Source organism: Akebia trifoliata, chromosome 8 (assembly GCF_017979445.1).
Source record: "Akebia trifoliata isolate Shusen 1 chromosome 8, ASM1797944v1, whole genome shotgun sequence".
Lineage (NCBI taxonomy): Eukaryota > Viridiplantae > Streptophyta > Magnoliopsida > Ranunculales > Lardizabalaceae > Akebia > Akebia trifoliata.
The window spans coordinates 11,028,264-11,172,442 of NC_141382.1; the positions used below are offsets into that span (position 1 = coordinate 11,028,264).

The window sequence follows — 144,179 nt, forward strand, 5'->3', positions numbered from 1 at the left end:
ATTCAACCCCATCTGTCGGGTGATCATGTTAAGAACTCACGAATCACATCCTATGAATTATATGGCTTATACTTTCTCACTTACTGATTAAATTTAGACACATTAGCTATATGGGTTTCAGCATTGGCTAAGACTGTCCCCTTTGATTCATTTTCATGGACCCTATGTTGTTTTAATCTTCCAATTGGAATATAAAGCTCTTTGAACCCCCTTTTTTGTGCATGATGACTTGCCAAACTTTAGGTCCCACACTCTTTAGTAGTACAATAAATCTAGTGTCGAGAGGGGGAAAGGTAGGAAGTATAATCAAATCCAAGTGAGGATTATATTAATAAAGCTTTATGAGTAGGATGTTGTTCTTTTTGAGGCACATGTTCTAAGTGATAACCTTGCCTTTATTCCATCTCTTCCTTAAATAATCCCTCTAATTAGAAGATAAAATAAAATAAAATCCATTAAAATGGTCCTATAGATTGGCTTTGATGTTGGAAATTTAGAAAAAATTTAGTCACATGTGGAAGCCACCTCAAGTCATTGAGTTGGACAACTCAACTTTACTTGGCACTCTTGAGATTATATATACACATGAAAAAGGTTAGATGGAGCGAAGGATCGTGTGGAGTTTGGACAGATCTTCGTTTCAATCACTTTGACTCAAATGACACTCCAATCCTCTAAGGTTCATGGTTTAGATTAGATTTTAAAATTTTAAAAAATAAAAATAAAAACGTTCTTTTATCTGATCGAAGGTTTTGTAAATGAACAATCATTGAACTCCAAAATTTAAAATGTTTTAATTAATTATGAAGAAATATCGTTAAAAAAAATTCTAAAATTTGTGTACTATATTTTATGTGGCATCCAATCATGTTTTGGAATACGTATACAAAGACAAAGAGAGGGAGATAAAAAGAAAGAGTACATAGGTTTAAAGTCAGAGATGGTCTATGGAATTACTAGCAACTCTTAAAAATCTATACAATAACTTTACACTAACATAATAAAGGTTCATCACAAAAGAAAGAAAAAAAAAGGGGGTAAATATTCATTGTTTGATTATAGATTTTTTTTTTTTTTTTTGGGTCAAAAAGACACCAGTAATATTTACATTTGTTAGATTTACTTTATACCCTTAGAATTTATACTTAATTGAAATTGAACCAAGAGTATAAAAATAAATTTTAAAAAACTTTAAATATAATTGGTGCATTTTTTTTTGTGTATATATATAAATTATACCAAATAAATGATATACATATATGCTGAATAATTTAAAAACGCGTAATAAGGTGAAACATCCTATTAAAAATTATGTTCCATCATGGTAGTAGTAAAGATATAAAACAGTATGAGTTTGATGCGAGGGAGATGTCCAGAGCATACTTTTTTCAAAAATCAATTAACTTAAAAAACATATTTTATGTCCACCAGATTCCACACTCTGAAAAATGGATTGTGGTACACTAGTAGCAACCCTAGACTCTTGAACAAAATAAATAGTTAGACTAATGACACAGAAATTTAGATGTGAGTAGATAAAATCAAATCAAATCAAATCAATGGTTAAGAATCAATCATGAAAACTATCAAATTTAGTGATTTGAAATCACCAATTAAGGTGACTATTTGTTGGTACAAGTCTTTAGGAAGAATAGGTCAAGAGTTTGAAACCCCATGAATTCAGGACTTTCCGATGGGGGCGGTGAGTTTGAAACCCCACAAATTCAGGACTTTCCGAGGGGGGCGGTGCATGTGACCATTGGACTAGCCTCACCCAAAGGATGGGTATAAGTGGGTGTCACAAGGTATGGTTTTTCATAAAGTTTGATTAACAGCTCTGCTCAAGGATTAAGCTTAAGGCAGAGTAAGCCATATGATTCGACAACATAAATATTTTCTTTTTAATTGGAGACCTTCAACTTGAATATTATTTTCTAATTGGGATTGTAATCAATCTTAGTTTATCACCTATTGGAGCAACTCCAACATTTTCCCTCATATTTGCTAGCTCAATTTATTAACATGATGCTTCTTGACCACCCAACATTCAACTCCTGGTGGTATTCGTGTTTATCACTTAAATTTAAAATTAAATTTTCTTTTTTCAAGATGAAAGACAAAGGTTCTAGTTAAATATAATAACGCCTGTCACGATAAACCTAAAACAAAAAAATACGTTGTTCTGGGAAATGATCAAATGTCCAGCCCAGTATAATACAACTTTATCATCATCATCACCACCACCTGTATTGACCCTAGCAAGAATGGAATTACAACCATGAAGGAAAAAATGTTTCAGGAACAGAATTCAAGACCCACTCCATGTTTCAGGAACAGGATTTCCCTTGAACTTAATATAACAATTGAAATATAAGATATAGTCCTGGATTTCAATCATCAATGGGACAAAGGCAGGCCAAGTCGAATTGCCTCGACTTCAGCTAAATGTGTAATAATGCAACAATAAATGGTTGATCGACTCAAACTCCGTTCCTGTGAGGGGTCCAAGTCGGAGTCTAATCTGTTTTCATAGTGTGTGAGGCTGTGGTTCAGAAGGGAATAAAGTGAGTAGAAAGCGGTGAATCATCTCAAAGCTAGTGAATGTAATTACAGCAGCTGGAGTGGTCCTTATCAGATTTGTAGCACACCCACGGTAAAATCCAGGGAGACCCTCGCTCTGAAATACTTTCTTAGTGCAGTCGATCACACCTGAATATCGCTTTTCAGAACAGTGCCCCTGTTCTTGAAGCCTCGAGCGCACCACCTGTTAATAAAATGTGAGAAAAAAAATGTATAATTTCATGCCTGAGAAAATAGCTGTAAAAAAAAAAAGGAATGGACTTGTTAAGTGGGGATAGGAATAGTGGGATACCAGGGAGGGGTAGAGAAGAAATGGGTCTGAAACAATTTTTCACTAAATAATAGATGGCAGCGATGAAATTTTATTTAATTTTTAAGCTGAGGAGGAAGTTCGAGAAGGTATTTCGAATCTTGGGAGATATAAAACTCCAGACATTGATGGATTTTCTATTGCTCTATACAGAAGATGCTGGAACATTGTAGGTGCAGACGAAGAAATCTCACTTCCATAATTTTTCAAAAAATAATAATAATAATTACATTCCTTTTTCTCAAAAAATTTAATCAAAATCACAAACCATTTCGTGAAATCAATGAGCGAAGTACTTCCACCTAAATTATAAACTTAAGAATATAAATTGCATTTTTTTTTTCAAAATTATGTCTTGAGATATAGGATATCAAACTTCTCACAGCCCTGTAAAATCCATGTAACCCCGTTGTTCTTTCAAATGTATATAAATAAAAGATAGAATAAATTATATTCTGATTAGTTGAAAGTCTATTCTTTTATTAATTAGACTTTTTTTTAATAAAAAAAAGGCTAAGATGAGCTCAACAGTTAATATTTGAGCAGTACACAATGTTTCCAAATAAAGTGAGATTACAGATGCTGCACTCCTAAAAGGTCAGACCAAGAACTACATCAGAGCTAGAAAGGATGTTACATTTTATGAGGCAAGTGAAAGGTGAAACATTATAAGGGAAGCGTAGGTCCATGTCATTGCAGGGCGTCTATTTGTGTACTTAAAACAACAATGTTATGATCATTTTCACCTATACTTTTAGCTAATTTTGGATGTTAGGCCATTGAATAACTAAGCATGAAAAAGAACACCATGGACATTCGATTCCTTACTCTCTGTGATTATTTATTATAGTTTGGCAACCTAGGAGTGTGTTTCCATGCTTGTTTTATTGTTCCTAAAGTTTCAATGAAGAGTTCAATGTTTCCATTGTTTCTCTAATAAATATAATACCTACATAGAAAAGGAATATAACCATGTCATTGGAGTTTTTCGATTATCTTTTGGACCTAATAGGTTTCTTTAAAAGTTATAGGGGCCTTCACCAAAGTGATCATCTTTCTTCATTTCTGTTCATATTAGTGGTGAAGGCTTCATGAAAGATGTTTTGTAGGGCAGTGGATGAAAGAATGCTGTATGGTTTCAGTGTCACTGACAATGGCCCTACTATGTCTCATCCCAATTTGTATATGACACTCTCATCTTAATGCATGCCTCTAGGGAGCTATTGATAAATCTCAATCATGGTCTTAGATGCATCTGGATTTGTAAATGACACTCTTGTTTATGACACTTTCTAAAAGATGAATTTCATTTGGACCTAATTATTGAATGGATTAATAGAAAACTTGATTCTTGGAAAAGGAGAAGTTCACTCCAACAAAGAGTATTATATCAAGTCTGCCTATCTATTTTTCTTACCATCTAATCTGATGATAATTGTTAAAAGAATAGAAAGGCGTTGCAGTGGGATGACATGAAATAATCCAAAGTTCCACTTGGTCGAGTAGGTGTGCTTACCTAATAACCCAGGTAATTGGAGAATTAAACAATTCAAGCTGATGGATATTGCTCTTATGGATAGTGGTTGTAGAAACTGGAGATATGGGAAGAAAGGATAGCCTATGGAGAAGTAATAGTGACCACAAATATGGTTGCATGGAGAATGATTGAGCGTTCTTTTTAGTGAAAGATCTTTATTAAAAGGTACAGACGAGATGGTCATACAAAGAGTTACAAAAACCAAAAAAACAAAAAGAAAAACAGTGTTGAAAGGAAAACTTCCAACAGTCATCAGTGCTTTCACTGGGGTATTGTTCTATAAGAGATTTACCAGGCAGACCTATTTGTTGCATTTTTACTAAAAAACTCTGTTGCTTTTTCAAGTTTGTCACTCAACAAACCTTTCTTCCTGAACCAAGCTAGCCTGACTAACTTAGTAAGATTTTAAATCTTCAAATCTTACTAAGGGTCATTGGGCCCTCATAGATTATCACATTAGCAATCCCAAAGCAAAGTCGTCTAGATTTCATGGACAAACTCAGATTCAGAAAAACAAAATAAAAATAAATTTTAAAAAAAAAAAAAAACCTATTTTGAGCTTGATTCATGGTGTTAAAAATGGATGGCTAATGAACTCCCAAATTTAAAATTAAAATTCAACAGTCAAAATTATATGTTTTTTGAAAGAAAAATAAATAAAATCGAAGTCCTTGGAATTTCATCCTCTATAACCATGTGGCATCAAATCATGTTTTTAGATGCCACAAATTAATGGGGTCAAAAAACTTTCCTTACTAACTTAATAAGGAAAGTATTTTTCTTTCTTAACAAACCATGGAGTGGGACTCACATCTTTTATAAAGATTAAATACCTGTAAAATCTTTTGCTCTTTTAGTCAAATACCCATTATATCCTCTCCATGTTTGCGGTATAATGAGTATTTGATTAAAAAACGGAGAGTATTCTAGGTATTTAACCATTTACAATGATGTCGGTCCCGCTCCAAGGTTTGTTGAGAACAAACTTGATAAAGTAGGGGAATTTTTGTAATAAAAATGCAATAGATAGGTAGGTCTGCTTGGTAAATCTCTCTTGTTTTATTCCAGGTCATGGTGACCCGGAGTTGGGAAGATTTGTGGTGTGCACGTGTGGTGATAAACCATTTTGTCTGAATTTCCCATATTCATATAGGTTGTGACTTAGAAAGGTGATCCCATTAGCCAACACAGTGAAAGTGCTTGGAATCTCAGGACCAGAAGAAACTTAAATGATGGGAAGATTGACTGTAGGATGGTCCTCTCATAGGCTGGCAAAAGTATCATTTTCAGAGACTGAGCACTTTGCCTGAATCTTCATGAAGTGGATACTGCTAGGGTATTGAGGTAAATGACTAGTGGTAAATTCACAGTTATGTCATTTTATTGCACTTGGTCCAACCACCAAGCCTTCTTATGGAGGTATTTATGGAACCCTCAGTACTATCCAAGGTCACCTTTTTTTGGCTAGCCATGCTAGATAAGCTTCTTATGATCCATTACTTAATTAGTAGAGCTTTATAATGGCCAACTAGTGTATCATGTGCAAACGAGAAAAGCCAACAGCAGCAAAAGCAGATTCACATGGAGCTAGGTCATCTCCAAAAGTGTATTTGATTTGTTAGTATCCTAGTATGTAAAAGCCTCCCATCCTAAGGGCAATCTGCTATGGAAGTATCTCCCACTTGTTCTCTTTTAGAAAAACTAAGTTTAGGAGTGTTTATGTTCATAACTAACATACGAAGAAAAAAAAAGGTCAAAACAGTTGGGTTGTAGTGCTTTTAAATGATGTTTTAGCAACAAAAACAGGGGGAGTGGGGGGTGGAGGAAGGGAGGCAGTTTCAGGAAAGGTAGATAAATGGAGCCATTTTTATTCAACAACAAGAGTTTGCCTGCGTCTATGGCATGGGCATCCTCTTCGGGGTTAAAGGGGTATTATTGAAAAGGGAGGAAATACAATAAAGTTGAAGGGGGGAGAAGATGAAAGATAATAAAGTGGAGTTGTGTGGATCCCACTCCTTTGTCTCGATCTTTATACTCCACAAAACTGTAGCAGAGTGGGACCCACCATTGTGTTGTATTATATAGATGGTCTATGGTCATGAGCATCAGAAAGCTATGAGATTAATTAGTCAAACAATGTGAAAGCTTTCAGATATTTTTACCTCATGTGGATATGTTAATGTTGAGGCAGCTACTTTGGAGACTGATGAGGCAACAGCGACATCACGTGCGCTGAGTGTATCAGGTGTGGTATTATCTGATAGTATCAAATGTATTGTACAAGGATTAAGATTTTTTGCAAAGGATAAAATGGGAATGAAGGTAAACAGGGATATAAAACAAGCTATACCTCGTTTGGCCAGGTAGATTTTGATCTTCTCATATGTTGGAAACTGAATGGCAACATGGGTGATTCCAGCCAATGCAGGCACAAGACCACTGTTTACCACAAAAGGGTTAGAAACGTCTTTGAAATGATGGTGGAGATTAGAATAAGTTAGGAATCAAAGGATATATAACCTGTATAGTCCACGAATACCCTCTTCGTGCGCTATTCTCCTCAAAGCAGACAACGTACTCCTATATGGCACTACTCCTGCCCTCATTCCTTGAGTCTACAAGAAGAAGACAAGGCAAAAGGTAATCTCTCAACGCTTCAACAACAATGAGCTAAGATTTTCCATATTACAGGCTACAAATAAAATCCATGAAGGAAGCCCAGAGTTTAGGATTATACATATGTCATCCAAGGAAAAAGAAAAAAGAAAAAGAAAAAAAGAAGACAAAATGTAATAAACCCCATCCAGCGAAGCCATTACCAATTATTTGCAACTAAACCAACACATGAAATGGTACAATGCATTCAATAATAGTACACTTAAGAGTAATGCGATTAGGTTTTGGTATATTATCAAAAAGAGAAAGGGTACCCTTGGCTTAAAACCTTTTCTTTTCTTGGTGAACAAAGAAAGTGGATAAAAAAACCATGGTTTAAGAAAATAAGTATGACACTATCACCAATGGATATTTTGACGGCAATGCTCCAATCTTTTTAGCCTAGTTGCTATAATGCAGTTCCAACCAATGCCTCTTTCACTATTTATAATGGTCCCTTTTTCGAAATTAACAGCTGTTATAAATACTCATTTCTTATTGTCTTTTCTAGTCTTACCATTTAACAGCTGTTCTCATTCTACTAATGTTTTATACATAATAATTAGGCCGGACCTTGGACTTCAACATGGTACATTGTGTTGAATCTAAATTTCCCTGTAAGCCTAAAAAGCCAAGTTCTTCTTCGCTTCAATGAAAAGATCTCTTTCTTAATAATGATAGGGACAGAAAAAAAAAATTATAAATAAAGAAAATTAAATTAAAAATGTAGAAATATTTACCATTTTTAGGATTTGTTCATTCATAAGAACTTGTACCAGCACCATCGGCATCATATCTCAATTATTTAACTTACATGTACAATCTTCTCTGGTCTCCCTCTTTATGGATAATGTTGTCAGATATTTTATTTTTCATTATTTATTTCTTTTTCCTAAAAAAACTACTAACTTTGGCCCCACACATATATAGTTCCAAAACCAAATTATGAAAGGTTGCTAAGAGTTTCCAAGGGAACATAGAGGGTCAAGATGTCTTCATTGTAGATAGTTTTGGTGTGCTACTGTTATGTTGTTGGGTGGGGTAGCCATGTCACTCCCAAGTTCCATGCTGGGTTGCAATTGCGGCTGTCTTATCTGTCTACTCAAGAGGGGCATCCCACCGCTCTCCATATACTAAGAGCCCCATCATAATTGCTACGGGAAGAGAGGTGAAGAAACCAAGCTCAACTTGTACTTTACTAAAAGGCCTGCTTGATCAAATATTAGCAAGATTATTCAACAATCAATAGAGTTATATAGGTAAGGCTAAAACTTAAATCTAATATATGTCATACTATGCATGCGATTCAGATCTTACTTGATGCATAGGGCCTGGATCCTATTTGTTATTCGTATGCATTGTGCACAGGTTTGTAAAAACCTAACAAACCAAACCTAGACAATAAAACAGGACGCCTTGTACTTTTGCTCTTCCTAATTAGTATGTCATTCCAATGGGTGTCCATTCATGCTATTTTAGTCTGTCTTACTTCAAAAGCAGGGTTTTAATCTAGATATCCCTCCACAACTCAAGTTTGGCATTTGCCACTCTCTAGCCCCATCAACCAACACTGCATCACGTACAAATAACATCCAGCAAGGAACATTCCCTTATATTGAAAGTTAATTCATCCTATATGGTACATAAAGATACAACTTACGGAGCATACTAATGTTCTGTCACCACCAAGTATTCTAACACTAGTTACTAACACTTATTGTACATGTCAATATACACATTTTAGAGTCCTTTTCCCCCAAAATAAAGTGATTATAAAAGACTAAGAAACTTGCATTGACATTGTGGATCTAATATCCTATTTTATCATTCGGAGTTCAAACCATGTTAAAGGGTTTGGCAATATAATATATTGACCGTGTACTTAACGCAAACCTCCTCCTTTATCTAGGCTTGGGGCTGGCAACACAAACCAGTCCAGATACAGATGGCTTCTCGATGGGCTTCTTCAAATTTTGGTTGGGATACGTTGAAAGAGGACTTCATGAAGGTGATCCTAGACTTCTACAAGGAAGGCTTCCTCGATTATGGTGTTAATTTTTTTTTGAAAAAGTATAATATATTGAAAAAGAAGGAAAACAGAATACAAGGAGGCCGAGAAAGCCTCACAAATAGCTACAAAAAGAAAGCAAGAGCATCAACAATTACATAAAGAATTCCATCTAAAGACAAAATCATCAAAAGTAGTCCCCTTGAATTGAATATTCTGCTTGGACCATAAGTACAATAAACCCAAGATCTCCAAGAAGCTGCTGTGATCACTCCTCATCTTGTCATTGAAAACCCTATTATTTCTCTCGGTCCACACCCCCCCAAGCAATAGCCGACGGAAGAATAACCCAAAGGAATCTTTTTCTGGGAGAGAAATCATTATGGTGTTAATTGTACCTTTGTGACCTTAAAAAGCAAGGAAGGAGATATTTTGGACTTGAGGCCAATCAGCTTGGTGGGCTAATCTTATAAGATTATCTCAAAGATGCTAGCAATGAGGTTGAAATCAGTGTTGGATAAGGTTATAGGTCTGGCCCAAGGGACATTCATCAAAGGAAGGCAGATTCTAGATGGGTTCTTACAACTAATGAGCATTGACTCAAGGCTCAAATCTGGGAGTTCAGGGGGGTGTTGTGTAAAATTGATTTGGAAAAGGCTTATGATCATGTAAGTTGAAGCTTCCTAAGATGTATGTTGAAGCAGATGGGCTTTGGTAGGAAATGGATCCAGTGGATGATGAAATGTGTGTCATCTCCTTTTCCATCCTCGTTAATGGGTCTCCCAGTGATTTTTTTTACGAGCCCGTGGGCCTTGGGACAGGGGAACCCACTCTCCCCATTTTTTATCCTAATTGTGGTTGAGGCTCTTGGGAGGATGATTAGTAAGGTGGTGGGTAATGGGGATCTTGTTGGCTTCTCGACGGGGAATGGTGGTCCAAGCATTTCATATTTGCAATTTGTAGATGGCATCCTTATCATTTTGGAAGAGACGCACAGACAATTGGGTGTTCTATGTGGCTTATTCCATGGGTTTGAGGTAGTATCGGATTTAACAATTAACTTTCAAGAGAGCAAGGTGTTCGTGGTTGGGGAGGTTCATAGGGGGTTGCTCGGTTTATGTGCTACCTACTACTTATTTGGGATTGCCTCTTAGGGCTTCTTATTATAGTAAGGCAATTTGGGACATTGTGATAGAAAAGATTGGAAGGAAACTAAGCTCTTGAAAAGCTGGGTATCTATCTAAGGGTGGGACGTTAACACTTATCAAGAGTTCTCTGGTTAGTAGCTCTACCTATTTTCTATCTCTATTCCCACCGCCACGACATGTTAAGGTAAATTAGACATATTGTTTCAAAACATTTTGTAGCATGATAAGAAGGGGAAGAGGAAGATCCATCTAGTCAGTTGGAAGAAAGCATGTTCTTCTAAAAAGGAAAAGGGACTACGGGTTAAGAGGTTAGGGGCTATGAATACGACACTCTTGGAGAAATGGCTTTGGGGGTTTGGGATAGAGGAAAATAGATTGTGGATGAAGGAGGTGGAGGCTAAGTTCGAGGTCTCAAACGGGGGTTGGAAGGGTAAGGAGACACGTAGACCATTTGGGTACGTGTTTTGGAGAAGTATTCTCAAGATTCTTCCATCTTTCCGTAAAAGAGTTTGCTTCATTGTGGGGGATGGTCAGAGGATAAGGTTTTTGGAGGATGTATGGTTTGGGGATAACACTTTAGCTTGTCAATATTTGAAGTTGCATGGGGTATCTCGGACGAAAGGTTTGTCGGTGGTGTCATTCTTGTCTTGGTATGAGAATGAGATCTCTTGGGATCTTGATTTTAGATGGACCTTCGACGAATGGGAAAGTGGGGTTGTGGCTTCATTGTTGGAGTGTATGGTGGAGTACTTATTTGTAAGGGTATAGAGGGGGTGTGTGTGGATTGGGTACCAAGGATGGGTTGTTCCAGTGAAGTCTTTCTATCTATCCTTGGTTAAGCAAGGTAGTCGAGAGTTCCTAGTGGTGGCAATGTGGGGTCCTAAGGTACCTTCGAGAATGGCGCTCTTCATGCGGTGTGTGTCTTTGGGAAAGGTTCTCATGATGGATCAAGTTCTGAAAAGAGGGACAATGGGGCCTAATATTTGTCATATGTATTGGAGGGATGAAGAATTAGTGAACCATGAGCTCCTTCATTGTCCTTTGCATGGCAGATCTGGCAGCATTTTGTGAATTTATTTGGGGTGATGGGTTATTTACCCCAGTCGGTGCTTGGGGCATTCCAGTTTTGGCATGGGTGGGGTTACTCTTTTTGGGATTACAAAAGACTTTTGTAGAGTGTTATCCCTTTCACAATCTCGTGGGGGATTTGGTTGGAGCGTGATACTATGGTCTTCTAAGGTCGGAGTAATTCTTTAGAGGATTTGAAGTTGTCGATGGTGGGCCTATTGTTCTTTTGGTGTAAGGTTTTTAGGGAATAGGGAGTTCAAGGGAATTTTCTTTGAGGATTTTTTTGTTAGATGGGAGCAGATTTGTTGTATTAGCTCGGAGTAATGCGTGTGGTTACCGTTTGCATCTCTTGTATTGTTTCGTTCAGCTCGTCATCTCGACCACACTTAATGAATGGATTTTGCTTATCAAAAAAACAAAAAACACAAACCAGTGATTTTTATTGATAAAGCATGCATCTTTTTTTTAACAATATTGCTCACAAATATGAATTTTCCCTAATCTGAAAAATAACTTTCTTTTCATCTTGCCAAGATTGTTTCCACTGCAATAACAAGCAAACAACTTGGGCCATGACGATAAATAATACAAATGTAACACTTTTAATAGAACAAACATATAGAACTTAGGACATTACCAAGAAAGAGTTTTATATGCAGCATTAACTAATTTGAACATAGGAACAAGATAACATGATAATATAGCAATTACAATGTCTGACATACTTGGAATCTTGTCTTGACAACCCAAAGAGGATTGGTGGCAATGGTTGTTGCAGCTCCAGCACCAGAAGCAGCTATCATGTTTGCTCCTATAGATAGTTGGTGGCTCCCATCTACAAAAATGGTGAAACTTAAAATAAATCAGGCACTTATGTTTTGAATTGAATACTTAAATTCAAAGATAAAAAATAGAATAAGATGTTTTTTTAGTGACTAGGGAAATTAATTAACTAACCATCTGAATACATTAAACTTTTAAGTTGCTCATAGATGGTGAAATAAACCTGCAAAATTTAGGAAAGTGGTCACTGAAAAGAAATAATGCATTCTTCATGCAATTTTCACTAAACTCTTAATGGACCAGAATGAAGACATTTTAAAAGTTAGGAGTATATTTCTTCTAGAACTAGAAAGGAGAGAATATAAAATTCAACTTAGCATTTGGATCCCACTATAGAACAATTAAAGTCAACAACCCACAAAGAACATTAGTGATGCAAGACAATGAGGGGAAATAAGAAAATATGGGGGGTTAGGGAATTTGGTTTAGAATTAAGGATTTGAGATTGGGTTTACGATTTGGGTTAGGACCCAAAAGGCAAAATGACAATTTTATTTCAATTATTGTAGGATGGAGAAAAAGGTAAAGAATGGTTAAAGATTTAAAGAAAGGATAAAGAATTCAAGAATCAAGAAAATCAAGAATAAGGAACTAAAAGAAAATCAAGAAAAATAAAATCATAATAAAAAAGGAAAATAAAGATTAGAAGAGCATAATGTTATATTGGCCTCACACCATACCATTAATAGGTATATCATAGCTTCAATCTCAATTTTTTCATCATTGAAGAAAATTACAACAATAAGCAAGTATTTATAATGTTCTCTAAACCTTAAATCTAATCTCAACCATTCAACTAAAATAATGAGATCCAATGGTTGTAATTAAAACTTAAAACAACTTAAATAAAACAAAAGCAGAAATACATCTATGTCCCAATCCCGTAACTTTATTTCTATTGAATTTTCAACCTATGAAAATTCATTAAAAATCAATATGAAGTTACCAAATTGCCCCCTAACACTTATACTAACATCATAGGCTAATAAAATAGCAAAATAAGCTCAAAAAACATAAAATTAATGTCCTAAAATAGAAAACTAAATAAAAATTAAAATCTACTCTTCAATATTTGATGTCCCTATCAATTATCCTCAACTAGAAAGATTTCGCCATTGACGAAACAAAATTGTAGTAATTTTCATCATCAGTTGCGTTCCGCATTAATTATTCAAAAGCATAAAGTTAGAAATTGAAAAAGGATAACTCACTGCCCAGTTTGGAAGTAACGCCAACACAGTGGGAGAGAGACCCCGGTACATGCCACGCATCCCCTCCTTTTGAAATATTTGTTCCAAACTCCCAACAATAAGGCTACCTAATTACATGTAAACCACCAGCCATTATGAAAGTTAACTTCTTAGCCGACAAATGGAATGCAAAAGCAACAGATACGGTAAAAGATTCATCACAAATATGACAAATTCAGTTTATTTTACTTATCATCTCAGGTTAACATACTAATCATGCAGTCATGTATTATCTTTGCCCAACCCAACCCAAATACCACAATTACAATCTGAAAAAAGGGGTTTTTTTCCCCATTCCACATCACAAAATCTGGAGTTTTGTATCAGAAAAACAATAGTTTACAATTATATTCATGTGTAATCTATCAGATACCAACATAATTAAGGGAAAATAAAATTAAAAACAAGCAATATATCAAACAACACATCCATGAAAGACTGTGAAACTAAGATTCTTCTTAGAAGTAAGAAAATAAGAAAAATTACGCACGTTTAATACTACCAGCACTGAGTTTGGGCAGTCCATGGACCTGAAACCTAGTTTTGATTACATCTAAAGGGCAAACGAAAGTCGCGGCGATAACTCCTACAACAATCCCCAATTTCAATTAGCAACAAATCCCTCAAAATCAAACCCTAAAAAATAAAATTTTGAAATCTTCAACATACCAGCAGCGGCCCCAGCGCCAGCATTGCAGATAACGCACTTAGTACTATGACCATGAGATTCGCCTGGCATTGCTGAAATTCGAATAAAGTTTTTCACAAAATCTAGGGTTTTGAGCTAAATCTTTGGATGCCTCTCTCGAGAGGAAGATCTTAGAGAACCAAGGTCGCATGGCCAGATTTTATAGCCGTGAATTTGTGTTCAAAGCTATCGAAGAAAAGGGGGTTTTTTTTTCTTCGAAGAAATAAAAACGAAGGATCAAAGAAAATTAGGGCTTCGATGAGATCGAAGAAGATCGTAAAATTGCCATGAAAGTTTGACCTGTGTTGCAGTCTTCTTGGAGTCGCGGATGAGGAAAAAGATCGCCGTTGCGTTCTTGACGGATTCGCTCTAAATCGATTTTCACGCTTTAGGGGGAAAATATATATTTTATAATAAGACGATTCAGTACTTCCCTTGTTACGTAACTAAGTGGGTAACTATTTCTTATCCAATCAGAAACGAAGACCATATGAAGGGCTGAAGGGGTAATATTGGTAAGACAATAAAGTTAGAAGAATATAATGAAAATAAGAGGGTAAAAGATGGAAATTTATAAAATTGGATGGATATTCTTGAAAAATAATAAAAAGGGAAAGATAATAAAATTAAAATTATCTCATAGTAAGATTAAATCAAATTCCTCCTTATCTTTATAATATTATAATGTAAGAAGGCGAAGTAGAAATGGTGGACACCATAATTTGAGTGGGCATAAATGCCCCCACTTTTATATTTAAATTTCATATAATTATGGTTATTTTGATTATAAAAAAATCAAGAAATTTGCAATGTACAACTGCACGTTGTTTAGTTTTCAAAATTATGAAAGTGTTTTTTTTAATATGTAATCTTCAAAAAAATCTTTTAATCAATATTTTATATTACAAATAAGCACTTTTGATACATGTGTTTTTGCACATACCACCAAGGGTTGGTAATTACACAATCTTTATCTAGTATCTAATCTGAAAAATAAGATACGGATCAAGTTTTTAGATATTCGAATCGGGTTTGAATTAAAAGTTTACAAAATCAATTAAATTTTAGTTAGATTCGGATTAACCCCAATCTAATTCAATGTACGTAATCGAGGTTTTTTTTATTTATGATAAAAACTCATTTTAAGTAAACCCATCATCTCTTTTCTTTTTAAAAACATCTTAAAACTTCCTTAAATCCTTCATCTTCGATGTGAGAATCTCCCAAAACCCACTATCTTCAACCTACTCCACCTTTAAAACTCTCTTATATACTTTCTAATTTGTCTAGTTCACTCTTCAAGATTTGCCAAAAGTTCTTGTTCTTTCAGTTGCAACCTTTAAAGAACTAAAAAACAAGGACATTATGCTTCCCGATGTGCCAACCAAGACCCCTACTGTGCCCGAGATGGTTCTAAATGGTGGGTGAGATGCTTTAGCAAGTGTGTCCATCAAGAAAAAGCTCTCTTTCTATTTCTCTCTCTTGTGAGTGAAATTAAAATAGTGACGGCAAGATTACAAGCAAGGCAAAACCTCGTAGGGAGGGTCAATAATCATTCGTAACAACAGTGGGATGGGATGCACGTGAAGCAAAGGAGGTAAGAGATCTTTGTGATGGTTCAAACTCTTAGATCTACAACATATAGACTTGTCTTTGGCAACCATTATTCGGCAACAACAGGAGGAACACAAACCTTAGACTTCTCCCAAACCTAGGTTAAAAAACATGTCGTGCTAGAGTAACATTAAAATTGGCATCAATTTTCACATACTAACATAGAGGTGCATACATAGCTATAAATGCTTTTTCACTCATATCTTGATGGAAAACATATATGATTTCATACATACATCCACATCAGCAATGGGAAAATCGATGCCAGTTTTAAATTTACTTAAACATTTTTCAAAAAAGAAAGGCATTGATGTTGGATCAGATCGAATTTGTTTTTCGATTGAGCAAAATCGCAATCAAATCGGATTAGATTCATAAGTTAAAATTTTCAGATCAATAATGACATGATACTAATCCGATATCGAACGAATCCATTGCCAGTCCAATGCCACCTTCTAGTAGGAGTATAAAGGGAGTGGGTCCAATGTTGTATTTTATTACATAGATTCCATTTTATCATTATACCCTTTCATGTTATTAAAAAACCAAGTTGTAGAAAAGTAGAAGAAAAATGTATTTTGAAAAACTTAAAACTATAACTTTCAAATTATGTATATTTGGGTCTGGTCAAATCTAGGGATGAAAACGTATCCAACCCAAATTTGAGTAAGGTCAAAGCTCTCTAAATCATATTTGACCCATCTTTGTTTATTAAAAGGTCAAACGTTGTTAAAGACCCACATCATCCCTAGAAAAAATCTACGTTTTTCTATCCATCTCAGCCTTGTGATGGACACAGAGTATCCAACGTTGTTGAAGCATAAAAAAAATCTGTATTCTTTTGACACGACTATGGTGTCGTTTTGAGCGTAGTACGCACTCCCAAAGCTTTAACAAAACGTGTGGTGCTTCTCTTTTGCTTTTATATTACTATAAAAGTATATATATATGACCAGCAGAAACTTGCCACGTGTAGAAAGTACATTTAAGTAAACAAATGGATTCCATTGTTTCATCTTTTATGGAAATGAAATGTACTGTTGGGCTTGGGCCCGGTCCATCATAATGAATCTATTTTAAATTTGTTTGCATAAATGTAGGTAAAAGATCAAGATCCATTGAGGGATCTACTTTAGATTCTATGCTGCTCCTTTCTTTTGGGATTCTTCGATTGCCTCCACCTAAATATGCTTTGAGATTAGTGGAGAATTGGAAAAGAGATAGATTCTTTGTTATAAAGATCAAACAGATGATTCAATCGAATATTTGTCAAAGTGGTTGGTTCATGGTCGAATCTCGATTCTATTCGACTGGATGGATATAAAAAACTTAAAATATTGATACATTTTTCCTAAGATATCTTTATTTATATTTGTAAAATTATAAAAAATGATGGTCGTTATTCGGATCAATGCTTTTACAATTTTTAGTGTATGCCATTGGACCACTAATTCGATCAGATGTTTTAAATATTGCATAGATTGTGTATCTTTAAATTTTAATTTTTAATATATATATATATATATATATATATATATATATATATATATATATATATATATATATATATATATATATATTCATATAGAAATGTCTTATTTATAGATTTTTTAAGACTTTAATTGTATCGTTTGTATGTATTAATTTAATTTTATTCGACGATATACGAATGCAAATCATTTGGGACACATGTGTGCAATTCTGGTCACATGACCTTTTTAGTTGGTTTGTGTACTTCGACATTAGAACTCTGTGAAACGTCACGATGGATTGTGACATAAACTCTTGGGGGTGACTTCCTTGAGTACTACAACACGTATCGAGTGGTAAAAGTGTTTTTAAATGTCGATTCCTCTTTGATTGACCATGCAATGTGGTGTCAGTGTCATTTCTCAGGTTCAATTGCTTAACACATGTTGTGACATTCGCTTTTGATCCCATTTCCTTCAACCCTTGTTGGCACCAGTAGTTTGAGACTCGAAGCACCTGAGGCCTTTGATCAAGATTTGATGACAACCATTTGGGACAAATTAGTTGGACTTAGAATTTAAGGTAAATTGAAATAGTGATCTTTGATAGGACTGTCAATAGATGCTTATCAGTTCGAATACAACAATATCTAAATCCGAATCCAAAATTTTATTTAATATCTGAATTCAAATTTGAATCTAACGAATATTCTAAAATTCTATCCAAATTCGAATTCGATTATCTTATCAGATATCGAATAATATCCGATTAGAATTCGAATAATTTGTATATAGAAAAAAATATAATTTTTTCTTATCTAACTAATTTTTCATCATTAAAAAAAACTTATTTATATAATAATAAAATAAAATATATTATATTATTTATATAAAAATTTAATAAAATAAAATAATATATATCATATATTATTTCGAATCGGATATTATCGAATTTGAAATATTAATATCCGAATTCGTATCCGATAAGGATTTAAATATATAAAACTATCCGAATTCAAATCTGATATCCGAAATTTTCGGATAATATCCAATTTTTCGAATTCGAATTTTTGACTATCTATTGACACCCCTAATCCTTGATCTAAGGGTTCAATTCTAGTAAAGGTGCATCCCAACTCATGAAAATTTTTAATACAGGCCCATAGTCAATAGTTTGAAAATCACACTAATTGTTGGGATACTATCCTATGATTTCAAAATTATTCAATCAACTTGAAATTGGGGCAAGTTGATACTATAACTTATTGGAACCAATTTGTTGAGTAAACTCAGAAACCCAACCAATTTAACCCATAAATTCATTGAGTCATATTATAAACTCGTCCTAGTAATGTATTATAATTAATCATTAACGTTCATTTTTTGAAAAATATAAAACATAAATACACTTTTAAAATATTAACAGATTAAAAAAAAAAAAAAAAAGTCAAGATACAAGTCAACATTGACACATATTTTATCGAGATACGAGTCAATATTATCTTTAAACCAAATGGTGGATCATGGAAGAGAATGACCTAGACCGTCGTAACAAAAAAAAGTAACATACTTTTTTGTTCAACAACCTTTTTATGCCAGAGTCCGAACTTACAGGAATCAAGATGACGAGTGTGTGTGCCCCACATAGGGAAGATCTCTAATAGAGAATTTACGTGTGTGAGGTAGGTGGGGGCAACTCGAACAAAATTAGCAATCCATATATATATATATATATATGGGGGTGAATCATGGAACATAAGTAAAATATATGTAAAAATAATAGTTTTTTAAAATATGGGTAAAAAGTTTCAGATTGAACTGATTTTTTGTGAGGATGATCTCTATAAAGAGAAGACCATCCTAAAAAAAATCAGTCAAATCTGAAACTTCTAAATCCATCAAAAGTGGTTTACAAATTATTGATAAAAAGTCAACGGTCCATATTCTAAATCACTTTTGATGGGGTTAGAAGTTTTAGATGGGCTGATTTTTTATTTTATTTTAAGGATGATCTTCTCATCATAGAGATCATCCTCACAAAAAAATCAGCTCGATCCAAAATTTCTAACCCATTTTTAAAAAAATGATTGTTATTACATATGTCTTATAGATACCAATTTTCGTATCGCAAGTTGAAGCACTAAATCTATTGATTTCTAACATTATTGGAATTAAGAGCTTAAGGAATCATTATTGTTCTTCAATCTTCTTATATATTCTTATAGATAGTTGAGACTACAACATATATGTAATCTAAACTTGAATTAATGTCCTTAAAGTGAATCAAATTGATGAAATATGTTAGTTTAAGATCCATGTTTATAGTGTTTGAAACCCAACATATCATCTTTTTCTGATTAATGGATGTTACATAACAAATGACCTATTTTTGTAAATAGCTTTTAAAAAGTGACCCGTTTTTGTAATTAACCAATACTTGTAAAATGTTTTTGCTAAAAGTCCTTTAAAAAAATTACTGATCCTAACCGAGTCGAATCAGTTTTGAACGGGTCATTGTCTCATTGAAGTGCCCGAGCCATAATTGAAAAATAGCTCGGACACTGTAAAATCCGATTCGACTCGGGTGAGTCGTATCGAACATCCATACTACAATACCACATTCAATAATGAGTCGAGTTATCCTAACTCAAAAATTTTCAGTCCGGCTGTATTAGGTCAACGTGGTAAATGCATAGAACCATAGATCATTTTCTTTGGGATACACAAACAAAATATCTACGGTTCTGTGCACTTGCCACATCGATCGAGTACAACCGAGTGAAAGTCTTTGAGTCCGGTTATCACTAGTCTTCGATAATTGGGATAGGTTATATAACCTAACCCAACTTCTAATAGGGGTTTGGCCTGTACTGGCTTTGTATAAGATTAACCTGGAAAACCCTATCCCTCTTTTATCAGAAATCCCTCTACGTTCACCTTTCGCTTTCAGCCTTTCTGGGTTTTTCCAACTCCATTCTCCCAATCCAAAGGTAAGTCGTAAAATTTAATTTTCACACATTTTTTTTTTTTCACCCTAGTGTTCTCTTTGATTTTTGATTTTTTATTCTTTGATGTTTCTGGGCTTTGTTTGATTCTTTCCTCTGTGGGTATCTTTGATTCAATCTGTTTGTCAAGAAAGATTAAGAGTTTTCTTCATTAATGGCATTTTGCAAGTGAAAATGTCGTCAAGTTTGTAACTTGACGTGTTCTGGATACTTGAGTAACTTCTCTCTGTAGTCTGCACAGCTATGAAGCTTCCAAATACACATTTATGGAGATTTTAATGAGTGTTTGGATGTAAGGATTTAACTGTTCTGAGTAGATTAAACCCAGTATATGTTCTCTGCTATTTGGCTTGTTGGTTGTACTCTCTGTAGAAGTCATTTGTCTTGAAAGGTCTCATTTTTTTAAGTGTTGTTCTGTCTTCATGGTGATATGCATCTCTTCTTATCCAAAAAATAAAAAATAAAGGTGGAAAAGAATATTCCTGCTAAAATCCATTTTAAGTTTTTTCAACATCACATGGAAGCTTTTGATTCTAAGTATTAAAATTGAAGAAATTCTAAGTTTCACTCCAATTTTTAATGTATGTAGGATTTTATGATAACATTTAGAAATTGCTGCCTTTTGAATTCTGTAAAGTAATGTACTTCCATTTGATCAAGAAGTAAGAAACAAGTTATTTACTCATCACAAGAGATGGGTTGGTTTTTTTTTAATCTTTTTATTATTGAGTTCGAGATATCACTAAAAAGTTTACGTATGTTAGAGAATAAGATGCATTGTCTTAAGATGCATGAGATACACTGTATCATTGTTAGTGTATCTAATCACAAATGGAAGGTTGTGATGGAGGATATTCTAGAATATATATTGATATTTAGAATATATCAATTAGGATATTCTAGAATATTTATATTAGGTAATTTTCATATATCTTGGTTGATGTAATGTCTATAAATACCCTATTGGGGCTTTTGTAATATTCAATCCAAGAATTTGCAATAAAATCATTTCTTCTACATGGCATCAGAGCTCAAGCTCCACTGAGCACATCGATCTAGGTGTGCCGTTCTTTGGAGATGGTGTCATCGCCATCGCCGGACCTAAATCATTTTTTTTTTTTTCCGTTACTATTGTTCTAGTTTTCTTCAATACAAACTACACCTCCTTCCATATCTCTACAAATCTCCCAATCACAATCTCATTTTTTTTTTCTCTTATCTAAAATCTCTCTAACGAGATTTATTTCATTTAAATTGCAAAATCCTACATGTTCTTAGGAGAGATCATGACAGATGTAGTTTAATAAGTCTCCGACTCCGATAGACTCAAAAAAAGAGCGAGATGCGACAGTGATAAGACTTCACAAGTTAGGTGGTGACCACCAAGAAGCACGTTTGGATTTTGAGCGATCTAATAGCATGTCACTTGATGAGATCGAGAGAACTTGTTTAGTGAAGTCAATTGCATATTCCTTCTTCAAAGGACCATGCAATTGCTGGAGGATCTTAGAGAATAAGATTCGTTGTATTAAGGTGCATGAGATACATTATATCATTGTCAGTGTAACTCATCACAAATGGAAGGTTGTGACGGAGGATATTCTAGAATATTATATTAGGTTATTTCCATGTATCTTGGTTTATGTAATTTCTATAAATACCCTATTAGGGTTTCTGTAAAATTCATCCAAGATACTCAATGAAATCATTTCTTCTACATGGTATCAAAAACTAAGCTCTACTGAGAGTTCGATCTTGGTGTGTCTTTCTTCGGTGATGGCGCCACCGACATTGTTGCGCCATCGCCGGACTTTAATTTCTTTTAGTTTCTTCTTTGGTATTATCCTAGGTTTTTTGTTTTTTTAATAAAAATCACAACTCCTTCTATATCTCCTACAAATCTCCAAATTTCACACATTCATGTTACACGATGTCATTTTTTTTTAATCTAAAATCTCTCCAACGAGAGTTCTTTCATTTAAATCGCATGATCCTACTTTTTACACTTCTGAGAGAGATCATGATAGATCTGATCTAGCAACTCCGATGGACTAAAAAAGAGCGGGATGCGACAGTGTTGGACTTCATAGACAAACGGTGACCACCAACAAATACAATTGACACTTTGATGATCAATGAACATATCCGTTAATGAGATCGAGCAATTATTCAACAAAATCAATTGCATATTCCTTCTTCAAAGGACCGTGCAATTGCGGGAGGATGTTAGAGAATTAGATGCATTGCATACACTATCATTGTTAGTGTATCTCATCACAAATGGAAGGTTGTGATGGAGGATATTCTAAAATATATATTGATATTTATAATATATCAATTAGGACATTCTAGAATATTTATATTAGGTAATTTTCATATATTTTGGTTGATGTAATGTCTATAAATACCCTATTGGGCTTTTGAAATATCCATCCGAAGATTCTCAATAAAATCATTTCTTCTACAATGTATATATTTGTAATTATAGATAAATTTGTCTTCTATATTGTTCGTTACTCATGAATTACTGTGGACATGAACAAATGCATATAAGATTTATACGAGCATAAAGTGATTTTTGAGTGCGAATGTGTGAAGTAGGACCAATTGGTTCATAATTTGTGTTGCAAGGACTATATGAGTTTTAACAAAGGAGGTATTTAACTTTTATGTGTTAATGATGTACATTGGGTAGTTACTAATGTGCATAATGATTGTCTGGTAACACAATGTTTCTTGATGAATGAATGATTGGTTTTACTGACTGATCTTCTTAATTTGTAGAAGAATGGGAGTTCAAACGGTAACTAGTAGTGATAATTTGAGGACTATATGGACAACTGCAATGGACCGTTATTTCATTGACCTTATGCTAGAACAGGTGGGGAGGGGGAATAGGATTGATGATCATTTATTCAGCAAACAAGCATGGAAGCACATGACCTCGTTATTCGATGCAAAATTTGGATTTAAATACAATAGAGATCATTTGAAAAACCGACACAAAACATTGAGGAAGCTATACAAAGCTACAAAGAATCTTCTTGATCAGAGCGGGTTTAGTTGGGATGAAACACAACAAATGGTGACAGCCAATGATCGTGTTTGGAACAATTATACCAAGGTGTATAGCTTATTGTTTAAATATTACAATATTAAAATGGCACTATCAATTGCAAGTAACTAACTTACGTATGGTACATGCAGGCACACCCCAATGCACGATCGTATAGAACAAAATGCATTCCATGCTATAGTGACTTGTGTAAGATATTCAAAAATATAACTACCCATGACAGCTACAATCATTCAATTGACGATGAAAACCTCAAGAATGATGTCTCAGAAGCAAAGATTGGTGGAGTATCTGGTGGTCTAGAATCTTCAACCACATCTGTTGCACTCGAAGATCCCATTGACAATGATCAGGTCTTGTCATCAAATTTGGGCATAAATAGAGATGAACAAGTTACAGTACCATCAACCTCTCACTTGAGCACTGGCGAGGTTATGGTGGATTCTCTTCATGAGATGGATACTGCAACTACAAGTTTAGCAAATGAGAAGGAAGAGAATGACATTTCCATTCCAACAGAAAATGTGATTGATGTCCTTGAGGCTCTACCAGATATATTTGATACCACCAGTAGAACTCGTTCGAGGACTTATTGGCAACCACCGATGGACCGTCACTTCATTGACCTTATGTTAGATCAAGTGCATAAAGGGAATCAATTTGATGGTACATTTCGCAAATGTGCATGGATGTATATGATTGAATTGTTCAATGCAAAATTTGGCTTTAAATATGATATGGTTATTTTGAAAAATCGATACAAAACTCTGAAGAGGCAATATAATGCGATAAAGATCCTTCTTGATCAAGAAGGGTTTGTTTGGGATGAAGCACGACAAATGGTGACAGCTGACGACCATATCTGGCATGATTATATTAAGGTGTGTTTTAAGATTTGGTTCGATTTTTATAACTTACATGTATTATATCAGTTGACAGTAGATTACATATGATACATGCAGGCACACCCTGATGCGAAGCAATACATTACTAGACCCGTGCCGTACTACAATGACTTGTGTATGATATTTAGAAATGTAAGTCATGATATAGACCAAGTTGACACTCTGCAGGAGTCATCATCACATTCGGGTGGGGACATGTGTGCGTCTAATCAACAGAACAAGCGCCAGTTTGTGACACCACCCTCTCAAAATTCCAAAAGACCACGGAGCAGCACCGATAGGATTGTGATGGACAATCTTCCTGCAATAACAACCATTGTTAAATCATCACATTTGGATGGGGGCATGATACCATCAACCTCTCAACAATCCAAAAGGCCACAGAAGAGCATCGATGAGGGTGTGGTGAATGCGATTCGTGAGATGGCAACTGTAGTTACGTCATTATCAGATACGAGGAAAGAATCCAGCAACTCCTTTTCTATAGAAGATGTAATTTATGCGCTTCAGGCTGTACCAGACATAGATGAAGACCTTATATTGGATGCATGTGATTTCTTGGAAGACGAGAAAAAAGCAAAGACATTTTTATCGCTAGATATTAGACTACGAAAGAAGTGGTTGATGAGGAAGCTTCGCTCATAGTGGTATTATATGTGTCAAATGTTAGAAATTTTGCGGTGAACATGTATAAATTGTCACCATGGTGCATGTTACTTTATGGGGCCAGTGGTCCACTTTTGAACTATTTAACTCTGCTGTTTTGATGCGAACTCTGATGCTTTGAGCTTTGTTGCATGGGATATTTTGGTGCATTAAACTAGTAATTCTGAGTATTGTTTGGATCATGCCATAATCATAAGATCGCATAGGCCAAACTCGAGTGGTTGGAGCGACTTTGTATTGTAATTTACCCCAACAAAATATTTGCGGTTGGCTATACAAAACATGTTCCTCCATTCCATTATTGAGAGTCTTTTGTTATTGAAAATGAGTTCTATCTGCTTTCGATGTCTCCATCCAAATTCTTCCAGGTCTTTCTCTCGCTCTTTTAAGACCTTCAACTGGACTATTTCTTCTATCTAGTGCTATAATCAGCCTTCTTTAAACAAGCAGCAGATTTTCTCTTAGTTTATCGGTTATTGGAACCATTATATTTTTTCAAATTTTATCTTTCATAATCTCTCCACTCATCCATCTCTACATCCTCATTTTTGCCACACTCAATTGATTAACTTGATGCTTCTTGACTGCCCAACATTCAACTCCATAAAGCATAGCTAGTTTTGATCTTATAAAAACTTGGTAACGTACTCCATAAACATTTAATGCGTCATCTTAGTCGCAACCATTGGGTGCAAGTACCAAATAATGTATTTTGGATAGGATGCCTAGGGCCATTCTTGATGTATCAGAATTTGGGGGTAACTACCGAATTATTTATTTCAGATTCGCACGGGCCACTGGTCTGACTATGGTTCTACATGCCTGTTTTTCTCACTTTCCACTACTTGTAATTGACTTTTGTATTGACCTTTGTGGTCCTAAGTGCTTGTAAGATACCGAGGGTCTTGTAGTAGAGGTGGTGGCTTTTTATAAAAGTAAAGATGATGGCTATGGTGGTGCGTGTTTTTTTTTTTTTTTTTTTTTTTTTTTGGGGGGGGGGGGACGACTGCATGTGCCCCGAGGATTAGTCAGGTACTCTAAGAGGCCTAGATATCTCACTTTGAAAAAGAAAAAAAAAGATGCTTGATACACGCTCGCAATTCAAGCATTATGAAGTACCCATTGACATACCTGTGGAGCTAGCATGACCGGTCTTTGAACTAGTGTTTTTGATAACTGGTTAATTAGTGGTCCAACCTCTTTTCATTTCATTAACTCAACTGGTATTGTCATTAATAAATGTTGGTGATCGAGAGTTTGTTTCGCAATATCAATAACCATGTAGTTTAAATTGGTTGTGGCCTCATTGTACATTGGTTCCATATTTGTTCAGGAACTTTTTCAGGGGTGAACTGGACTTCTGCTAACAACCTCAAAGTTGCATTGCAATAACAGAGGTATGAGTTCAAGCTCTTTGTAGCAGACTATGTAAAGAAATAAAAATGGCGTTGTTATATCCGATTTCTCCAAGCTTTTCACTACCCCTCATCTAAAATAAATTAAACCTTTGTCCTGCCATTTAGATACAAATTTAAATTTTGAACGCATGATTTGTTATTTCTTATAAAATTATAAATCCAAGTCGCAATTAATTGCTGTGAACCAAATTCATGAGGGGAGGGGAGGGGAGGGGAGTGTGCATCTGAAAATGATGAAATGGTTTGATCAAATTGTCAAAATGTTTAGCATAGTTTCAAAGCCACCCCTTTGAGCACAGAGCAACCAAAACCAATTTGTTCATTTTGGGGGTTATAGCCTTAAAACCATCGACACTAACCATCAAAATTGGAGAAGTTGCCGGGAACCATATAAAATATACGAGAAGCTTTATCTTTCAATTATGAACAATTCTCGAATAGTACGAGGGGAGATAATAAGAGTGTTCAGACCTAAACTACATACTTTCACTTGTAAAATAGATTATCAGTTATCTTATTTTTCTCCCTGTTTACAGAGTTTTGGGCTCTAACCCATTACATACAAACAATCGATCCTAAACCATCCAAATTAAGATTTAAACCTGATGATCACTGCTGCTGGTGCTATTGCGAATCTTCTTCATAAAATGTCATCAAACATGGTGGACAGCAACAGCCCCTGCACAAATTCAGACCTGCTAGCCTTCTCCTCTTGGTCCTTATCCGATAAAGGAGGTGTTTGGACACTTCTGTAACAAGAAAATAAATCAGACCCGTGTAAAAAAGCTGATGAAAAGCAATGAATGTGATATAAGAGCTTCAGAGGGATAAATAAAATATTGGAAAGGAAACCCATAGAGTGAAGAAAGAAAAGAAACCAGACCAATGACATCTATACATCTATCTATCTACCTTAGATTTCTAAGGTCCTCTGGACAGATGCATCTCGCTAATTGCGCTACCCGAACTTCAAACTTCAAATTCTGGTCTAATGGGATTTTACACCAGTTGTTGAAGGGCCTCCAAGACCACCACTGTAATTCTTGGTTTTTTTTTTTTTTTTTTTTTTTTTTTTGGGGGGGGGGGGGGGGGGGGGACAATTAAGGCAAGGTTACCATGTACAACTCCAAATGGTCAAAATGGAAAGAAGAAGACAATACCTCAAATTCTTCCATTTAAAGTCCCCCAACCAATATATCATATCTTTATGGGAATCACATATCATTCGGTGCAGAGGAAAATGAAATTATCATGAAAATGAAGTTATCTACCCATGGATACAAAATCAGTAGAATTTCATGTAACAAGACATTTATATAGCACTCAATAGTAATTTAGTCATAAATACCACACAAGAGAATATGGCAACTAAAGTTAGTAAATAGTGGCAGAGCTTTATACCTTTCTGACACATGTTCAGCTGTACTATCCTCAACTGAGCTTGATTTAGCTGAAGAATGAGGATTTACAACTGTCGGTTCATCAAACATCGGCAAATTGTAAATAAATGATGACAGCAATGGATCGGGTGCTGCATTGGAGGAAGGAACTACACTAGAAGAACCCTCGAGAAGGGACTGTAGGTTCCCTTCTCGCAGCTCCTTTTTCAACAAAGAAAGAGTTGAATGAGATCCCCCTTTACGGAATCTCCTCTTGCGCTGCATGTAACCATTAGTTAAGGAATACAAAGCATTGCAGCCACGAAAAAGAAAATGAGACAAAGGAAGTGCCACCAATAAAAATAAAAGCAAAGAATGGTAGATAAACATAAAAATTTCGGTGAATTGGTTATAGAGAAATATGTTCTAAAAAATGAAAAAGAAAAATGAAATACAAACTGAGTTTTTGAAAAGAACAGGCGTGGGCATTAAAAAAAGGGTATTTGAGGATAGAAGTAGGTTTGTTTCAATCATTATGAAATAACAAAGATGTGAAATTGTCAAAAAAACAAAAAACAAGATATTTCCTTTAAACTTAAGATATAAGGAGGTCCATTCCTTATTTTGTTTCCCCTTTCTTTGAATACATTGTATTTAATTAGGGGATTCCTAATTAAATAATAAATACAATGTATTCAAAGAAAGAGGGGGAACAAGGAAAGAAAAAAGAATGACTCAAGCCCTTTCTAGACAAATCAATCATTTAACAAATTGAAATAAAATCTCTATCGGGTTGATCTTATGATAAAATAAAGAGTAGATTCTATGTAAAAGAAACAATAATTTTATATCTATATATACATATATATATATATATATATATTTTGATAAGTGAAATTTCATTGACAAAAAAAGCAAGGTTGGTCGAGAAGACCAACCGGGAGAAAGCACACACAAAAATCTACTCTCTAGTTGATATTTTAGGCAAACATGTCATTGAATAATCATGAATTGTGACATAATTGTGTCGAAACACTGAATCACAAACCAGAATTGAAACACAATTTGAATCAGGAAACATAACTTCTATCAACTTGAGCCAAAAAGGATATCTTAAAGAACTGTCTGTGTTGCATGGCTATATGCCCAACCATGTCCATCCCCGTCCTCATTCCACAAACAGGACAAACCTGCATAAAGAAACAATAATAGTTATTAGAGCTGAAGCACTTCAAAAATAAAATCTGGTTCTCAACAGAGGGCAAATTAATGTCCCCTATCAAACCTAATAAAACAATATTTATAGTATCCGCCAAGCCCCTTTTGCTTATGAAAAGTATATATACCAGCCAACCAAACCAAAGCCATCTAGAACTCAAAAAAAAGACACCTTTTTGAGTGATGACTAAGGCATGTAGTTTTGATCCCATATTAACCTTCTCAACGAATCCATCCATGAGTTGCGATATCACGTTAAATACTACAATTATAACAGTGAAAGTGACGCTCATGCAACGCCAAGCTAATCCAAAATTTAGCAAAGAAGGAAACTTTAGCATGCACAAACAGTAAAGATCAAAGGGACAACTAAACAACAACATCCCCAAAAGCACTTTTGTGACTGAAACCCACAACCCAAAGCAATACTAAACTTTAAAGGTATCCAACGGACTGCGACAAACTTCTCGAGCTGATTTTAGGCCTAACCCATTGACACCTGTAGATACTAAATCATGATTCTCAAAATGAAAATCCTAATCGACACGCCCATTAATTAAAAAATATATATATAGAACTATGTAAGAAAGGCTAAAGATTCAAGCTTGACTGAAAAAAGAGCTTCAAAATCCAGATTCCCAAATTTTATTTCAAGAAGTAAATTGAAACTGAAAAACCGCAAGTCAACCTTAACGGTAAGAAAGAAAGTAAATTATACCCCATTTTTCGCCTCAACAGGATGCTCATCATCGATATGGCAGCAAAGACCGATGATATCGAAATCCTCCGAACAAAACGGACATGGAAACTCTGTCCGAGACTCGTCATCACCGTCAATTTCTTCAAATCCGAGATACAGATCTACATCAACATGGATTCCAATTCGAAAAGAAGAATGTCAATCAAAAGTTGTTACAGACACCCTTGAAAACCCTAAATCCCTTTATATATAAAAATAAAATAGGGGAAAAAAAAAAGGAATTTTAGACTCACTGGATCGTGATTGAAGAGCCGATTGGTAGCGCTTTGAAGCAGTAGAGAGACGAACACTCCATGAATCACCCTCCATTGATGAGAATTTCTCTGAAGGAAACCCTAGTATCTGGTTCAATTACTGAGAACAAGGATAATTCTTGAAACCCTAATCAGAAAAAGAGACCAGAAAACCCTAGAAATTTAGGGGAAAATAAGGGTACGAACACGGAGAAGAAAATAGCCAACTTTTGTTTACTAACTTTTGTTTCTTCTTCGAAAGTGCTCTCTTTAAATGAGTGAGAGAAGGAGCAGAGAAATTACCCACACATGACTTTTTATAAGAATCTGAACTCAATAATGCTTAAGTGACCTCAAAAATGGACCTCACATCGCATACCCTCACTTTAAAGTGTATGGAAACCATAGATTTTTCCTCGAGATGTAAAAAACATCAATAGTTCCTACCCACTTTCACGTCGGGTGTGCGATATGAGGTCCAAGCTTTGAGGTCACACCAGCACGACTCATCAGATATGTACTCGGAATCGGATTCCTTCGAAATTTCAAATATGCCCCTATGTATATAGAAAAGTACTTTTAAGTTCTAATCCTCAAATTAAAAGAGAGCTGCTTGTGGCACCCCAACTTTTACTTATTACAATTCAATTGCTTAAATTATTTATCACACCCGAATGAAAGATTAAAACACACTATTCAAACATTACAAAGATTGGGCACAAGTTATTAATCAACAATACAAATTATTATAACACTCATTCAAATAATTTTAATAGTTATTTTTTTAATTAGGATTAGGCTCATTTAAAATCCTAAATCTAAAAAATTGAAATCTAAGCAAGAGAGAGGAGTTAAAATTGGCACCCCAACTTTTACTTATTCTCAATCATTCACTTTTTTTTTCTTTTTTTTAATTGGGGTCGAATAAGCAAAAGTTGGGTGTGTGCCAATAACAACTCTCAATTAAAATGATCATAGTTTGAACTTTAAATTAATTAATTAATTAAAATTCTTCGAATCAATTACATAATTGATATATTATAATGATCTAAGGTTCATAAATAACAAAGTTTAGACAAATAGAGGATCCTTAGATCATCTTACTTGAGAGACAATCCTGCTCGTACACACTTCTTCAGAGAAAACATTATTCTCAATCGATTAAGTATGAAGTTTGAAGAAATTTTTTTTTTATACAAAATATCTACAAGAGACTAAGGGGCTGTTCGTTTGGAATAGAAAAGCCAGCTCAATTTACTTTTTTAGCTTTTAAGCCAAAAAAGCTCCATAAACAATGTTCGTTTAAGCTCTTTTAGCTCCAATGAAAATCAATAAAAGTTAAAAATCAGCTTTTATTCAGAGACGTTAGAGAGAGGCTTCTTTCATTTGCTTCTGTACAGAGCCGAACACCGAAAACGGCTATGGAATAATGACCAAAAAGCCCTTCATCTTTTTTTCTATTTCCAACGAAAAAACCGCCTGTTTCGTTATCGACTTCGAACGACTGTAAACCCTCTCGTCACTCTCTACTCTCACTCTCGACTTCGTCCTTCTTAGATCTCTCTCGGCTCACACCTCCTCGTCAACGCCGAACGACTGTAAACCCTCCTCGTTACTCTCTACTCTCACTCTCGGCTTCGTTCTTCTTAGATCTCTCTCGGCTCACACCTTCTCGTCAACGTTGAACGACTGTAAACACCTCCTCGTCACTCTCCACTCTCAATCTTGGCTCACACAAATCGATCTCTCAAGGGTAAACCCCTCGTCGTCACTCTCTACTCTCATTCTCGGCTTCCTTCTTCTTAGATCAGTCTCGGCTCACACAAATCGATCTCTCTCGGCTCACACAAATCGATTGCTCAACACTCTCTACAGATCGCGAATCTTGGGTTTCCTCATCACTCACGAAGGTAAAATCTCTACTCTCTGCTCTCGATTTTGTTGCCTCAGTGTATACCCTTCTCTCATCCTCTCCACTCCAAATCTGAACAAAAAACTATGGGATCTCCTGCAACTAATTTATGGGTCTTGTTGGGGTTGGGTTTGATAGAAAAAATGAACAACTTGCAACTTGTATCCTTACATTTTCACGAATTTTATTTTATTTAATGTTTTCTATCAAAAACTTGAATTGGTTTTGTTATTGGGATTGAATCTAAAAGCATGGAAATCTCTTTTGATTCTATTGGATTTTCGTTGTGGGTGAGTTTATTTATATTGTTTGCAGCTTTGGATGACAAGTTTTCTGATTTCTATGGGATTTCTAGTTGTTTTTGTGTTTATTTAAAATTGTTATTGGATAGGTGTGGAATGGGTAAAAAAAACTGGAAATTGATGATTGTTATATGTTCAGGATTTGTGGTTGAGTTTCTTCATGATGTTTGAAGCTTTTGCTAATTTTCTGATTGAATTTGTTATTTTCTTTAGTGATTTAGTTGAAAACTTGGATTGGATTGGTGTGGGATTGATAAAAAAGATAGGTTGTTCTACTATTTTTGGGTTGTTGAGTTCCTCGTTGAGATTTGAAGTTGGTTTTAAGTTATGGTTTTTGCTATTCTTCTCCAAGTATATCTTTGGACAATCTGGAACTTATGGGGAGGTAGGTGAACCAAATGCATTGAATAGAAAATTCGTAGTGGTATGTGCAAAGCTTATGAACAAACTCCTTAAGAGTTTTAATACCAAATACCAACAAAGCAAAACAAGTTAATTCTGTGCACATGGGTTGTTCAATACTTATTTAGAATTGGGTTCGGCTAAATAAGCTCCTAACACTTGCTAATAACTGTATTAGCTAAATTACATATATTTAGATAGAATTCCTCACATGACAATATCACTTTTTAAAGTAAAAACTGTCATTGTCTCCTAACACTAGGTCTCGACCCTTCTTACCATTTTTATTTTATTTTTTGAAGTTGGGTTTGATTTTAATTGGATTTAAACTCACCCTTGTTGGAAAACATTTAAAACCATGCTTGGGTTATGCTCAAGTTGTCTAGTTGTCTCGATCTCGGAAGAGATTTAAAACCATGCTTGGGTTATGCTCAAGTTGTCTAGTTGTCTCGATCTCGGAAGAGATTTAAAACCATGCTTAGGTTATGCTCAAGGTAGAAATTGTACAACTGTTTCCTTTCCATCAAATTTGAAGTAAGGTGTAGGATAATGTGATTAATTTTATGGATCTACCACTTTGGGGATTCATCTCTTTCTTTTTATTATGAGGATGCAAGCTTACAATCTTAGCTAAGGTATAACTAAAAGCCTTCCTATAGTGTAATTTTAGTGTTGATTCTACATTTCTTTTTAGATTCTCTCTCTTTGTTGATTTTTGTGATTTCAGGGTAAGTTTAGCAATTTTAGCCACGCTTAAATTTTATTTTCCTTTATGTAAACAATACTCACCCAACCATATGTTCAGATTTATTTTTATTTTTATTTAAACAGTCCTTTATGTAAACAATACTCACTTTTTACAATTTTTTGAACTCAAAATACCAGTTTTTTAACTTTATATTGAAAGTACCAATAACCCTTCTTTTAACTTATATTCAAATTACATTTGTACACCTCCTATCTTTATTATATAAAAGAGTTGGGTATTGATAAATGTGAAGGGTAAGAATGATAAAAAGGTAGAAGAAAGGAAAACAACAGTTTTTGTATGAAAAATGTAGAATTGTTCATTTTTTAAACCATTTGGTTAAAAAACTTATTTATGAATAATGCAATTTTTTGTTTAAACTCACCTCAAATGCCGAATTTATATAGTTATTTGCTTTATGAATTGATGGATTAGATTTCTTGACATTTTTAAAGATAAATTTTTGACTTGTTCCGATTTATTGATTATTCCTTATCTATTATTTTTTTAAATGAATATTTAAATTGTCAAATGCCGAGACAAAAAGTAACAGAACCAAAAGAAACAGAGTCAAAAATTGATTCTGCAAGATGGACACCCTATCTTCATAAGATTTGGGTTGATATCTGCGTGGAATTAGTTAAGAAGGGAAAAAGACCCGGTACTTCATTGAATGTATCGGGATATTCATCTCTAATGAAACAATTCCAGACAACGACGGGGCTCAATTACACTAAGAAACAACATAAGAATCACTGGGATAAAAGTAAAGCTATGTGGGCTAGATGGATTAAGCTAAAAGCATGTAGTGGTGTGGGCTACGATGCTGCTAACAATAAGGTCTTAGCAAGCGATGATTGGTGGAACTCTTGGTTGGAGGTAATTTCTGATTAAATTACCAAATAGAAATGTCACGTTTACCTATTCAAACCTATTAAAGAAATTTATTTATTTTGTAGAAAAATAAAATTGATGCACAATGGCGTTATAAGGGACTAGAACATGTTGAAGAGTTGGACATACTATTTGGAGGGACCTATGCTACTGGAGAGTATGTCGTAAGCTCTTCTAATCCTGGTGTACGTCCATCTGCTGGGTCATCTAGAGTTGGAGAGTATGAGCTTCAAGATGATAATGATGACAATGATGGTGATGATGATTATCTTGCATCTGTTCAAGAAACGCAACCACCAGAGTCTCAACCATTAGGTCCTCAGCCACCTGTTGATAGTTGTCCTAATATTGATGTTGATGGTGATGATATCCCTACATTTACTACACCATCACACAAGAAATCTGGAAATTTTCAATCCCATTCCAAACGACAAAAAATGACGAATGCAACTATGTTGGGACAACAGATTGATCGTTTGATTGAAGTAGTTTCGTCGAGGACGAGCGGGAGTAGTGCACCACCTTCACCACCATCTACACAACCTGGTAGCATTAAGGAGTGTATTGATCTGTTAGATGCAACAACAGAAATCATCCCTAATAGTGATCGTTATTGGTTTGCACTAAAATTATTTAGTATGAAGAAGGAGTATAGGCAAATTTTGTGCATTTTGCGAATCGATGAACTCCATATTGGGTGGTTGGATGGTGAGATGGAGGATGCTCGAATTAATCATTCGAAGTAGTATTTGTATACTTTTTGATATGTATGTTTATTGCCATCTTTCATTGATGGTTATGACTATATCCCACCCCTATGGTGGTATGCTATTGACAATGTCTGTTTATTTTTTTATGTTTTATGTGGATTGGATGGTATGCCTATTATGTAGTGAATGTTAAACATGTTTATTGTGTTATCTATGTTATTTGAGTGTTATGACTTGAATTTATATAATTTGTAATTATGTATTTATACAGACTTATGGATTCCGACGATGATACTTCCACGCACGATGATATGTCCAGTAATGATGAAATTCATGACGTGAATACCATAGATGATGATCTATCGTTAGATATTTTGGTAATAGGTGCTATTGTTGCAATACAACAATACGCTGACACCTTTATCTATAGGGAACCACATAGGAGTTCTGTTTATACTGGAGCAGATTATGTGCGTCATATCATTGATGAAGAGAGTAACACATGCAATGATTTATTTAGGATAGAACGACATGTTTTCCTAAATTTGTGTGATATATTAGAAGGAAGGGGTCTGTTAAAAGACGAAAAGAAGATCTCGGTCAAAGAACAAGTTGCAATGTTTGTTTATACCGTGGGTCACAATGAAAGGCATAGGGTACTGAGGGCCAGTTTTAGACATTCATTAGATACAATTAACAAATATTTTCACATAGTTCTACGAGGCTTAATTGAAATTTCAAAGCTTTTGATCGTTCCTCCTAATCTCAACGAAGTCTCGATGCATATACGAACCAATGAAAGATATTAGCCATATTTCAAGGTATTTTTTAAATAATTTTCTTTTATTTACCATTATTTTTAATAACGTCAAATATCGTTATTTATATTTGAAATATGTAAATATAAGGATTGTGTTGGGGCGATTGATGGGACACACATTAGTGCACATATCCCGTTCGTGCATCAGAATAGATTTCGAGGACACAAAGGCATAACATAAAATGTTATGGCTACTTGTGCTTTTGATATGACATTTACACATGTCGTAGCTGGATGGGAGGGATCAGCTAATGATTCTCGCGTGTTCCTCGACACTATTACGAAGTCATCATTACAATTTCCACATCCTCCTTCAGGTTAGTTATTTTAAAATTAAGATAAAATACAATATTAAAATGCAATTTTTACATCTTCGTTCTTAATATGTTATTTTCTTTTTTCAAGGCAAATATTATTTGGTCGACTCTGGATATCCATTGATGGAAGGTTACCTTGCATCTTATCGGGGTGTAACATCTCATTTACAAGATTTTAGAAGAGAGTCGAGGTCAAGAACATATAAATAATTCTTTAATTATATGCATTCTTTACTTAGGAATGTCATAGAACGATGTTTTGGAGTTTTAAAGGCAAAATGGCCAATTTTGAAGCAAATGCCATGTTACAAATTCGAAACACAACGAGACATTACATTGACTTGCATGACACTCCATAACTTCATAAGGAAGCATGCAATTGCAGATGAAGAATTCTTACGTTTCGAAGAAGAACAAATTGTGGAAGATGAATGGGGTACACCTGAACATGATAATAATGGTGAGCCTATAGATCGTCGATCTCGTGTTACCATGGAGAGGACAAGGACTGGAATAACTAATGCATTATATGCCTGTTTATAATAGAACTTAAGAACTTTGATTTATTTTAGATTTGTTCTTAATGAAAATTACATTTCTCTTTTTCTATGATATTGTAGTACTTTTTATTTGATAAAATGTGATTTGTGTATGGGATGTTATGTGGATATTGGAATGTGTATATGATGTTATGTGGAGGTTGGATTGTGTATGGGATGTTATGTGGAAGTTGGATTGTGTATGGAATGCTAATGTGTATGGGATGTTATGTGGATATTGGATTATGTATTATGCAGGTATTTTCTTTTTTCAAGAAAATCTCATATGTCCATTTTTAAGAGGAGATGCTGCCAAAATTTCGATAGAATTATAAAAATTATAAATTTTGTTAAAGTAAAATAATTATATATATATTAAGACATTCTGGTCATTTTTTATTATAATGTTAATAGTAACATTTCTCTTAAAACAATAATGAACTATAATGACTTAAAACATATTGATGTACGTATTATGTATTTTTTTTAATGTTCATGTGTATTAGATATTGCGTGGATGATATATTATGTATTATGCAGGTATTTTTTTATTAGGAAAATTTCATATGTCCATTTTTAAGAGGAGATGCTGCCGAAATTTCGATAGAATTATAAATTTTATAAATTTATTTTAATTAAAAATAATTATTTTTATAATTTTTTAATATAAATTTATTATATTTATATATGTATTTAGTGTAATTATATATTTATTAAAGTATTCTGATAATTTTTTATGCATTCTGGATGCATTATCAACATTAAGGGTATTTTGGTCATTTTATCAGAATCCAGTAATAAAAAGCTATCAAACGAACATGCTTTTTTGGCTTCTGTGCTTATGTAACGAACAAGCTTTTGCTGGATATGGTTTTTCAGACTCTGGGCTTCTGCTTCTTCTAGAAGCCAGCTTCTGGAGCTGAAGCTAGCTTCTGTAAAGAACATACCCAAGCAATACAAGTCCTTCTCCGAGTAAAGTGAAGTATTATTCTCACTCAACAAAATGTGAAGCACAAATAAAAGATAAATCACGTTAAAATTGAGGCGGTGATGACGTGGCTTGTGCACATAATCACAAATCTTTTTTCCTTGTGTATCTTGAAGAAAAAGATCTATGGTTCCATGCACTGTTACGTCAACTATGTCAGTCATCACATCAGTCTATCGCGACTCATTGTACTAGTGCAATGTTTAGGAGTTAATTATTTATTCAGGTCCCGCCTAATTTTACTAAGTTAGTAAGGATTTCACTCTCACTAGGAGTTTTTGGACTCACCTTGTGGCATCTTAAAACACAATTCGATACTTTAGGGTTGTAAAGGACAAAATTCTATAAACTTTGAAAAAAAAAAGAATTAATTATATTTTTCCCGTTGAATTTCAATTTTAATTTTAGGAGTTATGTGGAAGTTCAGTAGCCGTCAATTTTTAAAACCTTGGATCATTATTGATTAATTTTCAAAATTACAAAAATATTAAATATCTTTATAATTACAAATATGCTTTTATGTGAGTTTGCATATGCCAAACTTCAAATTTTGTTTGAAAATAAAGCAGAATTCTTGACATTTTAAAGCAACTATTTCATTTATATGTTATCGTTAACAATTATATTTAATTGAATTAATTTATGAAAGTTACTATTGCTTACACCAATTTTTGTTAATGCCACACCAATTCCCATGTAAATCATCAAAGAAGTGCACCAGTTGGTGTGGCGTTAGCAAAAGTTAGTGTGGCAATAGAAACTCTCTAATTTATTTGTTAACGGTATCGGTGCTGTCAATCACGACAATCAAAGTTTTCTCATTTAAAAAAAAATACAATTTATTACCAAAAAAACAAACAACAACGTAAATTACACAAACACGTGCACTGGACCAATAGATACTAAAAGATTTAAATATAGACCCACATTGACTTGGCTGGACCATTGATTTATCTTTAACTTAGAATATAAGTTTCCTATTGGGAAAATTACCAAAACAGTCATGTATCTTGTCAAAATTACTAGACTAATCATATTCTTAAATTAATTTTTAAAATGAACATAAAATTATTCATTTATATTAAAATTTTAAAGCAACTTTAAAATTTTAAAAATTTAAAACAGGTTACCTTTTATCTTTAAATTTTGGGAGTGGAGCTCGATAGCCAGTCATTTTCAAAACCTTGGATTAACGTTAAAAAGAAATATTATTTTTTAATTTTTTTTATTTGAATTTTTCCATAAAATCCAGAGGACTGTAGCGTTGGATTGTGAATTTGGTAATCCATTTGAGTTCAACGACTTTTAGAGGGAAGTGTTTTTCTTCAATGAAAAAAATCTCTCACCCAAGGAGTGGAAGATGTGAGATAACAAAATGTGGACAACCCATCGATTTCAAAAAAAAAATTGAAAAATATAGTGTGTTAAATTAATTTTTATAATTTTAAAGAAAATATTTTTTAAAAATTAATTAAAAATACAATTCTATTTTAGTAACTTTTCGTTTATTGTATGATCATTTTGATGAAATTACCTTTACAACATCTTATATTGAATTTAGGTTAAAAACAAAGTTACATAATTTTACAAATATGCGTCTATTTCCATGTTCCAATGCCTATCTTGACTCCCCATATCTAAATCCAGGCAGAACTAGTGGGGGCAATTGCCCCCACAAAACTTTGAGATTAGGGGTGTCAATAGATAGTCGAAAAATTGAATATTATTCGAAAATTTCGGATATTGAGTTCAAATTCGGATAATTTTATATATTCAAATCCTTATCGGATACGGACTTGGATATTAACATTGTGAATCCGATAATATTTGATTTGAAATAATATATAATATATAATATATATTATTTGATTTGATTTATTTATTATATACATAATATAATATATAATAGTTTTTTTTAAATAATAAAAAATCAATTGGATAAGGAAATTTTTTTTTTTTTTAATATACAAATTATTCGAATTCTAATTGGATTTCAATTTGGATAGAATTTTAGAACATTTGTCGAATTCGAATTCGGATATCAGATAAAAATTTTAGATTCGGATTCGAATATTACAGTATCCAAACCAATAAGCATCCGTTGATAGTCCTATTTGAGATACACCTAGATTTTAAACTAATTGCATGCCTCATTTGCCCCACTCAGTCGCATCCCACCCCATTTTTCCCCCGACCCCTCCATTCTTCAATTTTTTCGAGATGACATTGTCTTCTATCATAGACTAATTTGAAATGACTTAAATATTATTTTCTTCAACTTCTAACTAAAAACCTCTGAACTTTCCCCTAGAATCATTTATTATCAAGCTCTTCAACTGTGCCATTAACTACTATTTGCCCCCACTACAAGAAAATCCTGGCTCTGCCCCATGTCTAGATCCCAAAGATGCAATGAGTCAAATCCAAATCTTTATTCCCCATTTCGTGGGTCCTCAGAGGCGAAACAAAACATCATATTGGTACGATCCAACTAATACCTATCAAGTATTCCCCATGACCAGCTCACCCACTAAGGAACAATCTATTTCCAGGTCTCCCAAAGCAATTATGAGGAAGAAATCTGTTTCCTCCTTAGTCATCCTAATTTGAAAATCGATATATGGCTCTTTTGGTTAGTATTTCATATTTTAGCAAAATGCATGCCCATTTTAGTAAAAATACCTTTCTCTATTTCATCTCAGTGGGTACGTCCAAAAGCTACATGTTGAATTTGAATCTTTCTTTGCAAGTTTTCTAACCCAAGCCACACGTAGTTTTAGAGTGCTCCACTTTTTAAAATGGAAAATGCTACAGTAACTTTGAAATTGACATGTGGGGGGACATTTCTGACGTGGATGAGTGTTAAAATCATAGATGTTTTTCATCGAGATCCGTGATGTCAATTTCAATGTTACTCGAGCATGACTCTTTTGAAAATAACATTCAAGAACTAAATTTTACTTTGACTCGTGCTGCAAGAACATTGAAATTGATATCATTTGAGACATTGGTGTGCACACAACCATATATGCTTCTCACTCGTATCTCGATGAAGATCATTTATGATTTTATAAACACATCCATGTCAACAATGTTTGAAATGATGTCGATTTCAAGAGTATTAATTTTGTAACTCAACCATAGATTTTTCTCTTGGGATACCCAATTGCACATATTTTATAGGGATGTATCCCAAGAAAAAAAATCTACGATTCTTACAGGGTACACATCAGTTGCATTATTTAGTTACAAAATCATTACACCAATTTCAATGTTACTTCAACATTTTTCTTTTACTTTTACTTCATCATCAGTCAATAATGTTGACTTTCGATAAAGGGGTAAATATAATTTTGTATTTTGTGACATATTCTTAATATCACCATTTTTTCAAGGGTATAAACTAAATTCCCTTATTTCTAAAGGAAAATGATATTACAAGATCCATCTTATGTATTTATTGTATCTCTCACGTAGCTAAAAGCATTTAATTTCACATGAAAAATACATTCTTTACTAACTTAGTAAGATTTTAAGTCTTACTAAGGGCCGTTTTGCTAAAATGGATTATCACGTTAGTAATCCAACATCACAATCCTCTTACATTTCATGGGAAAACTCAATTCCAACAAAAAATTGAAAATTTTTTTTTCTTCTTTTGAACTTGATTGAAGGTTTTGAAAATGAATGGTCGCTGAACTTTCACCTAACCCAAAATTTAAGTTGAATTTTTTCGTCTACAACCTAAAGCATTGGATCATGTTTTTGGATGCCACAAAGTGAGTCCAAGGACCCTTCATAAGGGTGAAATCCTTCTAACTTAGTAAGGCTAGATGGACTCATTCACAATTGTTAAACTCTTCAAGGTACAAATTATGTCATCAAGAAATACTATAATGAGTAATAATATCCATCCATCAATGTTTACTTGGTATCGGGTGTAGACCCATAGCTCATTTGGTTCGACATGTTGCAAAAGAACTTTGAGGTCATGGGTTCAAGTCCAGCTTGCCCAAAACAAATGATTATTTGGTATAACAAAGTTAAGCAGAAACGTAGCCCACATCTGAAAAGGGATGATAGAGTAGGTCAACTGATGAGATAAACTTCTATATCATTTTTTAGGGTTCATAATTTTTAGCCTATTAAATTTGGGTTAGGCTAAGGTTTAAGAGTTTCGAACCTAGCCCAACTTGTTACTACTACATCTAGGGGTGCAACTTGGTTCGATTTGATTTGGATTGAGGTCAAATTGGAACCAAACTGACACAAGTTAATTCTACTAAATAAGAACCAGAATCGAACCCAATTCCATTGGAACCAAACCAACCCAAATCGAACTAAAGTCAATTTGATTTGGTTTGGTTCTATGGGTTGCCAATATTTTATAAATTGCCATTTTTTAATGAATATATATATATATATATATATATATATATATATATATATATATATATATATATATATATATATAAACATAAAATTCCATACAATAAATCACTAATCTATCTATAAAAAGTCATTAGTTTATTTATAAAAGATCATTAACCTATATCCTAACTCCTAAAATAATTCCTAATAATTATCACACACACATATATATATATATATATATTGCATATGGGTTCGGTTTTACACAAGTTTGATCTGAGAACCGAACCATATTTATCGATTCTTCATTTTCGTAATCCAAAGCTGAACCGCAACTTGTTCCAAACTACTCCAAAACTATCAGTTTGGTTCGGTTCTCGATTGGAACCGGACCAAGTTGCACCCCTAACTATGTCTTAGAGCACCCGTTTAGTAAGCGGGAGGTCTTGAGTTCGACTCTCAACGAAAGCAGCAGCGTCACCCATGAGCCATGGCACTTGTCTGTGTTCTCTTTTTGCCTCTTTTGTCATTTTAGAGAGTTCTACTTTCACAGCAATTTTTACTTATAACACATCAATCTTTGAGAATTCCTCTTACAACACCAATTTGTATTTAAAACACATCACTCTTTCAAACCAACTAATCAGCTTTATTATATGTGATCAACTATTTTTTCGACAATCCCCATCTCTTTTTTTCTTCCATCAAGGACCATCACATAAACTGCAGTCAAGCCCTCAATTAAAGATGCTCAAATCCAATGGTTAGAAATCATCACCTCAGTGGATTCCATGAAGAGAGCTGCTATTGCCACGCTAAGTCACCAACTGTGTGCAATCGTTCGGTGATTTACATAGAAATTGGTGTGGCATTAGCAAAAGTTGGTGTGGCAATAACAGCTCTCTTCCATGAATTACCTTGCAACCTATGAGTGCCCACACGTCCATGTAACTCCCATTCTAGACCATTCAATATCTTGAGCATTTCTTAGATAGAGATAGAGAGAGCTTCTATTAATACACCAAATTTTACTTATTACAAATCAATTTACGTGTAAACAAATGTTTAATTTCAAAGGGATTTTCCCAAAATATGCGCAACTTATGTCCAAATTCTGGTTTTGGTACACTGCTCATTTTTATTCCCAAAACATGCATTTCAAGTGAATTCATCACTTTTATAATCAATGAATTCGCTAGTATATCTTCAAATTCGTAGATATTAAAAGTGTCGAACTCACGAGTTCGTAGGTCATAAAAATTACGAATGCAAGTTTTGGGAATTAAAATAAACAGTGTCCTGAACTCGGAATTTCATCATCTTCAGCGCACGAAATGGAGATTTACCCAATTTCAAAAGGATTGTTGTGTTGTAAGTAAAACATGGTGTGTCAATAGAATTTCTCAACCCAAAAAAAAAACAAAAAAACAATCATACCAACTAAGCATACACCAACCCTGTAAAGACTTGTAGGCTTTCTAAGATTAATGAGCAAAGATTACTTTAAAAAAGAATGGGTGACTTCTAAATTACAATAAATAGTTACTACAGGAGTAAAAGCACAAGAGATAAGGAGACCAGCTCAGCTCTTCTTCTTTTTCTTCTTTAAGTTGATCAAGTCTGAGGCCTTGAAAGATCTTTCAACAAGGCTAGAAACAGGCAGCTTAAGATCAACAGTTAGCTCCCGCAGTATCTTCGACAATGAGTGCACATCCGACATTGCACTATGAGCCTTACCCACTAATGGAATCCCATAGTACTCGCGAAGTGCTTGCACTGATTTTCCTGACAAATTCTTCGTCCCTGTTGAAAATATTAAAAATAACAAATCATCATCAAAGCCTTACTTCAAATATAGAGCTTTTGTAGTCACCCCAAAATGTATGCTAATTCTTTGGTGGTTTACATATGAATTGGGGCGGCATTAGAAAAGGTTGGTGTGACAATAGAGTACAATAAATGTGTGCCACATATATCTGAGGTCGATTATCATCAGTGGGCGAGGTTTCTAAATGTGTGCCAAATATAAAGTACAATAAAATACATGCGGAGAGAAAAAGAGGCTAACCATCCAACTTTGCCAATTCACGGGCAAGAGGTAGTGTATCCAAAAACAGCCAATCTGAAGGAATTTCTTCGGAGCAACGGCTGAACTCATTTATGAGGAAAGGTACGTCGAAACAGCGGGCATTGTGAGAAACCCACAGAACAGGCGCACTAGCGATTTGGCGGCTTCGGACATAGTCCCTTAAGATTGGAATCAGATCCTTAAACCTACAGCAAGTATTCAGGCATTCATTATGACTACTTTATTGATTGGACTGTTAACAGTTAGTAATTTACGAATTTTATGATGCCAACCATGTCAGATGTAAAACAAAGGGGTAGTCTTTTTTGTTTTTTTAAGGACAAAATAGGCCCTTTTTTTTTTTTTTTTTGTGAAAAATGGATTGATCTCCCCAAAAGGGCTCATAAATTGAAACTCCCAGATCTTTTCAATCTTCCTTTTTGATAATTTTCAATGTATTCCGTAGACGTAAATAGATCATTGCTAGATCCACTAGCGTGATTTTTTTTTTTCTTTCAAAAATATGATAAAACCAACATAATTCTAATTGAGAGCTGCTATTAGCACCCCAATTTCTTAAATTATTTATCACGCTCCAATTAAAGATTAAACCACTCTTCAAACATTACTAAGGTTTGGCTCAAATTATAATCTCAACATTATAACACCTGTTCAAACAATTTCAGTAGTTGTTTACAATTACAATTAGGCTCATATAAAATCCTAAACCCAAAAAATAGAAATCTATCAAAAAAGGTAAAAAGGAGAGAGCTTCTACTGGCACCCTAACTTTTACTTATTCTCAACCATTCAGTTAGTTTCTTTATTTTTTTAATTGGGGAGTAATATGTAAAAGTTGAGATGCCAATAGCAGCTCTCTTCTAATTTGATCCTTTTAATAATATTCTGTGTGCAAAGTACTCGAAATTATACTCTCGAAGATTGGTAAAATTTTGATGAATGGTACATAAAAAAAATCTATCATGACTAACATACCTTGGGACATCAGGCTTGTTGACCATATGGGTTGTAATCCCATGTACATGTGGATTTGGCACATATCGTTCAGGATTGATTAGTGTCTGAAATGTACTGTTCTCACCCCCACGAAGATCCCGAAGTGCAAACTCAATAATTCTTTCATTGTCTCTACTGAGCCCAGTGGTTTCAATATCAAAAACAAAAACCGCCACAAGCCGCTGAATGTCTTTGCATTCAATCTTTTGTTGAACATTACAGTGTTTAATAGCTTCAAATTCGCTGGGGACCAATTTATTTATATTTAATTTAGTACTGGCTGTGACCACTTCATCCAAGAGTTCATCGGGTTTGATGGTGCATGGTTTATTGATCTGAGTTTTTTGATTTCTTGGAACGACTTTTGTTGTTATCGGTCGTTTCTTCCATCTACTGGAATCGGGATCCCCTGTGGAAGGCCTATCAGTATTGGATCCAAGAGGCTTGAAGCTACAATTGCTTCCTAGAGTGCTTCTTAAACTAAGGAAGTTCTCTGACCAAATACCAGCTAATGATATCGGTCGACAGACTAGATTTCCTTTGAGAAAATACCGGATTCTGCATCGGGGGTCTTGTAACACTGAAAAGCACATACAAATTGTCCTCATCTTGATGTTCATAAATTAATCGGTGAAGGTTTCTGAATCAGACAAGCTATTGGCCTTAACCTGTGAAAGCATATACATGTAAAATAGGTGAACGTAAGAATATTGAAAACCACCACAATAAAGTCCACAACACAGTTTCTGTTCCATTACAATGAAGGAGATAGATTTAGAAGTGATGCACAAGAGACTACAATACTATAAATTCAACACAGCCTGAACTTTAACTGAAAAAAGGAAAATCGATTTAGAAAAAAGAAAAGAAAAAGGAAAATCCGACGTTGATAAATTTGAATGCCTTTTAGATTATCATAGCTGTGACTAGGAATGCTAATCAGAAAGCCAACTAGTTTGGCAAATACACCAAATTCCAGTAAATTTTAGACTGTGTGACTTGGAAATGTCTGGTTTCAAGACACACTTGAGCAAACAAACCAATTAAGTCAACACTTCCGTACAGTTTATTCCATTTGTTACGAGATGCATTAAAAATAGTTTAAATTACAATATTGGTAAAGTTTCCAGAAAAGTTAATATTTATGAAAATCACATAAATATTAATCAAAAGTCAAAATAATAGACAAAAGGAAGATAAATTGATGGACAAAAGATTTGTCTGGATGAGTATGGTGACATGTGCCCGACAAAATGAAGTATCCTTATGATAGTTTTCATGGAATATGTTCAAAGTGTGTCCCTTTTAAGATTAAAATTAAAAAAAAAAAATGTAGATAGATTATCACTTATTCACAGATCCTGTGTTATCTGCATGGTCACAACCTTAACTCTAAATCACCTCTTCATCAATAAAATGAATAAATTCTTGACATAAGAAACATTTTCGTGCTTGTCGAACCCAAGGGAAAAGGTTGCAATTTTTTTTTTTTTTTTACAACTTTTTTTAAAGGAGATTCATTGACATTTCCATAGAGACAAACTCTATACCCGATGCTAGAAAAAGATGTAATATCGGGTCAAGAATCAAATGGATTAAATGACTAAGAATAAAAAGATCCCATTCAATCCTGAACCTATCACATAGAGCTAGCCCAAGCACGATGAATAAAAACAAATCCAATTTTTGTTGACTTGTCAAAATAGTCTCTAGGATACAGTTTCTTCATTAAGTAAAGAACCATACATCCTCCAAAGTTTCCAAGATAACTCCCAAAATGTTCAGATTCATTCCCTCTTTAAATGGATGGGTGTCAAGAAGCAAAATGGTTCCTCTACCCAATATGAAAAAAACTTGCATGGTTTTACTCTTGTACACAACCTCTCAAAAGAACCATTAAAATTTTCTTATTATTATTTCGACCCAAACTATGTAAAAAGGATATTGCATTTTAGTTTTTTTGCGGTGTTGGACACACATACATATGGACATCCCAACATATATCCTAACACAAGGTAGTGTTGTCCTTTATTTGACATTTTCTGAAAAATGACTTCTACAAGATGATTGGTGTAATTTTACCTCATACACTAATTATTAAGTTTAAAACACAATTATAGTTTGATATTAGATATCTACTTTTATTAGTTATGATGTATAGAAATAATATCTTTGACTCTTCATTTATTTTTTCACTATTTTTATTTTATTTTTTGAGAAAAAGAAACTTCTAAATTAAATATAGCTAATACGGGTAAGGGGTGCCAATGTTTTGGGCTCAAAGACACCATGTCAAACACCTCATATCCATTTCAAACACTAACACACATGTATGTGTCCTACTGACATATCACCCAAAAGGGGAAAAAAGATTCCTTTAACCAACAATATCCGCAATCGAGTGCAAAGCCGTAGACAGATAGATACCTATTTAAGTTGACAAATTAGACAATATGCCTATCCTCACTTTCATCCACTAATATATAAATATTACCATCCTCATATTAATATTTAAATACAATGAAGCCAAGGTGTCTCAATATTCATTGAAGTAACTTTCTTTCTCACACATAAAATTTAGTCGAAGAGTATAATCATTCCACAATCATTTTCTATTGAATATTTGAAGATTCAGAAATGATACCAATCTCTTTATCTCCAATAAAAAAAAGGGGTAAATTTAAGAGTCTCAACTAAACTTCCCTTCTTATCAAATCCCTTAGTCCATTTAACTACATGGGGAATATCCAAGAATAGAAAAAAGACAGCACGCAACTGACATAACAGCTTCACCTACTATTACAAAAAGCAAATGCACAACTGAACATGGAATAATCTCAATGGCTTCTCCTAGATAGATCACTCGGAAATTAGTTAAGATATATAACAACTAACTTCATCTATGAGACAACAAATCTCCAATATTAATGACTACCTAGGATAACTGACCTAGTTACTAATTTATCAAACAAACCACCTGTAAATAACAATTGTCACACCACATGCCATTAGTTTTTCTGATAAGCAAATGGATGAAGGGGAGGGTTCTGATCCGAAGTCTTTGGTATTACAACTCACATACATTACCAACTCACCAAGTTGGCGCCTTTGCATCTGTTTAAGCAACCTTGAGTCTTTAATGGATCACACAAACCTAACTACCACAAACCCATTGAAATGAAAAACATCTTACAGTACATGATTAAAAACTGTAAATGGGGATCACAAGAACAACCAACTCCTTAAACCAATGATGCCTAACTATGAGAAAGAAAGTGTGAATAATAAAACTAAACGCACAACCAAATGAACCCAACACACTTCATAATATAAATCTAATTAGATATGCCAATCAAAAAGGACGGACTCGAAATTCCGTCTGACCCGAACAAACAAAAAATTAGATTCCACCAAATGTTGGAACTAAATTATAAAATAAAAGAACCAAGTTAGTTCATTTCAGACAAGAAATGTAATTCCATCTGCCCCTAAAAAACAAAAGGATTCAGATTTCACCAAATATTAGAACTAAAATACAAAATAAAATAACCCCATTAAGTAAAACCCCAAGTTCATCGAACCCAAATGAGGAGATGAACTCGAAATCCAAAATTTTGAATTAAAACGCGAAATCAGAAAGAACCCATTAACTACTAAAACATCAAATTCATTGAACCCAAAAGAATAAACATAACGATATTCATGTAAGGTTAGAGAAATAATAATAATAATAATAATAAAATATTAAAAGGGATTATTCATTAGTTTACATGATTTTAAAAAAATTACATCAAATACCCAAAACATAGAAAATCAAACTGAAACTTTCCTACAAATTAAAAAAAAAAATTTCTGGGTTTTCATACAAGTAGCATATAGAGAGAGATACCTGGTTGTGGTTAGAGATTGAGAGCCAAAACTGCATTTCTTCTAAGGGAAGAACAACAAAGGATTTAAATGAGGAAAAAAAGGGATAGAAAATAAATTAATGGGCGAGAGATTAATTCGGAATTCGTGAGAAAATGGATTCGTCGTCCCAAGTCTGCATAAACAGACCAAGAGTTCCCCCCCAAAACTGCGTATCACGAACACCACGCTTTCCCCAATTGTTTCCCGAGGCAATATAACGAATTTCAACTGCATTTGAAGCCGTAACTAAGATACCTATGGTTTATTGGTGATTGATAGGACGGGGTAACTTTATAAACTTGTTTTGCGATGTACTATATCAAAAGTTACGTGCAAATATAGATATATTTATATTTGTTTGATACTTTACTTAAATAGTGACATTAATTTAGGGAATCAAATAAGACGTGCCAGAGTGGTTATCGGGCATGATTAGAATTCATGTGGGCTCTGGGCCTGGACTAGTCATTGGACAAGACCATAGTCTATGGACTGGTCAAAGCCCAGATGCAAGCCCGGTCCACTGTCTACAGGGATACCCAAAATTGATGATTAAGAGTAGTTATTTTTTTGGGTTATGGGGAGGGAGGAGGCGGGGCCTAGATGAGTGATTGCTGTCACAACGCTGTGAGCAAATTTGCTGATAGTACAATAGAAGCTTGACATGTGGCGCAAATGATGTAGGCATTGAGAGAAAAATTCTTTGCCCATAAATTTTATTTTTTTAGATTTTAAATCATAAATAGGGTCTTTGGGCCCATATGGATTATAACTTTATAGCAATCTAATACCATAAACTTCTAGATTTCATGAAAAAACTCATATTAAAAAAAAAAATGGAAGAAAAGGTTTTTCGAGCTTGATCCAATAAATTGAAAATGGATGGCTACGATCACTCAAATTTAAAATTAAAATTAAACGGTGAAAAAAAAAAAATAAATAAAAATATATATTTAATTCATAGAATTTCGTCCTCTACAACCATGGCATTGGATCATGTTTTTGAATGCCACAAGGTGACCATATTAGGAAATTTCCTTTTTTCCACTTAGGACGAGAGAGAAAATTCTTTCTCTTATTACCTACGTCATTTGCACCACATGTCAAGCTGCTGTTGTGTTGTGAGCAAACAATCACTCGACTTAGATGAGCTTTTTTTAATAAGATCAATAATTCGTATCATGATGTAGTTGGTACCTTTGTCAGGAAATATCTTAAAGTGATCTTGATTCTATTATTCTAAGCATGGAAAGATTGGAGATATCGCTTACAAAATTAGTGTTAGATGGTTAAAGTTGGAGGTTTGCTTCTTGATTGTTATGTGAAAAATGCATCACAATTAAATTAAAAGAACTTTTTTTTGATATACAAGTGAAACCAACAATGCTTTGAGTGGAAATATTAAGTAAGATAAAATTAGAAATCAACACATTATGTCTGGTCATGTCTAATCAATGATCAACATCAATGAGAATGAATGCGCAAGTTTGAGGTTCTAACGATCAACTGGAAGAATTAAAAAAAAAAAAAATGACGATCGAAGTAGTGAAAGTGGATGTGCACTAACATGCAATAAAAGAAAAAGAAAAAAGAAATATATGAAAATTTTTATTGACACAACACCAATAATTTCTAAGGGCCCTCATATTTTTAGGGGTACCTCTAAAAATTGAAAAAACGTTATGGGCACTCCATGTCAAAGAGCACCACTTGCGACTCCAGGTGATTCCATTGAATCCGGTGATCGAAGAGAGAGAAGAAAGAGAAAGATTGGAGAAGAAGAAGAAGAGAGAGAGAGAGAATGGCCAACGTGTGGGGGTTCATCGGAGAAGATGCAAAGGTAATGGAGGGGGTGGTGCCCTTAAATTTTTTTATTTTAAATTGGCCCTCCCTTAAAGTTCAGTGGTGTGTCAATAAAACTTCTCAATAAACATAGCTCTTAGAGTCTTAGTTATGATAGGTGTAATGTAGCTTATTGGATTGGATTTAATCACTTTAGGTAGAATTTGACTATATTTGAGATTGTTATTTATTATCCATAAAAACCATTTATATTCATTGTAATGCAATCTAATTATCAATTAAGTCTTTTATTTTTATAGGGTATTGGATCCATTGATCTTTTGATCAAGCTCTAAGTCTGCATCTTTCCCTGCCATATGGTCCAGTAGTAGCTCGTGAGGTCCATCACACCAACAATCATCATTATCGCTATCAATACTTAAAAAATGAGTAGCTCTACGTATATGCCATGTGGATTGACTGTACATGAGGTGGCAAAAACATAGTCAATAGACAATGTGGGGGGACAAAGAGATCATAGGTTTGGAGGCAAAGAGTTCTTATGACCCGCGTAATCGTAACTTCTAACATTTTATCCAAGGAAGTCCTCACTTTATGGGTCATGGGAGAAAGAGACATTTTAGTAACTTAACGTTTATCTACTATAAAAGAGAGCTCTAGGGCATCAGAGAAGGGATTGGATCTTTCCCCATTTTCCTCCCTCACAAGGGAAGCCTGTCTCTCTCTCATTCTCTCACAGATCCTCCTCCTTTGTCTTCCCCTTTGACTTGTTACTCCAGCAAACATCTCTATAGGTGACATCCAACCGCATCTATCCACTTACATTGTCGACCTATGTCATCCATAGGTGACATCCACCTACACCGTCCATAGGTGACATCCATATGCATCCATCCACTTACGTCGTTGACCTATGTCATCCATAGGCAACATCCACCTACACCGTCCGTAGGTGACGTCCATATGCATCCACTCACTTACGTCATCCATAAGCGTTGTCCACATGCATTGGTCCACCTATGTCATCCATAGGCGTCGTCCACATGCGTCAGCCCACCTATGCCATCCACCTGCATTCGTCCACCTATGTCGCACATAGGCACCATCCACCTACGCCATCAATGTCATCTAAGTGGAGAAGTAAGGCTTCAGGTAGGAGTAGTCCCCCTCTCACACTCCAATATACGCATGGGAATGTTATTAGAGACAAATGTTAAGCAATTGCCATCCATGCAACAACACCGTATATATTCTTTCTCAGGCAACATTATGTCATAAACAATATAGATCCACCACTTCCGATATTCAAACTCATGGGATCCCAAACGTGATCAACTTTGGACGAAATTCCCATTCTGGCTCACTATTCATTTTATTTCCCAAAACGATTACGTAATCTCGCAGGTTTTTCAAATGATGATATCGCAGGTTTAAAGTGACAATCTTGCATGTTAAAGTGACAATTTCACAGGTTTCAAATGGCTATCTCGCTATCTCGCATGTTCCTTACTTTTAGCGAGATCATCACTTATAAACCGACGAGATCGTCACTTTATACCAGTGAGATCATCACATGAAAAACCTGCGAGAGATTGCATTACATGTTTTGGGAATTAAAATGAATAGTGAGCCTTAATTGAAATGTCGTCATATTCATCTCACCAAATGGTAATTTACCCTTATTATGAACATCAGATATGATGAGAACCATCAGTTTCCTACTGATGATGATTCACCATCTCTCAAGCTTGTTGAGAATTTTCTTCGGAACTGTCTGTATAAATGTATCTCTGAATCGGTTTTCAATGTTGTTTGTTTCAAGCATCAACAATATGAAAAAAAAAAAGATGAGAAAAGAGTTATTTCGTGTCATTTGTGATTCCTAATATTTCTGTTATTAACAGATTGTTTAGAATTAATGATAGTTTTTATGGGTTTTAGAATTGAAGTGGAGAAACAAAGAAAATATAATAAGAACTCATTAAGATTTTGGGTTAAAAATCATTTAATCAGATACTTGGAGCTTCAATTCCGACTCAAAATAAGTTTCATTCCAAGTTTGAAATTCGGGTGTCGGATGGTTCGTCCTACTGCCTATAGTTTACCAACTGTTAAACTTCAGAATTTACAGAGTTACAATTGTGGTTGTTGTAGAGATCAAAATCAATACGTTTAGATTTATGGGTGGTTGTTGATTACATTTCTGGTAATAGTGATTAGTGGGTACCCATGATTTGTTGATGGATTTTGTGATTTTTTTTCATTAACGACTTGTACCCAAACAGTGGTTTCATTATCAATGCTTCAAGAGAGAAAATATGGGTTTGATCTTAAGTTGAGTGATGTCCACATGCCTGACATCGAGCTGACAGGCACCACACCGGGGCCTCATCCTTCTCTCATCTTTCCATCCAAAGCTGAGGAACTAAAGAAAAGCCTCGAAGTCATCATCAAGGAACAAGATGCATCTCGAGGAGTGGAAGCCCAAAAAAGCTCTCCACACTTTGTATTCGTAGATTCTAATATCCGATGTTTATAATAGCATGTATTGATATCTGTTGATGACAGTAAGGAAGCTATAATGAAGGGCATTACAAACTGGTTTGATTAGTGATTTATTCCTTCTTTGATATGGACTTGTACAGATATATCACCTATGTCTTAAAGAGGATCATTGTTGTCTCAGGTCAATTCACTCCACACCCAAGGAACATTTTCACTGTGGATCAGTTTTGGGTCATCAAGGCTTCACACAACAGAATGGGAATACATCTAGATGATAGTTGTGATGACATTCCTCTTGTAAAATACTTGGATGAGGATGATCTCATGAGCGAACAATATATGTTTGGTATCTTTTCTCACCATTTCTTATTTTGCCCCCAATTGAAAACGAGTTTAATCTTTATGGGTATTCCATGGATGATATTTTGATACAGAGATGTCATGATTCTCTCCATGTTTGCCCAATATCCAATTTGCATGTATCCCTGTTATAGATGATTTCATTCTCTTTTCCAATCTGAGAACGAGAATCAAATTCCAAGCTCGTATCTACTTCAGGGATTTCTATTTACTTTGAGCAATGCCTTCCTTCTGTGCAGATATCCCATTTGTAGGGTGTTGAACTTTCAAGTTGAATTTGATTATGAATATGGGCCTCCGTGAATCATGATGGAAGAAAAAATTCCAACTTTCAATATGTCATAAACATGATCTTGGGGAAGTATAGAAATAATCAAATATCCAAATAAGTAGAACTAAATTATTTACATACTTACGACACCATTAAACAAAATATTGGTGGTAATATATAAGCAAAAACAATATAGTAAAATTGTTTAATGCTGAGCTATCTTCCGGATTCTCGATTGTTGAAACAAATTTATATCAGTTTACACACTTCAAATAACTACAGAGCTCCAAAAGGGCAAAAAACAGATGAAAATATTACACGCACAGTTGTCTGTCCTTCCCAAAAGAATTTGAGAATCTCACCAGCCACCCAACAAATGGAGGCTTCTACATTGTTTACTAATCAAAACAGAGATGTAGTTCATCATTGATGATCAATCATACCACCAAAGAATCAAAGAATCAGCATAAGTGGCTTCTCACCACAGTTATCTATTGCTGCAACAACATGAGCACAACACCAGCTATAATAACAGTCCAAATGCTCGTAGCTGTACCAATTCTATAACCATCGTTAGTTGGAATAACTGTCGGAAGGGAACACTCCTCTCCATTAAAGAAAACCTTTGTTGGGAACCCATCACCACCAGCGACATTTATTCCAGGTGTCATCTTCTTAGTAAATGAGATAACCGACTGCTGCTTCCCTGGAACCCGTGGATCCTTTGACGGGTTTGCTCCATCTTGCTCCGCTACAAGGTAATTTAAACCCGGATTACCCTGCATGAAGATGGTGTTGTTAGTACCATTAAGTGCACTCCCATTGAATGAATACATGGCTTCAAAACCAGGGGCAGCCTTGTCGAATTGAACAGCAGTAAACCAATCAGCAAAATTAGTGTCGCCCCAATTGAATAGAGTGATCCTCGCACTCCAACCACGGTTGTAGTCCGTGAAGACATGCCAATTGATGCTGACTCCACAGTTGTCCCCACAAGGCAAGGGGTTTGGCACCGTTCGGTGTTTAATATCAGCCCAAGCTAAGGCCTTTACAGTTCGATTGTCAAACGGGACGAGAAGAGAATCGGGTGGAAGAAGAAGAGCGGGTGCAGTAGTACTACAAGTTTGGCTTGGGTTACGTGGGCATCCACAAGCGCATGTCTTGCACGGTATGACCGAATCATTGTAAAATGCCGAGAAAGAAACACAGCATCGGGGACTCGAATCTTTGGGCTGTGTGATGTTGCAAACGACTTGCCAACTAGCAACCGCTGTCTTATTAGATGACAATCCACTTGGGTCAGGGAATTGGCTTGGGCTAACACGTAATGGAGGTCCACACTGGTAATCGGGGTTGAGTGTGCCGTTGATCTTCCAGTTTTGTGGTGGATTGAGCTGAGTTCGGTTGAGGTCTGGCGGCATTTTCTTTACTTGGAGCTCAAATACTGACATAGACTTGCTTGGATCCATTGAAGGAGGCAAGATTGTCCCGTCGTGGCAACAGAATGGGATCATCCCAAGTGTTGTGTCATTAGCCTTGGTGAGAGGGAGATCGACGATGGTTGGCCTTTTCTGACAGTTTAGAACGTTGGAAAAATCGAACTGTTTGTAGTACGCTCCTTGTGGGCCAAAGATGCAGTCGGTTGAATCCACAACGGATGGATAAGCCCCTCTCATGGTGTAGATGAATTCTTCCCTCATCCAATCCCAACTCAATTGCCAATTATCGAGACGACCAATTGGGTTGTGATTTGCGATTGTGACTTGTGCATAATATTCAGAATCGTATGATCTGATAACATCATAAGCGATAGTAAGATCACCATTTTGGCGGGGTAGGAACTCTTCTTCGGTAACGTTGGCTTTGAAGTTTGGGTCTTTAAGACAACAGACATGCATCTCACTTTTCCCTGTAGAGACCAGGTACATATATATAATTCAGAAAACAACTCTATAAGGCTGATAATCCTCAAAAATACATTACAAATTACACAAACAATTTTTTTCCAAATAACTGAAAAACAATGAACTATGGTCGGTTTAATCACCATTTCTAGGCGACGAAAATTAGGATCCAAACAGGCACCTGAATTCTTATTTTGCCAATTTTCTATGTAATCCTCACAAACAGAGCAGAACTGCCATCAGGCCCACTGAATCATCATCAATTACAGAGACAAATCGCCAAAAAAAAAAACCTAAGGGTCTACAGAGCAATCATCACTTAAGGGTCTGTTTGAATTGGCATTTTTGCGCCAAAAAATAGTTTTTTTTCCCCCCACTAAACTGTTGAAAATATCTTTTTTAAGAAGAAAAATGTCGGTCCAAAGAAGCCTGAATGTTAAATGAAAAACCCCTCTAATAATAAGAGGGAAACCTGCTCACATAACCAAATTCTCCATTTTCTCCATCACAAATTCTTCAGATTACGCAGAAACAACAAAGAGAACTGAAAAATGACAATAAAATTTAATCTTTTTCTTTTTCAATTATCATAAAACCCTAAAATCCCAGAAACATAATAAAGCAACCCCAGTCCCAAAACCTTTTTTTCCCCAAAAATCCAAAACCCCCAAATAAATCTTCAGATCAACAACAAGAAATTTGAAATTTGATCTACTTACCTTGCATAATGGGTCTGGGGCATGAAAACCCATCATTAACAAGAGAGATATTCGATGGCATCGGAACATCAGGAGCCCCAATTCCAAACTGGGTACCCAAAAAATCAATCTGAATTTGCATCTGACTCAGATCTCCAGCAGTTTCAATCGCAGTCTTGAGATCAGTACTTGGAAATCCAGCAAAAACAGTCCCATTTCCAACATTAGCTGGAAGACTAGTTCCATCAGCCAAGATAGCTTGAGAAGCAGAGACAAGATACTCATTGTGACGAAAACCCACAAAGAGTTTCCATGATTTGAGGTCATCGAGACCATTGTTAAGGATCGTAGCTGTTGATTCGAATCTGTAGGCTTGGTTAGATGGGTTAGAGGAACGAGGAGGGAGGCGTTCTCCAGATTTGTAGACGTAAGATAAGAAGATTCCATTGCAGGTTTCATTGGCTGGCGCTGGTGGTGGAGCTGATTGCGGTTGGGAAATAGAGATTGGGAGAGAGATCGAGATGATGAAGAAGAAGATACAGAGGTTTGGATGCTTGAAGGCCATGGTTTCTGGTTCTGTTTGAGAGAGAGAGAGAGAGATTTGAAGAAGAGAAAGAGAGAGCAAAAGAGGAAACGCGGAGAGAAATTTAAAAAAATAAAGAAATTAAAATACAGCTTAAAGAAAGCTGTATTTGAATGCGTGTTGAAGACTTGAAGCCGGCTTTGAGTCGTTCAGCACTACTGCTTCAAACTTCAAATTTCATTTTTATTTTTTAAGATTATATTGCCACATCAACTTTTACTAAGAGAACACCAATTTATATGAGACCATGTACCAAGTACCAACTAAGAATTATCACCCATTTTGGGGTGCTCTTAGTAAAAGATGGTGTGGCAATATATGATTTTATAGACACCCCTACACTTTTTGGTGAATTGAGATGCCCCTATGTTTTCAAACGGTTGCTATGGCATGGCCTTTGAAGTAAATGACCTAATTGTCTTACTCACGGAATTTTCAGCCTCAAACGACGTTTAAGATCTCCAAGGAAACTCATACGTTTCCTATTTGATCAGGTTTAGATTCTAGGGATCAGTAAATCCTTTCTATTCTTGGGAATCTCTAAGATCATCTCCAATCTCATAGCTCTGTTTGATGGACAGCCTTAGACGTCGTTTGACGCTAGCTCGTATATTTATTTTATTTTAGAATCTCTTGTTTGACGAAAGAACGTGATGAGCGGCTTAAGTGGCCCCACACATGTTGAAGATGGATGCATCAATTTGCCATTTGGAGATCTATGAGGAGTCTTTAGGTCGATTGGTGATCCAATATTGATTGTCCTTTATCCAATTAAAACAAGACACATGGACCGCTATGTTTGAACAGTTTTTTTTTTTTTTTTTTCTGACTCCACATTTACACTCATGACGTGGTATGCCCATAAAACCATAGATTTTTCCTTGAGATACACAATTGCATGTATTTACGGGGATGTGCAATTGTATGAGAGAAAAAAAAAAATGTATGATTTTATGCACATACTACTTCAAGAGAGTAGAGTGGGGTCATTATAGGTGATTACTCGGATCACCAATCGTTTGATTTTTCCAATTTTCCATTATGGGTCCCACACTTAAAATGGAAAATGATACAGTTTCTCATTTAAATTACACAAAAGTCACGGAATGGGGTGTACGACGAGGGAGTAGATCCGTTATAGTACCACTTTCCTTATTAATAGTAAGATTTTAAGAGAGACAACTAAAATAGGGCATAAAACAAGTCAAATCTTATCTAAAATTTGAGTGATTTGAATTTGATTTTGAATTAAGTGGGTTTGATTTTTTGAAGTGTATCTGAATAAAAAAAAAAGGGTCAAATATGGGTTGATGTCCCTTGACCTTAGTCAGTTCCAGATAAAAAACAGATCCATGTTTATATTCGCCTAGATTTGAATGATATATTACTTTAAAAATTATATATTTTCTATGTTTTTCAATATATCTTTCTTCTACTACTTTAATATAACATCAATTCTTATAAAATAAAATAATTATAAAAAAAAAAAATAGAATAATATAGTAATTAGAAAAAAGAAATATAGCAAAAAAAAAAAATGTTGAATGGTCTAAAATTATCTATTTGTCTAACCCAAATCAAATAATTCGGTCGAATCGAATCTAGATAAGGATTTAGTGAAAGTAAAATGGTTCAAATACAAATCCATATAAAAAAAATTGGATATAGATCCGACTTGAACCCAACCCCATTTTAAGCCCTAAACTAAAGAGACTTTGTATTATGTTTTTGTGTTTTTCTTCTCTATAAAGATCTATAATTTTTTTTTTCATATTTAATTTCTGTTGTTGAAGAGGGATCATTGATGCATTTATGTTTTTCTTCTCTATAAAGATCTATAATTTATTTCTAACCATTGAAAATGGGCAATTACTTTTTGTTTTTTTGTTTTTTTGAAATTTACTTAATGGTTTTGTTTTGATCAATATGATACTACCGAAATAAAACAAAAATTTTAGATCTGGATCTTTTTTTTATCTTTCGGATATCACAAGAAATATATTCCTAAAATTTCATTTTTTTTTTAATATGTAATATATTTTATTTTTAATGATTATTTATACATTTTATAGTTGGAATTTGGTCCATTTTATGTAAATTATTTATATATAACTTAAAATATTTTACATTATGGTTGTAATTGTAACTTGATTGTAGGTTTGAATCAAATTTATAAGTGTACATCTATCTTCATTGGAGTTAAGAGTTATTTACTCTTTGGAGATGAAGCTTAGGTCTTCTAAGACAAATAATCCAAGATGCCTCGTAATGGCTTTGACTTTGCTATTTACAGACGTAAGGTGGGGTTGACTCCAACATATACTCATGACTTGATTGATTTTTATTATTTATTCTAGAGGTCAAAGTGTGATCCAATTTTGGTGGTTTTAGGGATTTTTTGAACTCCTTTTATCTTTGAGGAGGCTATCATGTTCATGACCCAAACTATTCTTAATGGATTTGTTGGCCTGGGCATTGGTTGATAACGTGTCTTAATTTGTGCCTCGATCCAGTGTCTTGCACATGGTTTTAAAACTTGTTTTGACGTCTCGAGTTATTCGTGAATGAGACTAAGTCATCTTGGATGAGTTTTGTGATACATTTGAAACGTTTCATTCAACAATGAGAAAAATGAACATTGGATTTTAAATCTCGTCTGATACATTGACTTGTCCTTCCGTCTCGTTATTGGGTGATACTGAGACGACTTGACTGATACATCTCGATCTTGGACGAATTTTAAAACCATGGTCTTGCATCAATTACATTAACATTTTCAGATTCGAGTCATGGACCTATACACCCAGAAAGTGAGAGACCCATTCTAGTCGATAGGCCCAACCCAATCATAACCCATAAAAGGCCTAAGATTATCTTCATCAATAGCCAAATTAACATAAATGTTGCTAGTTGTAAATTGTTTTGTACTTAAAAAGATGATATAAGAGGTTGAAGAAGACACGTCTTGACACTAATATAACATGTTCTAGAATTGGACCAAGCCTTGTGGGAATGATTCTCATCAATACCAAACCCCATGACTTTTTAACTAGTATGACATAAATCTCTAAAAATAAAATGGTTAATGTCTTCCTATCAACAAAATGTTTATTTTAATATAAATGATTAATCCTCAAGATTAGTTGTGTGTGAAATGGATTTGAACTATTGACATACCCAATCAAACAAATTATATAGAAATTTTCAAATTTTGTCTAAACTTTCACACGTGGTTCATTATATATAGCGAGATTTCGACATGCCTGTCCACGTTTTGGGGAGTAGTTGAGATAGGGTGAATTACCATTATGTGACCTGAATTTGTCAAATTTATGATTCTGTGATTAATTTTTGACGAATTCACAATTCCGGCTCACTATTCATTTTAATTACCTAAATGTGAACGATAATGTATTTGAAGGTTTTAAAGTGATTATTTCGCTGGTTTAAAGTGACTATCTCATTAAACCTGTGAATTTGTTACCATTCACGTTTTGGTAATTAAAATGAAGAGTGAGTCAGAATCGTAAATTCGTCAAAAATTAATCACATTTTCTTAAATGTCTCATCATATGTGATGTATCTTTTTTATTTTATAGATTAATGAGGCTTCCTTGAGAATGGAATATCAGTGTGAGATTTGGGGTTATGAAATCAGTATTTGAAATGATTTTACACCCTAACCTTGCAAATGCCATTAGTGATAGACAATTTTTTTAACTGCTATTGGCACCCCAAATTTTACTTATTACACCCCAATTTTTTAAAATATTTATCTCACTCCAAGTTAACATTAAAACACACTCTTCAAACATTACAAATGTTTGACCAAATTATAATCTCAATGTTATAACACTCATTCAAATAATTTTAGTAGTTTTTTATAATTATGATTAGGTTCATATAAAATCCGAACCCCAAAAAATAGAAGTCTAACAAAAAAAATAAAAATTAGAGAGTTTCCATTGGCACCCCAACCTTTAATTATTCTCAACCACTCACTTATTTTTAATTGGAGTGTAATAAGTAAAAGTTGGGGGTGCCAATAACAGCTTTTTTTTTCCTCCTTCTTCTAAACACACTTTCTCATCTGATAACCCACAATTTGATTTACTATTTTTGAAAAGTTCGTGATCACGAAGATCGCAAGTCTCTTGGCTTCCAAATCTAAGACCTATTTATCCTTGACAGAGACGTGGATTAATTCATTTTGCACCATCTATAGTCTTAATCAAGGTTTAAGAAATACTTCATCATGTTTTACTGACTTTCACTTGATCTTATTAGTGATTGGATTTGGGTGTTGATGTGCCCTAAACGCACGCATTAAGATACGTACGTTAAAAATATATTTTTTCTAACATAAAATGCCTTAAAAAAAATTCTACTAGAACTAACCTCAAGTGCATCTTAACACGTTAACAAAAAAAAAAAAAAACCGGAAAATGCTGAAATGACAAAAGTATTTACTACGATTCTCACAAGTCTGATGTGGGATGTGCACATAACCATAGATGTGTTTTCTCACGATACGAGTAAAAACCATCTACGGTTATGTATGCATGTCCATGTCAGACTTGTGAGAATTATAGTAAATCATGTATCACCCCAACACGACTAAAAAAACCCTCTTTTAGTGATTTGACCATATTGCAAATTCATCGACTCTACTTATCATCACAATCCTCTTAGTTAGATATTGACAAGAATAAAAATCAGGATTGACTAGTTGCACACCACCTATTATCAATTGTACTCCATCACTTAAAAATTCTCTTTTACACTTCATTTGGATGATTACACTCCAAAAATAATTTAAAAAAAATGTTGCACTCCTTTTAATATATATATATATATATATATATATATACATTTTGGTTATTCCTCGACTATATCCGAAGAAATTATTGTTAGTTCAATAATTTTTGCAAAAAATATTTTTTTGTTTCAGAATCATGTTTACAAAGTTATGTTTTCATAAAATACACAGATTCATATTAAATTCAAAACAAAGATTAAAAAATTAGTGTCTTAATTAAATTGGAATCAAAGAGAACACAAACAAAATCAATTACAAAACACGATCAAAGTAGAACACGAGCAAATAATACAAAAATACAAATTAAAATAAAGTTTAAACCTTAAAAGACTAGGTATTGAAGTATAAGCACTAGATTAAAATAGAGATTATAAATACAAATAAATAAAAGATATTTTAAGGTTGTTGTGCAACCAACCGTTACTGGTGTGCAACTAGTTGATCCCATACAAATTATATTATTAGATCTGCCAATATAGTTTCAATAGGGGTTAAGATTGAATTATAAAAAGAAAATGGCTGTAGTAGCAAATATTCTCACAAAAGATGGGTCCATAACTTTTACGCTAGACTTTTCCTAATGTACGTACCTCGATTAAAGCGACTATAATTGGTAACCGTTTGAAATGAATGCTAACCGTTGGATTCCAACTCATCCGTTGATTCGACCGTTGAAATCCAAACCACTCTATTTCTATTTAAAAAATTAATCCCAACCGTTGACAGTTCTTCCTTGGATTCTCTCATTCAAAAAGTGGTCCAGATTAGTCGACCGTTGGAGTGAAAAGCCCTCACCTTTCTCAACAATTCAAAATCCCATCCCATCTTTCCACCTTCAAAATTAATTAAATTCGACCGTTGCATAGAGCTTTCCCTTTCTTCCTCTCTTTCAAAAAACATCAGCTTTATTTCATCTTCACCTACAAAATTTATTCTACTTTCCTTCCATTTCAAGTGTTTCTTGGATCTGGGTTTTGTTCAAATGGTTTTCTTTTGAACTTAAAACTCACAAGAAAGCTGAGTTTCATCTTCTTTGATCTGTTTTTTACCCTAATTGAGAGAAAAAAAAACAAGCAAACACTCAAGAGTTAAAAAATGGTTCAAATGGCTTCTTCTCCATCCTCTCCTGTGACCATAACAGTTTCCTCAGAAGGCAAAGGAGGAGGGTTTAGAAGCATTGGTTTAACGAGCCCAGTACGACGCTCTTCCCTATCAAACAATCCAAATTCTCCTCTCAGTAGCAGAGGAAAGAGGGCTTCAAGTGGTGGACGATACTGTTCGATGTCCAAAGATGACACAATTGAAGAAGTTAGTTCGGAATTCGTCTCCTACACAGTTCACATCCCTCCAACGCCGGATCACCAACCCATATCCACCTCTCAAACCAGCCTTCCTGATGAATCAAAGGGACTGAAACTTGAGAGGAGTTACATTTCGGGTACTATCTTCACAGGAGGATTCAATACGGTTACCCGTGGTCATGTTATAGACTGCTCGACCGATCGTACTGAAACTGGAAAGTCCATTGGTAATGTCTGCGGGATGAAGGGTTGTGATGGGGAAGCATTTCAAGGCGATTCGAGGGCGCCATGTGAGTGTGGTTTTAAAATTTGTCGAGATTGTTACTTGGAGTGCCTTGGAAATGTGGGGAGGCAGTGTCCTGGATGTAAGGAGTTTTACGGGGAGGAGAGCGACGATGATGATGATGACCATAGGTCTGAAGCAGAAGATAAGGCCCATCCATTGCCTTCGATGGCAGGGTTTAGACCCGATCAAAGGTTTTCGCTTGTGAAATCATTCAAATCCCCCAATAATCCTCCTGATTTCGATCATACTCGTTGGCTTTTTGAAACAAAGGGTACATATGGGTACGGAAATGCAGTTTGGCCTAGGGATGGGTATGGTGGCGGTTCGGGGATTAACGAATTTGAACTACCGCCCGATTTTGGAGAAAGAATCAGAAAGCCTTTGACGAGGAAGGTTGGGATTTCTGCTGCAATTCTCAGTCCATACAGGTAAGATCAAGAAGAAAACTTTTAGTTTTGTCGAATTATTTGTTAATTATTTAGTGCCACATAGTTTAGTCAATCTATTTGTATCTGGTTTCAAGTAGAATTATTTGTTTAAATGGATGGGTTCTTCTTCTTTCCTATACAGATTGCTTATGATGATTCGTCTTGTTGCACTCGGTTTCTTTTTAACTTGGAGGGTTCGACATCCCAACCATGATGCAATGTGGTTATGGGGAATGTCGATTACTTGTGAACTTTGGTTTGCTCTCTCGTGGCTTCTCGACCAGCTTCCCAAGCTCTGCCCCATAAACCGAGTGACTGATCTCTCTGTTTTAAAAGACCGTTTTGAATCCCCTAGTCTTCGTAACCCAAAAGGAATATCCGATCTTCCAGGAATCGATGTCTTTGTATCTACCGCAGACCCAGATAAAGAGCCTCCTCTTGTTACTGCAAACACCATTCTCTCGATCCTCGCCGTTGAGTATCCTGTCGAAAAGCTTGCTTGTTATCTATCAGACGATGGAGGATCTCTCCTAACGTTTGAAGCTCTCGCCGAGACTGCAAGCTTTGCAAGGATATGGGTGCCTTTCTGTCGGAAGCACAGAATAGAACCAAGAAACCCTGAAGCTTATTTTGGGCAAAAACGAAACTTTCTCAAGAACAAAGTCAGACTAGACTTTGTTAGGGAGAGGAGACAAGTGAAGAGAGAGTATGATGAGTTCAAGGTGAGGATAAATGCGTTGCCTGAATCAATAAGGAGACGGTCTGATGCGTACAATGCCCACGAAGAGCTACGAGCGAAAAAGAAACAGATGGAAATGGGGGGCAATGCTTCTGAATCCTTAAAGATTCAAAAGGCTACATGGATGTCAGATGGAGCCCATTGGCCAGGGACGTGGTCATCGGCAGAAAGTGAACACTCAAGAGGGGATCACGCAGGGATAATTCAGGTGTTTATCGTTTAATTTTGATGAAGTTACTTTTGTTTTTCCAATAAGTTTTAATTCAGACATTTTGAATTCTTTCTTCCCATTGTAGGCAATGCTAGCCCCGCCAAATTCGGAACCCGTAATGGGCACTAAAGCAGATGGGGGGAATTTAATCGATGCCACCGAAGTTGACATTAGATTGCCGATGCTAGTTTACGTCTCACGAGAGAAGAGACCAGGGTATGATCACAACAAGAAAGCCGGGGCCATGAATGCTCTCGTGCGAACGAGTGCGATTATGTCCAATGGTCCATTTATTCTCAATCTCGACTGCGACCACTACATTTATAACTCATTGGCTTTGAGAGAAGGAATGTGTTTCATGCTCGACAGAGGTGGTGATAGGATTTGCTATGTACAATTCCCTCAGAGGTTTGAAGGGATTGATCCGAACGATCGTTACGCAAATCACAACACTGTGTTTTTCGATGTGAGCATGAGAGCGCTAGATGGGCTACAAGGTCCCATGTATGTTGGGACGGGATGTATTTTTCGAAGAATTGCGCTTTATGGGTTTAGTCCTCCGAGAGCCACGGAACATCATGGGTGGTTTGGTAGAAGTAAAATTAAGCTGTTATTGAGAAAACCCAAAACGGAAAAGAAGGAAATTGATGAAATGACATTGCCAATCAATGGTCATCACAATGACGATGATGGTGATATCGAGTCTCAACTTCTTCCAAGGAGGTTCGGAAACTCTACCATGTTAGTATCATCCATCCCAATTGCAGAATACCAAGGAAGGCTACTTAAAGAGTTGCTTGGAAAAGGTAGCCAAGGCCGGCCATCAGGTTCTCTTGCAGTCCCACGTGAACCATTAGATGCTGCAACTGTCGCAGAGGCGATAACTGTCATATCGTGCTTTTACGAAGATAAAACAGAATGGGGTCGGAGGGTCGGTTGGATCTATGGTTCCGTGACCGAAGATGTTGTTACAGGCTATCGAATGCATAATCGAGGGTGGAGATCAGTTTATTGTGTCACCAAGCGTGACGCTTTCCGAGGGACGGCTCCAATCAACCTCACTGATCGTCTCCACCAAGTACTCCGATGGGCAACGGGCTCGGTTGAGATCTTTTTCTCGCAGAACAATGCCCTCTTTGCCAGCCGTCGGATGAAATTCTTGCAAAGGGTTGCTTACTTCAATGTTGGGATGTACCCCTTTACGTCGCTTTTCCTCATTGTTTACTGCATTCTACCTGCAATCTCCCTTTTTACAGGTCAATTCATCGTGCAATCCCTCAGTGTGACCTTCCTTGTGTTCTTGCTGTTGATCACAATCACATTGTGTTTACTAGCCATCCTTGAGATCAAGTGGTCTGGGATCACACTCCATGATTGGTGGCGAAATGAGCAATTTTGGTTGATTGGTGGAACAAGCGCTCACCCCGCTGCAGTATTGCAAGGACTCTTGAAGGTTATTGCTGGGGTCGATATTTCGTTCACATTGACGTCCAAGTCTGCCACACCGGAGGATGGGGACGAGGAGTTTGCGGACCTATATATTGTGAAGTGGAGTTTCTTGATGGTTCCACCAATCACGATTATGATGGTGAACATGATTGCGATCGCTGTTGGTGTTGCAAGGACTATGTATAGTCCATTTCCACAATGGAGTAAGCTTGTTGGAGGGGTGTTCTTTAGTTTTTGGGTGCTATGCCATCTATACCCATTTGCCAAGGGATTGATGGGGAGAAGAGGGAAGGTTCCCACTATAGTGTTTGTGTGGTCTGGATTGCTATCGATTGTTATTTCATTACTTTGGGTGTATATAAGCCCTCCTACTGGGAGGCAGCAGGACTACATGCGATTCCAATTCCCTTGATTGATATCCTGCCTCAGCTATGGATATGTAGTGTTTCTCAACTTCATATTGTAGCTAGTTTTTATTTGCTTTCTTCATTTTGGAGTGAACATGTGTGTACACACTTGGTGGTGGTTTGGACTTATTATTCTGCCACACATTTTTTTTGTGTGGTTAATTTGGAATGTATTTTGAGTTTCATTGTGAACAAACAGTCTTTCCTGGGCTGAAAATGCATTTGTGTTCTATGAAATTTGATTAATAGACTTCCTTATTCTGTTTCTTCCTTTCTTTTATTTAATGGAGCAATGAATGTGTTAGAAAAAATGCTCAAACAGGCTAGAGAATGTGCAGCCGAATTTCATTATAAAATGATCAATCACTCCACAAGATTTGCATATTTATATAGAAACTTTTTTTTTTTGGTTGATATTGTGGGTATCCCCCACCCCTTATGGTGGGACTAATCCTGCGGTCACATGCACCGCCCCTTCGGTGCAACAGGTTGAGTCAAGGGTCAACAGGATCCTTGGGGGGGGGGGGGGGGCAAGAAATTCATAGCTTCGTGGGGGTCCAAACACTTGACCTATTCTTTGCTGAGGAGCTTATCAAGGTTCAGCTTGCCACTAGGCCCCAACCCCTTGGGGTTAAATATATAGATAGAACGTTAACAACAATATTTAAGTCTTTAGAATGATTCAAATGTCGTGAATTGTCGGAAACAAAGTTGCCAAACATAAATTGGATCACATCTAAGTCTATGCGCCATTTCTTTTTTCCTTGTGCATCTTTAAGTTCTCTGCTCATTTGGTAATTCCATAGAATTAGGGATAAATAATGTTCTGTTGTCAATAGGAATTTACGTTGGAGTAAATACTGGTTGGCCAACAAGAAACGTAGGCAATGGCCATCATCAGGTGTCAATGATGGCCAAAGCTGTGGGGGCACGACGGACTTGAGGGGTTAGGTTCTTGGAATTGTAAGTTTGTAAGTTTCAAAATCAATTACAACAAAACCTTATTTTCCTCTAAAACAACCCATTAGCTTTTTTGACCTATTCGACTCTCATCTTAAACTATTTGCCGAGAACACTAAATTTTTCTATAAAAAATTCCATCATCTTCAACTTCTCCTAAAATCCTATATTGTTCTCAAGGTTTGAAAGCTTAAGGGGGATGGAATTTTGAAGTTGAAGATGAGGGCAAATTTTTCTATCCTATAGGTTTGAAACCATTTACAACATTTTCTCTTAGACTCTAACAATTCTTTTTGATAATTCATTTTGATTTTTTTCCCATTAAGACCCAAATAGATTTTGGGGATGATGGACCACTAGACATGAACATGACCAAACACTTAATGTCTAAGTCATCCAAAACAAAATCATGTGCTCCATCTATTCTTTTAAATAAGGGTAATTTAGACATACCCCTCAGGTTTTGTTGAATATTTGAGATCCCTCACCTCCTTGACTGTTGTCTTCTGTTAGAGACTCGCTAGTAGAAGATTACCGAAGTATCCTCATGTTCAACCTCTTGCCAGAAACATTTGATCCCCATTCCACCCGAATCCTTCGTCTTCAATCTTTTGGTAAAAATATTTATTTATTTGACAATCCCTTTTTTGTTTCCACACCAAATCTTTGATTTTTCTCTTAAAATCTATCGTCTTGAAGCCGCTAAGACGAGTTTGATGTCTATATCCTTATATAAAAACAATGTGAATTGCACTCAATTGGACAATTATCCCCATGATATTCGGACCACCTAATCTTAGACCTATGTACAAAATATTAAAAATAATAATAATTTGATTAGTGATACATAGACAATAGATTTGATCACCCTAAAAAAAATCAAATCAATAATAAAGAATCATTCTTGAAAATTATTTAATCTAATAACTATGAACAACCAATAAAGTTGACCAATATACACGACAATCAAAATATCCACTTCTAAGATTAATGGGTCCAAAAAGTATTCCACAAGACACGATAGATGGTAATATCAAGTACCATTAAAAAAAAAAAACTTAGGCTCCATGTTTAATCACTTACCATTAAACTTCATTACTGAGCCAAATGCTAGTTTGTAACTGGTAATTTAAATTCAAAATGTTAAAGAAATTGAATTTCTAGAAGGATAAATTCTCAAATAATTATAAAAAATTTCGATATTTCCAAAATGTTGTTAATGCTGACAATTTGATAATATTTTATCAACATTACGTGATAGTTGTGTCAACAAATGTAACACCACTTTCGATATTTTTGAAAACTTCGATAATTATTTAAGAATTTACCCTTTCAAGAACTAATCAACAAAAAAGTGTCCCAATAATCTAAGCTTAAAGAATTAAGTATTATAAATTTCTAATTCTAAGACTATATAATAATGCATCCCACATGATATTGTATTAAACTAAAGACATGGATGCTTTCATTGCAATTGTTATGGAAAATTTATATTTAATGTTTCTTCTATTGGACACTTGTTGGACCAAAGGTCATAAGTTGCTCTTAATCAAGGTTCCTAATATTGTTTAATAGACAAGATAAGTGGTTTGTTTGCACAATATCATAGACATGTCCCATGTATGCAGGGTTCCAATTATTAAGAATTCTCCATTGAAACCCAATGTCCATAAACATCCAATCTAGCAGTCTAAAATCTTCTCTTTCCACTTCAAAAAATATATCCCAAAATTTGGGCTCATTTTGTAAAACATCAATTTTCTCCCATTAATTTTATTTAAAACCTCATCTGTTTTAATTAAGAGTGTTTAAGTTTAATTTCACCATCTCAATTCATATTTATGTTGGTATTTCTCTCCTCACTCATGAAGGAATAATCTCATTATAAATAATCAAATCATCTCAATCAAATTTTCTTTTTGTTTTTTTTTTTACCTTTTCACTTATCCATTCCACGTGTAGTCGATGAAGAACAATGTGGCTATAGTTTGAATTCCGCTACTAAAATATCTTTGAAAATTCAACAAAAAAAAAGTTAGGGGGCGACAAAAATTGGGTTTATATTAAAAAATTAATCCAAAATTATTTCGAATTGCCAAACCAATATTTGATTAAAGAAAGACATTTTGTAACAGAGTTGGTACAATTGAGCATGCACCCATTCCAACTTTTTTTGAAAAGTGCTTCCTCCAACAGGCTTTCTCGATTGACACACGTGGAGTTGAGGATTCTAGAAAAGTCGCGTGAAGAGGGGTTCAAAGGCCAAGGATTGAATTTCTCGATAAAAGAAATAATCTTTTGTTTTGCTAGGCAAATGAGATTAGTGATCAATAATTACTGAGTTAAAGGCAGGTTATGAACTTATGTCGTGATATCAACACTCCAAGCTCTAACTATGGTTGGCTTGAAGCCAAGCACGCTCCACGTTTGGATTAATCGTCATAGTTCATGTGAAATGAAAATCATAAATATTTAAATTCCTACAAAGGATAAAATACAATAAAGGAAGACCCAATAAATAATGTGTATAGAAATTGAAAATTTTAAATCACCATTGTAAATGAATATTTTACATATTAAAAATCACTAAGGACACCTATAAAATATGATAATTTACATGGATTAAAATTCCCAAATAAATCAAACAATTAAATTTAAAATTTTTGATCTCCTAGCTATGTATTTGGTTTCTCTCATCCATGCACAATCAAGCTCTCATTTTAAATTGAAGGTGCCACCTATTCTAAGAGTTTTGATGCCATGACTTGGGTTCTCCGTCTTCACATACTAATTCCTAACCATTAACTTTTTACTAATTAAATATAAAAACTTGATCTTAAATTTATTGATTAGATATAAAAGATAATTTCTTTCTGAGTCGTGCTGAAGTGACATTAAAATTATTTCGTTTCACACAATATTGTTGACATGGAGGTGCACACAGAACCATAGATGCTTTTCACTCGTATCTCGATGAAAATCATTTATGGAAACGATGTAAATTTGAAGATTAATGATAAAACGATGCATCAACACACACGCGGTATGTACGTGGCAAGGGCACAAAACCATAGATCTTTTCCTTGTGTATCTTGAAGAAAAAGATCTATGGTTTCGTGCCGTTGCCACACTAACCACATACGTTTGAGCAAGTACCTTAATCATGACTGAAATTTGAACATCACTTCAACATTTTCCTTTCTACATATTAAAGTACGGGAATGTTTGATTGCACCGAAAATTAGGGGAAAATTGAATTTCCATGAAAAATGATAATTTTTTCAGTGTTTGACGCGTCAAAAACTCTAAATTTGCACGGAAAATGATTTGCCAACACCTTTGATTTTCCTTCATTAACAACAAATCATTTTTTTATCCCCTCCCCTTGAAAAACGATTTGCTAGCACACGGAAAATCAAATAAAATTAATATTTATTTTATAAATAAAGTTAAACAAAATAACAAAGCTCACAAAAAATGAAGTATAATAAAATAAAATCATAATTTTATTTAAATATTTAAATTATTTAAAATTAATAATTTTATCCAAAAAATTAAAATAATCTAAATCAACTCGATTTTTCTGAATTTCTAATTTCTAATTAATTTTAAATTATATAAATTTTTTTATAAAAAAAGTTAGAGAGCTACTATTGGCATCCCAAATTTTATTGATTACACCCCAATTAGAAATACAAATACAAATACAAATACAAATACAAATACAAAAAAGAATAATATGTAAAAGTTGGGATGCCAAAAGAAACTATCTATTATTTGCTTAGATTTGAAATATTTTTTTTAGTTTAGGATTATATGAACCTAATTATAATTGTAAACAACTACTAAAATTGTTTGAACAAGTGTTATAATGTTGAGATTATAATTTGAGCCAAACCTTTGAATGTTTGAATAATATGTTTTAATATTTAATTGGGGTGTGATAAATAATTTTAAAAATTGAGGTGGAATAAGTAAAACATAAGTTGCCAATAATAGCTCTCTAAGAAAATTTGGGGTGCCAATAATAGTTCTCTAATAATTTAAGAAATTGGGATGAAATAATTCAAAAATTTCAAACAAAATGATTTTATCATTATTTTTTATATAATTATCACAAAAGTTAAATTAAAATAATATTTTTTATTTAATTCAAACAACAAAAATAATTTTTCAAGAAAATTTTCATATTGTGCTCAAACAATAAAAAAGGATTTGCCTTATAAATGATTTGCTAACTAATATTGTTTCAGCCTTAAAACACGTCCTAGGGTTTAGTTAAAGTGAAATAAATACATTTTGGAAATTGAAATCTGAGGGTATTTTGATAAAAAATAATTTTTTCAAGGATATTTTCGACATAAAATTTAATTTCCAAAGTATATTTATTTGGACTTCAACGTATAACTAGACCCATTTAACTAAGTACGTTTGGTTAGGAGTGTTGAAGTATTCAATATATCTTTTTCAATATTTAATACAATATTTACAAATCATTTTGTACGGTCATGATTCGTCGGTGACACAGCACGTGTCATCCGCTGAGATCATTAATATGGGACCTTAAAATATGGGTGAGAGATGCCCGAGATTTTAACTTTTAATTAAATGACCCTCCAACGATACCCAAACTCCTACGCCTCAAAGTCCACTCCCACATTTAATAGCAATGCCCACATCCCCTATTCAATTTAAAGGTGATTTAGAGATACCCCTCTAGGTCTTGGTGAATATTTGAGATGTCCCTATTATTTCAAACTGCTGATATGTCCCTTGACTTCACTCCTCTCCCAGATGTTGATGGAAATGACCTAAATACCCAATCTCACCTTGACCCTATGTAGAAAACGCTTGATTTTTCTTTCCAAAATTTAATTGTCTTCTACTTATCCAAATATCATATATTGTTCTTAAGGTTAGAAGCTTGAAGAGTAGATAGAAATAGAATTATTAGATTGAATACGAATGGGAGAAAATGTGCCTAAGAGGTTAAATGTTAAGATAAGAAAGAATTATCACTACAATATTTTTGATTTATAGTGTTGGTTTATAGTAACGAATGATTATTTCAACTGCAGTATGGTATTTTTTTTGCAGCGGATAAATTTATCCGTCGTTATAAGAACCCACCCATATCCCACAATTGAATTTCTCTCTCGATTTATTTATAACGTTGGTTTATAGTAACGGATGATTATTTCAACTGCAGTATGGTAGAGTTTTTACCAACATATATGGTCTTGAATTTTTGAAGCATTAGATATTTTTTATGTACTGGTTGAGTTCATATCATATAGTAGCAAAGCCAACATCACATCTTATTGGAGTTGTTAGATTAATGAACTATATAATAAAGTGTATCTTGATACATCAAATCATTTTAAAGATAAAGATTAAATTCGATTGAAAAATCATAATTATCTAATCATAATTTTAACAAATCAAATCCAACCTTTTATCTCTAAACTGATTTAGTGCATCAAGATACACCTTGTTACAAGAAGTTAATTCAAATGTTGCAATTCATCTCAGGTTCGAAAAATATAAGTACTAGGGTGAAAACAACTACAAAGTGATTAAGAAGCATAATATTTGACTCCATTCTAAGAAGAGGGCATTTATGTCATTATATTGGTAACCTACTAGAGAAGATTGAAGTCAAAGGGCATGTTATGAGTTTAAATATATTGGGTGTATTAAAAAAAATTCACCCAAACATGGAGTGGTATATATATGGGAGAGGGTCTAAACGAAAGCAAAGAGACAGAAAGGAATGGAAGGAGCGTCATCAAGCTCGTACAAGGGCTTAGGAGGATACTGGAAGAAAAGAGAATACGAGAGGCTTAATGGATCGGGTCGACGTCGCAAGAACCGGGTTCAGCTCGCTACCTTGGGTTCGAACCGAAGGAGACGATTCTGGAGAATAAAGATGAAACCAAAGCTCCGGTTCTTCAATTTCGCTAATTCGCCTAAGAAGTTCTTTCAAAATCTTCGAGATATGTACGTTAAGATGATGCTTGGGTTCGCTCACTCGAGAGTTTTCAACACTGGATTTGGTAATGGAGATAATGGTTCTTTGGGGTATGGATTTGGGAAGGTCCCACTGAAGGACTATGATGAGAAGTTGGTCGTTCAGATCTATAAATCCTTGATGACGCAGCAACAGTTGATGTCTTGTGATGCAACGAAACCTGCGAAGGGGATCGTTTGCAATCCGTAATTAATATTTTTCTTTTATTTATTTTTTTCCTTTTTTTTTTTTTTCTTTGGTTCTTGATGGATCCATAAATACTGTTAGAATCCCAATGTTTTTATACTAATAATTTGTGGTTATTAATTATTAGTTTTTTTTTGTCTGAAATTATTAAAAAAGAATTATTATATTTTTCTTTGGATTAAAATTTTAATAAATTTATAGTTTGTTGGCAAGTAAGAAATGGTACATATTTGCTTAATAAAGCTGAAATTGTGAAACTCCTATTCCAAAGAAATATTCATTTTAATTCTTAAAATGATAAACTTTAGTTTTTGCATTTAAATTTGTCTAGAAGAGGTTAAATTATAAAAGAGTAATGCTGAAGTGACCTCAAAAACTGTGTTTCCTACCCACGATGGGATGTGCGATGTGAAGTATAATCTTGAAGTCACTCCAGCACTTACTCATCATACAAATACTCTTCTTAGACTCTTTTTTTTTTTTTTTTGCTGAAGTGATCTCAAGATTGGACCTCACATCGTACATCATGATGGGAAAGTGTATGGGAATCATAGATGTTTTCTTGGGATACGAGTGAAAAGCATTTATGGTTCTTATCCATTTTCACGTCTATGTGAAGTCTAATCTTGAGGTCAGTATATCACAACTCTTTTTTTTTCTTCTTTCTTTAATAATAAGTACTAAGGGAATTTTTTTATATTTAAAATAGTTTTTTTTTTTCTATTTAAGATGGATAGTGACTTGGAATGGGAATTTCACAATTTTTTTATACTTTGATAAAAATTTTCAAAAATTAACTAAATTTTTCTATACATGAATTGAAGCCTGAGGAAATCTACACCATTTGTTTCTCTCTCACTTGCATGCAGATTGTACTTCACATATAGGGTACAGATCCACCTAAAATTTTTCTTACTAGTGAGGTTGGAAGCATTATCACAAAGTTGGAGTACAGGTTTAATACGTCAAGGGAAAACTTCGAAAAATAAATGATGAAAACGAATAAAAAAAAATAGGAAAAAATGATGAGGATAAAAGATAAAAAAAATATAGAATAAAAGGTATGAAAAAATATATATCTAATGAAAATTCATAAAATCAAATTATTATCATCAAATCCTATATTTTTACATTTATGAATCACCATTTTCTATTATGTATCAAATCCCATATTAAAAAAGTGTTTAATTATTATTTTCCTGTGAAAAAAAATAACGTTTTTTTGTTACAAATGAAAAGGTTGTGTTTTTTAATCATCGGAATTACAAGATGCGTTTAAAAAAAATTAAAAAACTGATACTATGGTTGGAAGTGATTTAATTTCGAATCATGCTGCAGTGACCACAAGATTGACCTCATTTCGCACTTTCCTGGAGTGGAGGTGAGCACAAAACCATAGATGATTTTCACTTGATCTCGATGAGAACATCTATGGTTCAGACACACCTCCATGTCAAGAAAGTGTGAAATGAGGTCAATCTTTGAGGTCACTTCAACATTGTTCTTAGTTTATTAATCACATAATCATTATTTCGAGATTTTACAGAATCCTGAATTAACCAATACAGGATGTTGTGTATATTGAGAACTTCCCTAACATATGTTTTTAAAGAAATTTAAGATGCTATTAATACATGCGACGATCTGAGATTGATCAATCCAAATTTTGTGACATCCCAAATTAACATTTTTATGTAAAAAAAAAAGTTTTCTTCTTATTATACTCCCAAGTTCATAAAGATGGAATTGCTTACAATTAATCCGTTTAATTGGTTTATGGTGGTCCTTGGCTTCCAACTCTCTAAATTGAGAATATGCCAACTTAGCAAGTTGGTAAGACGTACGGATTCTCACGCAGGACTAGATTTACACTGGGGGATGTGGGTACACTTGCGCACACAAGAATTTTTAAAGTCTATAGATTAATGAGAAATTGTGACAAATATTAACGGCAGATAAAAAAAAATCTGCCATTATTCCCCGCCCCCACATAAAAAAATTCCCACTCTTAATTGTCCCCACATGGGTAAAATCCTGGCTCTACTCTGTTCTCGCGTCTTAGGTTTGACTCTCTTAGAATCCAACTTCATGATTATCTTCCCAAAAAAATTTCTCTAAATTGATGTTGTACGCTATAATTGTTGGAATAGCACAATTGGATGCACTACCACTGCATGGCAAATAATATTTTTGACCCCCCACATGTGGATCTAATTGTATTTTTACTAAGACAACAAATTTTCTTCTTAATATAAAGACATATTCCTTCCCATCCACTCGGAAAATGATTTTCCCATCAATTCAAGAAATTCCAAATGTTATTATCTCTTGATTACCTCATACCCAAAGACTAACCAACTTTCATTTTGACATGTTCGTAGAAACAATCGCAAACTTTTTAAGACTAAATATGTTTTACTCTAACCATTTTTGTTGAAAATTGATTGTTTTCAAACAAAATATTTTAGCTACAATCGTACACACCACAACATTGCCTTACTTGACATTTTCAAATATTATTTTAAAAATAAAATCAATGACTAGATTGGTTAATTTTCAAAATGATCTATGAAAAGTAGGTCCCAACAGGTTTGGTAAAGAATTTTATTTGTCTTTTTAATAGAGTTTCAATTTAGACCAGGTAGTTTGATTACACATTGAGATCAAGATTCACTTTTTTGAATAATTTTTTATTTGAAAATTGAAACCTTCAATTCTACAAAAATGGAAGATTATTTTAAATCATTATCCAATTTTATTCGAATTGATTTGTTTTTTTTTTTTTTTCAATGAAATTTAGATTCAAAATCCACAAAAAAAAGTTAATTCGGGATTTTGCAAAATCTTGGTTGATCAATCATACAAAATTGAATAAGGGTAAAATCAGGATGCACTTAATACACATGGGTTCGTTTAATTGATCCATATTACGTGATTATGTGAAATCTTGGATTTGACTTTTCTATGAGTAAATTTTTTTTTTCCAAATTGGATAAACGAATTCAGTCTGATCTTTAGAGAAATCTTTTGGATCAAAATTAAACAAAGCTTTGGTTGTTAATTGAGAAGTCGAAAATGGAAGTTGTGGAGGGGTAAATTAGCCTTAAAAACATAGGGTTTTGTTAATAAAAGATTTTTTAAGGGTATTTTGGGTATAAAATTTAATTGCCAAAATGTATTTATTGCACTTTTAACGTTAAAGACCCAGAAACATACTGAAGGTTGGTGGGAGTTGGGACTTTTTCATCCTAGTTAGGACTCAGGACTTAGGACTTAGTAGTTTGTAGTTAGGAATAATGGGTCGTTGAGTACACATCTCGTAGACGTAGGAGACAGGCAAGAGTGATAACAACCCTACGATTTGTCTATTCATTATTCCTCGAGATTTGAGAATGTATATTTTAAGGAGCATCTATAGATATATCCACGTGTCAATTGTCAAAGAGTGGGTTTCATATTTGGGATTTTTCTATTAAAAAATAAAATAAATTGTATAAAGGTAAATTTAGAAGTAATCCTCCAAGTTTATATGATTATTTGAGATACCCTGCGTTTTGAAACTATGCCATACCCCTTGACCGTGGTACTCTATTAGAGGTTAATAGTAAATGACTAAAATAACCTTATTATGTTCAACTTCTTTCCAAAAAAAATTCCTTCAAGGTGACAAGATGATATTTTATTTTCCACACAGGATATAATGAGTGTGGACACGGGATTTTAAATGTTTTCGAAAACATCCCTCCACTTTGGGGTGTTTTGGAGTCGCCACCATTCATTTTCGGAAAGGGGTGTGAATGGTCACCCGAAATTGTTTTTCTTTGAAAAATATGGCATTTTGACATGTTGATGACTCTCGTATGGATAGGGTACATATTTGGTCCAACCTTGATTCAAAGGTAAGGGGGTCCATTTATGGAGTAGGGAAGGTGTTAGGCACCCTACTCCATCCACGTAACGTGGTAACCTCGGATTCGGTATTTTAAAATAAAAATAAAATAAAATTGAAGAAAAATCGATATGTGCCCTCAAGTGTGAGGGGCTTCGATGTTGGTTCAAATCATTGAGGGCACCCTTATGAAGAAGGGGCCCTTTGGTGATTTAAACCATAGTGGTGTGTGCAAATGTGTAGGAAAGGGGTGAGTAGAAGAGGGAAGTTGGGGGGGGTGTCCTTTTGTCAAACCCACCTTGACCTTCCTTGACTTCCTTTGACTTTCCTTGATGTTCTTCTTTTGAGTGGACTTGGACTTGCTTCCTTGATTTGCTTGAGAGAAGGTTGAGATTTGAGAGTGGTGTTGAAAGTAGAGAGTTGTAATCTTTTTTTTTGTAGGATTATTTTTTAAAATTTTCATTAGTTGTGGTGAGGGGAGAATGGAGGGGTTTTTATAGAGGTTGGAGAGATATTTTGAGGGTATAATGGGGTGAATGAAGAGAATAGTGGTTAATGGCATGGGTTTGAGAGGAAAAGGGTATGAAATTTGAGATGAAAATGAGGGTATTTTTGTAATGATGGAAATGGGTTGTGTTTTAACCCAAATGGTTTGGATCTTACCCAAATCCATTTGGGTAGAGTGTTTGGTGGGGTGAGATGAGTGATGGTTGATGGGTGTAAGAGAGTTGTTTGGAGAATGAGTGTAGAGATGGTTGAAGAGGTAAGGTGTTAGATTTGAGAGGATGTGTAGTGTAAGAGGTTGATTGGTTGGATTTTAGGAGAGGTGAAGGGATGATGACATGTGGCAAATGGGGGAGATGATGAGATTGGTTGATTGGTGATGGTGGTTAGATGATTAGAGAGAAGAGTATGGGGGTGATGATGGGAGGTATGGGTTGAGGTGATTTTGTGGGAGTGTTTTAAGGAAAAGTGATGGATAGATATGGGTTGTGATGTGGGTGGTTGATAGTGTTAGAGAATGGGGAATAGGTTAGGTTAGGGTAGGGTATGGGTTATGATGTTGGTGGTTGATGATGAGAGGATGGGGAATAGGTTAGGTTAGGGTAGGGTATGGGTTATGATGTTGGTGGTTGATGATGAGAGGATGGGGAATAGGTTAGGTTAGGGTAGGGTTATGGGTTATGATGTTGGTGGTTGATAATGAGAGGATGGGGAATAGGTTAGGTTAGGGTAGGGTTATGGGTTGAGTTGATTAGATGAGGGAGGTGGGAGGAGATGATGACATGTGTCATCTCTTGGTGATTGGTTTGATGTGATGATGATGGTTTGGATTGGGTTTGGGTAGTGAGTTGGGCTTTGGTTGGGTTGGGTTTAGGAAAGTAGTTTGGGTTTTATGTGATGGGCTTGGGTTTAGATTGAATTGGGTTTATGATGGATTGGGTTTTAGGTTGAGTTGGGTTTATGTTGGATTGGATTTAGGAGAATAGTTTGGGTTTTATGTGATGGGCTTAGCTTAGGTTGGGCTTAGGGGTAGAGATATGGTTTTGGGGTTCATGGGTTTAAGAAGAATTGTTGGGCTTGGGTAGCATAGTGTTGGGTTTGGGAGTAGGCTTGGATCATTGAGAGAAGGCTTTTGGGGGCTTGGGCTTTGAGGGCCCGATGCAACTTTTATCACTATTTTGGCATTTTTGCGTCGAGGATCCGCTCAAATTCGGGTGTCTACAATGAGTTATTTAATTTTCTCAGTTATCTTTTCTTTTCTAACTAATGAATTAGTCGATAATAAAGTGTATTAGATATTACTATTGAATTATGCTAATACCTCCACGATTAATCGAATGGATTATGTCGATTCTCTCTCTATCGATATTAATGTTGGAATGAAAATGGTTAACAATCAGAGCCATTTCTCTTCTCACACTACTCTTACTTCATCGAGAGCCATCATTGCATCACTTCTAGTTGAAGTTGATTTCTTTGTTTTTGGGGTTTAGGTATGGTACCTACCCAAAGATTCTCCGAATCCTAAGTTAGACTAATAGTCTTATCAATCAAAATTAATCATCTTTTCAAAAAAGTGTATATCTTTTAAAACTCACAACTTGAAACTTTAAATCTCATTGAACCCACCTTCACGTTGACAACTAACCACATTTTTTTGCCTATATATGTATATTAAGTTGGGTTCAAGTGACAAATTCCCTCACAAAGATTAAGATAAACTATTCTAAATGTTCGATCTGTGACAATCCTACAGTAGAGATCCGTTAAGAGACCATGTGCCCATTGTTTCAACCATAATTTTATTATAGTTGCAATAGACCTCCATCTCAACTCATCGTCTTTATCTCAAGCGACGACAACGATTTCACTCAAGTAAAGTTCAACAGACCACAAAAACCCTATCTAAGGTGCACTTTTGAGGTAAAAAATCACAAACCCTTTTTTTTTTTTTTTTTTTTTTAATTTGAAGCTTATGATTTTGGGGTTTTTGTTCAAGTTGTTGGGTTAACAAAATTCTCTGTATTTTCTGAATGATCATTTTTTCTTTGTTTTTTGTTTCATTTTTTTTTGTGTGTGCTTACAATACCATTTCTTGTAGTTTTTCAAAATCCACTTTTGCGTTCTTGTGCTTAGTTATGTATTATGTTGTATTACAACAATAGAAACAGAGTCAGTGTGTATACTGAAATCAGCTTCTATAATCTGATTCCAACAATCTAAAGTCAGAAATCTGAAATAAGAATCTAACAATCTGAACTAAACCACCTCAAATAAAAAAGTTGAGTTTTACCACAAGAAATTAAAACCCATAGGTTGAAAACTAAAGTCAAGGCAAAGTAGAATTGCTTATCCACATTTAAACTGATCAACCTCATATATAACATAACTTCTCATTTTCACAAATCTTTGCCCCCCTTTTCTCGAGGAAATACACTACATATGACTAGAAAATATTTAATCAACTAAGCAACATGTAGACATCCCAATTTGTATGAACCAAGCCCAAGAGCTCATTCAAACTTCAGTGAGACTTTTAGTGATCCTAAGGAATTTTAATCAATCAAGTGGGACTCACTCTAAGCATAATAAAAAAGTCAAGTTTTTTAAATTTTAAGCCTTGATTTTAGTGACCAATGGCCAAGCTTACTGATACTTTAGATGTTAGTCTCCTAATGGCTAGTCATTCCTTATGTTGGTTTTTACTCACCCAATATGCAGGATGTCTTTTGCCTTGGCCTTTATTTAGTTAATGTCTAGACTGAAATTTCTTTAGCCTTCACTCACCTAAGGCCAAGTTCGGTTAGACAGTTATGCTTGGAATGAGTGCATTTGAGTGCTCAAGATTTGCTTAAGGAAATTACTTCTTAAACTCATCTCTTAATTACTTATTTCTCAAGAAAATCTCACGATTTTTTCATTTTTCCCACACATTAAACATTTTATAATTTTGTAACCTTGATTTTTTAGAAATTGTCCAAGTCTTCCAATCTTGATAGTTGGTCTCATTTGGTCCCCCATAAAGAGCCAATTACCCTTTTGTCCCCAATTTATTAAGACTCAATTAGAAAAATTAACCCTTAATAAGCCTATCATTCCAATTCAAGGGCTTATTTACTAAATTTCATTCGAATTGACTAAGTTTAAAGGACCTTGATCTTTTTGCCACTCATAAAAACTTTTTAGAACCTCAATGTCTTTTATACTTCTACCTTAAGTTGTTAGGAGCTTGGCAAAACCTATATTTTTTTATTATAAATTACGTGTCATTGTTATTAAATTCTCTAGAGATTGACCAAAGTCAAGGAGTTGTGACACTTATATCCCTCAATTAAAATTCTCTAGAACTTTGAGTGCTTTGACATACGTACTCTTTAATGATCATGATTGGTAAATTTCAAAGAGATGCAAAGACAACCAATAGCAAGTTGATGAAAAGTATTTGAAGTCATTCATTGAGGTATTTTTAAGAATATTTTGAAGTTAAGTAAATTTGACACTTATATCCCAAGGATGTCCTTAGAACTTGTAAATAAAGATTCATCAAGGCAAATAGGAGAGGCAAGTCTAAATCCCGAAATTATGTCAAATTGCTTTCACAAAAACTTTTTAAAGAGTCAAAATTATGTCTCATTATTTTCTCATACCTCCTAGAAACTTAAAACAAGAGGCAAAAAGAGAAAAGATAGAAGAAGACCAAGGTGGGGATGCACTTTTAATTTTCTATTTTGCTTATTGTACCCCTTTAATTCCTTTTTATAATCCACCCTTTTCATTATTTGGTGCACTTGCAATGACATCTAATGAAAGAGAGTAAATTTTCACCATGTAAAATGATTTTCATTTTATCAGTTCATAATAAACTTTTCAAAGGTGTTAATTCCACAAGCAAGTTGTTTCAAATTCATTTAACTTTCAAGCAATTTAAATTTTTATTTAGTTTATTTCCTTGTAAATGGATTTAAGAAGAGAGAGTAAATCTTCACTATGTGAAGCAATATCTAATTTTTAAGTCCATTAAATAAGTTCTTTCATGGAATATAACATGCATACACTATAACATACCAGCGTTCTTTTACTTCAAAAGGCTATGAGTCAAAAGTTTATATCTATATTAACACTCTAAGCCAACAAAAACAGTCCCAAGTGACACAATTTCATACATAAGGTGAAGATTTTCTAAAGGACATGTTCCTCCATTTACATGTCTCAAGAACCCAAAAAAAAACCAAAAACTCCTAAGTGAGTATATAAGTGTTAGGTGAGTGCTTGGAAGTCAAAAAGGTGAAATCCATGTGGATGTACACCAAAACCTCAAGCTTATAAAAATTTCAACAAACATGTACTTTTTTATATGACTTTCTCATTGACTTCTTTTGCAAGATTAAAGGTCGATTATATTTTATTTAATTCATAACTTCTCTATAATCACCTCCAACTTCAAAAAACTACAAAAAATTAATTTTCTACTTCACTTTGGCCAATCTTTGTAACCACCAACTTGGTAGGTGAAACAAGGTACATAACACCTTCTTTATTTCACAACCAAACCTCCTTACTTTTTACATCTTAGTGAAGATCAAATTTTAGTCATTATTTACTTGAAAAAATGAATTTCAAAACATTTTTTATAGTGATCATTCACACCTTAACTCAATGGCGATTTCTAAATCCACGTAGATGAGGTCAAAATCCATCGAACCCCACGTATCTACACATCTAATGATGCAATCAATAATCCAATAATCAAGCTACAAAATCAATTTTAATAGAATTTATTACAAAAGAAGGCTAAACCCTGATAATAATGCACTATGGCAATCCCATTTCCAGGTTCACACACAAAAGTGTGTCGTGTAAATGCCTTGTTTTATGTTGCGCTACGTAGAGTTGTAGGGTTTTTTAAGGAGTATGAAAAGGCAATTGTGTAATATCTTCTTAAAGAATTTTCTTTTTAGGGGGTTTCTATTTTAAGGAGTATTATGTGTTTTGGTAATTCTCGGTTATATAAATAAAGATCTCTAAGGTTGTAAAACGTATGAGAAAATAGTAATTGTTATTGATCTATTCTGTGAACGTAGGCACATTGTTAAATCATGTAAATCCTTGTGTTTTGTGCGATTGTGTTATCTTTGCTATTTTGAATTTTTTTTCAAAGTAGACTAAAAAAATCATTTAAGAATAAGGATATGAGTAGAAGAAAAACCTGATACTAGAAAAAATGTCAAAAAATGTTATTGAAGCACCTGTAGCGATTGGATTCTCAAGATAAATTCAATTAGCCATGTTATTTGGAGTTGCCACCATTCATTGAGTTAATTAGTTGTGAATGGTCACCCAATTTAATTTTTTAATTAAAAATGATTTTTTTGGTAAGTTGATTCCATAGGAATAATCTAAGAATTATCGATCCAAGTTTGAAGGCTCAATTATGACTCAAGAAAGGTCTCAGGCACCTCGATTCACCCATTTACACGGTTACCGACTAATGTCACTCAATTTTTAAACTCACGTGATTTTTATATTTATTTATTTTAATATTTTACAAATTATGAACATTAAACTAGATCAAATTTAGGTGAATCATAGGTATTTGATTCACTTTTGGTTTGAGATTTAGATTTGGGTTGGTTTTGAGATTTTTTTTTTTTTTTTTTTTTTTTTCATTTTACCATTTTTTGGGCCTTCTTAATCTCTTGGACTCCTAAATCACGGGTTGTATAATTTTGGAGTGTCTACAATACAAATTATAGTTTAGCAGAAAGAGAGTAGAGTATTGACATCTCTAGTTAAGAACATCACAAAATGCTAGTATATTTGCAAAGAGACAATTAATATAAACAAATAATGCTGGTATAATTGGATAATATTTGTTTTATATGATTGGATGATGTTACACATAAACATGCCATGCATAATATCTGCATTAATAACTTCTTTAATCTCCCATTCAAGCATCGATGTTTGACAATTATATCCTTCATCATTTTTTGTGATCAAAAGTAATTGTTTGTAATTGATTATTGAATTATTCTATTTTTGGACAGTTTAAAAATGCATAATCTCTAGTAAAATTAAAAATAGAAGAAATTATTTTCGTTAAGGTAAAGTTTTAGCTAATCTTCCTTTTGTTATGTAGATACATACTTAGATTAGATGGCATGTTAAGCGATGGTCTTATAGTGATCAAATTCTCGAAATGGAACCGATACACTTGATATGGAGTTGTCATCACCCATTGAGTTAACTAGGTGTGAATGGTCACCTGAATTAATTTTAATTTTAAAACTATTTTTTTAAGGTGAGTTGACTCCGGGGAACAATCTGTGAATCATAGATCCAAGTTCAGATATTCAATTATAACTCAATAAAGGTGTTATGCACCCCAACTCACTCTTTTACATTGTTACCTACTTAATGTCACTCAATTTTTTGACTCATAATTATTTTTATTTATTTATTTCAATATTTACAATTTATGTACAATGAATCGAATTGAATTTAGGTGAACCATAGGTATTCAATCCACTTATGATTTGAAGACTTCCAAGCCATGCTTCGACACTACTTTTGGTCACTAGCCCACTAGGGAATCGAAACCTGTAATTTAACGAAATTGAACCCTATCAAATGTGTGTGTGCATGTTGTGAGCAAACTTATTGAAATTTAATAAAATGGGTGACTCATAATTATTGCGACAAAATTCTGACCCTTTTTCAAGTGATCATTGGGCAAATTTAAATTTATTGAATGAACTACAATGACAACATGTTTTAGCGAGTCAACTCAATGATAGAAAAAAAAAAAACCCAATTTTTAAATCTTATCTCAAAAGTTTTATTTTTCCAACACTAACCAAAAATTTTCGATTTTTGCACCACCTAAATGATCTTAATAAATTAGATTTTCACATTGCTAAATATCGAAAACCCGAAAATGTATTTATTTTTCTTTTTGTGCCACAAAACAGCCCCACTTAAATATGTTTTTTTATCGCACCAATAAATAAAAACATAAATTTGATTTTGGGTTACCAAAACAGTCCCAAAAAAATTTACTCGTCATGTTAGCAATGTCACACAAACAAAAAAAAAACCTAAAATTTTGTACAATCATATTAGTCTCAAAGCTTGGTTTTAATGTCATCAACATTGTCTATTAAAATTGGGTTTTTTGTATCATCAACATAATCAAAAGTGATTTGGTGATATGAACATGCCATTGGTCCTCAAAATTGAATTCTCCTAAGTATGAAATCAATCCAACAATGAATCCTCAAATCATGATTAACCTCAACTAATGTTATAAACAATGTTAGAAAAGCATAAAAACAAAGGACACTAAAAAAGTCACTAAGTCAACTCAGTGTTGTTTTCTTTTGAGGCAAGTAAGAGTATGGACAAAACTAATTTCAAATTCAAAGAATCATGGTAAGTTATACTACCAATTCCAAAATAAATAAATTTTGAATCTGATTTTAGATTTACATGGGGCCAATGAACATTAATAACACATGAGATTTGGGTGTGAACTGTCATGAAACTAACTAACTAATAACATTTACTAATAGGATAAAATAATTAGAGCAAAGTCAACCAACCATCACTCTCTTTTTATCAAAACACGGTCAAGTAGAATGTACCTATAGAATGTCATTTGATGGTACAACAAAACACAAAATATTCATGTCTTCAAGTGAACAAGTTTTCCAAAATGAGATAGATGATGTATTTCTTCAGTGAAATAACATGTATCTAATAGAGAAATTCTTTCTATTCCATGATCCCCAAGCGGTAAAATTGAAAGTCTCCACCAATTTTTTATTTCTTTGATTCTCTATAGAAAGGGAGAGTTTTTCCTGAGAAAATTGGGTGCCCTTTCTCTTTGGGATCAATCCCCTTTTATAGAAAAAAAAAATTGAGAAAGAGAGGGTGGGTATCGACTAGTTGGACTAAGAGAGAGAATAGTTAATGGTTCTTGACTGGGAAAGATTAAGAAGAGTTAGTTTTTTATTGAAATAATGTATGTTTATATACACATACGCAAATATGTCCCGAAGACGAAAGAATAGATGGTAACAAATGTGTATAAAAGGGGGAATAAGAGGATTAGAATAAGTTGTTTCACTTTTAAATGTGAATGTGTGGCAGACATGCGCATTGTATTCGACAAATATACAATAAAATAGAAATTGTTATTTTTCAACGATGATTATAATTACAAGATACACTAACAAAGACAATGAGAATGATATCAAATCGAAGTATGTCGAACGTAGCTAAGGATTTAGTAAAAATATTTTAAAGAGAAAACCTTCAAATTAATAAAGTTCTAATCATTATTGATGAGGATACGATCGATTTCGATTGTAGAGACTGTTACAATCACCTGAGGGATGTTAGGCATAAAAAGTTGGAAGGAAAATATGCATAATAAGTACTAAATTGTTTGGTCAAGATTGTTATATGAATATTTTGGTGATGTAGTGATATTTAACGCAACTTATTAGATAAATAACTATGAGATGTTCACCCCATTTACTAGAATAAACCACCATTTTCAATTTATTCAATTTGAATGTGATCTTCAAAGAAATAAGACAGAGGATAATTTTTTATTGATTGTTTGAGACTTGACTTTAAGTTATAAAAGGACGACATCCAATGTTGATAATCATAGACCATTTGGTGAATAGTATCATAAGCTCATAGTATCATAAGCTCAGTCACCCATCAATTATTATCAAACAGGTACATATGTCATCAATGTAGATTATCCCCATTTTGTGTGCACGAAAATTTGTGAATTCAATGCCCAAACAAAATCAAACCACTTGACTCTTACATGACCACCCAAGGTAAAAATGTGTAAAATCATATCTAGGTATATTAATGTACTAGGCCAGGTAAAGATTAGAGGATAAGATAAATTGGAAATCCAATGTAAAGATTAAAATTTCTAGTATTGGCATCGGATAAACCTTAATGAGATCAGTGACATAGTGTAAAATCTAATTTGGGGAAACCATATTAACATTGATATCGCGACACAAAAAGAATCCTAGGAGCAAAATGTAAAATCAGTCCTCAATTTTAAATTATTTATTTTTTCTTTCAAATCATTGCATAGATCTACAATATTGTTACAAAAATCTTCAATATCTTTTTTTTCCCTCAATTTTTTCTTCTCCTTTCTTTACGTTTGTTGATACAATAGTTTTATGTTCATTATCCCACATGAAAAAATCACTATCATTTTTCCTTATCTAAAAGAAGATTCATATAAAAATACAAAATTAAATACATTTTGTACTATTGACTTAAACTACATTAAATGAAAACTTACTGTTGGTTTAGGATAACAATATAAAAAATTCCCTTTATTTACATTTTTGTTAGATGTGGTGGTTAATAACTTGCAAGGTCCACAATCACATGTACACCACTTTAGTTTATCCGTCTCAATCCAATACCCACATCCATTGTTATTTCAAACCTAACAGACAAACAAATAAATTCACATGATTTGAAATCAAGTATTATACAAACACATGCTAAGCATTTAAACATTTAAGATAATGACAATTTAAATTTCTTGAATTCCTGAAAATGCATATTTGACAAATTCTTTCGCCACAAGCATATAGAATTTTAATTTCCATCGATATCTCTCTCTATATCCCAAATATTTGAGACAATCAAAAAATGGCATAATCATTATAGGGTAGATAATATCCCTATCTATATAACATGGAAAGAAAATGAAAGATAAAAATAAAAAATATATTAATTAAGAGTTATATATGTTCAAGGTTGAAAATTTTAAGCCTTGACCTAGAAAAACCTATAAAACCCCGAGTTTTCGATTCGTATCTCGGGAAAAAATAAATAGTGAAATTTTGAGAAAAATCCTGAAAGTGGGACTTAGGGATAAAATTTTAGGATATTTCTGATCATTTTTAATAGAATCTGACCTTACCATTAGATTCAAAATGATCAAAAAAAATACTTTAGCCTGTAAGCACCCTCAAATGCGAGATCGAACAGAAAAATTACAAAATTCTCGATTATCGAGTCGGATCAGGTTAAAATAATGACTTTTTACTAGAGAAAGAATTGTGAAGATTCAATAATATTATTAGATTCGTAATAAAAAATTATTGAACATGGACTATTTATTGGTCATTTTTAAAGCCCAAAAAGTCGAATTATCGTCAAAAATGAAAACAATATCAATTTCAAGATCACATTGGGCCAAAAATGCAAATTTTTGTTAGAGATATAATTTATAGAAATTAAATAAATCATTAGATCCGAAATAAAAAATTAGACGAAATAGAGTATTCATTCATCACTTTTGTAGTCCGGATGGTCAAGTTATCATCGATCGAAATAATAGGCAAAATACCAATTTCGTCCCAAGATTTATATAAATAAATTTTTAAATTTTTTTTTCACTATTCACCTTCGTTTTTAATTACCCAAAACCAACCATGGATTTTTTAAAAAATAATTTTATTTTTTTTTCAAATTTTCAAACTCAGATCTCTCACAAACGGGTCGTCATTGACTTCCGTCGCAGAAGAGAAAAAGGTCCGCAACCTCGACATCTACAAAACTCACCTAAGATTTCTTTATTTTACTTTCTTTTTCACCCCGTATCGTCAAAAGTTAGTCGTAGTTATATACGGGAATTTTGAAACTTCGACCTCGGATTTCATCTATTTTGATATCAAACCGTCTTCCGTCGTAAAAGGGAGAAAAGACGACGGCGTCGAAATTTTTGAAACCACTAGGTTATATTCAAAAATCAACCGTCTTGAAGTTCAAATTATCTTGATTTTCGTGCCGATCACCTCGATGAACGTGTTTCAATTTCGTCGCCTAGAGATTATAAGGAACTTTCAATTTCTATTAGTAATCGTAGATTGTGAAAATTTCATTTAGGATTTTATTAAAAATTTGTGGTGAGTTTCCAAAAATAAAGAATTCAAATGGTTATTTCAAATTCACATCAGAACTTGCATATTTAATATGTTTAATTGTATTTTATAACAAATTATATGTGGGTAGGAAATTTCACCGGGTTATTTTCGTCAGTTGGATCCTGTGCATCGCTCGGATCCCATTTTGATCTAAGTTTTGTACTTTTTCAATGTTATTGATAAATGAATTTCATAGTTGAAAAAAAATGATTTAACATTCAATAAACTAAAATGGAGTTGATGAATATTAGAAAGTGGATATTTTGTTTGAAAGATTGAAAACGGTAAAAAAAAAAAAATTGAAAAAATGGTATGAAACGGTAAAATGTCGGAGTCACACCCGAGGGGTGATGCCTGCATTTTACATTGTTGTGTTGTGTGTAGGTTAGTGAACGGATATCCAGAGATAATGTTACTGGTTGCATGTTTATTTACTTTCTGTTAGCGCGAGACGTTGTTTACTTTTCCGTTATGTTATTTATTTTAGGCCGGGTGGCCACACTTGCATGATAGAAAACTGGATATCCATTCTCAATCTTATATTATTAATTTGTCTTTCGTTTTCAAATGAAAATAATATATATGTAGCTATTTTGTGAGTTGTTAAAGAGTCTGTGAATGCTTAAAGGGATAATGCGTCATATCATCCGGAGTGGTGTACTATCCTAGGATGTACGATAAGGATCACCAAACTCATACGTGGTATGAGACGAGTATGAGAGTGGAGTCACAATTGGAATCCGGGTTATTCCTCTCTATCTTTATCAGTGAACTTGTAATATAAAGGTGGTCGTATACGAATGCTTTGTATATTTGAGAATCACATGCACACCTGATATGCATAGACAAAGATGATTAGTCAGTGATTACTAACAATCTATAGCAGTCGAATGTTCTGACACATCGAAAAGAGACCCATTGCTTACGGTCATGTCAAACGGCCAGCCTGAGCCGGATAAATGGTCCCGCAAGTGTGGTAAACATCGACCAGCCACAAAATCAGGAACTACTACTTTATTATGAAACATCATGTCCCGACTGAGAGCGATCTAGTCGTGAATCCCAACTTTCTAATTCCACTACTCCACCATTGTGTATTATATATCTGTTTTCGTATTTTGATATATAAATGCATGTTTAATATTTCTACTTGATCAATTTGTCTTGTATAAAAAAAATGTAATAGTGAGTACTGTTAATCGATGTGATATAAGTTTTAAAGTGTTTAGTTGCTTATCCCTGGTTATATGTAGTAGTTAATAGTAATTTCTTTTGTAAAACTTTGTATATTTTAAAATGATTCAATATGTTTATTCGTTCATGTTAAGAGAGATTATTGGCAGAAATTGTTTACTTCCCTACTGGATAATCATTGTTACTCACCATTTTCTTCTCCATTTCTTTTAGTTTTAGATTTAGAGCTTGGCGAGGCAAGTATATAGTACAAGTGAGGATCATCTGATGGGTCAGATAGACAACCAAAGTTCGTCACCTAGTGAATATTGGGGATATACTCGATTTGTCCAGGAGTATTATAGATTTGTACTGAGCGTTAGGACTTTTGTTAGAGTGAGAAATTTTTGTATCCTGTATATAAATTTTTCTTTCCGCACTCTGATCTATCATACGTTATTAGATGTAATAAGTTTCCGTTAGTATTATATTTTTGTATATATATTTGCAGGATTGTATGTCGTTTATTAGGTGCAGGTTGAACGCCTTGAAATGCTAATATAAACAGAGGAGACCATGCCAAAATTTCGAGGTGCCACCTTATGCCTTAAGATCTAACATGGGGCTTTGTGTTAGCGTTTGGTGGGACGCCACAAAACCCCTCAACTCATCAAACAAGATTACATAAAAGAAACATTTAGAATCCCTAAAATAAGGAAATGTTGGAAGAACATGAAATCAAGAGAAGAAAACATAATTAATTTAATTTAAAACAAAACAAAACCAACCAATGATATTCTCAAAATAAGAAAAAACACTTATTATATCAATTTGAACTAACAAATTAATTTTATCTAAAACTACACAAGACCCAATTGAACAATATCAATGTACTCTTCTCTAAACTAAATTCATAATTTCTAAAGCAAGCAAGAAATCTATCCAAGCAAACAAACTCAAATGAAGGTAGAAATAAAATAAAAAAACCATTAGATACTTACATACCCACATCAAACCCATCAATTGAGTTTTTCATACTCAAACACACAAAATTACTTGAATCTTGTGAGCAACTAAAACACAAATGACATATAAAAAACAAAACAAACCCAAATAAGAGCTCTCAACATAGAAATAAAATCTTATACATCCATTCATATTCACCTTAATTCAATTTATAAAAAAAAATCTACTCACAATCTTAAAATTGTTGAAATATGGTAAGAAATGAAATTCAAATCATTTATATAAAACTAAAAAAACCTAAATAAGAGGCCCCTACAAATATAATCAAAATCTCACAATCCATATATACGTTAATTCAATTTATCAAATAAAAATGTTCTAAACCTCAAAATTACTAAAATATGGTAAGTAAATAAATCTCAAATCATTTATATAAAACTAGACAAACCCAAATAAAAGTTCTCTCAAAATAGAAACAAAATCTTGCACATCCATCCATATCTAAATCAGTTCAATTTATCCACACACAAAAAATCAAAATCATTATCTCAAAATTACTTAAATATAACGAGCAGTGATGTAATATCACAATATTAAATTATTATTTTAAATGGTAGAATGAAACTTTTTAATTAATTTAATCATCTTAAATAATTAAATGTAAGGTAGTTTATTGAATAAAGACCAAGAAGGGTAGTTTTGTTAATTTGATGAATTAAATATGAGTATGACATTAGGTTGTAATTAAATAGAGTTGTAAGGTGTTTTATTTTGGGGGCATCAAGATCTAATTTTAGTAGCTACGTAGATAACAAAAGGGGGAGAGTTATTATCTCATGTAGCTACAATTTTACTATTTCAAAACTCTTATTTCTTGGGAGAGAGATATGAGGCCTTTAAAATTTTATGAAAAATATCTATTAAAAATCTTAATTTCATTGAAATTTTCTACTTTCTTAGGTTTTCTTTATCACTAGCCGTCTTCTAGTTTGTTAATAAAAAATCTAATATTTTACAAAGTATTTATCAAGATCTAAGATAGAAAACTCATGAGAAAATCGATTCAAGCTTCATAGAAGACAAATCGAGTAATGTAGAAAATGAAGAGGCGGAACCGACTTTCGTACCGTAAAGAAAACTGATTTTTGAGGAGTATTTTGACCCTAGGTAAGGGGAGTTATGCTAGATCTTTTTATCATTCCTATAAAAAAAATTAATTAAGTATTTTATTGCAAATTTTTTACCTTTTAATAGAATATTGAATTTTAGATTTACAAAAAATATGATTATGGGATTAATAAAAAAATCATTTTATAAATGAATTATTTTAAATAAGTGTACATAAATAATAATGTTTGTAAATGTTAATATAGATTTGTGATTGAATTCTTGAATAATCATATTTGTGCATAAAATGTGATGCATTGTATCATAATCATATATTACATATAATGATGACGCCGAAAAGTAGTTGTGAAAAAGAAAACTGAGAAAATCTCATATGAAAGATATCATATATATATGGGAGCGGTTCGGCAGCCCTAAAGTTTGCCAAGTTTGGTGCCAAACATTTTTTGTAAATCACTTTTGATGAGGTTAGAAGTTTTGGAATATGCTGATTTTTTGTGTGGATGATCTCTACGGTGAAGAGATCATCCTCACAAAAAATCAGCTCATTTTGAAACTTCTAACCCTAGTTTACAAGTTGAAGAATCGTGGACCGTCCAATTTTTGTAAATCACTTTTGATGGGATTAGAAGTTTTGGAATAGGCTGATTTTTGGTGAGTATGATCTCCTCATCATAGAGATCATCCTCACAAAAAATAAGCTCATTCCAAAGCTTCTAACCCATATTTGGAAAAATGTTTGGCAGCAAACTTGGCAAACTTTAGGGCTGCTGAACCGTCCCCTATATATATATATAGGGAAATGTTCAACACCCTAAGCTTTACCCTACACTTTAACAAACGTGTTTTGTCTTACATGGGTTAGAAGTTTTGGAATGAGTTGATTTTTGGTGAGGATGATCTCTATGATTAGAAGATCATCCTCACCAAAAATCAGCCCATTCCGAAATTTTTAACCCCATATTTACAAGTTGAAAAATCGTGGACCGTCCATTTTTTGTAAACCATTTTTTATGGGATTAGAAGTTTTGGAATGAGCTGATTTTTGGTGAGGATGATCTCCTCACCATAGAGATCATCCTCACCAAAAATCAGCCCATTCCAAAACTTCTAACCCATGTAGGACAAAACACATTTGTTAAAGTGTAGGGTAAAACTTAGGGTGGGGAACGGAACCCATATATATAAACTAACAGTTAGTTGAGTCGAGTACCATACTTAACGGTGGATTGACCCGGGTAATAGTCGATTTAGGTGAGTAGGCTTCATGCATTCACATTTTTGATATCATTGATTGTCTTATAAATCAATATACTTAGAAAAATTAATTTTGTATGAAATGTATTAAATTTATCGAATGCATTTTTACGATTAACATTTTTCAGGTTATATGTATCGCGATATTTGTCACGTCCCAAAAATTCAACACAAATCCCAATGATTCCTATGTTAGATCTCAAGGAATGATTAACCATCCAATCCCATGATAACATATAACAATAAGAAAAATAGATCTTGATAAATAATTATAAAGCTTATATTACAAATTTCCAATCAAAATTGAATCTATTTTTATTTATATTTTTGAAAAAAAATGTAAAACATGAAAGTTGTGGGATTTTCTATCTATTTTCAATTAAAACTTATATTTTGATATATTATCGTTGAAAATACTACATATTAAAATATATATTTATTTATTTATTTCAAAATCCTAAATCTTTATTCTTGAATATAGACTCTGAGATTATTTGATTTGGATCTATAACAAATCTTTTAAAAATCACACGAATTAGAGTTTTATGATTTCAATGTATGTCAAGCAGGTTAAAAAAAAAATAGATTTTATAATTTTTGGACATATTCCGTGAATAGTCCTCGGGTGCATGCAATCCCCTCCCCCACTCACACTAGGTAAATTTTAGGATAAATCCCTTAGGGTTCCCCCAAATGGGGATTATTTGAGCTCAAGCTTGTTGAGGTATGGCCCTGGCCATCTCACCAACCCTTGGGCTTTGGCAGTTACTCAGCTTCAACTTTAGATAGTGTTAAAATCAAAATTCATGTAAATGTCTTGACTTTTTTCCTTATGTAGAGTTATTAATATCACTTTAATCTCTCATTTGGGTAAAACTTTGGTAGATTATATAGTTCACTCACAGAGGGTAAAACCCTACTACTCTTGTAAGGCTATTTGATTAAATCCAATTTATTCAGTAATATTTGACACTTTTGGGTGTCCAAATTTAATTCTATTAAATTGAATAAATGAATTATCAGACCTAATTCATAATTAATTGAAAGTGATGCTCTTTTGGACTAACCCCAATCTTTTAATTACGACTGCCATTTTGATAGTCATTGTTTTTTAATGTCTCCTTATATGACAATTCTCTAATGTTATTTGTTATTTGTTATTTGTTATTTGTTATAGTATAAATTCTATTAATCTACGCCACTTTGATAGCCAAATAATCAATAACATTCACCTTTTCTTATTAATAAGAACCAAACTATTTTCCTTAATTTTAGTAAGTTTCCTTATAGAAAAGAGTATCTAAATTGTGTTACTTAAATATTAATAATAATGGCATATTAATAAATCTTAATTTAATTGGTAGCCAAGTCCTTTACTCTAACTAATAGATAGCTTTTTATCAAGTGGGTGCCAAAAGATAACAATAAATAATAAACAGTTTATGTGGCTCATAAGTGAACCAACCATAAGGTATCAACAGATAATAAATCACAATTTCAAATTGGAGAACTTTAAAGCTTAACAACAATTATAGCCATGAAACAATAAACAATAGGTATAGCCAATTTAACCTTGAAAATCCAAACATTAATTAACCAAAAAAACACCCAATTTTGATCAAATCGGTAATACTGATCGGGTTTACCAAAAATGAAATTGGAAAATTTTCTCAAATCAAGGATCAAACCAAAAATTCTTTAAAATAAATTTTAATAATAAATTAGACCGATTTAACCTTGATCGAACCAGTCAAAATATATATATATATATTTTTTTTTGTTACATAAACTGTTGCCAATCCATTATGTTCTTTAATAGGGAATTGAACAAAAATTTACAGGGTTTTTTTTCTTCTCAAAATCAATAATGAAATAATTTTAAAGAAATAAAATTAATTTCCCAAAATATAACGGCTTTTTTGCCAAAACGATTTTATCAAATTGGGTGTTACCAAAACAGTAATGTACTAAGTCGACCGATCATACAGTCTATGAAATTTCCAAAAATCAGTTAGGTTTTTAATTATAAAGAAAAATTCTGAAAATAATTTCAAGAACCCTAAATCATCAAGAATAAATTTTACTTTAATGTTTATAAAAATCCATTGGGGTTTTCCAATCTAAATTGAAATATATAAAAACTTCAAGAAATCAATTCATTAACCTTACACTCTGATATCAACTGTAACCATTTGTTCAGTTCATCATTCACATATTCTTTAATACAAAATAGAGGTTTTCCAGAGATTTTAGAAACTGTCAACTAATCTCATCCGTTATTGACTTAACCTTTATGGGAAAACCCATCACAATTGAAAAAGCAAAACCGTGTCAGACTTAATGGGTCACTAGTGGACCGTGGGTCTAACAACCCAAGCCCAATTATGTATCCCCTTAAACATCAAAATTTTAAATTTTTGTTTAGAATCACGATAATCCGACTACCCCGCGTGCCATACTCAATTGACTCTCTGACGTGACAAATTCGGGAATCATAGATCCGTGCTCCTTGAGATTCACAATTCCCTTGAGATATGCTTTTTTATAGAAAAGTACAGCCATGTATCTCACGGAATGCAGATCTACTATTCCCGAACTTATTACATCAGGGTAGTCGATTGAGTTTGCCACGTCGGATAGTCAGATTATCACGATTCTTTTGTTTATATTCTAAAACAAATATACTATAGTGAGGATTTCCAAAATACTAAAATCAGGAAAATGTCTGAATCGAACGGTTACTAAACACAAATGAGATATTTTTCTTGTGTTCATATACATTCTAAAAGATGAGTTTGAAATTTTAATGTTATTGTTTCCATGTGAAACATGATTTTGAAAAATGAAGACCTCGTACTGATTACGATATAATATTTCTATAAGGTCCAAGATAATGCTACTAATTACTGAGATGACAACATGCGTGACAGGACAAAACATATGGGTAATATTCCCCCTTTTTTTGAAAGGATGTGATGGCCTATGTTCCTAGAATTCTCGATGGGGATGGCACAATTTCATTGGTGGACGATATTGATATCGACCCATTTGGTAATTAGATGAGAATTTTTTTTTTTCTTTTCTTTTCATGAAGAGTGATGATTTTCTGACGCCCCAATCACAGAACCACTGTAGATCATTTGCCCTAGGATACACACAGAATCATAAATTTTTTTCTTGTGTATCCCAAGGTAAATGATCTATGATTCTGTGATGAGAACGTATGTCAGAAGAGGAGGAGGAGGAGGGAGCAGGGGAGGGGGTGGTCAGATTATCACGACTCTTTCCTGAAAGAGGTGTCCATTATGCTCATGGCTCCAAATTGAAACTGATGTTGAAGGTTGTCGGTAGAAGCATTCATGAAGGCTAGATTGTAACATCGAACAACCAGATTTACCACAAACTTGGTACAAGCAAGGTAGAAGCTCCACATCAATTTTGATGAGTTCAAAGTATATTCGGAGGGAGGAAGGATCATTACTAGTCCAATTGGAGTTGGTGACATTTAAACTCAACTAAAAGGGGTGAAGCAATTGGCCTCTTAACAGTACCATATCTTGCCCAAATCCCTGGAGAACATGCAAGGCCCCACAAATGATACATACCAAATAAGTTGGGATAAATCCTTGAGGATGTTCAAGACCTCTTCCTTTTTGGAAAGAAGTCGTTGGCCATTACACTTAGCACTTGTTAGTTATTAATCATGTTAGAATTATCAACACATTTTTAACAGGATTAATCTCAGTCCAAATCTATTAATTTCGTGTTATTTTCTAGTCATGTTTGAAGATCATGTAAAAAATTATCCAAAACAGATAAACAACCCTTGTTGAAAGCTAGAAATTTCCATGAAGTGGGTGAAAAACAAGGTACAAATTAATAATTGTTGACGTGTAAAACATGACTTTTGCCACCTTTCGTAGTACGTTAAAGCTAAGGAAAAAAAAAGTCCAAATCCTATCCACCCCACACCCCAATACATGCCACGTAAGTCATAATCTAAGGAAATGTTAAAAAAGAGATATTTTAATCCTCCATCTTTGGTGAGTACAATCTGAACTAAAAAAAAAAAACAAGAGAAATGGTACACGTGTCATAGATTGATTGAACCGTTTTACCACCCCTCTTTCAAAATTCAGGAACTATATAGCCCTCAATTATAAGAGTCTTGAAAATATGACTCGCTGGCAGGTGGCATACTCAATCGACTCCTAACGTGATCAAGTTTGGGAATCATAGATCTGTGCATCTCGGGATATACAATTGCACTTCCTTATTATTTTTTAAAGTGTATCCCGAGATGCACATATCTACGATTCTTGAATTTGTCCAAGTCCAAGAGTCGATTGAGTATATCACCTGGCAAATTATATTAACAGAACTCTAATTATAATTATATAATTAGCATGAAGCATGATTGTTTGTGATTTTGTCTCACACACTTATATCATCCTAATATATCAACAAATCTCAGCCATCCAATTTTGTGCTCAGATATTTTACTAAAGTAGTCAACCTAACGATAAAATGAATTTCATCCAACCACATGTTAACTTTTGAGAAGATGATAATATTCCTCGAGCTCTCCAATATCTATAAAATGAACATCAAAATATACAATTTTCTCCTCTTTGAACCTTTAATCATATTATGGTCAAAAGTCTTTGTCGATTCCTCCCATCGACAAGTAGACACTTAATATTCTTCTTAATTATATGGTGAATCTTTTCGATAAATATCTTAAAGAATAAGAGGATTTGATCAAAATCCTGAGTTAAATATTCAACATCAACGTGATAATTCGTTTCTTTTATAAAGTATTTCTATTCAAGTAAGCATGACAGAAGTCTATCCATCTCATAGCATACGATGTAACCATCAAGGTGAAGTAGGAATCCAAAAGAAGGATCTAGAAGCGATCTTAACCAAAAATAAATAAAAAGGATAAATTACACTTTCACCTCCTATAATTTAATATAATTCCATTTTGACCCTTTAATATTTTGATAATTATACTTACCTTCTTTTTCATTTACAGGTTAAAATTTAGATATTATTTTACTATTTTACCCATTTATTTTATGTTATTTTTAATATTTTTTTTTAAAACAAATTTTAACCCCACACATTCATTGAACTCGTCTTTCTTTACAAGAATACTTTTATTTATAAAAAAGAATAAAATTTTAAAAAGGGTAAAATGATTGTTAAATTGACAGTAATTTGACGAAAAAGGGTAAGTGAACCTCTTAGATAAGTATAAGAGAGATAAGTGACATTATCAAAACACCCATCAAGGATAAACTGAGATGGTAAGGACGATTGGATTTGTTCCCCAAGACACGCGTTCAAATATTTATACACCCCCTCTACATAAAAGTTATATGTTTAACAATGGTACTCGTGTAGGTGGATGGTACATGCGGCCTGTCAAAGGAAAAAAAAAAGAGTTACAATTATTAAAATGTTAAGAGTCAAAATGGAATTATGTCAAATTAAAGGGGGTCAATGTGTAATTTACCCCCCAAAAAAATATATCACTGCAAGACAAAAAATCCAACGGTCCAGTGATTGATAGTAATATACTTACAAGTTATAATAGCACTAGATCACTTTAACTTACTATTATTGCCACTTGGATAAAGAAAAAGGATACACTTCTCTAGAGACTGAATATAAGAAGTAAAAACCTTTAATTCTTATTTTCTTATGCGCTCCTTCCTCACACGTGACAACCGTTTCTCTCTGTCTCTCTGTCTCTCTGTCTCTCTCTTCTTCTTCTCTTCTCTTCTGTCAGCTCTCCATTGTAACTAACATGGCGAAACTCCACCAATTTCCACTCCTCTCTCTTCTTCTACTTCTCCTCAACATCCACACGAACGCATCAAAAGTTGCTGCGACGCTAACGACAAAAACCAAAGACCAGATCGCGTGCACAATGTGCTCATCATGCGAGAATCCATGTCAATCACCCTCGTCTCCACCACCACCACCACCACCGCCACAACAATCTGACCCCTCCAAGTGTCCTCCACCACCAACTCCCAACACCTACTACTACTCTCCACCGCCATCACCAAAGTACTACTCGTCTCCTCCGCCACCTGGCGGCGCCATAGGCGGCATAGTTAACCCTCCGCCATACAAAAACTACCCAACACCACCACCACCAAACCCTATTGTCCCTTACTTTCCATTTTACTATTATAGCCCTCCCTCTCCTTCCAACTCATCAAACTCAGTTCAATTGAAGATACCCATTTTTTCTTCCTTAATTACCCTTCTTCCTTTAATTTTCTGTGTTTTTTAAGACGAAATTTTATTAGAGGAAGAAAGTGTAGATTTGCAGATCTTCATCTTTTTAAAGATTCTCTCTTGTTGATCTGATCTTGTCAGGGATTACAAGAAGGCTGATCTGTAATTTTTGTGGTATTTTTATTTTTTTCTGTTATGTAATGCTATATTAGAAAAATAAATAAATAAAATTAGTCATTTTTCTTGGAGTTTACAAGTGTTAAAATATATAATCGGTGAGAGTGATGTTCATTTATATTATAAATTTTCTCTTCTTTCTTACTTGTGGTGGAGGGAGAAATTTTTTGCTCACATGTAAGTGAATGCAAGATTTCACAGAATCCAGATTTGGATTTCCATGCTTGATTGATCGTTCTGGGATAAAGAGAAGTCCCAATTGAATTTTTTTGAGAAATTCTATTGCCGCACTAACTTTTACTTACAACACACCAATTCTTTTGAAATGAATCTGATTGGTGTGTTATAAGTTAAAAGATGATTTGTTAATAATAGCAAAAGTATTTTCATGATGAAGGTTAACTTTTTGGTAAAGTTTGGTTTTTGGTATGAACAAAGGGTCGGTGAGGTTGTGGAAAGGTGGTTTGTTCCACCGACAAGATGATTTGATCCTCTTTGATTCAAGTGGGCACCATGTGTTACTAGTAATCCTAGTCATATAATAAATAAATAAAAGATAACTTTGAGATTCTCCTCCAAGTTAGTTTTGGTATATATATATATATATATATATATATATATATATATATATGAGAATAACTTCAAAGTCATCTAGACTGTACATGTTCAGGTCGATTAAGTGGTATCATGTATATATCAGCGTATGGAGCGTAACTCAATAGAAGGGCAAACTAAGATAGAGAGCGTCTGGTCTAGCTAGAAACACATCATAGCATTGAATTAAGCCTGACCTGCAAAGCAGGGTAGATCTGATCAAAGAATACTCGTAATCTTGATGTGCACACATTAAGTCTAGAGATCTCTCCAATATAGCATATCTAATCCCAAAGATCACCATTCCATTGAAGGTCCTGGGAATCAAGAGATTCTCCGGGATCACTTCACGTGGGAAGGGAAAACCCTGATTAAAGAGAAAGAATTATAAATAACACAAGATGCACAGTCTTAAGGATCTTTTGGTCAATTGGGAGTCTAACCAATATTATCCATTATTCATTTACTATTCTAATTTGAGCGTCAAAGAGTTTTTGACAGGTATCACGCCGATACTAGTGAGGAGAAAGAGGAGGAGGGAGTGACTTCGAATCTGTGAGGCAAAGTCCATCAGCACCATTCATTAAAATCTGACCTCACAAATCTAGCGACGTCCGTGGGAAATCCAGCAACATAATTGATTTTAGTTGAAACAATGGGGAGATTCACTAGAACAATTGAAGTCAATGAACCTCCACCCGTGGCACCAGCTGCAGATGCACACTTCCTAACAATGTTAGAAACTAAGAGGAAGTAACAAGAGGAGATGCAGAAGAAGATGAATGACTTGGCTGAACATAATTGAAATCTGAGTCAGCATCCAAAGAATCAACAACAAGTAAGACAAGATCTTCCACTACGAGATCCTTAACCTCCTGTTGGAGATGATAGCACCTCAAATACAGAAAGCAGTTCTCAACCATTGATCCCCAATGGGGAGAGAGAAACGGAAGCCACCGCTGCTACTACTCGAGTGGAGCCCACAATGGGTTTAACTCGAGAAGAGATCAGAAAGATGATCCAGAAGGAGAAAGAGATGACGAAGAGTGTCGATATTGGCACAATTGCGGCGCAAACCATCAGGAGCATTTAGAGATCCCTTTTACATTGGAGATCTTGGTAAAAGAGATCCCAAAGAAGTGTGTACCATCATATTTTACCCCCTACTCTAAGACGAAGAACCCAGTAGAGCATTTATTCCACTTCTGACAGATGCTAACGCTTTGGGAAGGGAACGAAGGTTTGATGTGCAGATTGTTTCCTTCTAGTTTGCAGGAAAATACTCTGTCCTGGTTTCACAAGTTACCATGTAAATCAATAGCTTCTTTCAAAGAGTTATGTACCGCCTTTGTAACTCGATACATTGGCAATGGGAAAGTTGGTGAAGACGTAGATGCTCTGCTCAATATGAGGATGCAACCTAGGAAAAGCCTCAAAAGGTTTACCAGGAGATTCAAGAAAGATGTGATGGCATTGGAGACTTGTGATGAGAGAATAGTAGTAGTAGCGTTCAGGAAATCTTTGCCATCTAGCTCAAGGTTATATAGGTCTCTTGTGAAGAAGAGACCAAAAACATTAAGTGAGCTGTTCGAAATAGTAGAAAAGTATATTAGATTGAAAGATGATCCCCAAAACTCAGTTGAGAAAAGCAAGGTCATACACATTGTGGCAAAGTCCAGCAAGCAGCAGCAATCATAACAGTATAGCAAGAAGAGACCGCTCGAGCAGGATAAAGAGCAGAGAAGAGAGGGGACATATTTCTTTATGCCTCCTAGTGAAATTCTACCTCTCATCGCGAATGAGCCTTATTTCGAGTGGCCAATACCACTTCTTTACGATCAGATAAAGATATATGAATGATATTACGAGTATCACAAAGTGTGATCCCATACCACCAACAAATGTCAAGCCTAGAGAAGATTTCGCAGAGTAGAGCAGAATGAGGGATCTGCCTAGAAGATAGAAAGAGAATCCTCCCCGAGACAAGGATCGTAGGCCTAACTAACAACCTATTGAAGGGCATGATCGAAGAACATCAATTATTCACATTGTCCTAAAGCAAGAATCTAAAAGGTCAAACCTGAATAAAATTGACGAGAGAGCCAAAAAGTGATGAGCAGAGCACCTTGCTCACGTTTACACAACAAAGAGTAGGCCCACATAACAGATGGAACCCTACAAAGAGTAAACCGTGGCCTTCACAGAAAAAAAAAACTTTGAGGAGTGGCTAGGTCACATTATGACACGTTGGTGGTAACCCTTCAGGTAGGCACTTTCATTCTTAAGAGGGTTCTGATAAATAGCAATAGCTCAGTCGACAACCTGTACGCTTCAACCTTTCTAAAGATGAGTCTCAACAGAAGCATGCTCACCCAAGCAGGAACTCCTCTGATTGGGTTTGATGCAAGGAAGAGTCAACCGTGGGGAGAAATAGTCTTGCCAGTACAAGCGAGACCAATAACTTTGATAACTAGATTTACGGTCGTTAAAGCGAACTTCCCTTACAATCTTATACTGGGTAAATAGTGGAACCATGAGATGAGAGTTGTACCTTCCACATATTACTAGTACCTAAAATTCCCAATGCCGCAAGGGATGTAGGACATCCGAGGGGACCAGGTAGCGGCACAGGTCTGCACGTTGGGTAAGGAAGAGTTTTTCGAGGAAAATACTCAGTAATAGCAGTTACAATAGGGGAAATCTAAGTCCGGTGAGCCCCCATGCCTCGAGAACATCCAGATGATGGATGTAAAAGAAGGAAGGCAAATTGAAGTAGGGGTAGAACTGGACCAAAGAAGCTGGAAGAGCTGATAGATTGCCTGAGAAGGAACAATGATATTTTTGTCTGGTCTATAGAAGAAATGTCGGAGATCAGCGCCGAAGTGATTTGCCATCACTTAAACGTGGAGCCAGATGTGAGGCCAGTAAAGATTTACTTTTGAGTGGTCCTTCTTAAATAGTAGGATAATGAACCTAATATCATGGACCCATATCTGTTCATAAGGTTAATAGTTACCTTTAAGAATCCTTATATTCTTGCTTAGGAAGGGATAAAAATTATATGCATCCAAAGCACTTCACTAACCAAACCCCACTACATTCTGTGTTTTTTAGCAATCTCTAAAATGTTGTTTTTTAATAATTCCAACATCATTATGTGGCGTTTGGACTTGGAAAATAAAACCACATAACAAGCCAGACAAAAATCAATTAAGGAAACACCTTGTATTTAAAATAAAACTATGGACTAAGAATACATGCATATATCTCCTAACAATCAAATAGAATGGACAGCCTGTGCAACTCATTCTCACTAATCACAATACCTTAAAGCCTTTCGATTTTTAAGGTACTAGTGATGCATTTACACCCCATCCTCTCTTCATTTTAGTCTTACATTGAATGAAAAAATTCAAACTCAAATGGAGATGTTTTTCTAAATATTGATAAAAATTAATGTTTTATATTATTAATATTGTAAACAACAAGAGAAAAAAGAACATTTTATATCATAAAATTACTGACAACTTTTATTAAAATTGAAAGTTGAAGTTGACAAAATCTCAAGATCAATTACAACATAGATGGATGATAATCTATTTGGTTGGTTCTGACTTCTTAGGCATCCCCATTCGCTACTTTGCATACCTTGAATTTTTTTAAGAGCAAAGATGGTACAACCGAAACAATCACACAAATCACAAACTAATAAAGCCCATCGTGATCTTAGAGGGATACTCGAACCACATGTCCTCGATACCTTAAAGTGTTGCTATTTCCTTGGTCATGCTTCTAAGTAGTTCAAGTTAAGCTAGTAGAGAAATGGTGAATTTGTTTAGCATACAATTCCGAGATAATACAGTACCGCGTGCATTTGGTCTGTAGTGGGTTTTTCATCCATAACCAGATTTTGTTCTTCCATCTAGAATTTGAATAGTTTATTTGTGTTGAGTTAATGTTTTTCTATTCTTCCAAATAGCCCTATCTTGTTTATGTATTCTCCCTGAAAGCTATTATATCTTCTTCCTTCATATTAATAAAAATCTATATAAACTAATGGTTTTGTCATCTTTATATAATAATGTAACATTTTTTTAGATAGTCATAGTTAGTGAATGGTTGACTTATGAAAAAAAAAATCATGTATAATAGATCTATAATATATGAACATGTCAAGTAGGAATTACTCGAGACTAAATAACATTTTAGATATTGCTAACAAACACTAGAGGACTCTGCCATACATTGCTAAAAAAATTGAAATCGACATCACAAAATGAATTTCATCTACATTGTAGCTTGGATTCATTTAAAATTCAATCTATGATGAAAGAAACAATTCACATGATTTAAACTAAGAAATGGGTAGCTTAAGAACATATTGTGAGAGGGGAAAATCAAGAGAAGGAAAAAGAGGCCGTGAGCTTTGAAAGAGGGAAGATTCGACTGAGATTCTTGCCTTCTTCACCTTCTTCTTCGTTTGAGAGAGGGAAGATGAGGTCGTGAGCTTCGTATTGGGCTTCGTTTGAGATCTAGAAATCTAAGATAGTGGTCATTAGGGTTCTTTGAGCCAAAAAAAAAAAAAAAGGAGAAGAGAAAAAATCGTGAGAGACAAAGAAAGAGAACTTACCTACCGTTGAGCTTTCCTTAGGGTTCACAAAGAAAATCAAGAAAAGAGAAGAGAACTTTCATTAGGGTTCTTTGAGTTAAACTGGAGAGAAGGAGAAGAAATAACATTACTCTTTATTCACTCTTTTGGATTTTAAGTTGTGAGGGAAGTAGCACTGAATATATAAAATTTAAAGGATGGCGTTGTAAAACATATGATTATTTTTAACTTATACATAAAATAGATCTCGATCGTTAGATTGAGCGCGATTTAACAACTGTGATGAATAAGACGCTCGTTGGCTCCCTAACGTTGGCCACCGAACATGATACTTTATGGGAATGTTAACATCTAATACTTTATGGGACGTTAGCATTGTCTAATATATTTTTTTTTCAATAATATCCCTTATCCTTTTGTCTTTAGTGAAAAAGACAAGAGTGTATTGGATTTTTACACAATAAATACTTGTTTGTTTACATAATAAATGCTATGAGAATTTAAATAATTAAATTTTTTTTTTATAGTAAATGCTTCGGCAATCAATGCCAACATAATAAATGCATTTGTTAATGACATAATAGATGTATTTATTGTGTAAAAGACTAAAGTATCCTTGTCTTTTACACTAAAAGACAAAACAAGGAAAAATATTATTCAAAAAAAAAAAAAAGTGTTTGACAATGATAACATCCCTACGAGGTCTTGTACGTTAGCATTTTCCAAATATATATTTCAGATGAATCATGATAATATGACTCACCAGGTGGCACTCAAATGACTCCATGACGTGGACAAGTTCGAGAATTGCTACATCTATACGCCTTGGAATACATGGTTCCCTCGGGAGACATTTTTTATGGGGAAGTGCAATCTTATATCCCGAGGCATATAGATCTATAGTACCAGGACTTGTCATGTCATGGAGTCATTTGAGTATGCCACCTGGCAAGTCATATTATCACTACTCATTTGAGAGACCCCTGGGTTGTCAAAGTAAAGACATGCCCCCTTCACTAGGTTGGGATCCTCTCTAGTGTGCTTTTGGTGTAGCACTTTGTAGGTATCAAAATTTTAAGGAGGCCTTTACAAATTTTGTTAATCAAAATAAATTTCTTAAAAGTCATAAATATGCATACAAATCATAATTGGGCCCATTGACTAGTAATGAGCCTCCTACAACTTGGGTTTGGTTTTTTACAAATAAAACACATGACCCAAACAAATCCAAGTGATCCACATTAAATATTGGACCTTACATCCAAATAAATAAGTTTGACCCACCTAAAATCCATAAATTCCTCAAAATTGGAATTGTATGAAGTCAACTTCAAACCAAATAATCAAAACCTTTTAAGTCAAGGGCATTGTTGAAAAAGGTTTTTTAGCCTAAGAATCTATAAATATTAATGCCTCCCTCATTTGGAGGGTCTTTGGATCACTTTCTCTCATAAGATAGAAGTTTTCCCTCTACACAAAAAAAAAACTCCCAAGCCCTCCTCCAGAGATGAAGAAAGGTACTGCAAGAGAGACTTGAAGTTTGATTAAAAAAAAGATCAAGAGTAAAATTCCTTCTCCAAAAACCAATAACTCATTCTTAGCCAATCAAGCGCAAAGCCTAGAGAAAAGAAATCAACACAAATCCATTTACAGAAGATCAAGCACAAAAAAGACCATCTATAAATCAAAGCAGATTTCTCAGCTGATCAAAATATTTGAATGTTAATCAAAGGATATTGCTCTATTGAACGGGTGTATTGAGATCTGTATCTCCATGTTTATCAAAATATGTAAAAATTCATTTGCGATCCTATTTCACATTTTTTTAGGTTGATTGTGAAATTTGTTGTCAATACACTTTTTTCATTGTTGAGAGCTATGTTACTTGATTTTTGGGTTCACTCAATTCGAATTTGTGTTTGTGGTTCGCCACTCGAGAATGAACTAGTTTGTATGGGTAGATAGAGATGAGGGCATTTGAAGGTTGAAGTGATGAGTAGAGTAAAAAAAAATATATTGAAAATGGCAGATTTTGGGAAGAAAAAGCCAAATTTTTTATTTATAAGTTTAAGATAGGGTATTTGATCATTTTTTGTTAGTCAATTAAGAAAGACCAAAGTTAAAGAGGCATCCTATCAGTTTAAAATTTTAGGGGGATATCTAAATATTATCAATCATGTGGAGAGGGATGTAAAAAGGTAAAATGTGATTACTTTGGTTTGTTGCATTCCATGAATTGAGAGAATTGATTCAAACCAATGCACGGTTCGACACCTTAACACTAAATCAGATAACCCTAGTTGAGAGGGTCGTATTTAAAAAGATTAACACCTAATGGCCTACATTAGATCTAAAATAATATTTTTAATCCTAATTAAAGGTTTTGGAAATGAATGTTACTGAACTCCCAAATTTAAACATAGTGATTTTGTTGTCTTGTTGACATAATGTTCTCTCAACCATGGAAAAAATGCTAAGGGTGTTATAGGAAAAAAGGTCATGGAAGATCTACCTCCCCCATGAACATGGTCTTGTATAAGATGCAATAAAAAAAATAAAAAAAAAAAAATGAAACACCTTCAACATCTTGCTAAAAGTCTTCGATCTTTCTCTCAAAATCTCATAACTGTTTGATTGACCATCAAAGATTTCAAATAAATTATCCAATGAAACCATGAGAAGAAAATAAATATAACTTTTATTAGAAGTTGTTGTCAAATAAATCAATTGTCAAACAATGAAATTTTGTGAAAAAAATAATAATAAATCAAGGGGTTGTGTTAGTTGATCATCCAATGTTAATCATGTAGACACTCCAATTTGATCGAATAAGCCGGAGAACTCATTCAAATCCAGTGTTGATGATCAATCGAGAGGATTTCGATCAATCAAATGGGACCCACTAAAACAACTCAGACCAATTAACAAATGATAATAAATAAAAAATCAAGTTTTGTTGGCCTTTAGTAATAAAGAGCCAAGCATAGATTTTTGTTTAACCTTTAGTAACAAACAGCCAAGCATAAGCTTTGCTTGGTTGTTGGTCACATAATGGCCAAACCATTGTTGTTCTAACCTTTCTTTGAGTAATGCACAAGTATAATTTACACTGGCCTTTGATCAAGAATATCCAAGGTAAGATTTTCTTTGATCATTCCTTGTCATAAGTCAAATCAGTTGAGCATTTATTCAGTCCATGTGTGCACGAGATTTTCGTCAGTAAATGACTTCATAAGCCCTCTTACGTTGAATTTTCCCTCAACTAAATTTTGCTAACACACATGCCTTAAACCTTCATAATTTTCCCCACCAAGGTTCTTTGGTAATCTTCATTGTCCCCTAAACTTGACCCAAGGTCATTTTTAGTGCACACTTAAGGTGAATTATCTCTTCTAACCCCAATTTGTTGAGACTCATTAGAGGTGGTTCACCCTTGTACCCTTCTAACCTTCTTCAAGAATCAAAGGAATTCCTTAGAGCATTTAATGTAACATGACCCAATTTTAGAGCTTATGAACATCCTATATAGAATTTGAGCTCAATGACCCATCTATCATCAATTTTTTAGAGACTCATTTAGGCTAAGTGACCAAATTATCTAAAAACCTATCACCTATTTACATGCTATTTAGTCTAATTCACTTTAGGTTGACCCAAAGCCAAGGACCTAGGACTCTATTGATCATCCCTCAAGATTTGTCTTTTAGAATCCTATCATTTGATCATCATTATTGCTAAGACTCGTAGGAGTGTAAAATACAATCAATGACTCTTTGATAAGGGGTAATTGAGGTCATCACGTGTCATTTATTTGAGAATATTAAAAACTCTAGAATTTATAACAACTCTATCCCCCAAAGATTTTCCAAAATCTTACAAAAGAATGAATAAGAACTTAATCTCTAAAACACTATCCAAATCCCTTCTTTAAGCCTTCCAACCTTCCCAAAATTCTATCCAAATAATCTCTCAAACACATGAATAAGAAGAAGACCAAGGTGGTGTTAAGCAACAATCCATCACTTTAATCCCTTATTCAAACCTTCCCCTTTCTTTATTTATAATGTTTTTAATTCAAAATTAGTTTCAATTCTTGTTATAATGTAGATCTTCAATTTCTAATCTCAAGGTTTGGAGGTAGAAAGTAATTAATCCCTCCTAGTGACGTAATCTCCCCCAATAAGTCCTTAATAAGCTCTATAAGAGCCTTAGTATAAATGTTTTTTTACTTATTTACTTTCATGCAATTTTAATTTCTTAACATAGATGTCTTTAACTTTTCATGCAATTTAAATGTCTAGAATAATTGTTCTTTATTTTGTTTTATTGGTGGCAATAGAACTAGAGAGTAAACCCTCATTGGAGGTACTCTTCTCTTACTAAGTCTATTACATGCATATACTCTCTTGCACACACTCACATCTAAAATGACTAATGAACCAAGGTGTAAACTCGTATGGACCTACATCCATCTCTAAAGCCAACAAAAAGATTGTCCTCAAATGGATAAAATTTCATGCGTAAAGTTTTGCCCTCTTCATGACCTTGTTCAACTCATGACTATTGCCCAAGGGTCAAACCAATAAAGAAAAACTACAAAGGGAGCACATATGTTAGAATTGTAGCTTTGGAACTCCAAATGATGAAATCCAAGTGGATTTTCATCAAAGTCTCAAGCTCATAAAAAAATCCAGCAAGCACTTACTTCTAGTAAGGGTTTGCTCATTGTCTTTTTTCCTTCAATGTGCAAACTAGACTATAGCTATTTTTTCTCTTAACCTCTATAAGTAAATTTACCTTCAAAAAATAAAATAAAATAATAATTTTAAGACTTTAACTTATGGTCATATTGATAACCATCAATGGATGGGAGGGGCAAAATGTCTAATACTTTCCTTATCTCTCAACCGAACCTCTTTACTTAGTTTTCTAAGTAAACTTATACCTTTACCACTGAAAGTGGGTCACTATATGCTTAAAACGAATTTCACAAAATATTTTAGTGGTATCCATTCACACTCTTGACTCTTTGAATGATGGCATCTCCAAAACTCAAATAGTTAAGATCAAAACCCCAAAAGTCTTGAACCCTCACATATCTACAAGTCGATTGACGGATGGACTTCCATGTGTGGATATAAATGTTCTTGCTCATTGTAAGAGTATCAAAAAGAAGCAATACAATAAGGTGTATTGGGATACTCATACCAATCTCTTGGAAAATAATTTTATTATCTAATGTTTATTTTCTCACAATTACCTTCACCCCCAAAACCGAAAACCAACTAATTTTGACATTTTTCTTGGTACAATACAGTGGAGGAAGAAGTTCATATTTCTATTAAAGTAATATACACGTATCTCTTTCTTTCTCCATTACCCTCTCATACTCTCTCCCAAATCCCTATAAGATCAACAAATGGAAGGTTAATCTACTTCATGTTAAAAGAGTTGTGATAATCTAACTGACTTTATTTTTTTGCTTTGGATTCACAAGGATAGATATTTATGATTTTGTACAGTGATGTGAAGGAAGAGTACTTTGCTTTGGGATTCACAAGGACAAACATTTATCATTTTGTACGGTGAGATGAAGGGAAAGTACATAAAGAACCAGAAAAAGTGAGTCAGATTATGAGGACTCATTTTAAAACGGTAAAGAGTTGTGATAATCTGACTCCAAAAAAACGTACACAATTTGTATGTGGTTGATGTGGCAAATGCACAGAGCCATAGATCTTTTTCTTCAAGATACACAAGGAAAAAAGATTTACGATTCTGTGCAGTTGCCACATCAACCACGTTAGGGGTGCAACTTAGTCTGGGTTGGTTCGGTTTAGAGACAAACCAAAACCAAATCGACCAAGATCGATTCCATTATATGGGAACCAAAACAAAACCAAATTACTCTAGAGCCAAACTAAACCAAACCGACCTTAATTCGGTTTGGTTTGGTTTGGTTCGGTTCGGTTCGATTCCATAGGTTGTCAAAAAATTTCTTAAACATCTAAACCCCGACTCTGATGAACAATTCAACTCCAAAATTACATCTTCTCTATCAATAAATAAATCGGTAGCAAAGATCTAATAACACAAAAACACAAAATTATAATGGAAACTCTCAAACAAACTCACATTCAACCATAAAACCCAACTCAATTAAGCATTGAACTGCCAAACCCAACAAAAATAAAAATATAAAACCCTCTTTTGATTAAATTATGGAAGTCAATTCTACAAACAATTCAACTCCAAAAATTATCTTTTCTACTAATAAATCAGTAACAAAGATTAAAGAACACGTAATTAGATTCACAAAACTCAAACAAACCCACATTCAACCATAAATATCATTCAACAAAATTATAAAACATTCAACCATCGCCAGAGTTGAGAGGCAGCCGCAGCATCTTCAAGTTACACCTCAACCTTTCAAGAGAGAAAAAGAGAGAGTAGAGGAGGGAAAGAAGGAAATAAACGCCCTTTTCGTATATTCATTAGGGTTTTGTAAAAATCTTATTTTAAAATAAGATATTTGTTCAATTCTCAGTTTGGTTCAGTTATTTACAAAGCCTAAACCGACAATCCAAGTGAACCCATCAGTTCTTCATTTATTTAACCCAAAATCAAACCGTTAATTAATCCAAAATTCACGATTTGGTTCGATTCTCAATTTGAACCGGATTAAGTTGCACCCCTAAACCGTGTACAGACCACATATGTTTTAACAACTCATTTTATCATTAATCAATTGTAAATTACCATTTCTGCTTTATATCAAACAATATATATATATATATATATATATATATATGGGTCCCGTTCAGCAACAAACATTTTGGCAAAACATTTTTCAAAACATGGGTTAGAGGTTTTGGAATTGGCTGATTTTTGGTGAGGATGATCTCTACGGTGAAGAGATCATCCTCACCAAAAATCAGCCCATTCCAAAACTTCTAGCCCCAATTTACAAGTTGAAAAATCGTAGACCGTCCATTTTTTGTAAATCATTTTTGATGGGGTTAGAAGTTTTGGAATGGGCTGATTTTTGGTGATGATGATCTCCTCACCGTAAAGATCATCCTCACCAAAAATCAGTCTATTCCAAAACCTCTAACTCATGTTTTGAAAAATATTTTGCCAAAATATTTGTCAAAATGTTAGTCGCTAAACATTTCCATATATATATATGGGTAGCGTTCAAAGGCAAACTTTTTAGCAAACTTTTTGGCAAAACAGTTTTCAAAACATGGGTTAGAGGTTTTGGAATGGGCTGATTTTTGGTGAGGATGATCTCTACGGTGAATAGATCATCCTCACCAAAAATCAGCCCATTCCAAAACTTCTAACCCATGTTTACCAGCTGAAAAATCGTGGACCGTCCATTTTTTGTAAACTGTTTTTGATGGGATTAGAAGTTTTGGAATGGGCTGATTTTTGGTGATGATGATCTCCTCACCGTAGAGATCATCCTCACCAAAAATCAGCCCATTCCAAAACCTCTAACTCATGTTTTGAAAAATGTTTTGCCAAAAAGTTTGCTAAAAAGTTGGCCATTGAACGCCCCCTTATATATATATATATATATATATATATATATATATATATATAGGATCAAGTTCAAACGACAACCATTTCAACACACATATAGACAACGTGTTTTGTCTTATATGGGCAAAAATGTTTGGAATGGACTGATTTTTTGTGAGGATGATCTCTGTGGTGAGGAGATCATCCTTGCCAAAAATCAGCTCATTCCAAAACTTCTAGACCGTCCAATTTTTATTGAAAAATTATAAACCGTCCAATTTTTGTAAATCAATTTTGATGGGGTTACAAGTTTTGGAATGGGATGATTTTTTTGCCAGGATGATCCCCTCATCACAGAGATAATCCTCACAAAAAATCAGCTCATTCTAAACATTTTTGCCCATATAAGAAAAACACGTTGTCTATATGTGTGTTGCAGGAACCCGACCCATATATATATATATATATATATATATATATATATATATATATATATATATATATATATTTTAGTAATGCTGAAGTAACATTTTGAGGGACATTGGTGTCCACAGAACCATAAATGCTTTCATCAAGATCTCACTTGTATCTCGAAGAAAATAATTTATGATTCTAGCACACATCCATGTCAGTCAATGTCCCCCACAATGTTACTCCAACACGACTCATTTTTTTTTCACTACTAAAACTAAAATGTCCTAATTCTGAAAATGATAATTTATTGTATTCATAATTAAAACGATTAGTGTGCCAAAATGGAAATGTCACAATTTTTCTCTATCTTCTTGGGAATTTTCCCTATAAAATATGCTTGCATCCTAGGGCTGGAAACAGCTTGATTTGGTACCGGATCAATGCCTATCCAATACCAATCCGAAAACTTCTAAAGATATACCCGACCTGATTTGATCCAAACGGATTAATGAATATGTGAACCAAATCCTGTCCATTTCATTTCATCCTTAATCCGAAATCGATCCTGTCGGATCCAAACACATGGCTTATTTTTCAAATTATCAATGTTTAAAACATAGAAAATCATTTAAAATCTTAAAAAAATCTACTTTACTACTACAAATATAAAGGGGAAAAAAAAGACAAACGATTTATCTATATATATGTATTTATATGAAATTAAGAATATAAAAAAAATTATTAAAATATATTTGAATTGGATTGGGGGCCAATCCAAAATTATTTCGGATCTAAGATTTTAATCCGAATCCAATCCGAAAATCCAATTTTTCACATTTTTGGGATTGGATTGATTTGGACATCGCGTAGATTTTGGATCATTGCCAATTCCTATAAGGTGAGTGTGGCCGATAAAAAGACACCCTGTTGCACCCACATCAATCAATTAAAGGATAACTGATGACAATTCAAGCAGGAAACCCAAAAGGACGCACCATCCCAAAAACACAGCCACACCCCCTACCCCTTACACCATTTTTGTTAATGAAAATTGAAGGATCTGAAGTAGACATTCACGATTAAAAATTGGAACACATGACGTTTTCAAAAAAAAGTTCAAACGTTACTACAATTACTAGATATGCATTTGGATAACATCCTTTTTCGATTGGGTATGGCGTCGATCATTCCCAGAGCTCGACAATTAGTTTAAAAAAACCCATAATGATGACCCCTTACCTAACCCATTCAGAACAAGTCAGTAACAGGATACCAAGTGGGTTCATTTTTAGTTAAAATGTAATCAAAGAATCGCAGTATCTATATAAATATTCATGGCTAAAATACTAAACCCATGATGAACAAAGTGTAATCGACGAAATAAAACTGTATATAACATTAATACTTGCAACATTGTTTCTTCCATCCACTGGTGTGTTGCACAATAAGTTCACCATGGGAACATCTACAAACATCTCTCCCTCCCAAAGTGGCAACAATTGTCATGAAATGCTGGCTACTTTTCTTTATCTTCTACCAAATACAATACCATGCAAGACAGATTGCAAGATCACCTTCTGAAACCGGTCCCAACTTTGCAATAACAACTGCCACACTAAAAACGAATAAAAAAACCAAGACTCAATATTGCGACATTGTTTTTTGGGAACCCATTAACGATATGATGAGGATCCCGTTTCCTCCTCACCAATTACCCCAAGACCCGACCGACCCATACACCTCAGCCATGATGTCCTTTATAACCCATCCACACTTTATGATTCGAGACCATTGTAGGACCTAACCATGCTTTGGCACTTCTTTGACCACACCAGCGACTGGACCAAATAGGACCCAAACGACGCAACAAAACGCCTGAACTGACCTGACCTGACCTGACTGGACCCGACCTGACATATACCAGTTGCTCCAACCTGGATTTTGCTTCTCCACACGACCATCTGAAAAATCCTGCTATGGGAGTAACAAAAGAAAATTATGATCTCAAATTACTCTCTGTCAAGCCATCATCCCTGCCAGTGCTCTAATGTCAAACGTACACAAATTAGAGCTAAAAAAATATAATACCTCATAATCCTTTAAGCCTATATTACATTATAGGGGACAGTAAAGCAAGTATATTGGTCAGATGGGTTGGAAAAATAGGCTCCATCCATCCAACAAGGATATTCACCGAGGCGGAGATGGCTCCATGCCATCTCTTCTCCTCACCCAAAGTATTAGAAAACAAGAGAGCTACTATTAGCACATCAAGTTTTACTTTTAAAACACAACCCCATAGGTAAATACCTGCTTAATTTCAAAAGGATTAGGGTGTCGTAAGTAAAAGTCAGGGTGGCAATAGAATTTCTAGAAAATGAATAATAATAATACACAATGCAACAAACCTGTCAGCCGAAGTTGAATCCACCAGAAGGAACTGGAAGCTCATTCCCTCCAAAGTGGAACCCAGGTTGGGCGGCATCACCAGTGGGCAATGCCTCATCTTCCTCCTCCAACCAATAAGTCTCGAGAATCTTCACAGCCTTCTCATATATCTCAGTGTTGTCATGACTCTGTAGGTTCTCAATCTTCTCCAACCCCTCAGCATCGTCAATCAATTGGGCATAGAGGTTCACACCTCCGGAGTCCCCAAAGTTCTTCTCGGTCTCTCCAACCTTCAAGATGTTCTCAAGCCCCTCCAAACAGACAGTAACAATCCTTGGGTCAGGGCATACGAGGAGATCACACAATGGCTTAATACAACCTTGATTCACTAGATACCTATCAACAACAAAGATGATCCATCATCATATTAATATACATTTAAAATAGTTAACAGTGAGACGAGGAAAAATAAGGTAGCTAAACAGAAATCATACTTGATTTGTTCATGACTACCACCAGATGTAGCATTTGAGATTGCCCATGCAGCTTCCTTCTTGATATCAAACTCAGCAGTTTGAAGCAGATGGATAAGAGGACCAATGATATCAGCCACCATTACAGCCTGAGTAAGATACAAAAATACATGCATTTTACTACCACTAAGAAGAATGGATTCACAACTTCTAAGTTATCTCATACACGAAAGGGAGATTTACAGCAACCCAATTTACAACTAGAATATTTCATACACAGAATGAAATATCTCCAATAACCCCACGAGAGAGAGAAAAAAAAAGACTCCCAAAAATGTTTTTCTCACAAAATTTAGTTAAAAGGCCTTGATGAAAAGCAAGAGATGCATTAATTGGCACTATTCTGTTGGTATTGAGAAAGTCCTTGAGAATTTTGAGAAAAGTTGAACACGCTGGGGAAAATCTACCATACCTGTATCTGATCCTTGTTTCCAGCTGTGATATTTGAGATGGTCCAGCAAGCTTCCTTCTTAATACTCTTCTTATGATTGTTAGTCAACAGATTCAGAAGGCATGGAAGTGCTTGGTGATTAATAATATGCTGGAGAAAATATCAAGAAAGTGCCAACAAAATTAGGTAGGATACAATAACACAATAAATAAAAATTGACCATCAAATGCCATATTGAGACCTCTTAAACCATCGCTAATCATTGTACTCTAAAATTCACAAGCAATAATGAATAAAATTTATTTAATTGCTTAAATTTGCTCATAAATAACAAAAAAGTGTATTTAAGAGAAAAAGCGAAGTTCAATGAAATATCACAGTATACCAAGCACAAAAGCAATTGTATGAATAAAAAAAAAAGGGTCTTCACTAATGTTGGAAGCTAAATAAGTTAGCCTAAACTTCGGTATAAACCAGGACAACAGCAATTCGATTGCTATTGCAAAGGGAGGAGTAAAGTTCCGAGATTGGGTGAAGAAAGACAACGATGCATAGTTACATAGCGGCAGGGCGTTATACAAGAGTGCTTTGATCCCTTTCCATGCTTCAAACTCTTGTATACTTAAGATTTTGATCAGCTTAAATGACTATATAGTGTCCCATTGGTCGCACCATACCCATGTAGGTCAGGCCACAACATTGGCTGAAAGTTGAAACCATACAGTCCATCATGGTAGAGGTTAAGGTTGCCATGCACACAGCTATAGCCACCTGTCCAGTCAATTAGGTGGGTGACTAAATGCTAGTGTATAAACTGGTGGGGTACACTATAATCATCTCTGTGTTAGACACCCATTGAGATATGTGCCAAGGAAGAGGTACCCTACTGGGGCTTTCTCCTTGTGGCCCCAAACGTAAAAATCGTTTCACCAACAGGGCTATGATCAATTTTAACTTTTTTGAGTACTAGCCCCATTCAATTTTGGGACCACAGGGTTTTATCCAAATTCACAAAGTTGAATCTGGAATAGCCATCTTTGTTGTTCCATAAAAAATCTTCACCGATCTCCTATATTTCATGGCCAAGGTTTAAAATTTGTTTCAAGGCTATGTTTCAATCAAGACAAAAACCAAATGGTCTTGACTGAAACATTATGAACCATTTCCGAGACATTTCATATCACTCAAATGTTTCGGGGTCTGCATTTCGTTTCAGCTGAAATCAGAACTTCAGAATTTTCGGCTGAAACATTTTGAAACACACAATTTTGAACCATGGTCATGTCTAGGTGTTCCAGCTTAAATGATAGTAAGTATACAAGGAAGTTAGATAAATAATCTTTAATTAATACCATTATGCCACCATTAGAGAGGTATCTAATCTTTATGAAGCCAATCTTTTATCCGAACCCAAAGGATCACATCCAAACTTATCCACAACAATTTTTCTCCAAAAACTAGATAGTGTCTCCACAACCATCAACCAACAGGCTAGAAAAATTGTCCTCTGAATCCACGTCCCCTTCGCTTTTGCAATTATAGAACCTCTCCCATTAAAGGAAGTTTGGGATAGCTGTCTTTTTCTTTCCACATAAAATTTCTAATTCTCTTCTATGTCATATTTGGCACAATTGTTGGAATTGAGAATAGGGACATGAAGTACACAAGGTTGCTAGACAAACAACTTTCAATCATTACCATCATGCCACCTTTTGAGGTATCTAATTTGGCACAATAGAACCTCTCCCATTAAAGGAAGTTTGGGATAGCTGTCTTTTTCTTTCCGCATAAAATTTCTAATTCTCTTTTATGTCATATTTGGCACAATTGTTGGAATTGAGAATAGGGACATGAAGTAAACAAGGTTACTAGACAAACAACTTACAATCATTACCATTATGCCACCTTTCAAGGTATCTAATTTGGCACAATAGAATCTCTCCCATTAAAGGAAGTTTGGGATAGCTGTCTTTTTCTTTCCGCATAAAATTTCTAATTCTCTTTTATGTCATATTTGGCACAATTGTTAGAATTGAAAATAGGGACATGAACACTGCGTTTGGATAAAGCTTCTTGATGACTTCTGCTCCTGCGGGGAGCTAGCAAACCTTTGGAGAGGTTTTTACTCTGACGCGGAGAGGTTTTTGCTCTTGCGGGGAGAGGTTTTTTGCTCTTTGTGGAGAAGCTCCAAGAACCGGCTCTTCCGCGGAGAGGTTTTTTGCTCTTGCGGGGAGTGATTGAGCTTTTGCTCTTGCACGGAGAGGTGTATCGACACAGGCCCGAAGTACTCAAGGTTACTAGACAAACAACTTTCAATCATTACCATTATGCCACCTTTCAAAGTATCCAATCCTCCAAAAGGCTAATTTTCTATCAATCATCACAAATGCCCCGAACCCCTATTGTATTAGATTATATAATTGGCGCCCCGAGGAAGATGAAAGTGATAAGCTAGAAAGGTATCCCCTCTCCCATTCTCTTAAAGTGATTCGAATTTATTGCCAAATTTGAAATTACTTCAGAATAGCAAAGGAGACAACTCAAGTATCTCAATTGGATGCATCCGAATAAATTAGGAAATAACAACAAATTGCAAGTATGCAATCAAGAAACAGAAATGGGTCGTAATGCTTCCATTTTCTTTTCCTAAAGATTTCGCACTTTTGACCATGTGTGCAAGCTTGATGTCTACAATTCAATATGGTTCAAATGGCCACTTAAAGTCTTATACAGCTTATTAGGGTCCTTCAGTTGGGAATCTTGCGAAATTTGAATTGAATATTGAGATCCTTCTCTACTTTTGGCATAAGGCCCAATTCTCTCAATGTTATTTAAAGCTTATGCTATTCTTTCTAGCAAAATGTGTGTAGAATCAATATTAGCACTCCCCCTATGTTCACTTATTGGACTTATAAAAGCATAAAAATTGAAGAATCAAAGAAAGAAAAATACATCTGGAACACCCAAGCACCACACTATTGGATACCACAAACGGTGTTGCATCCTTACTAGATACTTCATACTTCAATGCAACATATCCAAAAAAACAAAAAAAAATCATTTTAGCATCTAACTGCGTATGTCCCAAGTCTTACCGAGTCTGGGTGACTGCACCTGATCATCATTCAAAAAGTTCCACACACCATTGGTTAATATGCCTCCAACCAAAATGTATAAATTTTTAATACTTTACAATTTCTACTTTTAAATGGAAGGAAAAAACATGAATTTGACTGAAGGAAAATAAGCGACATGGTCTCCATTTAATAACTAAGAACTTTTCATGTCAATAAAGATCCAAAAAAAAGAAAAAAAAAAAGGAAAGATAACAGAAAGCATGCCTTTAAATATTAATGAATCAATACCTGAGTCTGGAAATCATCTCCGGTGACAATATTTCCAACTGTTCGAAGGGCGGGAATGAGCACTGAAGGAGATGGATGACTAGAACAACACACAGAAACATTATTTAGATTTTGAGTGTAAAGTATATGACAGCTGAATTTATTTATTTTTTATAGGTAAAAGATGTAGTAAAGAAGAAGAAGAAAGAAAGAATTTACAAGGAGTTAGAGTAGGAACACCTAAGAAACAGCAAAGAAAAAACAAACAAGAAGAAAACTAATCCGATGGTAAGCTACAAACACGATTCCATCTAACCAACAGACCCTCAAAAACGATCCCTCTAAAAGCTTTAAACACTTTTCCCCAGATGAAAATGATAGAAAGAATGGAGAAAATTAAATCTTGTAAGTCTAGTTCCTTGTCTTTGAAGATGCGCCCATTCTGTTCCTTCCATAAACCCCAACAAACGGTGACAAAAATTCCACAATTAAATAATAATTAAATGCAGTACTCACAGCAGGAGCTCCACAAGTCGGGGGCAGACACCTGCTTCAATAACAGCTTGGATTTTGTCATTTGTACCATCCGAGAGGTAAGAAAGCGCCCAGCATGCATCCGTTAGGACTTCTTCATCATTAGAATGAATAAGACGCTGAAGAGCTGGAAGTGCAGGCTTTGTCTGCCAATGAAATTCATTTGAAAAAAATTCAATATTATAAATTATTGTCAGAACTAAATTACATCGAGTGGAAATTCCAGGACACAACTCCAACCTGTTCGAAAGGAGGCTGTGGCTTGCCCCTACAAAAATTAGATAGAGTCCAAGTGGCATTTCTCAGCATAGAAAGCTTGGCATGCTCATTCAACTGAGCCAACAGAGGCATCAATGCCCCGTGACTAAGGACAAGATCTCTGCATCTGGGGGAGTCACCAGCAACATTTCCAAGTGCCCAAACAGCCTAAATACCAGAAATACATTCAAACAATAATCTTTACTATTATAATGTGACACCAAAATTTGCATCTCACAAATGCCCCCACCTTTATATTTAAATTTAATATAATCAGGGTCATTTTGGCCAAAAACCAAGAAAATCACAACCCACGAAACCTTATAATCATAGTGGTCAATTTTCAAAATTGCAAAAATATCTTTTTTACTATGTAATCTTCAGAACTGTTTAATCAATACTTTTAAATTACAAATATGCCCTTATGATACATGCGCATTGCACATGCTACCTTCTAGTATAAATAACTTAGGGGAAGAAAAGCAGAATAAATAACGCAACAATTAAGACTAATTCACTAAATCTACCTGCTCCCGAACATCATCACTCAGAGAACCGAGAAGTTTCACGAAGATTGGGACAGCCCCATGATCAATTACAACCTTGGTGTTATCTGAGGTTCCGGAAGCGATGTTGGTGAGAGCCCAAGCTGCCTCAAACTGTTTGAAATTCAAATTCAAATACAAAATGGTGGAAAACAAATAGGCAATCATAGAAAAAATATATATTAACAACTCAATTTAAATTATAAAATGGGTATCTGGATTCAGGAACCTGAAGCTGTGGAAAGTCCTCTCTAATAAGAAACTCAACAAATCGAGGAACAACACCAGATTGTATAACTTCCTCAATCGGAGGGCTTCGCTCTGGTGAAAGGGTTTACAGTAAAAATTCATAGTTCATCAATTGTAACAAAACGAGGAGAAATCAGCACAAACAAACAAAAAAATCCTAAAAGGCCAATCCAATACCAATTGAAAGTAGTTTTCGGAACTGTGTAGTAGCCTCAAGTTGCAAGCTGTTATCGTCCGACCAAACCCCTGCTACCATGGAAGGAAGACTTTCTAACTGAAATTGAAGGGGGGGAAAAAGCAAACAAATTCAAAATCAAATAAAGTAATCTACTTTGTAATTGTACCTATTATAAACAAAAAGGAAGACTTTCTAACTGAAATTGAAAGAACAAGCAAACAAATTCAAAATCAATTAAAGCAATTAACTTTGTAATTGTGCCAATCATAAACAAAATCAAACAAATTCAAAATTAAATAAAGTAATCTACTTTGTAATTGTGCCAATTATTAAAAAAAAAAAAAATGGAAGACTTTCTAACTGAATTGAAGGAGCAAGCAAACAAATTCAAAATCAAAGAACGTAATCTACTTTGTAATTGTCCAATTTAAACGAAATCAAACACACAGATCCAACTAAAAAGATCGATACAACCACAAACCCCAACCCTAGAACCCCCAAATCCATCGATTTTCAAACTAAACACTTGAAAATTCGATCAAAAGTACCTTCTTTTCGACTGCTGAAGGATGAATTGCGGTCGGGAATTGTTGAGATTGCATGCCTTCTCTTCTCTTCTTCTGCAGGCTTTCTTCTCTTCTGTTCTTTCGGATCTCAATCATGTTGTCTTCTCTCCTTCTTCGACCTTCTTCTGCATCAACAGCGACCTTGTATCGGTTCCTGCGAACATCGGTTCTTGCGTTCGGTCTTAGAGACATGGTTGCTGATCGATCTACGAAACCCTAGAAACACTGTTTTAGAAAAAAGGAAAAAATCAAATCAAATCAAATTCGAAGCACAAATAAAGAACTCCTTAGAGAGAGAAACATCGAAAAAAATTTACCAGTAGAGACTGGAGCGAGAACAAAGCGCGTTTTCGAAAAATTTAGGGTTTGAGTTTGATCGAAAAATAAATATTTCTCGGGAAATTTCAAGGGGTGTCCAATGACCTGGTCTACACCAATGGGCTAATAGAAAATTACTTAAATGCCACTATTTCGAATTTTAGAGGAAAATTAGGTAGCTTCAACCAGAGTCACAAAGTCGGACTACAGGTTTAAAACGGTAAAGGAAACCTTGGGGGTAAATGAGAAAAAACGAAAAAAAAATAATAATAATCATAAAAGATAAAAAAGATATATATTAAAAATGTATAGGTACAATGATACATAAGTTATTATTGTAATTTACTTATCAAAAAAAAAAAAAAAAATATTGTAATTTATTCTATGTTTTCAATATAACATGTTTTCAAATATAATTATGCATGATATATTGTCAAAAGAAAATTTGCTCATTAACATATCTTTTGCTCAAAATAATATATTATTGAAAAAATGAAAAAAAAAAAAATCATAATATCAAGATATTATCATCCCATATTTCTACATTTATGAATCATCAAATTCTAATATGTATCGAATCCCATGTTAAGGGGGAAAAAAGTGTTTTGTTTAGATTTTTATTTTTGAAAAAAAATTGTTTAAAACCGAAAAAAAAAAAATGTGACTTTTTCCAAAAGTAGTGCTTTTTTTGTGTGTGTTTTAATCATCATAGATGCAAGACGTATTTTGTATTTTAAACATGTTTTTGTAACTATGACTTGAAACTCTATGGTAGATTATTTTAAACTAATCAATATAACAATAATTTAGTCCATCATTTTGAACCTCACTTTTCTCCCAAAACCCTTGATTTTCTACTTAAAATTTAATATTCTATTTTATTCTTAAGGTTTGAAGATTGATGTGGATAGAATCAAGTTAAAGATGAGGACAAAAATATTCTATTGAAGATTAAAAATGATTGATTTGGAGAAGAAAAATTGAGGTAATTTAAATGTACCCCTCTTTGTTTTGATTAATATTGGAGATATCCCTATTTTTGAATTAATGGAATGCTTATGGCAATCTTATCATGTAGACTAACTAGAAGGAGGCACGTGGAAATGCACAAGTATCAAAGGGTTTATATGTGTGTGAATATGAGATAGTGAAAAGATATTTTTGTAATTTAAAAAATTAATCAAAGTGATTTCAAGGACATGTGACGTGACGCAATTTTCTTGGTGTTGACCAAAATATCCTTGATTATATTTTTGTTTGAGCACCTTGATTATATTAAGTTTAAATGTTAGGGTGGAGGCAGTTTTGGAATCCAAATTTTGTTGTTGAACCATTTCTACTTTGGGCCAGTAATGGATCGGCTCGTTATGGGATCAGTACTGAACCAATATTGATCTAAAATCTTTAGCATATGATCCAAATCCAGGGTATCTCAAATATTCTCTAAAACATAAAGATCACTAATTTTGAGAAGAAAAAAATATATAAGTTTTTTGGCTAGTGGTTGATGGTGAAGGCATACGGGTTATTTATTGTTGATCTATCAAAATATTCTCTGAAATATGAAAATAGAGGGATATATTCATCAAAACATTGAATAATATTGTTCAAAACACAAAAAAGAAATAAGGGATTTTGAACATTGGTGATGATAGGCATTATAGTAATTTATCGTTAATCTACCAAAGTAGACCAAGGTCATGGGAAGCCTACTAGTTTGAAAACACGAGGTATCTCAAATATTCACATAAACATTGAGGGATATCTCAAGTATTTGCTCTTCCCACATTAATCCTTCATTGTACAATTTGTCCAGCCTCGTTGTACCCCTAACGTAGCAACCAAAATATCCTCAATTTGTTCTCCACCCACAAATGAAACGTCAATTAGCTTAAAATGAATGTTTGGCCCACCTCTTGAGGACCCATGCGAAAAGAAAAAAAGAAGCAAGATTATTCATTCCTAATAGTCGATTCAAGCAATTTACATGATGGACTTAAAATAAATTAATTGGTTTAGAACACAATTAATATAAGAAAACATTATCCAAATTTATAAGAAAATTTTCCCAAATAATTACAAGCATTTTTGTTTATTCTGAAAGTGTTACAAACGTTTACAACTATCACATAGTATTGACACTTTGAGAATGATGATTTTGCATGATTCAGGGTTGTCCTAAAACCGGATCAAACCAAAATGCATAGAGGGTTTCACAGCTTGGTCCAAAACGTAATAAATAACTTGGTTTTATTGAAGGAGTCCAACTTTAAGGTTGCTTGGTTGCTTCAAAATTTTTATGGAACCATTCTCATTACGAGTCAAGTTGTGTTTTCAATTTATTTCATACACCTACATTTCAGTCAAAATTTGAAATACCTCATTGGAAATGCCACGTGTAATCCAAATGATATACCCTCGTTAACTTTTTTTTTTCCTTATTCAAACGACATAACTATAGCCTCATATTAAATATGACAACGATATTTCCAAATTACAAAATTAAATTCTTACAAAGAGACAACTTTACTTGAGTTTGACTAGTCTTATTAACTTAGAGAGGAAAAAATAATAATTTACTTAGTCTCATCCACCATCAACATAACCTCGAAATTCACTAAATAGACTAAGGAAAGGCTAGTCAAACTCTTTGAGACCATTAAAACAACTGTTTAAAAAATAAAATAAAGAAGTAATTTGGTTTATTCAATTGCTTCATCTTCACCATATGGTCTCTCTTTCCTTCACTCATTCGTCACTCCTCCTCTCTTGAATCTAGTACAAATGACCTCTATTGAAGCTCATACAAATGACCTTGTAACCCTCATCATCTCTGTCTTAATTATCCTCTCTTTCTAAACTCTCATCATAACTCTTATCTCTTACCACCCCCTCTATGATTTACGACAATTTATAGTTGGGGAATTACATCTAATAGGTAACGGGTGTAGATGAGGTTATGAGGTTTACTGATTCGAGAATCGAATCAAACTAAGGTTGGTTTGGGTTGGTTCGATTCTCAAGTTTATTTGGTTCGATTTCAGTTTAGGATTTGTAGAACTAACCAAATTCAATTCGATTCGATTTAAATACTTTCCCCAATTTGAATTAATTTGAATCGTGTGCACCCCTAATATCTAAGAGTACTTATAAAATCAAATATTATGATGGTATTATTTGCTTCACCTACCCCTAAACAATGAAAACATTCCAACTCAAGATTAAATGCTCTGAAATATTATGAATACTCAATGAGATGCATTAATGAAGCATGAGGTACAACCCCCAAGAAAAGTCAACAACCACCATCCAGCCATCCTATGGGGCATCCTACTTGGATCAATTGTGTGGCGCCCCACCGAATACTAACACAAATCCCCATGTCAGATTTCGAGGTACTAGGTGGCACCTCGAAATTTCGGCATGGTCTCCTTTGTTTATGTTAGCATTCCAAGGCGTTCAACCTGCACCTGATAAACGACATACAATCCTGCATATATATATATATATACTATATATATATACAAAATATAATACTAGCGGAAGCTTATACACGTCTAATAACGTACTAAAGATCAGAGTGCGGAAGAATAACCAGGATACAGGATTATACAAAATTCCTCACTCTAACAGAAATCCTAACACTCATAACAGCATGTATAATACTCTCGGATAAATCGACACCACGAGGGATAATAACCCCAATACTCACCAAGTGACGAACTCTGGCTGTCTATCCGACCTACCAGATGATTCTCACTCGTGCTCTATACCTGTCTCGCCAAACTTCGGATCTGAAACTAAAAAATGGAGAAGGAAATGGTGAGTAACAATGGTTACCTAGTAAGGAAACAAACAATTTCTGCTAATAATCCCTCCTAACATGAACGAATAAGCATACTGAATCATTTTAAAATATACAAAATTTTACAGAAGAAACTACGATTAACTGGTACATATAGTCAGGGATGAACAACTAAACATTTTAAAACTCATATTACATCAATCAACAATACTCACTATAACATTATCTTTTTATACAAATCTAATTGATCAAATGAAAATAATAAACATGGATTTCATTTTATATATCAAAATAAACAACAGATACATAATACACAATGGTGGAGTATTGGAATTAGAGTGTTGGGATTCACGGCTGGATCGCTCCCAGTCGGGACATGATGTTACAATTTCTCTCTGGTTTTTTAGTTCCTGATTTTGTGGCCGGTCGCTGCACTTACCATGCTTGGTTGACCATTTATCCGGCTCAGGCTGGCCGTTTGACGTGACCGTAAGCAATGGGTCTCTTTTCGATGTGTCAGAACGTTCGACTACTATAGATTGTTAGTGATCACTGACTAATCATCTTCGTCTATGCCTATCAGGCGTGCAAGTGATTCCCAAATATACAAACCATTCGTATACGACCACCTTTACATTACAAGTTCACTGGTAAAGATAGAGAGGAATAAACCCGGATTCCAGTTGTGACTCCACTCTCATACGCGTCCCATACCACGTATGAGTTTGGTGGTCCCTACCGTACATCCCAGGATAGTACACCACTCCGGATGATATGATGCACTATCCCTTCAGGCATTCACAAACTCTTTAACAGCTCACAAAATAGCTACTTATATATATTATTTTTATTTGAAAACAAAAGAGAAATTAACAATACAAGGTTGAGAATAGATATCCAGTTTCCTACCATGCAAGTGTGGCCACCCAGCCTAAAATAAACAACATAACAGAGCGCCTCGCGCTAACAGAAAGTAAATAAACATGCAACCAGTAACATTATCCCTGGATATTCGTTCACCAACCTGCATACAACACAACAACGTAAAATGCAGACATCACCCCTCGGGTGTGACTCTGACATTTTACCGTTTCATACCATTTTTCCCTTTTTTCGACTTTTACAATTTTCAATCTCTTCATAAAATATCCGTTTTCTAATATTCATCAACTCAATATGAGTTCATTGAATATTAAATCACATTTTCCAATTAAAGAATTTATTTTTATCAATAATATTGAAAAAGAAAATAAATTTTATATCAAAACGGGGTCCGAACAGTGCACAAAACCCAATTTATGGAAATAACCCATTAAAATACCCTACCCACGTATAATTTGTTAAAAATACAAGTAAACATATCAATCATGCAATTTCTGGCGTGAATTTTTTCAAATAACAAAATAATTCTATATTTTAGAAATACATCCAAATTTTTTTTTGATAAAATCCTAAATGCAATTTTCACAATCTACGATTACTAATAGAAATTGAGAGTTCCTTACAATCACTAGGCGACGGAATTGAAGCACGTGAGCGGAAATCGAGGCGAACGGCGCGGAAATCGAGACGGACCGAACTTGGAAGCGACTGGTTTTTGAAACCGGTCTGGTGGTTTCGAAGATCTCGATGTGCTTGTCTCTTCTCCCTTCTACGACAAAAGACAGTTTGACCCCGAAACGGACGAAATTCGAGGTCAAAGTTTCGAAATTTCCGTATCCAAATACGGCTGATTTTTTACGATATCGGGTGAAATAGAAAGTGAAACGAAGAAAGGTTGGGTGGGTTTTGTAGAGAACGTAGCTGCGGACCTTTTTCTCTTCTGCAGCGATCGTCGAAAATGGACCGTTTGCGAGAGATCTGAAGTGGAAAAATCGGAGGAAAAACAAATTTCTTTTTTTTTTTCGTTTTTTTTTTTTTCGCACTGTTTGGACGAGTGGGGAAGATGAGAGAAAAAAAAAAATTAAATGTTATTTAAATAAAATGTGGGACGAATTCAGTATTTTGTCAATTGTTTCGATCGATGATAATTTGATCATCCGAATTCCAAAATTGACAAATGAATACTCTATTTCATCTAATTTTTCGTTCCGGATCTAATGGTATAGTCAATTTCTACAAATTATGTCTCCATCAAAAGTTTACATTTTTGGCCTGAGGTGACCCATAAACTTGATGTCGTTTTCGTTTTTGATGATAATTCGACTTTCTGGTCTCCAAATTTGACAAATAAATAGTCTATGTTGAATAATTTTTCGTTATGAACCCAATGGTATGATCAAATTTTAAAAATTATTGCTCCAACAAAAAGTCACTGTTTTAGCCTGGTCCGATCCGGTAATCAAGGATTTTGCAACTTTTATATTCGGACTCGCATTTGAGCGTGCTTATAGGCTAAACTATGTTTTTCTATCATTTTGAATCTAATGGTGAGGTCAGATTCCATTAAAAATGATCAGAACAAGGTCCTACAATTTTACCCTAAGTCCCACTTTCAAGATTTTCTTAAAATTCGACTATTTATTTTTTTCCTCGAGATACGAATTAAAAATTCGGGGGTTTTACAAATTGTGTGGTGATACTTGCCCTGATTTTTTAGTTATAAGATCCCTCTCCAAAGACTGAAAAAGGGTTCAAAAGTGAATGACTCACACTCACAAAATCAAAAGAAAATTCCATCTGCAATTTTACTATTTATCGTCTTCTCTATATTTCTTTATCTTATTTTCATTAATTTTTTAACTTAATCTTCAGATAATCTTTGACATGCACCACACCGGACCCCCCTCCTTCCTTCTCTCCTTCAATCTCACGAGCTATCAAAGCAACCCAAAGACCATTAACTCTTCATCAATTATTGGTAATCATTTGATCAAGGTCAAGTTACAAATCTAATAATTATTCAAATCTCGAGGAGTGAAAGTTCAAAAAAAAAAAACCTCCACAATAACCAATAGCGTGTTCCTTTGAATAAGAAACACATGATTGAGGAAGGACAATATAATATTAATATGGATCGTGTGACTACAAGCTGATAGTATAATGTTAGATACAATGCAATATAACGACACTAGGCACTGAGGCTTATTAGTCATGTGAGCACTAAGTATTGAAATTGTGATCAATTTTGATTAAATTGTGATGTCTCATGAAACAGATCCTAGCCATTGAAAATATCAGGTCTAGGTTGTGTGTCCCTTACTATTCGATGGGATGGATCATGGCCCTTAAACAACAACACTTGTCTCCCTTTATGTGTCTGTCACTCTCACTCATCCAAATTTTGGATAGATACATGAATATTAACCTATAAAGAAAAACACAAAACAAATAATATGAATTAATATAACTTCAAACTTAGGACAAATGTAGCTAGAGTGACAAAAATAAAATAACAATAATGATGGTCAAACACAAGAATGTTTGTTTAGAAGAAGGGACAAAAAAACAAATCGACCTTGGAATTAGCTTCAAGACTTAGAATTAAACATATTTAACAAATTAATTAATGAGGGGTCTACTTATAATTGCACCATTAGTCCACTCCATCTATTTAACTCCAATTGATAATCCAATGACCCCAAAAAATGTTTCTAGGGTTACGAATGGATCAGGCTATCCAGCTAAATCAACCCGCTAGGCCTAATAAAAGAAGGGTTGGATTCATAATTTTTAAATATATAGAACGTGGACCAATTTAGGATTTAACAATCAGCGGAGCGATCACTTTTAGGTTTCTTGTTAGATGATTTGGTTAAATAAATAGTTCATACCCTTGTAAACAAAAAATTCATCTATTCTAACATTAATAATCTCATTAAAAAATGGTTTTGAAATTTTAAAATAGAATTCATTCACCTTTTATTTTAAGTGAAAATTTCATACAAACTATAATTTTACTTTTTAAATGAAGGATCAATTGGAACATTCAACATGTTACCTTACAAGTGAAAGTAAAATATATTTATAATCAACTTTATTAAACCTAAATTCCAATTTAAGCTCGAGTCGAGTACATCAAGGTCAACCATTAACTTAGTTGATTAAGACCTACGAGGCCTTTAAAGTTGACTAAGGCTCAACCCATTTCTTCTGAGTTGGGCTAGGGCCTTAGCTTGGTTTGGCCATAACCCATCAATAAATATCCCCAACTTATATATAAATTTTCCAATGTATTTTATTCGAGAGACCCTAATTTTACTTATTACATCGAATTAAAAAAAAAAAAAAAAGGGTAGTAAGTGAATGATTGAGAATAAGTAAAGACTAATGATTTTCTGACTCGATTTTTTCACTTTGTCCTCTACTTGGCTGATGTGGCAAGGGCACAATCGAAGAAACCGGTCTATGGTTCTCTGTCCTTGTCAGTTCAGCCAAGTAGAGGACTAAGTGAAAAAATTGATATTTTTTTTAGATATATATTTTGACTTTTATTTTGATTTGGATTTTTATGAGCCTAATTCTAAGTTTGTCATAATTGGGGTGTAAAATAATTTAAGAAATTAAGTGTAACAAGTAAACGTTGGGTATCAATAGAATTCTATTTCATTTCAGGATGTTAAGTTAAAAACAGTATATTTACAAATAGGTCCTCTAACTAAAGCAAAATTCACTCCAAGGCCTAGCTGAGCATCTCTCATAAAGGCATAAATCTCTTATCCTCAGGACCTAAACAGAGAGAAAACAACGACCTTTTTTAAGCGGGAGACAAAGAAAGCGACCGTACAAGCTTAATGGAAACTGGAATCTAGGGTTTTATTTTTATTTTTCAATTTAATCGACCCAAATCAAATTGAAACTTATATTAGGGTTTCAAAATTAGTTTTTTATTTTTCCAATTCAATGGCATCTTTAAGAAATTCAAATTCCATGTATCTCGAGTCCCTTTCATGTCGTCATTTCATGAAAAAATATGGCGACTCGATCTTTCTCGACAGCTTCTACCAACCTTCGCTGCAACTTCTCTCTCTCTCTCTCTCTCTCTCGATTTACTCTGGTACGCGTAGATAACTTGTTTTTTTCTTTTTTAATATTTATTATATATATATTTGTTAACATCGATGTTTCCTTTGTTGATTTTTGAACTTCTACACTTCGAGTATCTATCAGTAATTATTCGATTTAGTTAGTTTGTTTGAATTTCAGTGTGTTAGAATCTCAGATTCGGATTATTCGCTCAATTTTGAACCCTACATGTTTGCTTTCTATGGAAAACCCCTAAAAAAGGTGTTATTTTAATGTTCTCGTTTGTGTGAGCGTGTTGTTTACGGTTCCACTGATGAAGTTTCTGTGCACCTTCGCTACAGTTAAATCTTCTTCTGTTGCTATATTATGAGAGGGTTGACACTTAGAGTTCCACAGATTTGTTTACTAAAATTAATTTTTTGGTGTTGTTTCTGAATTCTGATGATCCCGAAAAGGCATTTTCGTGAGGATGATAGGTTGGGATTGGAAGAAGTTCCAGTTCAGGAATCGAAACGTCGACACACATTTGCTGAGTACGTGTTCTGAGCAAATTAGGTTTTTTCATTCTGTTATTATATAGATGTTATGGTAGGTTATTGAATGTGTGTTTTTGTGCATTTTTCAGTGCTGTGAGAGATGTGATGAAAGGATTATCGATGCAAGAACTCATTACCAAGTTAGAACCTTTTCTACGGAAAGTGGTACGATGAGAGGTTCTCATACTTAGCTAATTAGCTAATTAACTAATTTTTTGAGGGTTTATAGTTGTTGAACTGAAAATTAATCGTTTTTGTTAGTCTCAGTTGTTTTTAGGGATGATGCATTTTGATGTGGGTTTTTCGACTTGGAAGTTGAATTATGATATACTGAAAGTTTATTTTGAGCAATATTGCTTATGGGTTTTCATCGAGTCTTACAAATGTGCACGCAGGTTGAATTAACCATCCAAACTTTATTTAGATAAATACTAATTGCCATCTCCAAGAAACTCGTATTTCTACAGAATTATCATGTTTGACATGCTTGTAGCTTCATTCTTAGGAGGAACAGAAGCTTTGTTGTCCTTTTTTGTTGATTATTATTTCAGTTTGACCAACCTGCTCTAGTCTCTGAGGACCTTAAAAAGACCACTTTGTTTCTTATGAGGGGAGATTTTTTTTTGTTTTGTTTTCAATATAAATTTCGGGTTTTTGCCATCTTAGTTTCTGATACCTAATTGTTATGTCTACAACTTTTGGAGGTGCCTTTGTTTAATTTACTTGGGTATATAGATTGGTCACTATGCACAGAAGGATATTTTGGGTGGAATGATTCCAGTTTTTGTCTAATTGGAAAATTTCACTGATGTCTGTATGCAAAGCTAGTTATCAGCTCTGCCTTTTAAGTTACTTGGATGTTTTATGCGTTCATTCTACAGGGTAGAGGATATAGTATTCATGTTAGCTTTATTGAAGAGGAAGCATAGTTTTGATAGTATTTAATTCTCATGATGCAAGGGATGCATTTTAGTTTTTGTTCAACAAACTATATATGCCAAGATTTCCTGTTAGTTTTGACAGAGAGGAAATATGATGGCTTGGATTTCAATCAAGTGAATTCTTGATAATTGAGCATCCATTGTCCTAAAAGCTTTGATGCGTATGACGATTAATCAATTACCATTTAGTCACCCTATTACATACCAGTAAAAAAAACAATTATTTTTATTGAAACTGTTGGATGTAGGGTATTACCATCAGTTATGCTTAGAATAAGTCATCTATCATCCTATCTAGCCTGGGATATGTTGTATACATCTGAATAGAAGTCAACTAATAGTCTATCTTAATTGAAAACAGGCAAATCCTTGATGCTACCTTACTTCTCTAGTTCCCATTTTTATATGCCTTTTTTGTGGTTTTCCAGATTTTCTAAATAATTAAAACGTCCTGCATCAAATTCTTTCCTAGAAACTATACAATTTGTTTTATTGATTAATCTTTCTATCTTCTAAATAACTAGAACGTCCTTTATCAAATTCTTGCTTACACAATACCATTTTTTTTACTGATCAATCTTTCTCTTTCTTTCTTGTTATATTGGGTTTTGTCTGAAATCTTGGATAAACTTGTTTATTAGAGTTGTTATAAAATGGGATAATTGGAGATTGGTAAAGTCAGAGTCAATATCTATTTTTGGTTTGAAATTTGGTCGATCACAAGCACATGAATGACACTCTGCCTGGTAGAACATATTTAAATAAACAAAAAGGAGCCGTTACTCGTTGTCTCTCTCTCTCTCTCTCAAGTTAGACAACACTCACTAAAGTTGTTTGTGTCATTTGAGTATTTTTGAAAAATGTTGATCTTTCCCCTGATGATAATTGAATCAGTTTTCATATTGTGTGTCCCCTTTAAACCATTTATTATATTGATGATATTATAAACATTACTGGAGTTTTTCTAAACCAATTCTGTCAAGTTTCGAAATAATCTGGTCAATATTTTTAATTAATCAGGTGCGGGAGGAAGTCGAACATGGAATCCTGACCTACATACACTCATCCCCTAGGTAATTGTTTTATGTCAAACATTAGTACATCTTTCTTTATAAGGCACTTGGAAAAGGCATGACTGTTTAGGAAGATCTGTATATGCACATACTTGCCCAATTTATTATTTATTTAGACTTGATACTCTCATGTCTCTTGCAGTAATCAGTGTTGGTTTCATGTTGATTTTGTTGTAGACCTTCCCTTAATCAGATTGAGGCGTCTGTATCAAGAGGCTGGCAACTGCATTTCAGTAGTAGGTTACCCCATACACTTTTCACGGGCAAAAGAATAGAAGGAGAGGGCAATACTCCTGTCCAGATAATTATTATTGATGCTAATTCCAAAAGGGTAGTCAAAACGGGTGCTCTTTCTTCAATAAAAATAGAGATTCTTGCCCTTGATGGTGATTTTGGTAGTGATGAACAAGAAAATTGGACTGAGAAGGAGTTCGATGCCTGTGTGATACGTGAAAGGGAAGGAAAAAGGCCATTGGTCACCGGAGAATTGGTAATCACACTAAAGGATGGGATTGGCTATCTTGGGGACATCTCTTTCACAGATAACTCCAGCTGGATACGAAGTCGGACATTCAGGTTGGGAGCCAGAGTCATCCGAAGTACTTGCCATGAAGAAAGGATAAGAGAAGCCAGAAGTGGAGCTTTTATCGTAAAAGACCACCGTGTAGAATGTAAGCCTGTTTCTTTTAAGATAAACAAAACATATTCCAATTGTAGAAAACATTACAATTTGGTGACTGTTTTTCTTAACTTTAAAGCTGAAAACTTGAGTTATTTATTTGGATAGTTTACGGTCATTGAAACCCATTGTGATTTTTCTGATGGAAAAATGATTTGTTTGTTTAGTTTACAAGAAGCACTACCCTCCATCCCTAGGTGATGAAGTATGGCGTTTGGAAAAGATAGGCAAGGATGGCGCTTTTCATAGCCGACTGGCCTCTAAGGGAATTAACACAGTGCAGGAATTCCTGAGGTTGTGGGTTACTGATCCTTCTTCTCTACGTGGCGTAAGAATTCCGTTCTTTTTCCTGAAAACAGCTTTAAGGTTTTTGATAAAGTTGGTCATATAGTGCTAATAATATTATCTACTCATCTGTGCAAAATGTAGATACTCGGCCGTGGGATGTCTAACAAGACATGGGATACTATACTTCAACATGCTGTGTCTTGTAATTTAGATGAGAAGCACTACATATACTACAATGCTCACCAGCAGGCCGGGCTTGTGTTAAATTCCATCTACAACGTTGTTGGGGCAACCTTTGATTGCCAGAGTTTTCAGTCTCTGGATAACCTCACGATATCTCAGAAGGTTTGTCTATTTTGTCTGAGGATTTGCTTTAGTTTATGTAATAATCACCCTTATTGCAAAACCAGATCCTAATAAAGCCAACTGCCCGATTAAGTGATCAGATGTTTGATTTGAACTGTTTGCACCATTTGAACTGTTTGCACCATATCATCTAGCCTCTCTATAATGCTGAATAAGGCGATTTAGAACTCATCAGGTTTTGATAGATCATTGTACTTGAAAGGAGTAGTTTCTGAATACTATTTATGTTTCTTCTAGTTTTTTGTTTGTTTGTGCAAGTTTCTGTCCTGGTTGGAAACTGATCAAACCTACCTTTCATTGGCAGATTTTGGTGGATGGTTTGAAGCAACATGCATATACAAATCTGAAAGACTTAGTTGAGATTGATCAGTTGTTGGTTGGTGTCTCACGCTCACCAATTGCCTTGCCGGTAGAAGATGTTTCCTGTCCAGGATCAAGCCTAGATGCGAAGTTTCCCAACTTTGCAGTCACACGTCAAGGTATTATCAAACATGAATGTCTAATTATCTGTTTGGCCACAAAATGATCCCAAAAGTGGTCCAAAAGAATATGATACATATAATATGAATCAGATCCATTTTGGCAGAAGATGGTCCACTGTGACCTATTCTGTGGTGGCTTCTCGCCCCACTTTATCCTTGCCATGTGAACTGCTATGCAGTTACTAGATCATGTTTCTGGTCAGCCACATGTCACGTCTTAGTTGCTATTTACAGAATTAGGGGTACTCAAAGTTGATAGTTTTCAGTTTTTCATCTTCCCCATCACATTAGTTTTATGGTAACCAATATCGGAATCTTATGCAGATCAACCAACACTACAACTGGGTTTCAATGATCCTACCATCCCACGACCGTACGTTTTGGAAGATCATGCTCAGGTGGAAGACATTGCTGTCATGCAGGGTAGTCATCCGATGCAACTGTTCTCTCCAATCCAAAGAAACAGTTTCAAAATGAAGGGTTCTTTAGTTACCTATGGAAATGATGGCAATGAGTGGGTCCCAAGTGGATCATCGGGTTATGTTGGGCAGGACATGCATTTGGCAGGGTGTGATATTTCTCATATTCAGATGCAGAATTGGTTTCCGAATACTACAACATGGGGACAAGGGCATGAACTGCTTCAGGTCACAGGTGATGAAACAGGCATTGGTTTTGTTTCTTCTCTTCCTGATTTAAGTGCCCCTATGACTAGGGTTTGTAGATCCAATATTAGGTGGTTTAAGCTTAGGGCGGTCATTAAGTGGGTTATATCAATTAGAAGGGATTTAGCTACTAAAAGAAGGGCAAAACTTCTACAGCCAGGTTACTCGACTTCAGTAATCAATTTTTAGGAGGCAAGTTCTTTCAAAATATTTGTAGAATTAGATTTTTATTTCAGTCTTTTCTTGCATTAATCGCAAGAATGAGTCCTTGTTCATAGGTTATAAGTTATGCACTCAAAGCTTAGAAGGGAAAGTACCTTCTAATTTTGTTTGGAGTTATACGTCTTTCTTGCAGTTCTCATATGTATCAAATACAAAATAGAGATCCTTGTATTGATGTATAGATAATATCTACGATCCTTTTTGTTTTTCTCTCCATGTTCCTAATGTTTCATTCATGCATGAATGTTTATTGTGGAATGAATCTTGTATACTATTAACTCCCTTGAGACTGACTGATGTAAAGGCGATCAATGCAATGCTGTCCGTCCATTTGGTTCAGATGTAAATATTCATCTCTCTGATTCCTTCCTTGCCTTTTCTATCTGTCCATGCATTTGTTCTTTACTTGCAATACCTCCTCAGCAGGCAGTGTGGAGTTTCATGTCAGATGGGACCAAAAATCCAATTTTATGCATCCCGAGGCTTTACAAACAATGGATTTGTCCCAACATTTTCCTATATATGTGTATGTATCTATCTTGCATTCTCCTGCAAACTTTGATCCTAGTACGGAGCATGCACATAATTGTGTGCCACCAATCAAAAGTTCAATATCTGTTAATAAGACTTCATCTCCAATCCACCATTTGATGGGTCCCACGTAGAAGATCCACTAAAATCAATCTAATTAGTAAGAAGTAATCCCTATTTATCACAAAAAAATTCATGATGATCAGGAAGTTTCCTTAGGGTATACCCATGATCGTGCACCTTTATATGGTTCAAATTTTTGTGCCATTTCGAAATGCTTTGGAGATCGGAATGAAACATTAATCCCAAAATATTCTGAATATTTTCATATATTTAGATCAAGTTAATATTTTGATTTTTTTCCCATATTGAAAATAGAATTAATGAGTTGGTAGATTTTTATCTCCGAACACATGTGAAAACTTCTTATCAAAGTCCAAAGAATCTGTCTCATTTAAGCAACACCACCACCCCTCATAACCCTATGTTAGAAGCAATTCTATTCTCTCCTTCCTTCTCTTCTCTTTCTTTCCTCTTCAGTGCAATTAAAACCCCTTACGAGTTCTGACGTACTCTGACCCACTTGCCTGAAAATGGCAATCACACACGCCGATCTTACTCCTGGTCATCGGTGCTCCAACCTCGGTAGCAAAACTGGTGTCTTTCTCACGGTCTTATCCATACTATTTGGCCTTTGTTGCTTTGTCTTATGCCTCATTGCCGAAACAACAAGATCCATGGTATGTCAACGGTAATATTATTGTTCTGCTCTTCCAATGAGTACTTGAACCTACGTGTACACATGCCCATGAACATGTGCACGTGTCTTTTTTTTTTTTTTTCCTTCTCTAGGCAAGCTATATTATTGGTCAGTAATTAGTAGATGAAGGCGGGTTTTAAACCCAAGTAAAGGTATCAACACTCATAGAATTTAACCAACTTAAGAAACCTATTTATATAATTTTGCATAATTTAGATAAGAATCATAATGGGTAATGGTTAATGTAGGCGACATGGGTGCTTACGACAATGGAGGACGGAGGGGAGAGATACGAATGCATATATAGCAGTAGCGGTGTGGTACCCTTACTGTGTGGTGCAGGTGCACTTGTGAGTCTAGCAATCGCCATGGTTATCGAACACGTGTACATGTTGGTTGCTGTTAGCGAAGCAACATCACCAGCATTAATCTCATGGAATCCAGAGGATTCACGCTCTGCGAAGGCTGTAACATGGCGAGTTGGCTTTTTCTTTGTTACAACTTGGTATGAATTCTTTGTTTTCTTTTTCATTTTGCACTCTTTCTCATATAATGCATTTCCCCAATTTGGTAATTTTTTTTCCAAAAAGGGTATTTGTTCTACTTGCATTTTTAGGATTTTTTTTTGCTATTTCATAAACATTATAAATATATATTTATTTGAATTTCCTAAAAAGTATATAAAAGTGAATTTACAAAAATAAAAGAACAAGAACTACCTTTTTGAACAAAATAATCCAATACCGAAAGAGTATAGACGTTATATAATACATTTTAAAAATAGGGTTAGTCTCAATGTCTTTGTCGCCCTTTTTGGTAAGGCATCCTAAATTTTAACAATGCACATGCATGAAGAAATAATTTTTTAAAATACTGTCATTTGCCTATTAATCGGTCATTTATTCTTTTTAATATCTTCCAAATATTTTTAATCTTTTATCATCACAACTTGTCTCATTAGGACCAATCTTTATATTTGGAGTTAGAAATATTTTTTTATTGTCTTTTGATGCACTAGTAATCAAATTAATTGGATAGCCTTTAATTCTTAGCCAGGTCCATCAAAAACATTTTTCAAAATCAAAAAATTGTTTAGCAAGCACTAGGCCTTAGAATCTAAAATTGGGTTGGAAGCCGAACTTTCCTCAGACCAACTATGGATTTTAGGATTTTAAGTAGAGTCGTGATAATCTGACGCCCATCACAAAATCACAGATCATTTGCCTCGGGATATAGATAGCCAGAGGTAAATGACCTACGGTTCTGTGATGGGGGCGTAGGGTAGGGTCAGAAAATCATTATTCTTTTAAGTAATAATCAAGAAATAGTTAGGAATTTAAGTAACACTAATAAACAAATACACCCTAAATGGTTCTATGAATTTTAAATTAACTAAATTAAATGACCAAATTTGTATATTAGATTTTTCGATAAGATTTGGTTTCTTTTTAGTTTAGAAGATTTGATTTTGCCAGCTTTGCAAGGAAGGGATTTGATTTTTCAGATTTAGTTTACCATTTCCTTAAAGAAACTTAAAATATTCCGACCATATAAGGGTGGGTCGGCCAACGAGGCAGGGCAAAATTGCCATCCCTAATTCCCATTCTAGTACACCTAGATCGTGCAAAATGTGTAATTTTTTTTTTTTTTGATACGGGAATTATGAACTTGTAGTCCCGACTAGGAGAAGTGAGGAAACTAACCTCTTAGAACCCTAAATCTTGCCCAAATCCCCCGGGTACATAAATCCATGTGAATGGCCAACGGAGGGCTTAAACTCAAGACCCAAAATATGTAAAAGTTAATAAAAGCCCGATAATGAAATTACTATCATACCATTTGTTTTTCTTTTTTACTGATATTGTCGCTCTGTTAAAAAACTAACGATCGCGTAATTTTTCTATTAAGTATGTTACTTTGTACAAAGATAAACGATTTGGTAGTTCTAAAAATTAGTGGCATCATAACTTTTATAAAATAAATTAGTGACGATATCGTGATCTGATAAATGGTGAGATTGTGGATTCTATTGATTTGTTCCTTTGTATAAAAATCAACAATCTCGTAGATTCCAAAAATCAACGATATCGAGGCTTTCCAAAATTGTGGAAAGGGGTGTAAAACTAATTTCATTATTGATTATTTATTTATTTATTTAACATTTACTCGTTTTGCATGATTTGGGATTAAAATGAATAGTGTACTAGAATAAGAATTACTCCATATTCAACGCGTGAATTAGTAATTTACCCATTACATCATTTACATTGATTATATAAATGAAAATTTTATTTTGTCTCGCAAATTGAATTTGATCTTTTTTTCTATTTCTTGGAATTGTAGGATTTGTTTCGCGGTTGGGGAGGTACTTTTGGTGATCGGGATCGGTGTTGAATTGGGTCATCTAAGAAAGTGGTCAAGACCAAGACCGAGTTGTCTCATCGCTCGACAAGGCCTATTTTTGGCTGCTGGAGTGTTTGGATTGACCACAGTTTTCCTTGCTTCTGGCTTATACTTGTCTGCATTACGAGCCCAAAGGCTATGCCAAGGGGAGGAAAATGTGCGCCGTGAGGTATTGGAGGTCTCCATCCTCTATGAATCTCCGCCAAGATCTCCTCCACATCGTATCATTGAGAATTCTCGAACGAGGCCAGAACACGATGATCAACCTCAACGTAGGGATCCACCTTCTCTTAATAAATCCATGAGTTCACTTGTAGTATGATCTACCACCCGAAGTCAATACCCCGTTATTAAATTGGTGATATTAGGTTTACCCCCTTCATCGTAAGTAAATGTTTGTGTGTTTTTATTTTATGATTTCACGGTGAAATTAAATTTTTTTTTTTCAATTACTTATAATTACTAAAGTAGAATTTGAAAAAAAAATTCAAAATTCAAAATTTCACTTCTAAATCATCAAGAAAAGCAACCTTGACTATGGTCAAGAGAGCTAAACCTAATCTTGCATTGTGCTAGAGGGTAAACATAATATATCAAATTTAACAGGGGTGTTTCTAAAATATCTTTTTTTCTTTTCTTTTTTATGATTAGAAAATGAAAATTAGATAAAACAAAACCACATTTCTAGATTGTAACTTTGGTTGGTTTTTGTAAATAGATATTTATTGATTTATAAGAAGGCTAATTGGATGGGAAGTTATTGTTAATTAACATTTAAATATTAACTTTCAAGTTTGATTAAGAGGGTCATTGTTAAATGTCTTCCATAAAGTTACTATGGGAAAACCTAGGGTCAGCATCCTTTGACTCGAGAAAAATGACCCATGAGAAAAACACATGATCCCATTTGATGAGTCATTCTTCATAAGTCAATGGATCCTAACCCTTGAAATATGTAAATCAATGTGCTCCACACACACACACACACACACACACACACACACACACACACACACATACATATATATATTTTTGAGGTATTCGGATCTCTTAGAGCACTTGATTAATATTCAGGCATGCATAGTCCTCTTCCCCCATTCCCACACACACCCCGACTGTGACTAGGGCTACAACTACAGCTTGGGTGGGAAAAAATCTGAACAAGATGAGTTCAGCTCGACTTTGGATTAGGTTTGGGTACAATTAGCTTGGGTTTGAACTTAAGATTTGATAAATAAATAAATAAAACAAATTGACTAAATCAAATCGGGCTAGGTTCCCAAACTTGACATGGTTATAATTTAAAATTATTTTAAAATATCTTTGTTTCTTTCTCGTTCACATTTCAAATTTGATTAATCCTCATCATCTTTTTTATTTTATTTTTTAATTTCATTTAGGTGAACTTTGAAATATATATATATTATCTTTATACAAGTCATGATCACTCTATATTACTTAGTATTAATGAAGAATAAGCCAACCCGATAAGACCGACTTAGGTTGATTATTTGATGTCCGAGGTCGGGTTGGGCATGCATATGAGTTGGTGTTTGTCAAGTGTGGGTTGGGCACGGCTTCATCTCTAACTGACTCAACCCACACGAGTTGCAGTCATAAGTGTGCCTGAATGGGTGATTCAAACTCAAGACCTCCTCTTCTTACAGTCTGGGCATTCTCATCAACTTTTGAGGTTCTCACGGCACAAATTTGTTCTTTGGATAAAAAGTAAGTCAGACTGATAAATTGGAAAATTTCCCAAATAATTATGAAAGTTTTTAAAGATGCCAAAAGTGCCACATGAGAGGACAAAAGCTGCCACTTACGATAGATAAATCTTTCTCAAAGTATCAACACTATGTGATAGTTCTACCAATACTTCTAACACTTATGAATAAACAAAAATGTTTGTGATTATTTAAAAAAATTTCTTATATTTTTTATGAATTATAATAAATAAATATTCAACCCTTACTAAGAGTCCTTGGGTTCATATTGTGGCATCAAAAAACATGATCGATGCTTTAGAGTTGTAGTGGTCAAAATTTTATCAACTTTTAAGAATAAATTAAAAAAATAAAAAAATAAAAAAATTCACCATTGAGTTTTAATTTTAGGAGTTCGTGGAAATTCTCTAATTGTCCATTTTCAAAATCTTGCACAAAAGGGGGGAGAGATTTACTAAAAAAAGGTTTGATATTTTAACTGGTTATTAAAAAAATTACTAATTTTTTAGAAATTACAAGTCAATTTAACACACTGACTTCGAGCGTTGTTTTCTCTAAATCGTTGGACTGTTTGACGTTTTGCTTTCCTACGGCTTTTATTGACGATAGAAGTTTTTCGCATTAAAAAAAAAAATACTTCCCTTACCAATTTTGTAAGATTTTAAATCTTACTAAGAGTCCTTGAACTTACATGAATTATCAAATTGACAATCCAATTCCACATCCCTCTAGATTTCATTGGAAAACTCAGACAAAAAAATAATATTTTTATAATCTTAATCCAAGGTTTTGAAAATGATTTACTACAGAGCTTCCAAAATTTAAATTTAAAATTTAAAGTTAAAAGATGATCTTTTATATATTTTTATTTTTTAAAGTTGATAGAATTTTGTTCTCTACATTCATTTGGCATCATATCATGTTTTTGGATGTCACAAGGTGAACTCAACTACCCTCGGAAAGATTTGAAACCTTACCAAGTTTGTAAGGTTAGCCTTATTCTTTATAGTAATTAAAATAAATAAAAAAACATAACTCGTTGGACAGTGAAAAATGCTGGCCTGTTTATAGTGTTAAATGGTTTTCAGTAATTTCTCATTAATAAGTATTTTTAATAATTAATTAAAAAATCAAGGACATTTATAAAAAAAATTCCATAAGTTTATGATAATGGTAAAAAAGGGCCATTTTTTTTAATACTAAAAACCATTTCATTTGTTACAATAACTCATATTTTTTTGACAAAAATGCCCTTCACTTCATCTTCTTCATTCAATCTTCTGTAAATTACAACTTTCTCCCTTATCTTGTTCAAATTTTTCGATGGAGAGAACTCTCCATTTTCACTTCAAAATCCACCAAATAACTATTGGAATCATAAAAATTGGACCTGATTGTGAGAAATAATCAACATCTTGTTGATCTTGGTGAATCTCATATTCCATTCATGATCTATTTGACATTTTCATCAAGTGTTATACCTCTCTCCTCTCTTTTTTTCATTTAAAATCCTTTGTATAATTTTATTCTCATACTTATATAAAAGAAAAATGAAAAATGATAGTTAAAATTTGATTGATTTTGTGAATTTTTAGAACATTAATCATAAATTTTTTACAGTGTCGAGGCTCAACATTAGAATATAATAGAAGTATCATCAATGTTCAACATTACCTACCATTGAAACTTGATAATGACTAACAAAACATTTCTTCTATAATAAAATTTATTTGAATCTTTGAACCTTGATGATTGTATATTAAGTAGAAGTTCGACTACAATAGTATTGTAGAGGTTCTACAATAAATTTATAATAACATGTTAGACAAAACATTTATATCAACAAACCTCAACAATTATACATTAAGTATAGGTTCGATGATAGTTCTGTCATATACTAATGTTGAAACTCAACACTGTAAACTTTTTATGATCTATGATCTAAAAAAATACAAAATTATTCAAATTTTTGCTATCATTATTCATTTTTTATTTATATAATTATGAGAATAAAAGTATACAAAGTATTTAAAAGAAATGAACTAAAGAGAAGAGAGAGGGATAACATTTGATGAAAATGCCCAATAGTTCCAATAGTGTTCGATGGGTTTTAGAGTAAGAGTGGTGATTTTTCTCACTAAAAAAAAAAAATCTGAAAATAGAGGAGTAAGAAAGTTATAATT

The 144,179-nt window shown here is 34.1% G+C and overlaps 10 protein-coding genes across 16 annotated transcripts; 5 read left to right on the forward strand and 5 right to left on the reverse strand.

The window, feature by feature from the left end:
• Positions 1-2,129: 2,129 nt before the first annotated feature.
• Positions 2,130-14,478, reverse strand: NDT1 (NAD+ transporter 1). The gene is made up of 9 exons (XM_086450474.1): positions 14,069-14,478; positions 13,890-13,985; positions 13,361-13,467; positions 12,264-12,312; positions 12,032-12,141; positions 6,948-7,042; positions 6,778-6,866; positions 6,590-6,684; positions 2,130-2,764 (listed from the first exon to the last, which is right to left on the reverse strand). Exons 1-9 carry the CDS (start codon positions 14,136-14,138, stop codon positions 2,528-2,530), a joined length of 948 nt encoding a protein of 315 aa, XP_086306600.1. The 5' UTR covers positions 14,139-14,478; the 3' UTR covers positions 2,130-2,527.
• A 5,553-nt stretch (positions 14,479-20,031) lies between these two features.
• On the forward strand, positions 20,032-25,225 carry LOC147396084 (L10-interacting MYB domain-containing protein-like). Of its 3 annotated transcripts, none has more exons than XM_086452106.1 (4): positions 20,032-20,160; positions 22,960-23,299; positions 23,383-24,132; positions 24,214-25,224. In XM_086452106.1, exons 2-4 carry the CDS (start codon positions 22,964-22,966, stop codon positions 24,799-24,801), a joined length of 1,674 nt encoding a protein of 557 aa, XP_086308232.1. In that variant the 5' UTR covers positions 20,032-20,160; positions 22,960-22,963; the 3' UTR covers positions 24,802-25,224. The 3 variants fall into 3 exon arrangements, with proteins under 3 accessions (XP_086308232.1, XP_086308233.1, XP_086308231.1); XM_086452107.1 differs by having other exon boundaries at positions 20,040-20,160; positions 22,963-23,299; XM_086452105.1 differs by lacking the exon at positions 20,032-20,160 and adding an exon at positions 20,215-20,467 and having other exon boundaries at positions 24,214-25,225.
• Positions 25,226-26,638: 1,413 nt separating this feature from the next.
• LOC147396085 (protein DEHYDRATION-INDUCED 19 homolog 3-like) lies at positions 26,639-30,115 on the reverse strand. Its single transcript, XM_086451058.1, has 5 exons — positions 29,831-30,115; positions 29,556-29,698; positions 28,730-28,809; positions 27,642-27,902; positions 26,639-26,989 (listed from the first exon to the last, which is right to left on the reverse strand). The coding sequence occupies exons 1-5, from the start codon at positions 29,904-29,906 to the stop codon at positions 26,881-26,883; spliced, it is 669 nt and encodes a 222-aa protein (XP_086307184.1). The 5' UTR covers positions 29,907-30,115; the 3' UTR covers positions 26,639-26,880.
• Positions 30,116-43,291: 13,176 nt separating this feature from the next.
• Positions 43,292-49,056, reverse strand: DPD1 (Polynucleotidyl transferase, ribonuclease H-like superfamily protein). Its single transcript, XM_086451154.1, has 4 exons — positions 48,808-49,056; positions 44,898-45,586; positions 43,902-44,107; positions 43,292-43,636 (listed from the first exon to the last, which is right to left on the reverse strand). The coding sequence occupies exons 2-4, from the start codon at positions 45,536-45,538 to the stop codon at positions 43,416-43,418; spliced, it is 1,068 nt and encodes a 355-aa protein (XP_086307280.1). The 5' UTR covers positions 45,539-45,586; positions 48,808-49,056; the 3' UTR covers positions 43,292-43,415.
• Positions 49,057-53,962: 4,906 nt separating this feature from the next.
• On the reverse strand, positions 53,963-57,098 carry LOC147396087 (COBRA-like protein 7). Its single transcript, XM_086449778.1, has 2 exons — positions 56,390-57,098; positions 53,963-55,675 (listed from the first exon to the last, which is right to left on the reverse strand). Exons 1-2 carry the CDS (start codon positions 56,931-56,933, stop codon positions 54,258-54,260), a joined length of 1,962 nt encoding a protein of 653 aa, XP_086305904.1. The 5' UTR covers positions 56,934-57,098; the 3' UTR covers positions 53,963-54,257.
• Positions 57,099-62,559: 5,461 nt separating this feature from the next.
• On the forward strand, positions 62,560-66,828 carry CSLD5 (cellulose synthase-like D5). Its single transcript, XM_086449777.1, has 3 exons — positions 62,560-63,785; positions 63,928-64,732; positions 64,821-66,828. The coding sequence occupies exons 1-3, from the start codon at positions 62,866-62,868 to the stop codon at positions 66,594-66,596; spliced, it is 3,501 nt and encodes a 1,166-aa protein (XP_086305903.1). The 5' UTR covers positions 62,560-62,865; the 3' UTR covers positions 66,597-66,828.
• Positions 66,829-73,324: 6,496 nt separating this feature from the next.
• Positions 73,325-73,771, forward strand: LOC147396089 (uncharacterized). Its single transcript, XM_086449790.1, has one exon. It carries the CDS (start codon positions 73,325-73,327, stop codon positions 73,769-73,771), a length of 447 nt encoding a protein of 148 aa, XP_086305916.1.
• A 40,847-nt stretch (positions 73,772-114,618) lies between these two features.
• Positions 114,619-122,705, reverse strand: LOC147396090 (importin subunit alpha-1a-like). 4 transcript variants are annotated; one of them, XR_015180362.1, is made up of 13 exons: positions 122,553-122,705; positions 122,218-122,460; positions 121,669-121,765; positions 121,472-121,563; positions 121,225-121,356; positions 120,680-120,865; positions 120,422-120,585; positions 119,927-120,005; positions 116,583-116,711; positions 116,132-116,259; positions 115,658-116,033; positions 115,338-115,559; positions 114,619-115,223 (listed from the first exon to the last, which is right to left on the reverse strand). XR_015180362.1 is itself a non-coding variant. In XM_086449801.1 (12 exons), the coding sequence occupies exons 2-11, from the start codon at positions 122,425-122,427 to the stop codon at positions 115,661-115,663; spliced, it is 1,590 nt and encodes a 529-aa protein (XP_086305927.1). In that variant the 5' UTR covers positions 122,428-122,460; positions 122,553-122,705; the 3' UTR covers positions 114,619-115,220; positions 115,658-115,660. The 4 variants fall into 4 exon arrangements, 3 of the variants coding, with proteins under 3 accessions (XP_086305927.1, XP_086305929.1, XP_086305928.1); XM_086449801.1 differs by lacking the exon at positions 115,338-115,559 and having other exon boundaries at positions 114,619-115,220; XM_086449803.1 differs by lacking the exon at positions 115,338-115,559.
• An 8,324-nt stretch (positions 122,706-131,029) lies between these two features.
• LOC147396091 (calmodulin-binding protein 60 B-like) lies at positions 131,030-136,791 on the forward strand. Of its 2 annotated transcripts, none has more exons than XM_086450870.1 (9): positions 131,030-131,354; positions 131,779-131,856; positions 131,949-132,024; positions 133,821-133,873; positions 134,051-134,544; positions 134,720-134,880; positions 134,982-135,185; positions 135,511-135,685; positions 136,013-136,791. In XM_086450870.1, the coding sequence occupies exons 1-9, from the start codon at positions 131,248-131,250 to the stop codon at positions 136,540-136,542; spliced, it is 1,878 nt and encodes a 625-aa protein (XP_086306996.1). In that variant the 5' UTR covers positions 131,030-131,247; the 3' UTR covers positions 136,543-136,791. The 2 variants fall into 2 exon arrangements, with proteins under 2 accessions (XP_086306996.1, XP_086306997.1); XM_086450871.1 differs by lacking the exon at positions 131,030-131,354 and adding an exon at positions 131,398-131,663.
• Positions 136,792-136,935: 144 nt separating this feature from the next.
• Positions 136,936-140,943, forward strand: LOC147396092 (uncharacterized). Its single transcript, XM_086450873.1, has 3 exons — positions 136,936-137,846; positions 138,115-138,371; positions 140,210-140,943. The coding sequence occupies exons 1-3, from the start codon at positions 137,700-137,702 to the stop codon at positions 140,589-140,591; spliced, it is 786 nt and encodes a 261-aa protein (XP_086306999.1). The 5' UTR covers positions 136,936-137,699; the 3' UTR covers positions 140,592-140,943.
• The last annotated feature ends 3,236 nt before the right edge of the window (positions 140,944-144,179 follow it).

Bases quoted from the DNA above. Each gene is read 5' to 3' on its own strand.
- NDT1 (XM_086450474.1), bottom strand. From the start codon at position 14,138: ATGCCAGGCGAATCTCATGGTCATAGTACTAAGTGCGTTATCTGCAAT. The intron at 6,867-6,947 runs GTTATATATCCT...TGTGGTAAACAG, and splicing joins GGTATTCGTGGACTATACAG to TGGTCTTGTGCCTGCATTGG. The intron at 6,685-6,777 runs GTATAGCTTGTT...TGATACTATCAG, and splicing joins AATCTACCTGGCCAAACGAG to ATAATACCACACCTGATACA.
- LOC147396084 (XM_086452105.1), top strand. From the start codon at position 20,442: ATGGAGATTTTAATGAGTGTTTGGAT. The intron at 23,300-23,382 runs GTGTATAGCTTA...TGGTACATGCAG, and splicing joins TTTGGAACAATTATACCAAG to GCACACCCCAATGCACGATC. The intron at 24,133-24,213 runs GTGTGTTTTAAG...TGATACATGCAG, and splicing joins TCTGGCATGATTATATTAAG to GCACACCCTGATGCGAAGCA.
- LOC147396085 (XM_086451058.1), bottom strand. From the start codon at position 29,906: ATGGAGGGTGATTCATGGAGTGTTCGTCTCTCTACTGCTTCAAAGCGC. The intron at 29,699-29,830 runs GTGAGTCTAAAA...ATGTTGATGTAG, and splicing joins GGCTCTTCAATCACGATCCA to ATCTGTATCTCGGATTTGAA. The intron at 28,810-29,555 runs GTATAATTTACT...TTCTTTATGCAG, and splicing joins CTGTTGAGGCGAAAAATGGG to GTTTGTCCTGTTTGTGGAAT.
- DPD1 (XM_086451154.1), bottom strand. From the start codon at position 45,538: ATGAACATCAAGATGAGGACAATTTGTATGTGCTTTTCAGTGTTACAA. The intron at 44,108-44,897 runs GTATGTTAGTCA...TACTTGCTGTAG, and splicing joins AACAAGCCTGATGTCCCAAG to GTTTAAGGATCTGATTCCAA. The intron at 43,637-43,901 runs GTTAGCCTCTTT...TATTTTCAACAG, and splicing joins TGAATTGGCAAAGTTGGATG to GGACGAAGAATTTGTCAGGA.
- LOC147396087 (XM_086449778.1), bottom strand. From the start codon at position 56,933: ATGGCCTTCAAGCATCCAAACCTCTGTATCTTCTTCTTCATCATCTCG. The intron at 55,676-56,389 runs GTAAGTAGATCA...TGGTCTCTACAG, and splicing joins CCCCAGACCCATTATGCAAG to GGAAAAGTGAGATGCATGTC.
- CSLD5 (XM_086449777.1), top strand. From the start codon at position 62,866: ATGGTTCAAATGGCTTCTTCTCCATCCTCTCCTGTGACCATAACAGTT. The intron at 63,786-63,927 runs GTAAGATCAAGA...TTTCCTATACAG, and splicing joins GCAATTCTCAGTCCATACAG to ATTGCTTATGATGATTCGTC. The intron at 64,733-64,820 runs GTGTTTATCGTT...TTCCCATTGTAG, and splicing joins ATCACGCAGGGATAATTCAG to GCAATGCTAGCCCCGCCAAA.
- LOC147396089 (XM_086449790.1), top strand. From the start codon at position 73,325: ATGGAAGGAGCGTCATCAAGCTCGTACAAGGGCTTAGGAGGATACTGG.
- LOC147396090 (XM_086449801.1), bottom strand. From the start codon at position 122,427: ATGTCTCTAAGACCGAACGCAAGAACCGATGTTCGCAGGAACCGATAC. The intron at 121,766-122,217 runs GTACTTTTGATC...CTTCAATTTCAG, and splicing joins CTTCAGCAGTCGAAAAGAAG to TTAGAAAGTCTTCCTTCCAT. The intron at 120,586-120,679 runs GTTGGAGTTGTG...TTTCATTGGCAG, and splicing joins CACAGCCTCCTTTCGAACAG to ACAAAGCCTGCACTTCCAGC.
- LOC147396091 (XM_086450870.1), top strand. From the start codon at position 131,248: ATGTCGTCATTTCATGAAAAAATATGGCGACTCGATCTTTCTCGACAG. The intron at 135,186-135,510 runs GTTTGTCTATTT...TTTCATTGGCAG, and splicing joins ACCTCACGATATCTCAGAAG to ATTTTGGTGGATGGTTTGAA. The intron at 135,686-136,012 runs GTATTATCAAAC...AATCTTATGCAG, and splicing joins CTTTGCAGTCACACGTCAAG to ATCAACCAACACTACAACTG.
- LOC147396092 (XM_086450873.1), top strand. From the start codon at position 137,700: ATGGCAATCACACACGCCGATCTTACTCCTGGTCATCGGTGCTCCAAC. The intron at 137,847-138,114 runs GTATGTCAACGG...TGGTTAATGTAG, and splicing joins CCGAAACAACAAGATCCATG to GCGACATGGGTGCTTACGAC. The intron at 138,372-140,209 runs GTATGAATTCTT...TTGGAATTGTAG, and splicing joins TTTTTCTTTGTTACAACTTG to GATTTGTTTCGCGGTTGGGG.